The 141,038-nt window shown below is 39.9% G+C and overlaps 11 protein-coding genes across 20 annotated transcripts; 6 read left to right on the forward strand and 5 right to left on the reverse strand.

Annotated features, from left to right (window-relative positions):
- The first annotated feature begins 1,178 nt into the window (after positions 1-1,178).
- agpat9l (1-acylglycerol-3-phosphate O-acyltransferase 9, like) lies at positions 1,179-8,534 on the forward strand. Of its 2 annotated transcripts, none has more exons than XM_075467545.1 (14): positions 1,179-1,263; positions 1,704-1,903; positions 2,133-2,199; positions 3,507-3,655; positions 3,737-3,882; positions 4,950-5,024; positions 5,106-5,195; positions 5,291-5,384; positions 5,471-5,586; positions 5,964-6,019; positions 6,245-6,330; positions 6,433-6,561; positions 7,829-7,908; positions 8,075-8,534. In XM_075467545.1, exons 2-14 carry the CDS (start codon positions 1,760-1,762, stop codon positions 8,181-8,183), a joined length of 1,341 nt encoding a protein of 446 aa, XP_075323660.1. In that variant the 5' UTR covers positions 1,179-1,263; positions 1,704-1,759; the 3' UTR covers positions 8,184-8,534. The 2 variants fall into 2 exon arrangements, with proteins under 2 accessions (XP_075323660.1, XP_075323661.1); XM_075467546.1 differs by lacking the exon at positions 1,179-1,263 and adding an exon at positions 1,378-1,400.
- A 1,852-nt stretch (positions 8,535-10,386) lies between these two features.
- Positions 10,387-12,118, reverse strand: myl7 (myosin, light chain 7, regulatory). The gene is made up of 7 exons (XM_075467547.1): positions 12,016-12,118; positions 11,774-11,875; positions 11,397-11,472; positions 11,111-11,215; positions 10,941-11,019; positions 10,792-10,840; positions 10,387-10,700 (listed from the first exon to the last, which is right to left on the reverse strand). Exons 1-7 carry the CDS (start codon positions 12,016-12,018, stop codon positions 10,596-10,598), a joined length of 519 nt encoding a protein of 172 aa, XP_075323662.1. The 5' UTR covers positions 12,019-12,118; the 3' UTR covers positions 10,387-10,595.
- Positions 12,119-14,000: 1,882 nt separating this feature from the next.
- On the reverse strand, positions 14,001-20,019 carry gck (glucokinase (hexokinase 4)). Of its 3 annotated transcripts, none has more exons than XM_075468979.1 (10): positions 19,951-20,019; positions 17,621-17,783; positions 17,340-17,494; positions 17,057-17,176; positions 16,798-16,893; positions 16,600-16,699; positions 16,331-16,514; positions 15,561-15,716; positions 15,146-15,379; positions 14,001-14,725 (listed from the first exon to the last, which is right to left on the reverse strand). In XM_075468979.1, exons 2-10 carry the CDS (start codon positions 17,727-17,729, stop codon positions 14,590-14,592), a joined length of 1,290 nt encoding a protein of 429 aa, XP_075325094.1. In that variant the 5' UTR covers positions 17,730-17,783; positions 19,951-20,019; the 3' UTR covers positions 14,001-14,589. The 3 variants fall into 3 exon arrangements, with proteins under 3 accessions (XP_075325094.1, XP_075325093.1, XP_075325095.1); XM_075468978.1 differs by lacking the exon at positions 19,951-20,019 and adding an exon at positions 18,039-18,172; XM_075468980.1 differs by lacking the exon at positions 19,951-20,019 and adding an exon at positions 18,039-18,172 and having other exon boundaries at positions 14,636-14,725; positions 15,146-15,245.
- Positions 20,020-23,344: 3,325 nt separating this feature from the next.
- Positions 23,345-29,758, forward strand: ykt6 (YKT6 v-SNARE homolog (S. cerevisiae)). Its single transcript, XM_075467548.1, has 8 exons — positions 23,345-23,531; positions 23,975-24,103; positions 24,265-24,347; positions 24,707-24,807; positions 24,884-24,988; positions 25,222-25,287; positions 27,676-27,777; positions 27,907-29,758. Exons 2-8 carry the CDS (start codon positions 24,000-24,002, stop codon positions 27,940-27,942), a joined length of 597 nt encoding a protein of 198 aa, XP_075323663.1. The 5' UTR covers positions 23,345-23,531; positions 23,975-23,999; the 3' UTR covers positions 27,943-29,758.
- Positions 29,759-30,506: 748 nt separating this feature from the next.
- On the forward strand, positions 30,507-35,173 carry LOC142382855 (uncharacterized). The gene is made up of 5 exons (XM_075468981.1): positions 30,507-30,643; positions 31,091-31,142; positions 31,710-31,781; positions 32,507-32,591; positions 32,781-35,173. Exons 1-5 carry the CDS (start codon positions 30,584-30,586, stop codon positions 32,827-32,829), a joined length of 318 nt encoding a protein of 105 aa, XP_075325096.1. The 5' UTR covers positions 30,507-30,583; the 3' UTR covers positions 32,830-35,173.
- Positions 35,174-36,970: 1,797 nt separating this feature from the next.
- osmr (oncostatin M receptor) lies at positions 36,971-46,221 on the reverse strand. The gene is made up of 17 exons (XM_075468850.1): positions 46,134-46,221; positions 45,896-46,050; positions 45,617-45,770; positions 44,899-45,171; positions 44,679-44,808; positions 43,573-43,721; positions 43,205-43,338; positions 42,863-43,004; positions 42,414-42,499; positions 42,078-42,291; positions 41,606-41,791; positions 41,404-41,505; positions 40,366-40,533; positions 39,986-40,138; positions 39,757-39,838; positions 39,591-39,675; positions 36,971-38,502 (listed from the first exon to the last, which is right to left on the reverse strand). The coding sequence occupies exons 1-17, from the start codon at positions 46,219-46,221 to the stop codon at positions 38,113-38,115; spliced, it is 2,691 nt and encodes an 896-aa protein (XP_075324965.1). The 3' UTR covers positions 36,971-38,112.
- Positions 46,222-46,437: 216 nt separating this feature from the next.
- LOC142382081 (rho guanine nucleotide exchange factor 28-like) lies at positions 46,438-80,630 on the reverse strand. Of its 6 annotated transcripts, none has more exons than XM_075467553.1 (35): positions 80,414-80,630; positions 78,003-78,186; positions 76,490-76,691; positions 76,059-76,134; positions 74,416-74,459; positions 73,846-73,939; positions 65,394-65,515; positions 64,818-65,200; positions 63,344-63,518; positions 62,875-62,986; positions 61,695-61,737; positions 60,669-60,758; positions 59,952-60,075; positions 59,042-59,186; positions 58,704-58,759; positions 56,922-56,979; positions 55,522-55,660; positions 54,987-55,117; positions 54,755-54,895; positions 53,467-53,717; positions 53,265-53,390; positions 53,040-53,157; positions 52,513-52,767; positions 52,357-52,433; positions 52,090-52,268; positions 51,845-51,945; positions 51,544-51,741; positions 49,861-49,992; positions 49,611-49,744; positions 49,475-49,522; positions 49,075-49,179; positions 48,760-48,918; positions 48,102-48,353; positions 47,591-47,972; positions 46,438-47,470 (listed from the first exon to the last, which is right to left on the reverse strand). In XM_075467553.1, exons 1-35 carry the CDS (start codon positions 80,493-80,495, stop codon positions 47,283-47,285), a joined length of 5,106 nt encoding a protein of 1,701 aa, XP_075323668.1. In that variant the 5' UTR covers positions 80,496-80,630; the 3' UTR covers positions 46,438-47,282. The 6 variants fall into 6 exon arrangements, with proteins under 6 accessions (XP_075323668.1, XP_075323667.1, XP_075323666.1 ...); XM_075467552.1 differs by having other exon boundaries at positions 46,438-47,473; positions 80,414-80,629; XM_075467551.1 differs by having other exon boundaries at positions 47,582-47,972; positions 80,414-80,628.
- Positions 80,631-87,202: 6,572 nt separating this feature from the next.
- utp15 (UTP15 small subunit processome component) lies at positions 87,203-94,423 on the reverse strand. Its single transcript, XM_075467556.1, has 12 exons — positions 93,598-94,423; positions 92,897-93,009; positions 92,674-92,766; positions 92,285-92,469; positions 91,546-91,724; positions 91,224-91,349; positions 90,766-90,901; positions 90,479-90,563; positions 90,002-90,157; positions 89,669-89,770; positions 89,328-89,461; positions 87,203-88,857 (listed from the first exon to the last, which is right to left on the reverse strand). Exons 2-12 carry the CDS (start codon positions 92,984-92,986, stop codon positions 88,557-88,559), a joined length of 1,587 nt encoding a protein of 528 aa, XP_075323671.1. The 5' UTR covers positions 92,987-93,009; positions 93,598-94,423; the 3' UTR covers positions 87,203-88,556.
- A 69-nt stretch (positions 94,424-94,492) lies between these two features.
- Positions 94,493-97,113, forward strand: LOC142382084 (transcription factor BTF3-like). Of its 2 annotated transcripts, none has more exons than XM_075467558.1 (6): positions 94,493-94,597; positions 95,405-95,473; positions 95,552-95,665; positions 96,213-96,414; positions 96,501-96,560; positions 96,762-97,113. In XM_075467558.1, the coding sequence occupies exons 1-6, from the start codon at positions 94,508-94,510 to the stop codon at positions 96,806-96,808; spliced, it is 582 nt and encodes a 193-aa protein (XP_075323673.1). In that variant the 5' UTR covers positions 94,493-94,507; the 3' UTR covers positions 96,809-97,113. The 2 variants fall into 2 exon arrangements, with proteins under 2 accessions (XP_075323673.1, XP_075323675.1); XM_075467560.1 differs by having other exon boundaries at positions 94,552-94,597; positions 95,411-95,473.
- Positions 97,114-100,633: 3,520 nt separating this feature from the next.
- il12b2 (interleukin 12B 2) lies at positions 100,634-104,978 on the forward strand. The gene is made up of 8 exons (XM_075467557.1): positions 100,634-100,744; positions 101,030-101,111; positions 101,196-101,444; positions 101,712-101,811; positions 102,033-102,223; positions 102,494-102,642; positions 102,739-102,849; positions 104,659-104,978. Exons 2-8 carry the CDS (start codon positions 101,030-101,032, stop codon positions 104,800-104,802), a joined length of 1,026 nt encoding a protein of 341 aa, XP_075323672.1. The 5' UTR covers positions 100,634-100,744; the 3' UTR covers positions 104,803-104,978.
- A 1,692-nt stretch (positions 104,979-106,670) lies between these two features.
- LOC142382085 (protease-associated domain-containing protein 1-like) lies at positions 106,671-119,769 on the forward strand. The gene is made up of 5 exons (XM_075467561.1): positions 106,671-106,887; positions 107,136-107,236; positions 107,351-107,460; positions 113,526-113,693; positions 113,795-119,769. Exons 1-5 carry the CDS (start codon positions 106,812-106,814, stop codon positions 113,913-113,915), a joined length of 576 nt encoding a protein of 191 aa, XP_075323676.1. The 5' UTR covers positions 106,671-106,811; the 3' UTR covers positions 113,916-119,769.
- Positions 119,770-141,038: the final 21,269 nt, after the last annotated feature.

The following is a 141,038-nucleotide window of genomic DNA, read 5'->3' on the forward strand; positions in this document are numbered from 1 at the left end:
GAAACTCTACCTCGTTTTTAACTACAAGGCAATGTGCCACATTTATCACGGAAAAAGATGTGACACATGCCATCGCTTAAAGCACAGTGATCATGGATGGATTTTAGAGATTTATTGTTTCATCATAAAACTACCCAGCGTCCATTTGAAAAATTCATCCAGTCTGTGGCTCTTTGGATCAGGTTCAATCCCAGAATGAATCGCCCTCTTATCATTCCCAGAGACATTACCCTAACTGACCCCCTCAAGTCCCCAGTTACACGAGTGTTCAACAGACTGTGAAATGTCTAAACCTGGAGAATAATCAAGACCTTTTGTTAGTTTTAGGTGGGAGAGAAAGGCATTAACATGGGGAGACTGTTGCCACATTCCTCATCAAGGCTTGCCTGTATTGTAGTGAATAATCTGTCTGAGGCGCTTTATTCTATTTGGCTCCCTCTGCTTTGCAGTAGTTTAAGGTCAACATTGCAAGTAATTATTTGATCTAGAAATACAACTGAATAAAGTTTATGCCTGCTTGCATATTATATGTTTGCTTCAGGCAATCTACTTTATGTTTTTTCTAATAGAAAATAATCTTTTCAAAAAAGCTTGATTTGAGGGCATTTTGCTTTAAGCAGTCTAAAGTGAGTGGACACAAAGATCATTCATAATCAAATATGATTTTATCTTATATTTCTGAGGTAAAGAAAACATTTTTCTATTCATATTTATGTTTGCTTCTTGGGACAGCTGTTTCCAGCTTTGTTTTTGATCATTACATGCTGTTGAAAAGTTGCTCTTTATTGTTGTTTTCTTTCAGTTTTGCAGCCAACTCAAACTCCCATGCTTCCTGTCGATGCAGTGTGGCTTTCCACTCAAAAAAGCATGCTGAACTCATCCAAAAATAACACACGCATCCGAAAGGTGAAGCCGTAATGGAAATTTGATCCGTCCTAGTCTTTGACTGTATCTGCAGGTTCAACTAGTTTTGCGTACTTGCACTGTGCTTAATTGTGTGCCAAAAAGGCTACCACTGTCTCTAAGATTCTATAACCTAATCCGATGAACGTCGTGGAGATTTCCCCCTAGTTTAATTGTTTTATTCACGTCTTTACGGTCACATCTATCCCTGGTCCCACGTGTCTGCACTCTCCTGTCTGACCACACAAGGGCGCTGTTGACCCCAACTCCGTGAACTTTGTTCAAGTAGTAAATGGGCGTGTTTGCCCAGTGGGTGCTAAATCCTCCGTGAAAGACAGGACATGGACTGAAGTTTGACACGTAAGTTAACTGCTGTGGTATTATTGCTGGTTTATTTAAGAAAACTATCTGAACTAAATGCGGTCGTTTGTTTAATATTTAGTTTTACCACTGAAGACCCTTTGATGATTGGTGGAGTCGCCAATACGTTTATATTGGTAGGAGTAGCCTACATGTATATTGATTGGTGTCTTTGTTAAGTGGGTTAGTGTGTGAAGGGTTGTGTGACCTTTAGAGACTTTAATACTTTTTGAATCAGCTGTTGCGTTACGGCTTTATTTCTGCTGTTTTACTTACGTAATTCCTTTCCTTACCTTTGTGGCTCTCATGTGGCTCTGATGTTGATATGAGCTGATAAATATCAGTTTCCTACAAAGGATGCGTGAGTCTTGTTTATTTCTGCTTGTGTGACTATATTTAGAAAAATTCGCATAAAGGCATCTTTACTTTCCTACAAACAGGATCATACTACATCTGAGCCACAGGGCTTGTGCAAACCTCAGGGAATACGGTGAAGATGGATGACTTCTGGGCAGGAGTCCTTTGGACAGTGAAGATATGGCTGTACCTCATTGTCAGCCTCATCATGATCCCAGCCATGTTTGGAGTTTCTCTTGGCATATCCGAGACCTACATGACAATCCTGGTCAAAACTTTAGAGGTACTTTCACACAGATGTACACGCTTGAAGCAATGCATATATTCTGATTTTCAGACAGTGTTTTTTGGGTATACGGTGGACTTTTTCTTTTGAGAATCAAGGAGGTAGTGGTTATCTATGACTACTACCCAAAAGAAAAGGGGTAACTCACCCAAAAGAAACAAAAAAGGGAGGAATTGGGATCCTGTGTAAAACACGACCATAAATCTAACCTGTCTGTCCTCTACAGTGGGCCACTCTGAAGATGCAGAAGGCAAACGCAGATGAACAAGCACTCAAAGCCTCTTTTGCTAATGGTGGGTACAGAATACCCTAGTGATGAGTGTGCTCTTGTGAAGACAAGTTGTCATATCCTTTATTGTGAAACACCCAAGTGAGTGACAGATGTGTGTTTGCTGCAACACTGGATTTCATAAAATACTGTTTTACAAGTCTGGACAGGCCTGTTGCAATGGCATTCTTGTTTCTGAAGAATAGCTGATTTACCTGTAAAATGGCCAGTATTCGTCTGCAAATAGATAAGACCCTCACAAAGGAATAATCCTTGTTACATGACTGGTTTGTATTATTCTATTTTGGACCATAAGAATGCTTCATCTGCAATGAGATGTCTCTGTATGATGTTGGGATTCTGTTAACTTAAGAACATTTACGACAGGCAGCAAGGTGAAGTTGCTCTCTGCCTACACTATCTCACATGACGCAATTACTCAACTCCTTATCAGAAACTTAGCCGCACAATGTGGTATCCCCCAGCTACAACATGTTACTTTTGTCAGCAAAATGGTGTTTCTCCAAAGTCCAAAGTGTGTCTGTGATACATTTTTAAACCTGGACAGAGACAATAAGATGTGAAAACGCTTAATAAACAGAGATAAGGCAGATGTTCTAAAAGCTTGGACTGAAAATTGAACATAGTGTTTGATACTCCAGATTTTGGACTTTGCCTGCTCCGTTATCACATAATGTGGAGTGTAAACTGTTCTCAGACGTACTAGATCAAAAGTTAGATATCGTATAGTGTAACTTTCATCAATCAAGAGTCGAGTAACTGTTTATCATTATCAATATCATTATCATTATAGTCTTTCAGATAATAAGCAGAGGGCTTTGGGTGACGTTTTTTGCAGATTTAGTTCAAGTTTCTTGCAAAGTTCAAGTTGTAATGAGTATTGTCAATATCTCTGACATATCAAATCTGCAGTATCTCATCTGGGCTCTTATCAGCTGGTACCAGTATTAAATGCCAGCTTGTTAAGCCATATTCCACTCACACTGCGAGGTGATGCACAGTTGCTGCTGTTTTTATTTTCTATACCTTTTTTTCAATGAAAGTTCATGTACTAAATTGTTTCATGCTTTGTTTTGTTGTCAATGACTTTTTTTTTTTAATGAACTCTTGCACAATAGATGTGTTCCTTTATTAGCTTTGATTTACTTTCTGGTTGACATCAACCATTTACTCATCTAATCCTGTCAATATAATCTTTGGAGATATGAAAAGGCTGACTTAAGTTCCAGATTGCTTCTAAAATAATGATTCTTATCAGATGATATAGTTTGACGTTGTGACTGTCTCACTGTGTGGTTGTTTGTGTGTCAGGTCTCATTCAGAGGGAAGGTGGGTCTATGGAGAAAGAGTTAGGAGAACTCAGACGCAGTAGACCCAAACCACCAGTGGGTGGTGACTTTACACTTAGTGATTGTTTCTATTTCACCCGCCGAGGAATTGAGAGCATCGAAGAGGATGAGGTACATTTTTATTTTGCAAAATTTTTTCATCTCCGGTTTTGCATTTCAAACTTTAAAGTTTTCTTTCTATTTCAAACTCAGGTAACCCAGCGGTTCAGCTCTGAAGAGCTGGTGTCCTGGAACTTACTAACTCGTACCAACATTGATTTTGAGTACATTAGTCTCAAGCTGACGCTGGTGTATGGCCTCGGTATCTTTGTGAGATATTGCATCCTCGCCCCACTTAGGTAAATGCTGATACAAAAAGTAACACTACTTTCCAGGCAGAAAAAAATTGTCCAAGGTTGAGTTAAACCTCAATGGGTGGAATTCAAGTGCTCTGGTAAGAGTACTGAGTTTGAACTGAAATTGACACCTATTGAAAAAAGTAAACTGTAAGTCAAGGCAAGGCAAGTTTATTTGTACGGCACAATTCAACAACAAGGTGATTCAAAGTGCTTTACAGATACATTAAAACAGTAGAAATAAAAAGCATGATTTAAATTTTAAGCGAAAAAGAAAGAAATAAGAACAATGGATAAAATCAGTAGTTAAAATGTGATTAAGTTTTGAAACTCAAGCTTCAGATTTGCAGCTTTATTCAAATGCAGCTGAAAATAGGTGTGTCTTTAACCTGGACTTGAATACACTGAGTGTTTCAGCTGATCTGAGGCTTTCTGGGAGTTTTTTCCAGACATGTGGAGCATAGAAGCTGAACGCAGCTTCTCCATGTCTGGTTCTGACTCTGGGAACTGATAAAAGACTGGATCCAGATGACCTGAGGGGTCTGGAAGGTTCATACTGGGTCAGGAGGTCACTGATGTATTTTGGTCCTAGACCATTCAGAGCTTGATAGACCAGCATCAGAACTTTAAAGTCTATCCTCTGATGGACAGGCAGACAGTGTAAAGACCTCAAAGCTGGACTGATGTGGTCCACTTTTTTGGTCTTAGTGAGGACTGGAGCAGCAGAGTTCTGAATGAGCTGCAGTTGTCTAACTGACTTTTTAGGTAGACCTGTAAAGATGCTGTTACAGTAATCAAGCCTACTAAAGATGAATGCATGGACTAGTTGAGTAAGAGAGGAACAAGCATTTTTCATGTGAGGTTTCTTTTTCACTAGAGTGTGCATTTAAACATGTGAATACTTACGCCCAGTGACTTTAACTTAAATGGATAATTGTGCTACAAATTCTGCTTGTCTCCAGTCATTTGCTTTCAAAAAGCTCTTTTTTGGCTAAAAATGAAACAAATTCAGACTCTTTCCAACCCTCTGTTTAAAAAAATGGAAAACTAACTGATTATTCTCTCTTCAGGATAACACTGGCCTGCATTGGCCTGAGTTGGTTGGTAATAGGAACATCTGCAGTTGGACTACTTCCAAATTGGAGGTGATTACAAAATATAGTCCAAGGATAATTGGTTCCCCCTTAAATTGTGCCTCATGTGTGCATGCAAATATATGTTTTCAGGATAAAGTCGTGGCTCAGTGAGTGGGTCCATGTCATGTGCTACAGAATCTGTGCTCGAGGACTCTCTGCTACCATTCGCTATCACAACAGGTACCCTTCTCATTTGATGCTGTTCTAACAAAATTTCAGGAATAGCTTCACAGTATCTTCTTATTCTAATCTGATTGTTCATCCAACAACCACAGAGAAAATAAACCCAAAAAAGGAGGGATCTGCGTTGCAAATCACACAAGTCCCATTGACATCGTGATACTCTGCAATGACGGCTGCTATGCTATGGTATGCAGGGAAACCATTATTTTACAATAATATATTAAAACTGTTTAAGGCTGTGTTTTTGTGACTTTCTGACATATGTTTCTCAGGTGGGTCAGGTCCATGGAGGGCTGATGGGGGTCATTCAAAGAGCCATGGTGAGGTCTTGTCCTCATGTCTGGTTTGAAAGAGCAGAGATGAAAGATCGCCATCTAGTGACCAAAAGGTTGGTTCTCCCCTCCCCTTGAACACATCTTTTATATCCCTGTCTTTGAGTTGTGTTTTTTTCTCTTTGTAGCTGTTTTAGTGTTAAGATTAAGGTTATTAAGGTTGGTATTTTTCTAGTAGTAAAAACATCTAGAGCCAATACATTTTTTGTATCATCCAGACATCACTAGATATGTTGTGGGGGGTTGGTACTGAATGGTGACTCATGCAGTTTGGAGTCAGTATCTTATAAGACTGTATCTTATTGCGTCCCCTCATTTCAGATGCTTCTTGTACGTATTCTTCTTACGTATGGAAAAAAAATATCCAAAGACACATTATCTCTGTGTACATATAATCAGTAGAAGGTTTCTTTACCTTTTGTTTTGCTTCCAGGTTGATGGATCATGTGAATGACAAGAGAAAGCTTCCCATATTGATATTTCCAGAGGGTAAGTGGGACTGTGTTACTTAATTCCACTCCACTTTGATGTTTGTATCATCAAAGCACAGTCTTGTAGTGGTTGTTATTTAACCTCAGCTCTGATGGTTGTGTGGCCACTAAGCTGTCGTCATTTTTTTAAATTTTTTTTTTAAAGAGCATATATTGTATGTTAGTTTTGATTGAGCCTGGACAATTTATTCTCTTTCATCCCCTTGATGTCTGGTTTCTGTAGGAACATGTGTCAACAACACATCTGTTATGATGTTTAAAAAGGGAAGTTTTGAAATTGGAGCAACAATATATCCTGTTGCCATTAAGGTACTTTAGTCTTTTACAATAATTATCTGTTATTATATTGTTGTTTTTTTTTAGTCTTCTGACATCTCACTGCATGTCTTTGTATATTTGAACTTTTCTTAGTATGACCCAAAGTTTGGAGATGCTTTCTGGAACAGTTCCAAGTACAGCATGGTGAGTTACTTGCTGAGGATGATGACCAGCTGGGCCCTCGTCTGCAACGTCTGGTATCTACCAGCCATGCACCAACAGGTATGTGCCACCCATACATATACGGACACACAGGGATTTTTCACCTCACAAGAGATGATATTGAATTTTATAATTCTCCTAGAGATTGTTAATTACCATGAAAATGATTGCAATAAATGATTTGGTCACCCATTGTTCTTTTATTTTCTGCCACAATTGTAGTGGCTTACTTCATAATTTGATATTTCATGTAAAGATGTATGCTATTCTGATCCCCACCTTCATACACAAGTTCTGTGTAAGTGGTTAAGTGCAAGATTCCTTTGATTTGTTTGATACGAAGCATTTTACAATCGGAGCCTTTAAGAATCCACAAAATGCGAGCAACTTGTCTGTGAAGCCCCCCTGGTCACTGATTGAAATTTTCCCAAAAAACATTTGTCTTTTTCATTGACAAAGGTCCCAACCTTAAAGCTGAGTAATACTTTTGGCTAAAACAGCGGCTGTAAATGATCTTTAATGTGTTCTCTCATAAAATTCTGGTTAACTCACACATGATAAGGTGATCTTAAAATAAAGCCAGTATCCTTTGCATTTGTTTGACAGCTCAGATGATCCAATGGGAGTTTTTTTTGTAGATTGCCTGACATACATTTAAAAAAACAAACAAACAAAAACCTATATGAAACTTGAGAAAGGACTCGAAGAGTAAGATGTCAGGCTGTGGTCTGGTTGTGTTTACTAGAAGGCATCTGTCATTATTCTAAATCATATCATATGCCTGAAATAAAAAGGATGGACATAGGAATTTTTTATAGCGTGTTCAAGCATCTGTAACTCAGTCCTACTAACCTTAACAGTGATGCTGACTGCTGATCTAGATCTGCTTTCAGTCTACTTTGGGGTTGTAATGGATGGGATTATAGGCAAATATTCACAAAATGGGAAGGGATGATAAAGAATAGTCATTTATTGGAAATGAATAAATTAACCTAAGTTAGTTAGTCAGTTAGTTAGTCTTTTGGATTTTTTAAACACAATTTGCACATTACAGATATGTCAACAGTTGAGGATAGAGGCACATTATTGGGATTAAAAGATGAAAACTTTATCAGACAGTTTGTCAGCTATATCAAGCTGCGGGGGGAAATGTGGAAACGTGACATTTCAATTCGTCTGACTTTGCTGTTTCCATACAGGTGAATTAAGATAGTCATGCAGAGTTGACCAGCATAATCTCAAGTAACTGTGAAAACATGAGGAATCACAACGGGTGTAATAAAGACATCACAATCGACTGAGTTTGTTCTTTATTCCGAAATGTCAGGAGGGGGAGGATGCTGTCCAGTTTGCCAACAGAGTGAAGTCGTCCATCGCTCACCAGGGAGGGCTCGTGGATCTACAGTGGTAAGCTTTAACCTCACCACTTTTAAGTGAAGTTTTGAAGATGGGAGTATTTCTGTCAGTTCTAAATTTCCACAGAGCAACAAAGGAACTTGCAGTCATTTGTCTCAAGGTCATGTACATGTGTTGCATGAGTTTGAATGATCAGCACATCTGTCTGCCTCTGCAGGGATGGAGGCCTTAAGAGGGGGAAGGTGAAGGAAACATTCAAAGAGCAGCAGCAGAAGAAGTACAGCAGCATGGTGGTGGGGGATGACAGCAGCAGCAACAGTGACTGAGGTCCTCTGCCAGTATAATGAACAATCCCTCTGTCTCTTTTTGAAGAACATATACTGACAAAGTGCCGCTCTACTCCAGTGTTTTTACACTAACTGGACTTGACAGAAGATGAAGTACAGCCAGATGGACTTAGAAAAAAAACAAAACACTGAAATCTTGGTAGAGCTAAAAGGAAGTGCATCTCAGTGATTGACAGATTAAACAAATGCACCTTGTTAGAGCAGAGAACATAAAAAGCTATTTTTTTCTGCTGCTGAAAATATCTTTATGATGTGATTGAATATTATTGCTTAAAAACCTCTGTGTTTGAAATGTATGTTTAAACTGGTTAAAGAAACTATGACTTGTGAGTTTGTCTGCCATCTTTTTGAAAAAAATACACTTTAGCTTGCAAATAGCATACCTATATATGTGTACAAAAGTCTTTGCCATGCTATTGATTCGATAAAAAAACATTAATTTGTGTAAATACAGTATCGTAAAGAGACTGAAATTATTTAGATTTAAAGATTAAAAATCACCTGAACACATTTAGATCTTAAGGTGTAAAATAACTTGTTGTAATAATCGTCAAACCTATTTGTTCATTGAGCTGCTGAGTCGAATCGTAGACAAAAGAAACACTGAAGTTTGGTACTTAGATAATTGTTGATAAAGTGTGTAAAAATCAACAATACATGTAACAGTTTCACATTACAACGCACAGCCTAGACGTCTTAGAACTCTTTCTTCTGGATGCGGGACCTGAAGTGTCATCATCAATGCATCCGTTTTCCTGTGGGAATTCCTCTTTGGCCCCTTAAAACAAATTTAGGAAACATTTGTCCTTCCTCGGTAAGTGTGTGAATTTTGATTTCATGTTTAAAAGTGTGAATGTTCTCACCTTCATTCTCATGATCATTCGGAACTGTTTTTTCCTGCATGAAATCAAAAGGCGGTTTACTACTTATAAAGGTTTGTGTCTGCCAACCTCTATGGCAGCCAGTGAAAAGCCTCAGAGAAAAGATAACAGCACTTACCTTCAGCATGTTGTCTTTTTTCTGCATTTGCTTAAGCTCCTGATGCCTACAAATTGTTTTGAAATGAAGAAGTTCTCGTCATTGTTCAGAATTTGAGGGGTGACTTCTTGTCTCCATTTTTATTGAAAGACAAATGTTCTGCAGAAATATTTGTGAGCTGCTTTTACACTTGCCTTCCTCTGCACATGTCAGCCAAAGGTTTGAAATAAGCTCCTTTATTTCCAATAGAGAAAAGCCTATAAAGTTTAACTGTATGACACTAACTGCTGGTTGGTCATAGTTACATCGGCCTACAATACTGCTATGAAATGTAAAGAATACAAACACACATTGAAATGCTATCGTATAGAAATGCAATTTAACAGCTAAAACATATTAAAACTAGAGCAGCTCTCCCCTTATGTTTTTTTAATATTTTATATTTCAAGAATCTTTAAAAAGGTTGACTTGTATTTCATCGTGCAGCTGCAGGAAAATCTCACCGGAGCAGATAAGAGTCATAGTGATGGAAGAGAGGTTGGGCATTCCTCTTCAGTCCATCTGGTGCCCATCTTTTATTTGAATCTACTCCTACATCCACCCTGCCTGTCGCTCCAGATGCAATAGGCATCTTTGCCAGTAGAACCACTGAAGCCAGAAAATAAAATAAGATGATGGAGAAGAAGACCTCAGTCATAAAGTTGCAAATGTTGCTGTAGGATTAGCTTGCGGCGAATTTCACACACAAGCTCGTCGCCGAATGGCTGTTTGCTGTGAGGGCAGGAAAAATGTGGCAGTGGAGTTTATGAGGGTGTTTGTCATTGTGTCCATGGTAACAGAGCCCCCCCAAAAGAATGGAAAAGTAGTGAGGCCTCTCTGAATGTGATAGACCTCTCTTAATTTACTTTACTTTACCTTTTTACCAACTAAGGAAACTTTTATTTCTGAATCGGGGTGTATGTATCATGAAGATTACATATTTATACGTTAAAATGGTTTCACCTAGGATGTCATAACTCCTCCCAAAGTAGCAAAGATTGATGTGATTAAGTTTTTTAAACTGGTAATTTGCCTCTATCTTTATGTAATTTTCTTTTCTTTTATTGTTATTTAGTATTGCTTTAGTAATAGTAACATTTTTTGAGGAAAAAACTAGGTGAAGCCAATTTTTTAGGCTTACTCTGTAAAGACATTGACAAGCATCTGAGGAGTCCAACACTTTATTCTGAGTAACTTACAAAGAAATGCATCAACTTGTACAACCAACAGAAGTGCAGCCCTGACAACTGAATCATATCTTCAATTGTTTTTCCAACAACCATCTTTATGAATCCCAAACTGCTGATATGAAATGAACAGGTACTTGTGTGGTTGATCTCTTTAACTTGACTTCATAGATAACTGAGATTCTTATTACGATTCTTCCTTCTCATCTCCATGTGTGATGATGTAGCAAAGTGACTTGTAGTCGATATTCCCAGCTGGGTCGATGGGAGTGAGAGTGAAGGCCTGATCCACCTACAGGTTTAGAAAATTCCAATTTACTTGTTGAAATGCATCAGAGAGAATTGTTTAAGAAGCTGTCACTGTAAAACTAGCCAAAACAAACCTCATCTGCTGAGAATTTATCAGCCTGGTTCATAAGTAATCTTTTAAACCTGGATAAATGAGAAAAATAAATTGTAAAAAAAAAAAAGAGGATTAACAGCTCTTATAGAAAATGTGAATAATTTTAAAGCTTATTAAAATCAATCTTACTCATCCTTGTTAACAAAGCCTGTCCCATTGGGGTCAAAAAGTTTGAAGGCAGCAAGTATGGTGTCTTCAGGATCAGTACCTGAAAGAAAACAAAATATCATAAACCCTAATCTGAGAGTTTCTCGTGGAAAATTCAGAGATGTGCTCGAACATCTGCAAGAGGCTGTCACCGCTGAGTTTCTCCCCGAAAAGGGTCAGGAAAACTGTAAAGTTGATGGGACCCTTCCCTTCATTCAGCATCTCCTCCAACTCTTCATCTTTGATGTTAAGTTTTCCTGGTGCACAAACACACACGTGTACATGAACAAAGCAAATCAATGAGAAACAAACCCAGTGAGAAAAGCACGCTACATTAGTGTTCACTTAATTATCGTCTTCTGATCTATCAACATGTACCTGCTTCTGTTACAGAAAATGAGGCTAAGAAAACGAGTGAAATGAAATGAAATGAACTACCAAGCTGAGCATAGGTCTCCTTTAGGTCCTGTTTTTTAATAACACCATCTCTGTCCTGGTCAATGCAGCCAAATGCCTGTTGCATAAAACAGAAGAAATTATAACCCAAAAAAAAACATCACCAAGAGAGGATATTCACTGTCATTGTAGAAAATCAAAGAAATTAGTTAGTCAATTGATCTACCGAATTGTTTGTTGTAGCTCAAATCTTTTATACATTTATAATCTCTTTTTTACCTTCTCATCGACAAACTCTAATCATTCTTAGAGCGAGTCATGGATGTATATCACTTTAAATATTCCCCTTCTGTTGCATTGATTTGAACAGAAGTATCAAGGGGAGCTGTGTTAAGGTAGGAAAAGAGACAAAACTCTACCTCCTTGAATTCCTGAATCTGTGACTGTTCAAACATGGAGAAGACATTGGAGCAAGATTTCTGTGCTCCCCTCTGTCTCTTATTGGAGGCCTTCTTACTTGCCTGAGAAGATTAATACAAGCCGTTAACAACAACATCAAGAAATCTAAAGAACATCTGCTCTTAAAACAATTAAAAAACATATCTAAATATAAATATAAATGCTGAAAGGATATACAAGAAAAATACTCTGAGTGACTTACCATGTCTGTATGGATAACTGTATGTGGACTCTCAGCCAAGGTGTGATGCTGGGGTGGGTTTTATGCATTGCCCATCTTATCTGCTAACCTCCCATAATAGCCTGCGATGGACAGCACAATCCCTTACATGGCCATGTCTGCTCTCAGTATGTCACTAAGGGGACCTGATAAGACGTGAATCCAGCAGGATTCCTCTGAGCTGGAAAGAAGAGATATGAACAGAGAGCTTGGGGGAGACAGAGGAAAGTGACCTCCGACATTTGATGGCCACTAAAAGAAACAAACAAAAAAATTAAAGCCCTAATGCTTAATTTTCAGTATACATTCTATGAGCACTGATACTGAAACTTGATAAAACAACACTGTGTGATGCTATGAGCCCCTCATCTGATTTAATATGAATACAAATATTTTCTGTTCTTGCAGTAAACCCATCGTGAACTCAGGGACAAAGAGGTGTGTTTGACCTACACACTTTTTAACCTTACTATTGCACTTCTCCTCTATGTATTCTAACAATAACTCTTACATTGTGATGAAAAAAAACTCAGAAAAAAAAACAACAGTTTTTAGAAAAGTCTGTCTAAGTTTGGATAACTACATTTTGTTTCCTTTACAAAATAAGTCAGATTTTACTCATATGGATTAGGGTAGATGGCTCTTTTTAAAAACAGATGCAAGAACTTCCATGTCCAAATCTTTTAGTCACCCATGACTTTAATAATTCGCGATTAAAAGAATTAGGACATGTTCCAGTTTTTGGTTTTGTCTCCCATTGAACCAATATCACTATAATGATGACTTTCTCTGTTATAATACAACCACTCTGACTCTATGATGTTGAAATCAGGACTATGTGAGGGTCAGGTCAACAGCAGTAACCCTCCTTGTTCCTCTTGTTGCTGAGGTCTGAGGATAGATCTTTATGACTTTGCCTGTGTGTTTGGGCTTGTTGCTAGGTTACACAATTTGCTTCCAGAGTGGCATTAGTTGATGGGGCGGCTATAGCTCGGGAGGTTGAGTTGTTGTGTTCCAATCAGAAGATCACTACAAGACTACAAGTCTTGGGCAAAATACTGTACCCTACATTGTCCCAGATGTGTCCCTCACCTTTTAAGTTGCTTTGGAATAAATGTTAAATGAAAAGTGTCAAAAACTTTTGATAGAACTGTATATGGATCATCATATTTTCACAAAAGCTTGGAGAACAAATTGCTACATTTACAGGAAAGAGAAGACAACCTCAATTTCTTCTTGTCTTGTCTTCCCTGAAACCCCTGTACTTTGAGTGACTGAATCTAACCATTTTCTACAGGGTCGCGGGGGAGCTGGAACTTATCCCAGCTGTCATTGGGCCGAGAGGCAGGGTACACCCTGGACAGGTCCATCAAGGGCCATATAGAGACAAACAGGACAAACAACAAACAACCATCCACAGTCACACTCACCTCTGGGGACAATTTACAGTCACCAATTAACCTAATATGCATGTTTTTGGGCAGTGGGGGGAAGTCGGAGTACCCATGCACACACAGGGAGAACATGCAAACTCATCACAGAAAGGCCCCAGCCAGGAGTCCTCTTGCTGTGAAGTAACGGTGCTAACCAGCACACCACCATGCAGCCCTGAGTGACTACATGTGCAGTAAAAATACAGAAAAAACACCATCCCTCAAAAGTTTCCAGGCTGACACTGCAACTCTGTTGTCCCTGTTAGTTGTACCTGTTTTTCAGGTGAAAGTTTAAAGAAAGAGACTCGAGAGTTCTTATAGAGTTAGTAGTCTGTCACATACGCGTTACATACGAGTTGTTTTAGTGGGATTTGATGACATATTTATCGACATTTGAAGTGTTGTTGCCTGGCAATTTTAGGTAAGTTTGGCAATGAAACTCAGCCATAGCTAGCAATTGAAAACACAAGTCCAAAGTATAATATTATAATCTGTTTTATTTACAGTTCAGTTTATTCACATACAAAGCACATTTCATCGTACACATAAGAAAAAACTGCACAATACGACTTGACATAGTAAATAAGATGTAAACATAAAATTTAAATGTACAATACAAATAAAATACTTCATTGCTCACAAAGAAGATTTCACAACAAAGCAATGAATTTGATTTAGTAATAATTTACAGCATTTACATCATTCCTGTGACACACATTAACCAGTGTGATCTGGTTCTATATACTATATTCAATCATATGTTATGCCATTTAAATGGCTCAAATCCACACTACCAACTGGCAGCAACACATTATAAACATGTCGCTTAAATATTGTTTCATGCAACCTTGTGTTTTACATGTATCAGTAAACAAGTTCCTAAAGGTCAGAAACATTAAAATTGCTACAGGTTGGTCTAATACAGTCTGTTATACAAGTCATTTGATGCTTTCTTGTCCTCTTATCTTCCAGAGATGAGTATCGAGTTTGCTCTCAAACTTCCTGACGCCTGAGAAGGCATCGGCTGCACATCTTTGGATAGGATTTCATCACTGTCCTCCAATTGGAGCAGCTCAGGCTTTCTCCACCGCTGCTCAGTGCAAAGCTGTCTTTCCTTTCTCAACTAGCATGAAGCCATCTTACAGGCCACTGCTGAGATAAGAGCTGCTCCACGACCGCTCCCCTCATCTGACTGGATGAAGGTAATCTCGCAGTGAGGAGTGAGATCCCTGACGGCACTGTGGAACCTCTCATGGAAACTGACATGAAGAAACAACCAGTCAGCATTGGTCAAATCTGTCCCTCTTGTTCTCATGGTTTTAACATCCTATATTGGTATTTAGTTATCTGTTTATTTTCTTTACTTCCAAAATGATATTTTCAGGGTTTAAAATCAGACAAACATGAGGAACAAATAACAGGAGCAAGAAACTGAGATTTTTTTGTTTTGTTTTCCTATCATGCAGGATAAGTCTTTAAATCAGTGCTTTGTTTATCACGGGAACAATTTTTACTTTTAAATGGTCAGTTTGCCCCTGGAAATAAAACATTTGGTATAAGATAAGAGTTTTCCTTTTGAAACAGTAAACCCATTCACACAGTCACTATTATTATCTTTAAGTGCTACATGAATAGATCTTAAATGCTAAGACAAGCCTAAAACACAGAGCATTTCTCACCTGGGGTGCAGCTTGTATACAGATCCGTCCACTCCAACTGTGATCTTCATGACTTCCTCGCTGCGTCGCTCCCGCATCAGATTGATCACACCGGCGAGCCCTGCGCCACACATATGAGCAGAGCGAGTGGATACACTCTCACAGACCAAACGCACAATGTCACAGTCCATTTCAGAGGGAAGAACACCCAGGGAGGACAGGATATTGTAGATTTGTTTTCTGTCACCAGAGTCACTGAAATAAAGCCACAGGATAAAATTTTACAGAGCAGTTCAAGGAGCTTATCATATTGTGTGTTGAATACTGCATGAATAGCTAAAATCTTATCTTTATTATTGTCTGAATTTCATGGGCAATAAATTTCATCCCATGTTGCCGGATAACCAGATCTAATATAAAATACTCTAATGCTCACCTCTCCACCTGGGAAACAAAGCGGGTTTCAAAGCTGCCACGAGTCTTCAGCATCTCTGAGGCTTCACCGTTGAACAGCAGGTCCTCGTTCACCAGCTTCATCAAAACAAGCCTCACCAGCTCACCCATATATTTGCCGCTGATCAGCTTCTCATATCTACAAGAGGTAGAAACAAAAACGGAGGGGTGGATTTAATAAAAAGAGAAATGTTGATAGGAAGGGGGATGTTTGGATCATGGGAGAAACCAGGGGGATATGTGTGTTAAAAAGTAATTTAGCAAATAACTCGTCATCTACAAGAACCAGGAAAGAAAGAGAGCGGATGAGGAAGGCGACGTCAAGGCTAAAGTGGCCGGCTGAGGCTGGGCTCAGCAGTTCAGAGGTCTGAATGGACTGCCAGTACAAAAGGTAAACAGCCATTAGGCTTAGAGCCACTCTGGTAAGCAGCAGAGAGGGATCATTAATCTGACATCCCCACCTGCTGACTGACCACTGACGTATGAGGGCTCTGTCCATTAACTGACACCCTTAGGAAAACAGCTGGTATCCTGGCAACTTTACAGTTAATAGTCAGGTGAGTACTGCCAGGGATGGATGATTAATTCATAAAAACATCAAAACAGAGTGTGTGGATGTTTAAAATTACAATCTGAAGTTCACTCTCCATGCCAACCACAAAGGACTCGCTTTGAATGAAGCTGGAAGATTTCAAAACCGTATGAAAATGAACGTGTTTGTGTGAAAGTGGTGAATATTATCTTTTTACTCACAGCTGCTGTCCAGGGTTAATCGAGGACTCGTCCACCACTCTGTCGTACTCCAGTCTGTAGTCCTCCAGTTCCCCATTGTCTCCGAACGCCCCCCACTCTGTGTTCACACACATCCGACCTTCCTCTCCTTCTACCAGCTCCACAGTCCTCATCTCCTCCATGTAACATGCATTACAACCAGTACCTGATTTAAAGGAAGGTCCCTGTAAGTGTTATGGGTCACCAGTACATAAGAGCATGCACACTTGCAAGTGTTTATGGCTTCTTACCAACAATCATTCCAACTTCACAGCTACGATCCTCATAATAGCAGGAAATCATGGTTGCTACTGTGTCATTCACCATGGCTACCACATCCATCTCAAAGTCCTGCGAAACAAAGCAATATTAGAACTATATATTCACCAGCTGTCCACAAAGGATTTTGCACTTTGTATTAAGAGAAACAAAATCCCAAAAAAACTTACCCCTCGTCTCTTGATTGCATCTCTGAGCAACCCAACAATATTGTTCCCCTCTGCCCCAGAAGCCTTGAAGCCTTTGGTCCAGTTTAGCAGGATTCCCTGAAAACATTTAAAAGTAACACAACTCTTAGTTGTATAGGCGTAGAAAGAACTTTTATAAACCTGGCAGTTAAAGTAGAAAAAAAAACAATCTCTTGTTTCTATGGAGACAAGGGTGATGGTGGTAAATGTGGCCTATCTTAAATTACACTATTAATCCTACCTTGTCAAGATCCTCATGTCGTACTGGAAAGGAGAAGGTAAAACCCAAGGGAAGCTTCTTATGCTTGATGTGGTGCTTGTCCAAAAAGTCTGACATACACTCTGCTATGTAGTCAAATAGCTGTAGAAACAGAGAAATTTGAGTTAATCTATTTTTTTTCAGGGCAAAACACAAGTGTTTCTTCAGAAAGCTTTATCAGCTCTGCAGGTTGACAACTACAAATGAGTGGTGGTGAAGGAAATGATCTTCCTGAGATAGACAGGTGATAACATTTGTCACGAACCATTTGAGCAGTCCCCGTCATGGCATCCTCTGGAATGGAGTACATTTGGTTCTTCGTCTCCACTTTAAAGCCTCTTTCCTCATCTTCGCCCACTTTCACAAGCATCACACGGAAGTTTGTGCCCCCAAGGTCCAAAGCCAAGAAGTCCCCCACCTCTATTACAGCCAAACAGAGAACAAGCTGTATTACATCTCCACTGTACAGACACATTTTCAGCTGCCACATTGAAGTAATTTTATCAGGATTTTTCCTTTTTTTTTCTTTCAATAATGATTATCTACCTGATCCCTCTGGGGTGGAGCAAACATAAGTTGGAAGCATTTTGACACTGGCCTCTTCATGCGTCTCTAAACGCAGCCCTCTGTCCATTTCGCGCTGCATCCTCTTCATGACTTCTTTAAGCTCTTCCTTATTCAGCCTGAACTCTGACAGGATCTGCTCCACCTGCACACACAGAAGAGAGGAGCCGGTAAAAAGCAGCACACAAGCCAGACTGTTTCCTGGTTTAATACTATGTGGACAGGACAAATGTTGTCGTCAACTCTGTTAGAAAGAGTTTTTCTGTATATTCAAACGGTAGTGCAGTGAAAAACAGGAGCAGCATTAATAAAACAAAGACCAGAAGAATACAAAATCATTTTAAAGATAGAAATAACTTTAGAAAGTCTTTTTTAATAGCTGCAGATAAAACGATCTTACCATAAAGATTCTTTCAACCATTTCATTAAAGCTAAGAGGCATCTTCACCATCTGGTTGGGATGAGGGCTGATACACGGCATCTTGGCAGGTTAAACGAGAGCGAGCTTGTGTGTGTTTCTAAGAATATGGTGAGTCCAGACTCAGTCAAGTGTGAGTACCACGGAATGAGATCAGCTGTTTTATGTCCAGGTGAAGTGGGCTGGACCCACCAAATACCCTCCCCTCTCTAACTCAACCCATCTGGTGATGAAAGTTCAAACAGACACATACCCAGACTGTCGCATGATCGTAGAGATAATGCCTGTGTACAAATCTATGATAAAACCAAAAAAAAAAACACAATGCGTGACCTGATTTCATGTGAATGGTCTGATTACAGCGAAGCAAAATTAAACATTAACTATTTTATTTGCACAAAATTTGCAGATAAAACAGTTAATTTTATATAGTTAGAGAAATTTCAAATAAATCTTCAGTTTGGTTCAGGTTGTACATTACTCCTCTTTCAATTTAAGAAGATTGGTGGTTTGATCCCCAACATCTCCATAAAACATCTCCATAAAAAAGCCTTCGGCAAGACATTGAACCCCACATTGCCCCATATGCTTATATACAGTACAATAAGAAAAGCTTTTTAGAAACAAAAAAAGGGATTTATATAATATAGAAAAGGTTAATAAGGTTAGTAATACATAACAAATGCTGACTTCTTGATAATGCCAAATTATATGTAAACCTTTTTTGGCTTTAAATTGTTTTACAATTCTTGATAATTACATCTTAGGTTCTGAAAACTCTGCATTTCTGTGTTTAATTGGAAAGACATTTTCTTGTGGGTTTCTTAAGAATTTTGTGGTATTTAACAGGTAAAGTTCAACCTAAACTCATGACAAAAAATAGTCCATGATGCAGTTTTACAGTAATCTAAAAAATTTGACAACTACTACTTATTCCCTACTCTATCCCCTAACCAGATGTCACTATGCTGATATTCTACATCTGCATACATATTACTACATTATGACATTCCCTTTACACCTCTTACTGTTGGTTTGTCTACAAATGTTTACAAGGAGGAAGAATCAGATTTCTGTCTTTTCTATTGTGCTCTCATTTGCAAATGGTTAGGATTAGGAATTAAAAGAACGTGGTTAAGGTCTTAGATGTTATATAATACATGTCTAGGCTAAATAAATTTTCAGGTATGCCTTACACATTTCACTGTTTTTGGTTTACATTTCCTATCATGTCCAATGAACGCTGCCCAGTGAAGGAATTTTAATACCAACTCAAAATCTCTAACCATGGATTTTGACATTGCATTTGGGACTTATGGACAAATGTACCTAATATAAATTTTCTGATGAGACTGTGTGGAAAAAATACAGCAAATGCAAACAGTAAGTTATTTTTGCCTTAATTGTATAGATACACAAAACAGGGAGCTGTCAATCTGTTTTGATTTTAAGTTACAGTAAAATCCATTTATCTATTTAACAATCCCCATTGTGAGTTGTCAGTGCAAGGAACTAGTAATACATTTCACCAAGAAATCTTCAGTCAGGTTTTCAGGTTTTTGAGTGATCATTAACATGAGCCACAGCTGATGCAAGATACTGAAAGAGTAACTAAATACATTTAAATATGAACTTGGTTATCTTAACCTCAATTCTTTTTTTAGAAACACGACAGAGTTACACAAAAGTTTGTGAAATTTCCAAAATTAGTAAGAGAGCGGGATGACTGACCCCTAAAACCAACAGAAGCATGCTAAAGGTGAAGGACTCCTGTGCTTATCAGCTCGAGCAGTTTGCTCAATGAGTGGTCAGAGCTTTTATTAGTTCTGACCGAGGTCAACCTGAAAGAAAAGGCAACCCTCCTTATTACATAAACCAACAGAAAGACACTTACCTAATAAAACACCAATATATGTTATACATTCGTTCCCACAGTCAGAAATTACTAGGTGTTTTAAGGAAGATATTTGACTAATAAGCAACACATTTAAACCAAGTATACCACGTGAAATAATCGGTTACCGCCCACAATGTTTAAGTCTTTGTCGCCTTAAGGAAGCTAAATGACATATATAAATAAAACTATTTTGCAAAAGTCTTTAGTTGGACTGATGCCACTTAGCCCATTAAGACTCAAACAGACATGGCACCATGTTTGTTTTATTATTGTCTTGGCACAAAATGGTTTTGCTCAAACAACTGATAAACATAAGAGCAAATATGAGGATATACCTAGGCTAGGATATACCATAAATGTTTATGGATTAACCTTTGAAATGTTTTTTTATTGTCATAGTTCTAACTTCTTCAGTTGCTTAGAAATGAAAAGGTTTTCTGGGAGTATTTTTTTTAACAGCACTCTGGTTTTAATGGGCTAAACCAAATTGAAATTCATATTTTCTATACAAATGAGATATCGATCGGGTCAGTGGGGCCAAAAACATGAAAAAAAATTACAAAAAACAAAAAAAATTAAAATAGGAAAGAAAGAACAGTTAAAGTTCTGTGTAAATTTGAATTTATCATTGACTGATTCAAGTCACATGACAGTTGGCTAAACCTTATCTACAACAAAGCTCCACGTAACACAGAATTAAAACATGGGCGGGAGCCCATTTTGTGCTGAAACCACTAACCAAAAAGAGTTGAATGGATGCCAAGTGTTTGTCAATAGCTGATTATCCAGTTAATTTAACCTGCCTGGCTGTTTGCACAGAGACCTGCCTGATGGATCTCCAGCTGTCTCTAACAAAGTAAACTTCAAAAACCCAACAACTTTGTTATTCGATTACAGGAAAAGGAAATGTGGACGTGTAGGCTGATTGTATGTAAGCACATTGCACAGTGTTTCTGAATCGGTGCATGAGCTGATTCAGTAACATTATCACAGAAAAAAAATCTGTCAGCTTAGTCTTTGTAAGTGTAACCTGGGACATTTGCCCCTTCCTTAAATGTTCTTGATGCACAACCCAGAGTTAGAATGTTACACAGTTATTCAAAGATCAGTTTGTACCTCTCAGTTATTGTGTCAAATCAACCAAACTCGATAAACAATGGGCCCGAACTGCAGGTGGGACACTTTACCACCCTGAATCTTTTAAAAAGAACCATGTGTTCGCAGAATGTAGTTTGATGTACTGGTGAGACAAGAAAAACTGAAGATGACAACATTTATTGCTCCACAACTTGCATGTTATTCTGTTTTAATGATGCCTTCACAGTCGTGCTGGCTACCCATACCATGTGAACTAATGCATCCCCATACCAGTGCCATACTTTTAAACTATTCCACATATACCCAGATGGTTTTCAAACTTACATTTAAAAAGCGCTGTGCTTGTTTTGATCTGTTCAGCCAGATGTTTTTTATTTTTTCTATTTCTTTTTAGCATTAAACACATCTCCAGTCTTTTGTTCCCCCATACCATCTCTGGAAAAACATTACATAAAGGTTTAATGTGATTACATTTCATACTGTACATTTAATTACAGTTGTTTTATAAACAAGTTTGCACGTATTCACAATACATAAATAAACTGAGACTGCTTTGACCTGTGGACTCATAGATAGATTGAGGGATAGATTTTCTTGGAAGGTTGATGAATGTACAAATATTCTGTTTTTTTCCCCTCCACTATGATTCACTATTCAAGTGACATTTCTCATTGACAAAATGCAGCTTACACTGTTTTTACCTTATCCATCCTTTCACGACGAGGACTAAAACATATCTCTTCTGACGACCATTAGAACTCTTCAGTGAATGTTCACTCCCTTTTCCCCAGAGTTTGGAATTTCCCAAGTTTCTGCTCTGGTGTTGTTTTGCTTCGGTGTTAAGGGCAAAAAATATGTCATCCTCTTGTGGGAAATTGACCAATCGCTATTAGGCCATGTTCCCAGATGTACATAATGTTCGGCAACGACTTTTAAACACATATACTGCCAGTATTTTTAAGTCCTTGCTGGAAATGAAATCATTCGAAAAAACAAACAGGACGTTATCATTGGCTGTCGGATCTTTTTTCCTTTCATAGAAGTGTTTGACTCAAAAACCAAAGATTTCATCTTCAATCATGGACACATTTTATGACTAAATAAATTCTTAAAGATATTTGCAAAAAAAGAAAGAAAAGGAAAAATGAAGTATGCACTCACCTTCATTCTTTTAAGCAGCATACATTACATCATCTCTGTTTTCATTCTTGTACCGAAAGTGTTCCAGATAGTTTCCACAAAGTGTCATCCAAATTTTCTTTCGAGTGATGGGTACAAAAGGGTAGAAAATAGTTAGTTAGATAATGACAGTCACAAGAAAACCTCCGGTTAGTGTCTGAATTTGTCAAATTCTCACTGAAAAATGATGCTTTGAAATCTATAACAAACTGGAACTAGTTCCAGGAAAAACACACATTTCGTCCTCTGGTGTGGGTGCTCCAACAGATGCACAAGAAGGCTTAGCGGATTCAATTTTGTGTTACCTGGGAAATTAGTAACAGACACACTTCTTACATGGAAAACACTTACTTACACTAAGTTAAGTGGCCAGGAATAAATTGTTAAATGGAGCAAGATTACCAGAGAAAGCATCAATTGAGGGTACCATGTCTGTGGTGGACAAAATAACTGTCAGACGAACAAAAAAGAGTTTTAGGCCAATAATGATAATATCTAATCTAATATTGATCATAATGACAATAATACACATTTTCTTACCTTGATCCACATCTAACATTACAAGATTACATACAGAAATATAACGTTAAAGAAGTTGGCTGTCTCTATTATCATCACGTCATCTCCCTGTTAATTCTGTTTGGCTTTTGTGGATCTCAGCTTCACACGGGAAGGTGGTGAATAGCTACAATTACATAATATGAACGTTATCAGCACAGGACCTGAAAGTTATTTCAAGCATTTCATGTGTTAAGAGGGGTGAAATGGTTCCAGTTTCTCGAGAATATGACTATGAGGTTGTCATTCATCAAGAGTAGCTATTAGACAAGCTTAACACGTAAAAAGGAAACATAAATTACACCGAATTACACTATTAGTGGTTTATCATATTTACAACGGTACTGTAACTAATATAATTATTTCAATACTAATTATGCAGACGAGGGTTTTTCGAGGACCTCTCTATGCGCTACAAATACTTCATGAGGGTTAAATTATCTTTTTTTTTTTAATGAATATCTCCAAACACGATACAGTTTTTATCTTGCATTTGACCGAACAGCGGAACTGTAAAAACAGCGACGTGTTTGTTTCTACCGAGTCCATATCCCATTGGACCGGTCTGGGGATTATGACGTGTGACTGAAGTACATTTTCAACTGTTGAGCTAACGCTTATTACGTTGCAGTTTGGTGGTTTACTGTTTGGTCTACATAACTGCCACTTTTAGTTTATCTGGGATTAAGTGATCTGCTGGGTTGGTTTGAGGTGAATTAAGCGGTTCACTGTTCATCTGCCTGGTAAGTTTTTCACAGGCCTCGCGTATATTGGATAGCATTTGCGGCTAACTAGTTACTACTATATTTCAGAAATGTTTACGAATTTTAATTTAGTCGTATTTAGGTTATGATCCATGTGTACGCCTTCATGCTATATGTACAACTGATATTAACACAGTCTAAGTCTGACTGTCATAAACGGTTAGCTTGCTAGCTATTGACAAGACTGCTACTTCACTTCTAAGCTAAGTCAGCTGCACTTCAGCTGAGTTTCCTTAGTCCTTCTACTCTTAGCTAAGACACTAGCTAGCTGAGCTGAATAATTGGGGATAGGGTTGCCAACCATCCCTTGAAAAACGGAATCGTCCCGTTTGTTTCTAAATACGGGACGATTCCCAAATTGGGGATAATGCTCATGTGATTCTGCTTGTCGTATTTACACCATCTTATTTGCTACGTCTTAGAAACAAGATCGGACCCGGCGGAACTATGAAGCTCTACAGCCTCAGCATCCACTATAAAGGAGCGACCAAAGCTAATCTCCTCAAAACGGCCTTTGACCTGTCCTCCTTCAGTTTCTTTCAGCGCTCTAGGTGCGTCTGACTGATTATCAATAAGACATGTTTATCATAGTGGGTGTTATTGGGTTTTTCAGTGATTTTGATAGTAAGCCTTTACAGCACACACGATCTCTCCTTGAATTGAATGCGTTTACTGTTTACCGTAAGTGATATTATTGTTTTGGTTTGTTCAGTGTTCAGGAGTTCATGTCTTTCACCAGTGCCTTGATTGTTGAACGAACATCACAAGGAACCCGTGCCTCCGTCAAAGAACAAGGTAAAATTGAGTAGTTTGGTCTGCTTTTAAAGTTTAGAAACAATTCATCGTTCGTTATTTTAATTAGGACTCCTTGACCCGAGCAGAAGTTGCTTTGCAATATTTTTTTTCTGGTGAAATTTGATACATTTTTCTAGTAAAAATCATGCCAAAATAAATATTACTTTCTTTAACTCTAACAATCTTCTTCCTTATGTAACCTATTCTTTTTTTCAGTTTTAATATAGTTGGTTTTAATCTACAAAACACAGGAGAGCAGGCCGCTCTGTGTCTTCAACTGAGGAACAATCTTAGATTTATTTCCGTGTGCTTTTGTTTTCACTACATAATGGACGGTTTCTCTTTCTCTTTCCCACTAGAGTACCTGTGCCATGTGTATGTGCGAAATGACAACTTGAGTGCTGTGGTCATCGCAGATACAGAGTACCCGCAGAGGGTCGGTTTCACATTGCTCGACAAGGTGAGGATGAAAATGTAACACATTTTTTGCAATACTTTGCTGCCAATGTTGATGTTGACGTAGTTCTTTTTTTAAGGTATTGGAGGAGTTCTCCAGACAAGTGGACAGTATAGACTGGCCGTCCGGTAATCCTGACACTATAAACTACAAAGCCTTGGACATTCACCTTTCAAAATATCAGGTCAGTTTGTTATTTAATTGTTAAAGAAAAAAAAACTCTTTAAAAAATGTTTATTTATCATGTGGCAGCATTGATAGATAGTTTGACTATTCTTTGAAGTACGCATAACGATGAGTGCTTAAAAACATTGTCCATGAGTCCTTTTTTGGTCAGTCACAGAGCATAATTGCACAAAATGCTGTTATAGCTGCTTACTTGATATCTGGTTGTTTTATTCTTTATTTTTTCCTCAGAACCCCAGAGAGGCAGATGCTATGACCAAAGTGCAGGCAGAGCTGGATGAGACAAAGATCATTTTGGTAAGCCACCTCCCTAAGCAGGGACTCGGTACATTCAATGAAATGTATGCAAATGACTCCCTTCAGTAGGAGCATTAGAACTTTTTGCATTATACTACAACATTCACAAAGAATATGGAAAGCTCACACAGCTAGAAAACTAAATAGAGTTGATGTAAATATTATCACCACAGCATGTAGTGGCTGTTTGCTCATATGCATCAACTTGTTGCGACACCACAGACTTTTTTGTAAACTATTCAGAGAATACCTCTCTTTGTAGATGTGCATCCACCGTATGTATGCATGTGCTATCTATAAGCAGACTCTGAGCAAGTCCCATGATGGGAACAGTGATGAATCCATAGTGCTTGCAATGGTCCAAGTCCACAAGCCAGCATGATTAGGCCCCAAGGCGGGAGATGCTCAGTGCCAATGCCGGAAACAAATGGAGAAAAGCTTGTTTTCTCTGTTGAGATTGACGACTTTACTGCTCTCAAGATACAGTGAGATGGACACTAACTCTGCCGTGTTAGTCCTGAGCTGTATCTATTCGAATTGTTGGCTCAAGCTCTGGTAACGCCTGATGTTGGAGCTCTCAGAGCTGCAGCAGTGTAAATGTAGAGTGGAAGGGGCACGTTGTGTTAGTTAAGATGTGTTTTTGCTTGAAGCAATGGTCATTGTGTGAGAGAATTGTGGCATCAACACAATGTATTTATATGTCCTGTCCTGTCCTGTCCTATCTGTTGTGCCTGTGCACTTTATATGTCACCGTGAGAGTGTGTGAAACGTCCTCTCGATTCCTTTGTATGTTTCGGCATGTGAAGAAATTGACAATAAAGCAACTTTGACTTTGACTTTGACAATGCCAAAACATATTAAACTTGGTTATTGAAAAAGTAGATGTACAGGAATTCCATAATTTACAAAAAAAACTAACAGAATGGTGGCTGAGTTAAGCTGGATTTATGCTCTCATGTAAGAGGGGATCCAATTTAAGTGGCTTAAATCTGTAGCGGCATTTATGCTCATGCAATGTGTATATCTTGTTTTTCAGTTTAAACCCCATAGACCTAGTTGGCGGTGGTAGGCTTCTGCCACTGCTTCATATTACTGAGGGGAAAAAATGTATGTGGGGAGCTACTAAAGTTTAACAACTGCCACTTTTACTGAAACACAGAAAAGAGGGAAGATGTTCCCACAGATGATGTGTATGAGCATTGACACGAGTAAATGGATGCACTGACAGAGCTTTAAAATTGAGAAAAAAGCTGCAGGCAGGAAACTGGTTATTGTGTCCTCATCATGGGAAAGCCTGATATACTGTAACTGGAGCTTATTACATTTTTGATCCAAGAGTTTCAGAAAGCTTCTTTGATGCATGTTGTTACATTTCTGGGGGAAGGGGCGCCTTGAGCTGAAGTGAAAACCAGGTGTACCGTATTATTCATTCCGAATATGAAGCATAAAATTTTTCTTTCGTATCACTGTTTGAGGAAAAGGAACCTGTTTATTGCATAGACCTGATGGCTAAAAATGTACACAAAAGAAGAGGCTCAGACACTAGATATCAGGGGGAATTGAGTTAAGCTGTGGGACTCTGACAGTTTTGCATGAGGATTTGATGTTTGAAGTGGTCTGTGTGGATGAGAGTCGTTCTTATGCATCCCCTGGATTCTTGGATCAGTCGGTATGAGCACAGTTTTGGGGGTCAGGTGAGATCTTGCTCTATGTGATGCTCCTTTTGCTTTTCCTGACGTGTTGCAGTTTGACAACTTGTTTTCCCCTTTGGGAGAAGCAGTTGCAAGCAGTGACATGTTTAAGTTGGTGGTTTGTGTAACATCAACATGAGTGCCAGGATCTAAGATTCCCCTGCAAAGTGTAATGAGGTGATCTGTGTTTTTTGCATCCTCTGTTAGTAGTTTTAATGTGGCTATAAGTGGCAGGTATTTCAAGGTCCAGGATCATGACAAATAACACAAGGTGTTTTGAGCCATTTTCATCAAATAAGATCCTTTTTTATTTTTTTTCTTAATTTCGATGAATATATTTCTAAAAATGACGGTATTACTTTTCATCCCAGTACAGGTACATATGAGTTTTCAGCTCAAAAGAAATGTTTGATTGTGGTGAAACTCTTTGGATGCCATTGCAATCTCGTCAGAAATCAGATGCCTTCTCTTTTCAGTGTAGGTAAGGGGTGGAGGGAGGGGCTTTCTGAGAGTATCCCATCATCATGCAAGGAAAAAAAAGACCAAACATAAATCCTTCTTTAAGTATAGTAGGGGTACACAAACTCATACAAGCTTAACCAGTTAACTTTTATTGATTCAGTTGTTTGATTGACCAAATTAGACTCATAGTCTTCATGCTGCACTATTTCATGAAAAAGTATTTTGCTTTCTTTAGCACAACACTATGGAAAGTCTGTTGGAAAGAGGAGAGAAACTGGATGATCTTGTGGCAAAGTCGGAGCACCTAGGAAACCAGTCCAAAGCCTTCTACAAGACCGTAAGTCATGTTGATTCACCTTATTAACACCAGATTATTCATGTTGGCCAGTCAATGTTAAGAGTATGTGTGTGTGTGTGTGTGTGTGTGTGTGTGTGTGTGTGTGTGTGTGTGTTCTTTGTTCTGCAGGCACGGAAACAGAACTCGTGCTGTGAAGTCATGTGATGTCACTGCCTCGTCCTCACGGGCGCGCCTCTCTGCCTTTCTGCTTTCCTACAACCCCCATCATGCACCAGCCACTAGCTCACCATGAGGACGCTATCTGATCCGAGATGGGGCACCAGTATGAGAGCAGGAAAGGGTGGCCAGTCTTGGTGTGACCTCTCTAAATTGTGGCCGATGGGGGGTGAAGGAGTGATGGGGTTTGGTTAGGGGAAGAAGTAACATTTATAACAATTATCATTAACCTTTCAAGGGGTAAACATCGTGTGGTGATCTGTACCAGCTGAGGACATTATAACCAGTGTGACGTACTGTTCTGGTGATGTGTCGTCAAAAACGTCTTCAAACCATTTAATGTTGCTCAGATTGAATCAAATCTTCACAGCTTGATTTCTTGAATCTGTTGAAAGAGTATTAACCACAGTTGTGCTTTTGCTTCAAGGCAACTCTGACAATCTCACAGTCTTGTGTATTCAAATGTGTTCTCATTGTAGTTCAGCTCTTAAAAACTGTTTTTCTTGCAGATACTACCTTGCATGCCCACTAGGTGGCCCCGTTTATTTACATCACAGTTTTATTGAGCTGCAGTGTTGAATTCAATCTCCAAACTCTAATTTGAGCTAAACCAGCAAATAGCTGCTTGGATCTGGGATATGAAATCTCACAGACACTTACAATAACCTTAAAAATGTTTTGCTTTTCTGTTTAGTTGCATAACTTCTTTGCTGTTTTTCTTTCTGATGATGTTAAATCTTCAACATTCCCAGTTTTGGATGGTGTTATTAAGTGATGATGCCTAAAGGTGATGCGAAGTGAGAGATTAGTTGTAAAATGTATAAAGATGTTTCCATATAGACGCAGTCTTATTGCAGATTTGCTAACACAGAATCCCCCGTCTTGTTCAATCTAATTTACTGTGTACATCCACTATGCTGCACACATCTAACACACAAGCCCCTCAAACCGAGGATCGCCTGACATTTTTCCTTCATTCATGTGACTGAGGGGATTCTTGGAACCTCAGGTATCGTTGCACCCGCTGGCCTCCTGTTGTGCAGTCGTGTTTCCCCTTGAAAAGGGGACAGACAAGTGTCGAGTGATGTCACATCTCGCTCTTATTTAAAGTCACTCCAAGGCTGACTTTTTCTGCTTTTACTGTGAGCATTGTTTGCTTAAATTTAGGTCTGATTGGGTAGAAAATTCTTTCTTCAGGAACTGCTGAGTTTAAGATGAAGTGATGCCTTTGGTTGTGTATTTTAGATGTTTCTCTGATGTGTGTGTGTGCGTGCGTGTGTTTGTATGAATTGCTGATATACAACATCCAGCTGTGGGCTGCATTGATGTTGAGTGCCTGTGTGTATGTTAAGATAATTGTTTGTGTTGTCTGAATTTGCTTTTTCTGCTTTTACAGTGTAAACTTTGGTGCAATATCTGTAGGCGTGTCTCTCTTTTAAAGTGAAGAGAGGGGGGAAAAAAAATATTTCTCATAAAAGACAGTAAATTGACATTTGTATATGCTATTATTTGGACTAACTCCCACTTGAAGTTTGTATGTTTGATATATTTTTTTTAAACTGTGTGGAATTTAATCGCCTGTAAGATCTCATGAGTTATGCTGTCACAGGTCTGGTCTGAGTGACAAGTATACATTCAACAGTTTGATCCAGATGGAGTCCGCACATTCAAATTATCAATGTATTGAAAAAAAATTCTGTTGTTTTCTGTCTGTATTAACACTTTGTTTTTGCAACATGGACTTCTTCATACATTATTTGCCGAACATGTAATCTTGCTTAGATTAAAAAAAAGAAGAATGGTTTCTTGTGGGCTTTGTTTTCATTTCTTCATGCGTGTATGTGGAAAATGTTTGATCTGAAAAGAGGAGCAGGAAGTCAGCAGCCCTATCTTTAACGTCCGTTATCTTACTCTGCAAACTTTAGATTTGTGGGGCCTCTCTGTCTTTCTGCAAGAGGAATCTGCTGCTGCGCCCTTCTGTTGGAAGATGGTATCACAATCTGTGAAAGAATCAGCAGTTGTTCCTGAAATAGGCGTTAAATTGCTGAAAGCACAATCCCAAAATGTGTTGTAGCAAAGGAAAATAAATGAAAAGTCACAATGATCAATTTGTTGGGGAAAAACTCCCCATTGAAATTCTTGGATAGGATGATCAGAGCTAAAGTGTGACTGGAGTCTGACAAAAGGAGATTACAGTTGAACAGGGCTCTCAAGTTTTGAATGCAGGCAAGAGTGACATCTCTGTCATCTTTCTCACAATTTAATGATGGCAACATTTTGTCATTAAGAGAGACCTCTGAACAGCAACAACTTTAGAAAAGGAAGAAAAAGTGAATTATCTGCCCTAACTTCAAATGCAACTTGGAACGCAGAGCTGATGGACTCATGCTGATACATTATCAACAGCTATTCTCATTTTTGCCTATACATACGCACTTCGCTGGGTAGATTAAGCTGAATCTTTTTGACACACTTACCAACCTCCTCCACAAGCTGAAGTCGTTTGCTTGGGGTTGGTATAAAATACGAGTTTCAAAGAAGCCCCTGAATGTAGCATCAGAGGCGCGTGTTGGTGAGAAAACAAGAAAAACAGCGCGTGCTCATCAAGTTTGGGCAAACAGTCTGGGAAATGTGGACGGCGGTCAAAAACAAGAGCACCACCATCAGCGGTAGCGGTATCAGCTCGGAGGTGAGACGTTATAAGAGGAAATAAAGCGATTTTTGTTCTTGTTGTCAGCAATAATGTTCCAAAACAAACCCGAGTCTCTACGGATAAAGTCGGATACAGTACTGCGGTTAAGGCGGATAATAATGCGAGTATTTTTTTGGAAGAATGCACTAATCTAGACTGTGTTATCTTGCATATTATTATTATTACAATTCTCTTCGCTTCAGTTGCTTCTTTGATTTATTTATTTTTTTCCCACAGCTTTGAACTTCCAGCACGACTATAGTGTCCTGACTTGCTGGTGATTTACACCAAACCTTCCCCCTCTTCTTTTATTCTTCCTTATTCTGCACAGGCCATGTTGACAGTTTCGGTGTTGCTGTGTTGTGTCGCCGCTGAAACCTCTGCTCTCCCTTTTTTTGTTTGTTTGCTTTTGCTCAAAGAAGAATGTCTTTACTGCATTTTCAGATGGTTGACCCAGATCTCGGAGAGCAGCTTTTGCACACTCTTCAGAGAAACGGTAGGCTAATCTCCCATGTCTTCTTCTGGACTTCTTGTTATAAGCTAACGAGAGGTGGCTCTTATAGATACTGTATTATTTTGTCAGTTGGCATTTTGTGTGTGTGTTGTTTGTTATTGATACTTCAGCCTACATGTAAGTTCAAAACCACTGTTGTAATGTGCAGCAGATATGTTTACCACCACACACAAAGGGTCCAACCTCGCACCACCGAAATCTGATTCCACTACCAAACAAAAGAGGAAATGCACTTTAAGTGAATTCCAATTGTCACTCTGTGTCAGCTCTAAATCACCGACAAGCACTACTTCTTGTAGTTCTGAGCAGCATCTGACAGAATACCAAAGTTCTTCGGAAGCTGAGGGCTCATTTCCAAGATTGAGAGAGCAATGAGGTTTGGTCAGGGACATACTACATTAGACTCACATGGATGATTTTAAATTAGGTTTTAAATCCAATGTTGTGTCATGATTGGATTAGTTTTATTGGCAACAGTGTCAGAGGCATACACAGTCCTTTCTGTTGGGCATGTGTTTTTAAGTGTTTCTGTTTTTTATGCTTGTGAAGTTTCCACTGCAGCTGCAACTGGCCCTTCTGGCACCGAGGAGTCTCTGACGAGGAGCAGTGGAATCATCCCTGGTAAGCGACACTTTGTTTTTTGTTTATTTTTCCCAAAATCTCATATGTTTCTGCACCCTGTTTGTGGCTGAAAAAGAAACCTCGATTTTATTTATTTTCCTTCCAAAAATGGTCTTTACAGTATAAAGTGTAACAGTTCCATAACACACACACACACACACACACACACACTTGTTACATGCTCATTTGTCTGTGTGTGCATATATGTTGCACATGTACTGACACACAGCTGCACATCTGCCTTTTGGTTATTATTTAAACCTTGTATTGAAGATCTTTTGCACCACGGTGACCTCGTGTCACTTGTATTTCCATGCTGCTGTGTGCGCCGTTTAAATGACAGTGCTTTACCAGAGGAGCATACAAAGGTGTGTGCAAACAGTTGAACTGCACCTGAAAATGGTCAAAACTCCTTGACACAATAGTGCTCTTGTTTTATCCTTGGAGAGTGAAGTTGTTATTCTGATACATGTGTATTATATCACTGCATTGGACTTGGGTGGGGATATTGAGAAGTTTAAACATTTAGATGTATAGAAGCATACTGTATGAGACGGTTTTTGTTTTCTGTGCAGAAACCAGCTGAAGCAGCTCAAAAAAGACTGAACAGCAGCTAAATAATATTGACTGCAGATCATATAACATGCAGCAGATCATCCTCCAGTGCACTTGGTTTGTGCGGTTTTGTTTTAGCCGGTTCAAATAAACCTATTTTGTGCTTTTAGGTGCGATCGCAGCCACAGTGTTCATTGCCTTTTTGCTTGCTCTCTACGCTGTTCTCTGGAAGTGCATGATGTCACCACCAAAACGGTAAATAACCCACACAAGTTGGAGCTTGACCTCTCTGGAGCTTCAGTTTGATTGTTGCTGACATTGATCTTGCATGCTGCTATTTGTTCACCAGCATATTACATGTCTGAACTTTGCACCCCATCACAAAAAACACACATCACCTCAGATGATCTGCATTTCGTATGTCCCTTCTGTTTCTCTTTTCAGAAAGCACAGCAAGGTGAGGGTAAGAGTACAGCAGAAGACTCCCGTGTGAAGAGACTGAAAGGACCGTTCATCTTTTTAGCATCTTAACACTAGAAGGCCCAAAGTGCAGACTTTAGTCTGCAATGAAACCCCCCCCAAAATGTGTGAATAAGTCTAATATACCACTAACTGCCTCCCATTGTTGTATAAAGAAGCCTAATTTTTGAGCTGTGTCCCTGCCAGCACCACAGGACAATCTGTACACACAGGATATTCTGCAGCCCAGCAACTCTGATGTGCCCCTCTGTAAGAATCACTGGCCATAAAAGGCACATAACCAAAATATTTGCCATTTTTCCACTATAACATTTGTAACAAAAACTGTGGTGGCATTTGACAAGGGCACAAGACAAATTGTGTTACCTGAGAAATAGCCTCTTTCAAGTTGCCTACGTGGGTTTGATTATTGCTGATGTGCCCTTTTGCAAGACTCAATGGGCATCATACAATTTAGATTCAATGATAGAAGGGAGGGGAAGGGAGTGTCGTAAAGGGTGTGAATGTTGTGGGCGAGAAACAACCAGAAATGGGGAATGCCTGGCACGCAGACCCAGACTTCACAATGTCACAACCAAGGCAACCGAGAAGGATCAGTGCTCAGGAGGCTTTAGCAATTCTACAGAGCACGTCGGACTGTGGAGATGTGGACCTTGCATTTCAGAATGAAAACGTTGTCACCGATTTGTCAAGTGATGAGGATGCGACTGCGCTTGCACCAGTAAATCCTCCCCTCCAAAGACACACCAGGAGACGGGTGGTCAAGAGTGTGATTGAGCAGGACAGGTCAGACACAGAGGCCACGTCAGATGAGGATGAAGACAAAACGCATGTCAACCCCCCTTTGTAATAAAAAACTAAAAGCTGCAGATGTGGGCATAACATCTGGATCTACAGAGAAGGATGGCACTGTGTGGTTCCACCACAAAGTTGGAGACTTTTCTGCTCCAACAGAGTTTGCAACACGCATAATCATGAGTTGCCTTCAAAGCTTCCCTCCGTGTTTGTTGGATATCAGCATGTTGCTGACCATCAGAGACTGAGCAGTCCAGGAGGGCCGTAGAACAAATCCCAGCTGGCAGATGAGTTTCTTCAAGCTGATGGCGTTCCTCGCAATCCTTTTTCGAAGGACTGCCAAGGGCTACATTGGTGCCATGCGACTCATGTGGGCCAACAGATTCGACAACCCAGATATCAAAGCCATAATGCCCCGTAACCGCTTTCTTGAAGTAAAGCGGTACCTTCGCTTCGACAACAAGGACACCAGCAAGGAGCGCATACAAACGGACAAATTTGCAGCAATTTCAAACATCTGGCAGCGGTTTGTTAAGAATTGTGTGTCGTCCTACAGTCCAGGGCAACATGTTACCGTGGGTGAGCAGTTATTTCCTGCAAAGGTTCGCTGTCCCTTTCTGCAGTGCATTGCCTCCAAGCCTGACAAGTTTGGAATCAAGTTTTGGATTGCAGCAGATCTGGACTCAGAATACATGTGTAATGCCATTCCTTACTTGGGAAAAGATCCCACTCGTCCGACGGGAGAGAGGCTGTCAGAGAATGGACCAGGGAAGGACTGTAACTATGGACAATTTCTTCACCTCTCTGTCTTTGGCTGCAAAACGAATGATGTTGCAGGGGCTGTCTGCTTTGAGTGGTTGTTCCCGCCTGTCCTCAATTCGGTATCAACTCTGCAAAAATTCCGAATTTGATTTCAGTGGTAGTTATTTTTAGTAAAAAGCTGCCAGATGCAATCAGATTACATTCTTCTGTTTGAGAGAGAATTTGTCATTTGAAATCCATTTGGTTTATTCGGTTTTCTCAGGATGTTGTGACTACTGTATGACTTTTGACAATATAATAAACTGGGATTAATGTTTATTTACATTTTGTCGGTCACTGTCATCACTATAACCTCACAAAGCACTATTTGGACCTTATATCTGGTATGATACAAAGTAGTTTATGTAAAAGAAAGTTCAGCTTCATTCTAACAATGTGCAGCAAAAACACATCTGCTGTTATTCAAAGCCATAGCTGAGAAAAAAGTAGAGTACACTATGACATAATTAAATTGAATTGATTTCATGATTCACTGGATGCCAGGTGTTGGTATAAACCTGCCAAGTGCATGTTTTACCCACATAAAGCATCCACACTTCTGAAAATTATTCTACAGTATTTGCTGTATTGTTTAAGGTCATGGCTAACACGATTCTCCTATTTTACTACGATTTGTATTAAACTGAATCCAAAACAGTATTTGGATTCTATCACCAGCAGCGCTGTTACTACTCGTTACAAATAGTTTTATGTTTGATTCTGTAATTTCCTTTTAAAATAAAACTACGTATGTGACATTGTAGAGGCGGGTTTTGGTTTTTTTTTCCTCAGGAGTGATGTGGATGTTTCGTAATCTAAGACTGAGACAGGCCAGACTCGTGATCAGTGGACAGCTTTCCTCTGTCAACTTCTGGAATGAAGATAACATCATGTAATGTGGCAGTGCCACGTGTCGTCACTTGACACATAACTCAGTTTTCTTTTGAATGGCCTGCATAATCTTCACTGCTTCCAATTTTAGAGATCTCTGCTTGGACCCTAAAAGTTGTTGTTTTTCTTTTTAATCAAGCAGTTCCCCTTCTCAAAAAAAAAAAATCAAGTATTTGGTTTTTATGAGCAAAATCAGCTTATGATGCTATGGTTAGGGGTTTCTGCTTTGAAACTGCAGAGGATATCTGACGGTTTCTCTAGTTTTACAGAAAATATTTTCATCTTCACTGGAGCTTTTTAAGGAAGCCTTTGAGTCTGTGTTTTGACTGATCTTGGTGGTAAGCATCTGGAAAAGCTTCCACCAGAAGCATCCTTTTTGGTGTTGTGGTGGTTGGCACCGTCGCCTCACAGCAAAGGGGTTCCTGGTTCAAATCGGCTCGGCTAGGGCCTTTCTGTGTGGAGTTTGCATGTTTTCACGTATGTGCACGGGTTCCCTCCGGGTACTGCAGCTTCCTCCCACCGTGAAAAAAAACAAACGTGCATGAGGTTACTTGGTGACTCTAAATTTGACCCTAGGAGTGAGTAAGTGTGAGCGTAGATGGTTGTTTGTCTCCTTTGTCTCTATGTGGCCCTGTGATGGACTGGTGACCTTACCAGGGTGTACCCTGCCTCTCACCCAACAACCGTTGGGATAGGCTCCAGCACCCCCGCCACCAGGAGTTGGATTAAGTGGTTATAGAAAATGGATGGAGTTCTGGAAGAAGTGCCTCCTCTATAGAAGAGCAGATCAAGTTCCTTTCTCTCATCTACTCGTTGTTCAAACCTTCAAATAATCACATAATGATAGCTTGTATTCAAAAGGCATACAAATGTATGACCCAGAAACTGCATTAGATAATGATCTCATGTGACATTTGGTTTGATGCTGAATTACTGACATATCCTGTGTTACTTGTTACTGTTATGGCTACAAAATTGTTCCTATATCAGAATCAGTGGCATTTATTGACCTTTCGTCAAATTCCTTTAAAATTCAGTCACCACATTTGTGACTCTGAGCAGACATGGATGGAAACTGCAGTTTGAGTTGTAGATTTAGTTTCCATTTACTTAGTGGGAATATTCATACATATGATAATCAGTGATCGGCACGGAAGAAGTGAAGTTTTTGGAGTTTGATATATATTTTTTGTCAAGTTTTAAAACGTTTATCTGCATTGATTAATCTTTAAAAGCAAGCTTAAGAAAACCTACACGGCTGGATACACACTCAAGAAATAGACTCAGTCCTACAACCACTGTTCCATCGTGCTTTAACATGCTATTTGCATAGCTGACTGGCCCAGTCACATCCCAGCAGAGATCTCATAATTCCATGCATTTAGAACCAACTCTGCAACTTTGCAAAAACACCAAGTGTTCCTTCGTCTCAACTTAGTAATGAGCAGGGAATGTGTTTTGGTGGAAAGCTTGCAATGGTATCAGGAAGAAATTCAGCTGATTTAATCAGAGTAAAGATACACTACTTGGTTTCCTAAAGGCCATTTTAAAGTGCATTATCTGCATTTTAAAGCCATGGCAGAGACAGATGTCTGTAGATGTCTGTTTTTTAAGGCATGGATAAGGTGAATAGTACCTTCGCTTATACAGTTGCAGGACTATGGTGGAGGAGCTCTGATTTTATTACATAAGATGTGCTTCATACACAGTATGTGTCAAATTATTTTCTTTTTAAACCCCAACTATTACACAACTTTAATCACATATATCCTTTGTAGATAAAGTTCCAAACCTTTGACAGTTACTGGGTAAAAACTGAGACATTTTTGCAGTTTCATAAAAAGCAATGTTCATATCCACTGTGATCTTATCATAGGAAGTGAAAAACAGAACACAAGTACAAACTGTCCTCAGTACATTCAACAGTTTGCTCAACAACTGCCCGTTAGAACCAGATAATAAAAAAATGTATAGAAATCAGTAAGATTGGAGAGAATTATCATTCTTAAGTATAATATGTACAAAACCAAATCTCATTCAAACGATTAGATGTTTTTATTCTTAGATATATGAAACATTAAGATAATAGATTCCTTGGAGAAAACTTGGAGAAAAAGAATTATGTTGTAACTGAGTGACTTGTTGCAGCATGTGGAGGAAGCGCAAGCATAAGACTCATTTATATTTTCACATTTGAGTTGCACCTCTGTTTTACAGAAAAGAATACGCATTGCCATTCGTCACTAACAGAGAAATTGAAGGTAAACTTTTACTACTTGACATTTTGGACTTTCTTAAAAGTCAAATGTCTCAATACTTTTTGAGACTCTTTTGTAGACATCTCAGATATTTTTTCATTCAATTTCCTGATGTTTCACTCCAGTTTTCTCCAGAGACCTAAAAACGTGTCTTAAATGATGCACACATCTCCATCATGCATAAAAAAATGTCAAGTTGCCTTCGGGTTTATCTCAATCTTCGCAGTGAGATCCTCTTCTGCTGTTGCAAACACTTTTTTTTGTAACAGTACAAAAATGGTGAATTTTTCAACAAGTATCTGTCATTCAAAGAGTTTTTAAGATTACTGCTGAGTGTTTTCATCAGCAACATACAGTATAATGCTAAGCTATGAAACAATATGAAAGCAACAATTTACAAACCAAAACATGTCGATGAAGCAGATTTGGATTATTCGTAAATACAAAATATAGATATTAGCGTCTATTCTGTTAACATGTTTTTATACTGTTGCAATAGAAAAATTAAATGTATGATATAGACACTTATGGTCTGGCCTCAGATACAGTACTTAAGTGTCATCTGAGATATAACCATGGATGACAGCACATTCAGAGGGTTCGAAGCTAAAGCTTTTGCCACTGATTGTTGCTTCTTGTGGCTCAGAGTGATTCTCAACAACAGGTCTTAAGTAACTCTTGTTTGTGACGCATATCATTTGCTCAGGGGTCGGTCTGTCCCACAGCAGTATGGCAGACTGTGGATGGTAGTCCACCTGGAGTGGCACACAGGTAGGTGACTTGGATGAAATCGAAGACGGGAAACAAGGAGAACACAATGTTTTTGTGAGCTCAGCATCTCTCACTGAGGTTTTTTCACTGAGCAGCGGTCTGATATTTAAGATCTCGATGTCACAGCTGATGCATTCTTCCACCTTCTGAGACTGCAGTCTCTGAGCTGTCTGCAAATATGCAGAGGGTATAACGACAAGAAAAAATGTTTAAATAGAAGACGCACATCCAAATCTATAACTCTGATGTACACACAAATAACTTTTGAGTAGAGCAGATAAGCTGGAGGAACCTTTCTGTGCTTCACTTGAAGACTATTTTAATGTTAGCTAGAGATTTGATCAGATCTAGAGAAGTTTGATAAATTAGTGTTCTCAATATTTCAAAATGCAGTCTAGACTTATCCCTGAATTTCAAGTAAATAATTTAGAATGTTTCAATAAAAAAAAGCATTAAAAACATATCTTGAAATTTGAAAAAATGTTAATAAAATGTCCAAATCTGCTCAGCAAAAGGAAAAAAAAACTTGTATGATTGTGAAATGATGAAAACTTCAGCCTTGTCTCACTATAGTTAAGGAGTTGTTTACCCTGCAAGCATCTTTCCTTTTTTTTTTAAATCAAAAAACAAACTAATGCACCACATTCCCAAAGTTCTCTAGTTTGTGTATTTCATTTAATACGTGTGTCCTCCTTGGTCTTTAGCCATGGAGCTGCACTTTCTGTGTGCTTCGTATGTTCCAGGCTGAAACCATCACTCCAATCTGAAGCTTTTTAGATTTTTTGTGTCATGTTTTTTTACACCTTCTAAAGCCACCTATACTGGCTTTGCTTATCAAGTTTCTTTTTTTGATGATTTGTTGAAAGTATGAACCATCAGAGCTCATTGTGAGAAAGAAACTGAAAGCAGCCCCTTTTTAACCAGTTAGATCTACGTTTCTTGGTTAACTCAGAACTTTGTCCATCAAACATTAGGCATGACTCTTGTGCATTTTTCATTTAGCTTGGGAAATTGATATAAATTCACCAAAAGAGAATTACAAAAACTGAGCTCAACATGTATTTTACGTCTATATTTTTAATCAACGATAAGAAATAGGTTTCTTTTTTCTCCATAACCTTGGAATTTTTTATGAAACGACAAAAAAATGGGTGCAATTTAATTTGATCATGATGATATTTAGTACTCACAGTATTTGTATTTGCACATGATAACTGTTTCCTCTCATGATTTGACTGTTTCAGCGGTTTGTCATTACCTGATTCAGGAAGCTGTCCAACTCTGGTTTTTTAATCTTCATACCAGCTGGATAAACAAATATCTCCCTCAGCACACTCTTTAGCCTGGAAGAGACACACATGCTGTACATCTTTTGAAATCATGAATTAATGGCGTAGTGAACATTTAAAGATGACAAAAATTACATTTTGCGTTGGGGCCACAGGAGAAATGTGCAGCCCAGCAGTAACAAGATGGGAGTCAGGATCTTTGGCAAGTGAGCAGAATCTGCAGAAGGAAACAGAAGATGAGTAGGTTACATAATCAGGAAGTAAAATTCAAGCTTTGTTACTGAAGTTTGACTAGTTTTGGCCAAGATGCATTTCACTAATATGGTTGTGTCTTTGTGTTTGCGTGGGATGTTTTAAAGCTCACAGTCGATTTTGGTCCTGATGATGACACTGGCAGGTAGTCCAGGCCCCACTTTAGTGAGAGCACTCACAGAGCAGGTATACTCTTGGTTCTGGCGTAGACCCTTGATAGTCACAGACTTCCGCAGGGGATCTGCCACTGTAACATTGAACAGATCTGGATACATACAAGATTGTAAATGCATAATTTGATTTAGCCGAACAGCATAGGAACTCAAACGATGATAATGTGTGGCTGCTTCTAATGAGCGGATTGAATTAAACATACGACTGTCCAGAATAGTCCTCATTTCACAGTTTTAGCAGAATGTTTAGAGAATATAACTTCAAAAAAGCAAGCAGGATCTAGAATTATTGACACTGGAAGCTTCTCTCTGGACTTACTTTCAGTTTGACCTGGTAGAATATCAGATCCTACTTCCTGAACTGTAACCAGGTAGCCAGTGATGAACGCTGGGTGAGCTGGATCATCTTCATTGTAATGCCACTCCAGTGCCACAGAGGAAGATGTACTCTGAACCGGCTCCACCAAACTTGGGGATTGTACTGATGCTATGAAAATAGAGATGGTTTGATGAAGGAAGATGGATATCTGAGAGAATTACACTAACAGACATTGGACAACAGTTCAACTTCCCCAAATACTCATGAACTTTCTATGCCTTGTATGTTTTTTTGCAAGTTAACGCTAGCACTGTCAGATTTGGAGTCACTACAGAAAAAGTAGTCTTGTTTTCTCTGCTTTATCAGTTATTCCTCTGAGCATATCTAAGAATTATTATTGCTCACAAGTTCAGAGAATTTCCTATGATGAGGCTTTGACGGGGACCTGTTGTGTCAAAACTGGAGCTACTACTTAATTCTTAAAGTTTTATAGTTGAGTGTGTTAGTTCTGAGAAACAGTGCTAGGCAGAAGATTAGAAGGATCTCAGACACACAGTGACAATCATGTAGAATTTTACGCAAAAGAGAGGAAGTTAATGGTCTGAAAAGGATGTGTTGACTCACACAGATTCAGCATCATTACGTCAGTATGAGTACATAAGTAGCTATATCACTCTGAGACAGCTTAAACTCACAAGAGAACTGCAGCAAGCTCTTCTGGATGCTTTAAAAAGCTGTCCGTAAGTGTACTGACAAGAACTGGTGCTGCCATTAAAGCCAAAGTTGGTAACATTTGATTTAATTAGAATTTTTATTGCTGTTGGTACAGATAATTATGATGATAAAAATGTATATATTCTTATGTTCTTTCTCTCAATGATTAAAACTGTTGCATAGTATTTATACTGATATGATCATCTTCTTTGCCTTAACAACCACACAAAGACCTAAATATATGATTTTCAAATGTGGATCAATTAAAAAAAATATATATATATATTTTTTTTTACCCAACTCATTATCTGTAAATATACTCACTGAGCTCCTGTGAGTATCCTGTCTGAATCTCCAAGAGTTTGTGTCCATTTTCTGTGCATCCATAGATATTAAATGCATACCTGAAACCTGCTTTGAAATGCCCTAAAAAATAAAAGCGTATGAGAATAGATACCAAGGTAGAGAAAGCTTTCACACTGGCTTATACACACTGATTAAAAAGAATCATGAAACAAAAACTTACCAGCAGGCAAATATAAAGTGTTGTTTCCCTTTGGTACCTTTATCCACTGCAGAATACAGGGTACAAAACTTCCCATAATGCACCATTCCACAGTATAGCCACATGTGACAGTACTCTGATGATCCCAAGACAGACTGAAAAAACCACCTGTGGCGCTGCTCAGCTGCTTCTTTACTGGGCGGATTTCTGGAGATACACAAATTTTACTCACTAAGCATCTAATCACTTATAGTGTGTCAGACTGTGACCAGGAAGAACATTACTGTTAACTGAAGGTAAAAACTGAAGGTAAAGCAAAAACGGTATCAGAGAATAAATCAATCAACAGACATCAATGATAGAAATGCAGTACCCCTCATATTTTAGCTTTACAAAAATATTCAAGATGACTTAGTTGTCCACATTGTTTTTAGAGGAGTTTTCACGAGAGATAAACACATAAATCTATGAGAATTTTAGCTAAGTTGTTCACCTGTGTGGTCCTGTGGTGGGATGGTGATGTGAGCAGGGGTGGAGGAGCCAATTTGAAGAACAGCTTGGACAGTGAAGTCGCACTTTCCTGGACCGATGGAGATTTCTACTTGGCTCTGCCCACTCTCCTTCAGCTCTCTCCACATTTGGCCTCCCTGTGACCACTTCAGTGAGTAGCCTTTGATGTTTACTGTGTCTGCTCTGCCAACAACATTCTGACAATAAATTGGATTATTGAGAGTGAAAAATGTATACTTACCAAAAAAACCAAGGATTGTCCTTTATTATAAGATACTGTAAATATTTGTCATGAAATAACAAGTGAAGAAAGACTTACTGGGTTCCACAGCAGAGTAACGTGACGTTTGTGTGAGTCAGACAGCTGCCTTATTCTCCTCCATATATCCAAGGTCACCAGTGGATCTGAGGAACATTCTTTGTTCAAGTCATCACAAGAGCTTTTCATACAACAACCAATATACTTGGTGTTTGTACTAATAACATGCGTACAACACCGAGTTTATGTCTAGGACTTGTATTGTGAGCCTCACTTTTTCTTTCCAGCCTAAAATAGAGAATACTTAAAAAAGAGAGACAGAATTTGGGATAGAAATTAAATCTGGATAAAAATGTTCTGGATTCCTGGCTACTCAGGGATTTTTTTTCATCCTTTTATGTTTGCCTTTAATTTAGTCTGAGTGTGGTCTTGACTATAGACTTAAAACACTTAATCTGGACTTGACTCCACCTTATACTCTCCTGTTTATACTTAGATTTTGTACTTACATGTTGTATAAGAAATGGGCCGTGTCCATTCTCCCCAGAGTTTGCCATTAACAGAACAGCGCACTCTGGTAGAGTAATTTGTGTTTGGATGTAGATTATCCAGTCTGATTTTGCAGAGACCACTCGCACTGTTGCAGTTCAGCTGTTACACAGAGTAAAAAATAATAAAAATATCAACAAAAAAAAAAAGACTACAATAAGGAACTGTAATATCCAGTTCTGTATTTTGCTAATTTTCAATTCAATTAAATGTATTTACTTTGTTTTATCTATGTAGTACCAAATTAAAACAAATGTCATCTTAAGGTGCTTCACATTTTAATCAAACCAGATAAGAATTACCTGTGAAATGCTCACTGGAACTGTAGAAACCTGACAGAGGAGGTTCATTTGGGTCAAATTCCCACTTACACTCCAGGACAAGCTAACGTTCGTCACCCCGGGGCTCACTCTGTCCCACTCCAACACAGGAAACACTAACAAATTTATTAAAAACTCATCTTCAAACGGTTGTACAGTGAACATTCAAATAACACAAGGGCAACAACACCAATGGTTTCTCAACATTCTGCTGATAAATTTAGGGTGCACAGAAATTAGATGTGCCACATTGCGTAAGTCTTCAGGCCACGATCATACAGCTGAAACTGTATAGAACAACATATTCAGTGAATTCTACATTTGGTTCATATGTTTAAAGAACGTCTGACCTCTGTCAGAGATGTTGAAGCTGTAGCTCTCTGTTTCCTCCCCCAGCTTGTTCTTCACCAGCACACGGATGTTGTATTCTTGCAGCTGTGGCACAGCTGGGAAACTACAAGACGACTGGTCACAGTTGATAGTGGCCTGGTTTGAGTTCCTGTGTTTTCACAGTAACATAGACAGGAAGAGTGAAATACAAGAAGCATCCAACTGTCTGTGATGTACGACTTGTGGCATGATATAGTAGGTAAATAGGATATTTGTTTTGTTTTGTTCAATTATGTAGTGTTTCAAAAACCTGAGTTACAGAGTGCCTTACATTAAAACACACGCAAAATCAAACATTTGAAAGCAAGAAGTGAAACATTTTAGAACAACACAAACCATAATCATAAACTAGATAACTCAGACACAAACATTTAGACAAGAGATGCGATTTAAAACACCAGCTGGAGTGCACTGTACTGAATCCCAGAGGAAGTTCCACTGTCTCAGACCCAGGTGAGCAAAGTGTCCCTTCAAGTTCTCAGTGAAGGGTGAGGAGCAATTTGTACGCCTTAGAAGAGAGCTGAGGGGACTCAAAAAGTTTGCAAATGTATATGAGTGTATCCTGGAGAGCAGCTGTTGCAGAGTTGCAGAATTTTCTATCGACTACAAATGGGTTACATATTCTTGGTTTTGATAGTCTTAAGCACAGGAACACAAACACATGAATTCTAATTGCTGGAAAGATGATAGAAGGATTATTTGTGCAAAGTTTCTCAGGTGAAATAGCAGGACTGAATAATTTGACTTAACATGTCAATCATGTTTCAATAGATAGATGTTAAAAAACTACACTTAGATTTTCATCAGATAATTTTGTAATATTATCATAACACACAACTGAACTTTTGTATCATGTGCCCAAAAGGGAGCATATATATAAACAGAATGAGGCATATCAGAGGCGTGAGGGAAGAAGCACCATCATAAGATGGAGATAGTAGAAAATACACCAGTTTAATGCTGCACTGGGGATCCCTACCTAAGAAAACACACCACCATCTATGCCTGATATTCTTCTGTGAAGGCTTGCTGAATTTCTCCCAACACGTATGTTGCGCGTGTTTACCGTATGTGGAGAGTCTGTGTTCGCTTGTTGCGATCATAACGGTGTTGTTCCCTGCCTGAATCCCAGTTGCAGGTGATAGTTGTCATGTCTGAAGTTGCACAGCTGACGTTTCTGGGCTTCTGAGGAGGAACTACAGCATACGCACACAGATGTTCACATGTTTGAGTTCTTCCTCAAAACACAAAAAATTAACATGAAAGTTAACATAAATCAGACTCACAGCTGATATAGTTCCAGGCATAACTGGGCTCGCCTGGTGTCTGATTACAGGTGAGTAACAAATGTTTAATTAGATTATTTGGGATTGTCAGGTTGTGCACAGCTATAGCCTTGACTCTGGCACCAATATTAATATAAGGGAATTGAATGTTCCTGAAAGCAATGCTGGTGATATTGACTCCTGCTGGAGGAACACAGCAGAACATGGCACTCGAGCCTTCCCTCAGCACCCCCTGGAAGGGAAAAATCTTTGTCTTATCCTTTGCCTTGACTCCTATAAGACACAGATTAGATTTTTAGATAAGGATCTGACCAGCTTCACTTTGAAGGAGGCATACTGGAAGACATATATTTCAGTGCAAGCTCCAGAAATATGTGGCGCTGAGAATAATATGGAGGAGTGTTGCTAAAAAAAAGGCTTAAAAAAATACAATAGAAATGTTTCTTATCTCAAATTTCAATGACGTGGGTACGTGTAGGTTGTGCATTGCAACAGGTGTTTGCAGTTACGGCAACAGACCGGAGAAACACTGATATGAAGATTAGTGAAGGGGAAGAGAGACAGGATGGAGGACTAAAAAAATAACTAAAAACTAGCACTTAAAATAGCATTACCTTTTCAGTGAAACAGTGTGAGTAAGGAACATACAAGCTCTCTATGTGTTTGGTTTGGTTTTAATCAAACAAACTGACAATAAAGGTTCAGAGAATCACCTCACCATAGTTGGTTATCCAGTTGCTCCAAGGACTCGGGGCAGATTGATTACAGGAAAAACGTACCCTGACAGAGTGATCAACACACTCTAGAGGTAGATCAGAGATCCATGTCCATGTGTATTCAGTGGAATTGTCAGCATGTACACTCACATTTATCTATGTTAAACAAAATGTGATACATCATGAATTCATTCTAAGAAAAGAAGCATTGGCAATCCTACACAATTACTTAAATGTAACAAGTTTTACCAAATGAAGGCAACAAACCCTCCAATACTCACATTGTAAATAACAGTGTGCTCTTCAGTGCGGCTGACCTGGATCTCATAAATGTCACTCGATGAGGCTGTATGGTCCCCCAGCCAGCTTACCACAAGGCTTTGCCTGTCACTATTAGCCTTCAAATGACTGATGTTTGGCTTTAGTGGTGGAGAACCTGGCACGCAGTTAAAACATAACTGATTTAAAGCTACAGGATGGAACTTTAAAAAAAAAAAAAACTTGAGAAATCCAGCTTACCCGTACCAATGCAGCAGTCACTGGGATCCTGGAAAAATATGAGAAACAACCCAAGCAAGCCAGTGCAGAATACTCTGACACTTATCATCCTCTCGGCTAAGAAGTGATCAGACCAGAGTGGACCTCAGGCTACTGACCGTGCAAACAAACTGGAAGCCGAGTGTCTCAACCGTAAATGGCAGTTTGCCTACAATTCATCAGAAAGTATTGCGTAATAGAAGACAGGAACTCGTGAGAAGTTTTCGAACATCAAACGGATGTCACTATACTGTTTTTCACACAAGGCAAATACACTGTGAACAGATGTTTGCCACAGTAGTTTTATATACAATATCAACATGGCACTTTACAGATATGATTAAAGAGATTACAAGACATCATGTATTAAAACAAAATTATTATTAATATTGGCAGTGCATGAAGCAATCTATCTGCAATAAATTATCAGAAAAAGCAATGAACTCACTCTTTACAGGAATTACAGTTATATCATAGCAAGATTTTTTGGCACTTGAAATGAGAAAAATAATTGGTAGAATTATAAGATCCTCCTCTAATATTGTGTGCATTGGTTGCCTTTTCATAAAACTATACACGTATTCAATATTCGTAACAATGTCAGAATATTTCTGTTTGGCAAATGCTTACAAACACGTATAAATATCTGCATGGGGGGAATAAAGAAAAATAATCACCTTCTATACATTGTTTGGGGCCTGATTGGCTTCTAATAAACTCAAACTTTATTTTAAGTGCTCATTGAAAGATTACATCATCATATTTCTGTCCCGATTTCTTGATTCTTTAGATCACAAAGTGTCTGTAACACAAAGGTACCTGTGTCTTCAAACAAGTGCAACAAATATTATAAACTAAGCAGTAAAAAAAAACATTTTCATGGGGGAAAATAAGCATTAAAGCTGATTTGTAGAGAACTTTTTTGCAAAAAGGCACAATGGTTTGATGGCACTGGAAAAAGATCATTTAAGTTCACTCTAAAGGCACATACTGAATGGTCTGTTTACATTTGGATATTCTTTTTATATGAACTCAAACCCATTACATTTAGATAAATACAACAGTACAAAGACAAATAAGCAAAAGATAAATTATTGTTTGTCCAGTTACAGATTAGGCAGCTTGCTTTACTCAGAGGTAAACAACATTTTCCTCTCCTCCATCTTCTCCATTTCGTCCTTCGAGAGAGAGGTAAGCTTGTGGTGGAAGGAGAGGGGTAAGAGAGGCTGAGGAAGAGAAGTCTTCCTTATAAAGTCTGTGATCTGTGCCCTCTGACCTCCAGGAAGCGGCAGACTGCGTGTCCTGTGTTGAGCTGAAGTCTGCTGGAAGGAGAACAGAAACTCTCAAGACAATAATCATGTTTTGGCAGGCTGGACAAAAACAAGAAGAAATTTGGGTAATGCTTTATTTTCTGTATATACAGGACATACATGTCTTACTGTTGTTGGTTCTTTCCTGCTGTGTGGTGACCCTGCTGCTGAATGGGTGGTGGGAGTCAGTCGGGGGTCGGGAACAGGTGTGGTTGTTACTGTAGTTTGGATACGTGAGACCATCCAGGGGCTGCTTGTTGTGCGTCTGGCTCAACAATGTGTTAAGGCTGTTGTAGAGGGTGGCACTAAGGCTGGGGTTAGCAGTGTAGCTGGAGCTGTTCAGTGGCCCATCGTGGTTCTTTTTCTGCATGGAGAGTGCATGTTGGTGCTGGTTGTTGTTGTGAATTGGCTGGTGGCGGTGATTCTGCTGCAGGGAGGCAAGCAAAGCCGCCTCATTTCCGTACACTGAACAGTTACCATCCAAGCTGCCTGAGCGGCTGTGAGTGGACACCTGGGGCGAGGAAACCGCACAAAAAAAAAGCAGGGCTGTCAAGGTTTATTTCCCTGTATTTATCCCTGTCCTCTGTCATCATGAATGTCATCATGAATTTCCACCCTCCTGTCACTCCTCCCCGCTAACCTTGTATCCATCCAGTGGTATTGTGACTGGAAGGCTGCTCTGGCGGCTATGTCTCCAGCTCTGGAGCAGCCTCTGTTGGGCCTCAATCTTCTCCTTCTCCCTCTCCACACTCCTTTGGCCCTCCCTCAGTCGCTCCAGATTTTGCCGATACTCCAGAAGCTGGGTCTCCAGCTCCTCACGCTCGTATCGAAGCCGCTCAGCCGCCAAGAGACACTGCTGCTCTCGCTGCTCCAGCACACTTTCCTGTTCACTCTGCAAACATGCAAGGCTTATGTGGTTATCTATGTTTATAAAAGACTAAGCTGTAGATATGTGCTTTAATCTTTCAACAGACTGGCCTCTGGGCTTTATTTACTGTATTTTTTTCACTGTTGACACGATATTCTCACTCATATGTGGTCCTGTATGTTTCTATTAGTTCACATGAGATGGTGATTGTCTAGATCTAGAGCATCACTTAGTGATCTTTTTTTTTTCTTTTTATCTCTGATTTTACAGCTTAATTAAATGCAATAGAATTAGAAACCACAAAGTGTTAAAACATATGGCCAAGGATTCATAAACACTGAGCAAACTGCTATGGGATGGAAACAAGAGAGACAGAGACAAGTGACCACATGAGGCCCATATGTTTAAAGATTGAAATCACAAGGCTCACCTGTTGTTTCTCTCTGGCCACACACTCTTTGTCCCAGCGTTGCTGCTCTTGTTTCAACTTTGCATGGAGTTTCTGCACATCATCCACATCCTCTTTCTTCCTCTCTAAACTCCTCTTTTCCTCTTTCACTTTGTCAGTGCTCCTTTGCTTCTCCTGCTCCTGGAAAACAACACAACATTTCTTAAATGTTTTTCTTTTTACCTGTTATTCCGAAAAAAAGATTCAGTGAAGTGAATTTTTTTCTGCCGGAAAACCATCATGAACTTGCACAACAGAAAAATGCTTGTTTTAACACGAATATCATGTGGCTGATACCAGGCTGCTTTGGAGGGAGGTGAGGATTCGAAGCTGAGGTCTTTCTCTCTCCTGGAGAAGGAGCTTATGGACTTCATAGCAGCTGTCCTGGAAGGTCACTGCTGCCTACAAACATGAGGAGACACCAAGTATTTTGTAACATAATCACCGTCACATTGAAGGTTTGAATCAGATTAATATATTTTTTTTAAATCCGAGTACAATTTCTAGCATAAATATCCTTTGGTCCTCACTAACACTGTTCAGGTTTAGGTTTATGTTGTTGTGAGTGGACCAAAGCTTAACAAAGTTGTGTGTATTCAAATTCATATATGCATTTATTCCAGTGTTCAATATTAATTCTGCCCTTTCGATCCAGAAATGAACTCATTCAGCAAGCTGAGACGTGCACTCCTCTCACCTGAAGACTGTAGAGAAGTTGAGTGAGGCTCTGGATACTTTCTGCCACCTAAAGAACATTGAGTTACTATGATGGAACAATATTGCATATTTATCAATCAACACATTTTGCTCACGAAGAACTAAAGTGGTTAAACCTTTAACAGCGTCCCTTTGGCGTCTCCCTTTTTGAGCTCGACAGCTGAGCTCCACGAAACATTGTCCAACCCCGCCAACTCGCTGTCTGACCCAAGAGAGGTGGAGCTCATGCTGAGTGTGCTCAGATAATCCGCTGTATGAACAAGGAGAGGGTGGGGAAAAATGTGAAATTTAGTCACATCAGAGAGGATACAGCAGTAAGTGGGTAGCAGTGTTGAACACACCACAAGCTGTAAATCTGTGACTCACGCTCAGAAGGAGACCCCTGAATGCTGCTGCCGTGGCTGTTGTAGCTGCAGCACTCGGGCCCTCGGAGAGGAGAGCTCTGACTTTGCAAAGAAAAGCCATCACGAGCTTGAAGAATGGCAATCAGGTTGTCCGCTATGGAGGCAAATATTTGTCAAAACTTTTCTGCAACAAGATACACCTGCGGCAAGTCACATCACTTTTTACATTTTTCTTTTTTCAACTGTTCCTGATGATGGAACTACAATAAAAACAAATGTTTTAGACTGCATCTACTAGTTACAATGTAGCACCGGTGTGATTTTGCAAGTCTATAAAAAACACAAATATAAGCTGATCAAACGTCCTGCATACTTTGAAAACATCAAAGATGGGACATGTTAGAAAATCATTGCCAACACTCAACAAAACAGTGGTGAAAACATGTTGTTTAGTCTAGGGGTCTGGCAATATTCTAATATTGAAATAATCATGATATCAAAAGACTGAAATAAAGATATTGCGTTGAAGATACACATATGATTATGTTGTGCTTTGATCACAGCTGAATAAATCAAGAGTATTGCATGCCGACTGATGTTTGTACAACTTTTGAAGTTTCTTACCTCATATTTTGAGTGTAATTTAATTGCCAAGAAAACAACCCTTGAAAGATTTAACGATATTGTTACCATGAATTCTTTTTGGCCATAATAATCATGAAGTGAAAATAAGATGTCATCACAGCCTTTGTGCAGACAAAACAAATAAAAACAAGTTTTGGCGGATTGTGGACATATTGCAGGAGCTTAGAAAGACGAATAGAATCTGTATCTAGAATCTAGAATTGAACCCCTTTCAGCCTTGCATATTTATAATGCTTTACCCTTAGATAAATAGTTTATGTTTATGCATTTTGGCAGACGCTTTTATCCAAAGAGACTTACAAATGAGGATATAACAATGCAGCTAACAACAAAGCTAACAATAAGCTAGTCAGGCTCTGTCAGAGGTGACAGGGGTGACAGTGTAGAAATAGAGTGCAGGCATTGAGGAAATTTCAGAAAGGGAAAGTGCAGTAGAAGCGGTAGGGAAGTGCAGGGTAAGTGCTAGGGTAGCAGATGCTCTCTGAAGAGCTGGGTCTTCAAGAATTTCTTGAAGATATTCAGGGACACCCCTGTTCTGGTAGCACTCGGTAGGTCATTCCACCATCGTGGAACGACACATGAAAAGAGTCTGGATTGTCTTGGGCGTGGTGTATGCACTGCTAGATGACAAGCCATTGATGAACGGAGTGATCGAGTCATAACATGACATAAGCCTTTGCGAAAGCATTCAAGTAGATGGGAGCCGTTCCATTAAGCACTTTGTAGGCCAACATCATCATCTTTTAGGCTGATTGAAGACCAGACACGCCACCGCGCTCAGGACCGTCTGCAGAGGCTGGGAGAGCAGTTTTTTGGAGAGCGTTGCAGTAGTCAAGGCGAGAGATGGCCATAGAATGCCCCAGGAGCTGGGCGGCGTGTTGGGTTAGGTACGGCCTGATCTTTCTTATGTTTCACAATGTGAAGCAGCACGATCGAGGCAACGTGATCTTTAAAGGTTTATTTTGACTGTCCATGATAATAAATTGAACGTACGTTAGTCTCTGAATGTAATCATTTGTTATTATTTTGTCTGTGTGTATCATCTCTGCAGGTGTCTAACCTTCTCTGAGAGCAGCTGTGAGCAATGACAAGGCCTGACGTGGCGTCTCAGTGTCCATGTACTGTGCTGGTTGTACCAGGAGATGGCGATGTGGTGCATGTTCTGGTGAATTGAGAGTCAGTTCTGTGAGCTCAGCATAAAGCTGTAACTTCTCCTCCAAACTGTGGCAGATTCGCTGGTCCTGACCAAACAATGTTTCTGCAAAAAAAAAAAAAAAAAAACACCATATGATAAAAAGATTCTTCATGTTTCGCGCAGTAGAAAATAAAGCATGTAGTTATACGATATTTTAGTTTCTTACCCTGGAACTTGTTGATTTTCTGAACTTTCACTTCTGCTGCTTGCCTGGCTTCCTCTGTCTCAGCGCTTCGCTGCTCCTCCTCCTCTTCTTCCTCAGGGCAACTGCCATGTAGACCAGTTGGTTAGATAATGAGTAAAACGAACACTAACACACACTAATCAGGCATGCATGCACTCACACACACACTGATTCTAAGCTGGACAAATACTGTAGGACTGATGTGAACCACATGTGCGTACACACACCTCTCCACAGCCAGTCGGATGTGCCTCATCCACGCATTCCTCTCTTCTCTGGAGGTGGTGTGAACTTCATACATCTCTGGGCCCACTGAGGACGCAGAGATAAGAAACATTCCTCTCTCCTCATTGGCTACCTCTCTAACGATGAGCTTTTGCAGAGGGATTACTGGAGGCTTTTGGTCCTTAAAAAGCAAATCCAAAAGGATGGGTTAAACAACGACCTAATTTTGATTAGGTCCCTGATTTTAAAGAGTTATGAGTGGTGCTTACCACAGAAGCAAAAACAAAGCGCTGGTCTTTCTCTTGTAGGAAAACCAGAACATCAGTGAGCAAAAGAGCCAAAGTGTCTGAAAACAAGAGAGCAGGCACATGAAGATTGGCGGTTTCAAACCTAAAAAGAGTCTTAAAAATTGATCTCACTCCCACCTTTCAGACGTCCAGTGGCAGTCTTCCAAAAGACCAGGCCTTTGTACTGTAGATCCCTGTGTTTGCTGTGCAGATCCTGTTTGCGAAACACCTTGTCGTTTTTTAGTTTGGCAAAACTCTTAGTTTCCAGCCGGGCAAGCACTTCCTGCAACTCCTGACGTCTCTCATACTTATTAACGGTCAGGTCCACTGCTACAATGACGTCACGAATCTGGGACAAAGCACTTGACAAGTCAGAGTGTTCCTGACTTCCTTCTGTGGGCACAAAAACACACAAGCACATTAACACACAGTGTAGCTTTTCAGTTATGGTGCTCTCAGAATAAAAAATGAACATAGCTTTAATTAGAGCTAAATTACACAAAAACCTCTTTAGATTATCTCACACAGGATCATGTTAAATTTTTTCATGTTAAATGTTTTTAGACAAGAAGATAAACACCCCTTGCTTTGCCAGTTGTGTTGCTGCTAGCTTAAATGTTGCATATATTTGTAGTTTTGCTAAAGACACAAAAGAGCTGACTGACGCTGAGTGTACTTTAATATCCTCTCCAGCAGTACTGGATACTTGGTGATGCGCTGAGTGACCAGCAGGATAAATTCTGGCACCCCTCTTCGTCTGACCAGAGAGTTACTGCTCTGTTGCTGTGGGATGAGAAAAAAATATCAAAAATGAGAACATCAGCTGCTCGCTCGAGACATTTTGCTGCCATGTTCGGATAAACACAGGAGTCCTGGGAACAGGAGCTTACTCTGACAAAGTTTTGGAGTTTCTTGTTTTGTTGCTGTAGCTCTTTGAAGACATTAACAGCCTCCATGTGGTGACTGCAGAACTCTCCGTACACCTGCTTCATCTTCTCAGCATTTTCATCTGAGAACTGAGGGAGACCATTAGACGCTGAGTACAGATATGTTTCTCTGAGTATTTATGCACATGAATGCATCAACACTAACCTGCTGGAGCAGTATGTCTCCAATCTGATCAATGAGGTAATTTCGGGAATTCTCTATCTGGGTTGTGGCCTGTCGACGATCCTGCAATGCTCGGAAAAGGTTCCTGTGGAAGTGCAGGAGCGGATCCAAGCATGGGAAGATCCGGGCCACACAGTCCCAGTCCAGCTGCAGCTCCTCCAGCATACCTCTCCTGAACACCTCGGACATGACACTCAAGGTTTGGATGTGGTGCAGCTCAGTCTGCATCAGCTCTACAGGGAGGAGGAGAGGCGCACCACAGTGGATTATGGGCAGTCGAGTATGTGGTGGAAATGTGTGTTCACAGGAACAGATGAGCTGTTTAGTTGTGTAAAGGTTTCCCACAGAGTGGAAATAAACCTCATTGGACAACTGGTCTTTTCTTGCCAACTATCAGCACTAAAGAGGATTTAACATCTTAAAACACAAAGCGTAATATATGCAGTACATGCTCCACAGAAGCACATTTCTTTGGATACACACCAAAAAGAGACATCTGTGGAAAAAATGAACAGTAATTGAAAAAAAAGCCATGAGCCTGAAATTAGTACACGGTTTGTTCTAGATAGGATTAGCACAATTCAGTGAGTGGTCGATAGGTTTTCCAGCAAAAGGCGGGATCCCCTTGGGACTGGTTGCAGGCATAATCATAAAATAACCAAACTCCAATTTTTTGAGCCATGGATGATCATTTTAGATAATCTTTAGAAGTGTTTCCATCGAACTATCTATTCGTAACTGTAAAAAAAACTAAGAGTGTCAAATTCCTCCATTACTGTGCAGTTTTTGACCTTTTGCTTCCCATTCCTCTGCAGTGGTTTATCTCGCCACTTAAAAATTTTGGTCTTAAGCCAAAAGAACATGGAGAGCACAATAACTTGGTGAATGTGATTTGCTTCATTATTTAGGAAAAGTGCAGCAGTTCAAGGCACAAAAAATCCCAACTGTAAAAGGTACTCCATGTATAATAAACAGAGAAGTACAATAAATTGTTAACTAATGAATCTGTATGACATACAGTCAGAACACAGAACATGAATACAGAACACTCATGGAAGCATATCAGCCAAAGAGCCTAAAAACAATTAAATCATAAAAAACTAATTCATATGCCGCTCAATACTTTAGAATGCCCAAAGCATTGCCTTTTGCCAAACACAAATCTGTCCGCTTGGCAAATTAAAAAGCTTAAGTATAGAAAGTCCAGATGTATTCTTTAGCTCCACCACAGATTGTATGTAAGAAGTGGAATTAGACAGAAAGATCTCACCATAAATAACATCCTGTCGCTTAACGGTGCGCCTGTCATGTTTTCTGCAAAACTCTGGACTGACTACAAGACTCCATGACTCGGCTTCGAGTCCCAGCAGGTCGGCCGACAGGTCACTCAGTAGAGGAGCATCAACAGTATCTGTAGGAACAACAAGGATGAGCAATGTCTCATTTCCTTATCACTGCTTTAATGATGCGTACAGAAAATTGTGTACGTGTTTGTTCCTCACCCTGCGTGCTGATTGGCAGGTCGGTGGATGGGGGCGTTGTTGTGACAGGTGTTCCCTCTTCACACAGTGAGCTGTTAGCACAAGCTGTCATGGCGCTCTCACTGTCCACCCCTGCTGTGTCACTCAGCCCTCTGTTAAGAAACCACAACATGAAGCTTGTTGACAATATGTGAGTGCTTTTCTGTTAACTACAGTTTTATTCATATCAGCATTTTGAAACAGAGTCTTTTTCGGATTGTGAAACTGCATTGGGCTGTTATCTTGTGCTGGTATTTAAGATCTGATCACCTGTGTTGAATGTTCTTCTCAGAATTTAGAGATAGAAAAGTCAAAACCTGATTATTTCATATCTGACATGATCTAGAAACTCAAGCCAAACTGACTTATGTTAGTCACTCATATTATCATCACATGATTTACATACATTTGAATTATCTATAAAATTAGATACAATTTCAGGTTATTACTCAGTATCTAAAGGACTATAACTGACAAACACAAAATACCGCTAACATATGCCACACTGCTGCCCTACCTGCTGTCTATAGAGATGGACAAGCTTTTGGAAAAAGCAGCAACTGTTTCTCTTTTCTCTTTGGTCATTGTTGCGACTGAAGAGGAGGAAGAGGAAGGTGAAGAGAAAATGGAGGCTGAAGAGTTCTCTTTTGATGAGTCTAAAGGAAAGATCAACAGGAAGAGGAATCAGTCTCACCCTTGGAGGCTTTTTCCCAAAATGAATATTTTCAAGAGTTTGTTTAATGTTTTTAAAAATCTGTGCAGCCACTCAGCACGGTCACATGCACAGTTGAGTTAAGCTCCGGTTACAGCTCGACCTGGCCATGTAACTGGACCACTGTCTTTATCCCAGCATACATGCATGGGAGTGGGATGAAGTTACTGACTGAAGCATGTCTGACGTCTATAAAACATTCAAAACATTCTGTTGCTTCTAACTTACTCTGTGGGAGATCATTGGACATGTAAGCGCAGCTGAACTCACTGCAAAGCTGCTGTCTTTAAGTTACTTAAATGGTGATTTGATGACACTGTGGTTAAAAAATATCATGATTTTCAGAGTAGAGCAAGCGTCTGGAAATTACTTAAGCAAGTGTGAGTTGACGCCTAGTGTTAATGGGCTGATTTTCAGTCACAATATCCGATGTGTTAAGCTGTCTAACAAAAGTAACGGAAAACGATGCAAAAAGATAGAACTACGGAGCATGTGCGTGGGGGGCTTGGCCCATTTGAATCGAGCTGAGGGTATACATACGGGAGTCGTTTGACCCCCAAACGCATCAAACTAACATGTTTACGTGCACTTTAAAAAGTCCAGTTTCGGTCAGACTAAACACAATAATTCATTTTTTCTAGTGACATGTGAATATATTTATTGGGTGTAACTGTGACTTGATCTGGAAGTCTGGGTTTGCAATCATACTTTGTGTCTAACTGGGCATGCAGCCTTAAGTTGTGACAATATGTTGTGAAAGCAGCCGACGCTTTACAGTAAGATTCTTTTCTCACTGAAGTCAGACACACCCAGTCTGTAGCTACCTTCAAATTCCTCCTTTACTTTATGTAAAACATTTCATGCAATTTGTCTTTCTAGCACCCATCCCTTTTTGTAATGGCGTTAAGAAAAGTGCTACAAGTAACTGTAATATCACCATCATTATCACTGTCATCATGAAGACAAAATGATCCCGTCAGTGCAATATAAATACTAAACCCTGCAGTCATACACAAACTCACACATGAACACAACCCAGACCAGATCCCCCACTGAGGTGGGTTGAAATTTAACAAGAAAGAGCGGGGGATGAAAAGCAGTGGCTTACTTAATCCACCACATGACAAGGGAGGACAGGTAAATGAATAAAAAAAACCAAGGGAGGACATTGTCGATGGTGTTGATGGCTTGGCGGTTTAACTCACTCTGTGGGAGAGACATGCTCTTGCTTTTCATCAGTTTTTCATTCTTCTCCTGCTGTTTCTAGTGGACACACATAATAACAATGACATCAACATGGGTAAATCTTCGTGTCTGTGTGCATAACAAGGTGTTTCACTTGTAGCGACGACAGATTCAGTTAGTATTAGAGTCCAATTTATGTCTAAAGAAAAATTAAAATAAAAATCAATATAAAACCTGCTCTCAGATATTGTGGTTACACATCCCTTGTTTGTGGGGTTCATTACAATATGGGAGTTCCTTTCTGATCTAACAGAGCAAATTCCTCTAATCCTGCTTTTAATCCTTCTTCTTTTTTTTCTTTTTTTACATTCTGCCTTTATTAAACAGCAATGCACTGTAGTTTATTTCAGTTCAGAAAGTGTTGTGAACGTATATTTATATATTTTTTTTATGATGATGATTAAAAAAATCCTTCTAAAACCTGAGGGTCTTCGGGATATTTAAAAGCTATTCACTAAAACCTTCTACTTTTCAGCCCCTGAACAAACAAGAAACATGAAATAACCATTTGAGAGGTTTAACCTAATTGAATTTTAAATCCCTAACTTTAGCCTCATGTTTGTCATTCTTCAAAAATATCATAGGAGTTTGTGCGTCTTGAAAATGTCGACGTGGCATATGAGCATGTTGCTAGATAAAAACACACACGAGTCCCGTCAAGTCATAACTGATTTATGGTGAAAAAATATTAAATGTTTTTTTTACAGCAGAATTCTGAATTTTATAAAACTTGGTTGAGAGGGTGAGCAATGCAAAGGAAAAATACCTTAAATTCTACATTCAACAAGACATTGGTAGACAATTCACTTTCAAAGTTTGTTATCATTTGGTTATTTCATGTATTTTTACATAACCATTAAAAAAACATCATCAGATGCAAGCTTCAGGTCATTCCACAACATTCAGCTGGACAAAGGCTTTGATTTAGTCATTCCAAAGCACAAACTTTATCCTTTTGTAACTATTTTTTGGTCTAACAAAATGACCCACATTTAATTGGAAATCAGTTCAAAGACAAATGTCCCAAAATTTCATTTTGTATTTGAGTTGGTATTCATAATTTAAAGTTAAAAAAAATATTGTTATTGGAGAATAGTAACTTATTCCTCGTAGCGCAGGCATGCGCATCATTGTTGCTCAGTGTTGCATCAGCCAGTGTGTTAGAGGCCTTTAGTTACTTAGAAGTTACGCTTGGTTCCTTTGTGACCTTTTAGAAGATTACGCTCCGTGGGCATGCAGTGGTCTAAGTTGAATTTCCTCCATTTGTGCGCTGCATCTGTTTGACTGTGGATTGGTAGAGTTCAACCTTTGTACAGTTAGTTTGTTCACTTTTTCCAGTCCAATGAGCCTCAACAATACTGTTTTGAGGTCCTCAGAAATCTTTGTTTCTCCCATGGTACACTTCAACAACTATACATTGTGAGGCTCAGACTTTGACATATCCCTGTTATTATAACAAAACAGGGTACCCACCAACTTACTGCTACCCAGTTGAATGAAAACATCTGACTCCTATTTCAAGTGTTAAACCTCACATGTTTGATATACTTTGGTAAAAATTCAATAAGGATTTATGAGCACAATTTTGCAGAAACATAGCAAATTCTAAAGTGCCATAACTTTTTACACATCAAAGACAGCATGTTTCTTTAAACGTTTGTGTGGCCATATTTCTTTAAAGTGCTTTGAAATGATTGAAGCTTGTTGATTTCGAAATCAAACGAGATATTGTTGAAGGTTACCTTTCCACAGGCTGCAACTGACTCTCTGCAGTTCTTATGGACATTCAGGAAGCAGTCTGCAAATTATGAAAGGCAAACAGATGATATCCAAGTTAATTTCATAAATTAACTGATCATTAACAGAATTACCACATCTCTAGATTCAGTGTCCGGATGGTCGTCAAACTGCCCTGCTCCTCTTGAGCAGGGCTGACATCACGCTCGGAATAAAACTGACTTAATGTCTTCTACTAAACAACACATCATCCCAGTACATGCAAAAAGATTTAAACAGACCCTAAACACTTCAGGCACCAAAGGACATAAAACGACAACAGTTCTGACAGTGTAATACTCACTGGAGCACTGCAACAGCTCTTTCCCAGAAACAGACTTATCACAGGCCACACAGAGAGCTGGACCAGATGGAGTCACAGGAACAAATTGGTGTCCATTAGCAGATCCTGACTTCTCCTTCCCTTCTTTCCCCTCCTTCCCCTTCACCTGAAATGCAAGTCATAAATATTGTCGATTTACTCATTTAGCTGACATGTACTGCAATAAGAGTCACATTATCATGTAAACCACTGAAAAGAGCAGCATATAGCAGCCCTCCGCTTGCTGCAAAACACCTGTTAAAGTGAGGTTAGTAGAGATAAAGTGGCCTCTGAGTCTGCTTTTCTGTTTACTTTGTTAAGGTCCATGGGGACGGCTGCTGTTAGAGTGCTTTATCCTTAGGGGGCATTAGGAGGATTTTTTCTCTCTGTATGTGTGTGATAGAGCCATGTTTGTTTTTTGATCAAACATTGCAAGGAAGTCTAAGAGTGTGTGTTTGTTTTTTTGCAGTTCAAGTGCATTGTGTGTCAGAGCATGCAGGGAAACATGTCTTCAAGCACATACAAACATGAGCTTGTAAGATTATGAGAATACTGTAAAACGTGTTTTGGTTTCTCAGCCTTTGTTGAGAGGAGTTGACATGTTATGTAAGAGAATATTTTCACTGTGTCCTGTTGCTAAGACCTGAAGAGAGGGAATTTTCCCCCTTGCCAAAAGAAGGCAGCATGCTCAGACAAAGGCCCCCCCAGCACAGGAATTCTGACCTGGTCTATTTGAGAGCTGGTAAACCTTTTACTGCACAACACAGGGAGGCCTTTCAGCTCGGACTTTTTTTTGAAAGGTCAGCTACAGGGTTTTTATGTCACGTTTTTAGACACATTTCGGGGGAAATCTTCGGCATCAAGAATTGTATTTATTGCAGTGCTGACTCACCTTGGTCTTGCTGCGGGTGCTGGACATCCTGCTCTTGAGGAAGCTGAAAGTCCGGCTCACTTTGTACTTCTCTGACTCGACCTTAGATGGGATTATGTATTTATCCCATTCCTCATCCTCGATCCTGTATCATGTTTCAGAAAGAAGTTGTCAAAGCTCCTCCTTTAACATTGTCCTGTGTTTGACTGCAGCATTCAATCCAACATGCACGCTGTACGAAATTAGTTTTTTTTTGTGTGTGTTTTTATTAGACTGGAAAGAATCTAATCAGGAACAGTGGTGTCATGCCGGAATGAAAGAATATCCAGACAGTGTTCCAGGACCCCTGGTCTACAGATTATTACTCTTAATAACATGCTTGGCATGCTTAGGAGTCACTTTGGACTCTTGTGGTTGCTATTTATAGTATGACCTTGACAAACTGCAATTTATAATGTGTCGACTATTTACAGCAACTTATTCTACTTACAATGGGCTCTCTAGATTAAAGGCAATAATGACAGAAAGGAAAGAAAACATGCAGTATCTCGTTACAACTATGTTATGATCTTATGTAAAAAGTGTTAATATATTCTAGCGCTGCTGATTCCTACATCAACAAATGCAGCTGCAAAGAATGTGTGGTTAAAGGATGAGCTGAAAACTGGTTTTACGATGAGGTTAGAATGAGTTAAGCCACACATGCATGTCTCTAAGGCCATTTTGATGGAGACATACTCTTTGAGGAACTCTGTGAGGGTGAGATGTTGGAGTGATGCGCTGCTCTCCTCCTCTGCAGATTGGGCCCGCTTACGGAAACCCAAAACCCTGCGTGGATATAAAACACCTCAGACAGGTCGCCGTGTCTCTGTTCATCGGGTATTCAGACTTTAAAATAATGTTGTAGCCTTTACGATTACAGTCTAAAACTACTTATGGGGATATGTGTATATGGGAAAGCAATAAGACTTGAGGATGAATTATCATCTGTTTTAGCTGATACTTCAGGAAATGCAGGAAAAACCAGATCCACATCTTGTTAATATTGGATCTATGTCTATTGTGAACAAAAATGGTTGATGAGCCTAATCGGGTGAGTGTTGTGAATATTATATCAGTGTAATAAAAAAATAATCTAGATTGCCTTGTGTGACCGACAATGTTTCCTCTGTTAGCAATGCATGGTTATTAGCAAAAAAAAAAAACATTTGCAAATGATGAATTTATGAGGCAGCGAGATGAAATCGACTGTAAAAAGAATATGGATGGAGGTAAGATTAAGGGAAATCAAAATCAGCAAAATGCGTTACATGGTAGGACAGTAAAGCCAATGTTAATTAAGAACAACTGTTAAAATCTGTACCCAGGATAAATACAACAATATCACTGATGTGGTCTAAAAAGTAGCAACATGTCTCTGAAGTCTGACATCCAAGAAAGCAATGAGTTTTGCTGTTTACTCAGGGTTATTTTGAGGTTGCAATCAGAGAATACTCTGGCCCCAGACCCTCAAAAGGAAGTATGTCATATCCTGCACACTAAGACCACGACCACAGGTTCAAAACTAAAGAGAGACACACACACACACGCATACACTTATCCCCCCACACATATGTATACACAAGCATGCTACATCTGAGCCAATCTCTAACCGCTGGTCAACACCGATGCCTAAAAAGGAGGAAGATCTGAGCAGGACCTGACACAGTCGTGGGGGGGCGGGGGGGGGTTGTGTGAGCTCATAAAATGACACAATGATTTTACCTTTTTTCTCTGGAAGTCTCAGTCAAGTTGAATGCTCTCTGTTCTGTAATGAAGAATAACGAGTAAGCCAGAAATACAAGTCAATAAATTTGAAGATGTGGCTTTAGAGTCTTCGTAGATCAGTCGACAGGATTAGAAACCAACACCCCCTGTTAAAATTGAGTTAAGAGGCAAACACAGTGATCCCAGAAAAAAGTCTGGATCCAACAAACACCAACAGAGACAGAACAAACACAGCAGCGTGTCCTGCTTTGAAAAACCAGATGACAGAAGATGGGAAAATAAAAACCAAGAGGAAAACAAAATGTGACCAAATGGAGGCATAACAGAACCCTCAGACCAGAAAGAACTCTGATCTACGGGAGTTGAGCGTTTTTCCAAAGCCTCAGTCCTCCATTTGTCAGCCCTCATATGGTATATTATAACTTCAATTTGGGGAAACTATTATTTTATTATTAAGTGAAAGAAAAAATCAAACTGTGGGAAACTCTGCTTTTGATCACTGGACAACTGAAATGATGTTATTTACTGAGACCACGGCCTGACACTCAACCCCAAGAATTACATTGGACCACAGATAAAGAGCTGCACAATTTATGCAAAAATTTGAAAATCTGTTTCTGCCAAATTTATTTCACAACAAAATGTGCCGGAAAATGATTTTGTTTTTCACTGCGTGTTTTACAGTCTTGTACAAATATGTTTGCTACAGTGGATCATAAATAGTTTTAAGATACTAAATTTGACTCTTAATTGTGCAGCTCTTGGTTATCACAGATCTGTCCCAAGTTTACAAAAAAAATACAGCCTAAAATGATTATTCCAGCCAGTTGCAGTTTGACTCTGCTCTTGTACTTACTAACTTGGTTGAGACGAGAGAGGGATTTAGAAAGTGATAAAGCCTGAAGTAGAGAACGACCACTGCTGCTGAAAGCGCCATCTACACAAAATAAAATATGACCTTAATGCTGTGCATTTGCATTTAGTCACAGTCACCCTCACGAGTGGTGCTGTATCAGAGCAGAGCTGACACTAAACACACGTGTACTTTGTAGAGCTAGGGTTGATTTATGATGCTTGTCTGGTCTCGCCCCCGTTAGACATGTGGGCCATTTGTCCATTCAGCTGGCTCCTGAGAACAGAGAGGTCGTAGGGCAGTGGGGGGTTAAAGTTCACTCACCTTCTTCCAGGTCGGAGATTGCTGCATCTCGGTTTAGCAGCGGCCGTGAAGGCTTCGCTTTAGGAGAGGAGTAGGAATAGGAGCGCAAACGCACCTCAGCCTCCTCGGAATTCTGGGGGAGAAAATTCACCGGAGGAACGTATCAGAACGAGGACATCACAAGTTCAGTGCGTGTTCAGGAATACTGGCCAACAGCAGAATTGTGCAGGGCAAACAGACCCATCTTTGACCTTTTGTTCACATTATTGAGCTGTTGACAGTGTGCGCTTATCTACTAATGACTGTCTGCAAGGGACGTTGTGTCTGTTGTAATACTTGTAATTTAGCACTTTTTTCTGAAGTAGAAATGCTTTTTTTTTTATAAATAGTGAGAATATCAAAATCACTATCTTGAGAACCATATAGTCATAACAAGTCATAACAATTTTTTCATGTTGGTCATTCAGTATTGTAGGGTTGGGGGGTGCACCTTGTTAGTTTTGTGCGTGCTGTCGGAGTGTGAACGGTTAAAGTCAGGTGACGTGTCAAAAGAGTCCCTCTCCTCTCCTGAGCTGGATCGCAAAATGGACCTCTGTCTTAAAGATGAGCAAGGGTAGGAGTGTCCCAGTATGTCCTCCTCTCCGCTGTCACACTCAAGACTGGGACTGTTTACACACACACAGATGGAAAAACATACACATGCCCAGGTTATGACCCAGCAGAATGCCAAGATACTATACTTTATAAGACATATTTCCATAAAAAAAAAACCTGGTAGACTTGAGAAATCCCTGATGCATCACACACTCACTTTATTCAGTCTCCTATAATAAACCGATTCAACCAACATTTGAACTATAGCCACATGAGTTTCGATCTGATGTCAAAGGTTCATGATGCCACCACCTGGTCAGAAGTTCAAAAAGGAAAAATCTAAACTCAAGCAGACTGGAGGATAACATCCTGGTTAATAGTGCAGTGCATGATTCAGCAGAGCTCAAGAAAGAAGGTTCCCATGATCTAAGAGTCCCCACAGACAGTCTTCATGGACTAATCTAAACATCATTCAGGCTTTTGAAAGATTTTTCTCGATTTTCTGACCCCAACCCACAAACTAAGCACATGTTTCCTGTCTTATTCCACACTTTCACCTATTCAACTCCTTTTTCTACTGTCCTGCTTATATTCTAGGCAAACGATACCGGATAGCATATTTCTGAAGCAGTGCAATGGTTTAATATTCTGCTTGGCCAAATTTTGCAAACCTGTTTTATAAACATTTGGTAAATGTGGAAGTATTCAAATGTTCTAAACATTACATTAACAGAACAGAACACAAGGAAAACATATCAAGAGTCGGAACTAAGAATAGATCAAGTATATTTTCAGTTTGAATTTGACAACAACAAAAAAATTGAGCTCGTCATTTTCTGGAAGGCTCAACTCAGCCAAATAATCCCAAACCATAATTTGCTTGCATTGCAACAGCATGACTCTGTACTAAACAGTCAAGCTACTAAACTGGCTGGCTTGCCAGTCCAGAGCTGTCGCCCTCTGAAAACATTTGAAAACTGTTGAGCAGCTGCATTCTTAATGAGAAAGGATTTTGCTTTCAAAGCTGCCAAAATAGTTTTCCCAGGTTTCCAACACTAGCAAAGTATTGTGAGGAGATTAGGGGATGTATCCTAACCCTGCCCAAAGTTCTTCAAACACAAAAAAAAGCACAATAGAGTTAATCAAATTCAGCATCTGATATGTTGTCTTTAAAATATTTTTTATCATTTTACTCATGCTTTCAGTTCCATTCTATACTGATGGGTGGTATTCTCTCAATGAGTAACACCAGTTTGTTTGAATACAACTTGTTTTTCTCAATTCAATTAAAAAAAAAACTTTGGGGCAGACACATTGAATTCCTTCAATAGCTTTCACTTTGATTTTTAATTCAAGAACCAGCGTCCTACCTCAGGCCTCGGCTCGCATCTGTCAAGCTCCATCCTCTATGATTCAAGGAAGGAGAGACTGAAGGGCATGTCTGTGCCTGACGCCTCTGCGCTCCCTCGAACAAACGGAGGGCGGTAGCCAGGGGAGAGGAAGGAAAAGACGTGGAGGAAGCAAAGGGAGTGGGGGGAGAGATGCAGGGGGATGGCTCCCTGTTATTGTCCATGCCAGGGCCATGGCTTCCCCTCAGCCCATGATGTGGTGACGATGGGTAACGTTTCTGGGAGCAGTTCCCCGAATCAAGGGGAGTCGCTGAGAAGGAATCCCAGCAGGGGATGTCATTGTGGGACACAGGGCTGACCTCCTCCTCCCCGGGAGAGCGGTACTTAATGTCAGCGTCATCTACCTGGACGAGAAAAGTGAGAAAGCTATGAAAATAATCTTCTCTACTAACTTATTTGTAGCTCCCCTTATGGAACATTTTCTATCATGTTAACCAGGTCTCTTATTCACATGGTATAAATCATATAACTGCTATACACTGTTTTTTTTTATATACTTACAATGTCTAGAAAACAATATTCTTTAGCCTGACTCACCTGGTCGACCAGCATGGCGTTGGCGAACACTTGGTCTTTGCCGTGTATCATCGCTGAAAGTCTGGCAGCTGCAGCCAGAGTCGGGGACGAGGCCTGGCTCTCCCTGATGGACTGGCTTTTCTCTACACAGAGGCAGTGAGCCACAGAAAGTGGGTATTTCAATTTTACATTTGGTTTCCACAGCAACACCAAATAACTTCTCACAAACACGGGAAGTGACATAGACATCCTGGGCAGTTGCATTTCATTGTTCAGTACCAAGACTCTCACACTGTATGATTGTGTGTGTGTGTGTGTGTGTGTGTGTGTGTGTGTGTGTGTGTGTGTGTGTGTGTGTGTGTGTGTGTGTGTGTGTGTGTGTGTGTATGAATAGCTCTTTGCACACACATGCGAATGGGTGTGCATGGAGTTGTGAGTGGACAGCTGTGGGCATGTTTCTTCCCCACCCTGCTTTTCAATGCAGTGGGTGAGTGGAAATAACTCTTGGTGAGCACACAGCAGCATTGAGAGGAACCCCTTTCAACACAGTAGAGTCAGTGTGAGCAGCAGCCTGGTTTTGCTGATCAACACGGGAAAACACTCCTGCTCTCAAAACACACACACACACACAGATCTCCCTTGGGGATTTTGCTCTTTACAAAGCACACCTTCTCCATAATGCTATTTTCTAACCTGAAGTTGAGAAAAAAACCTTTGCACATAAACAAAGAAGTTAAATGTTACCAGCCCCAGCATGCACCACAATAAGCCTTTGAGGAGACATTTACAGTAAAGCATTGTTTAAGTTTATCTGATGATAACTAAACTCCTGTAAACATCAAGTTAAAAATAGAAATTTGTACATTACCATTTTTCAATAACATTTCAATAGCTGGTGTTGAATGTAAAGTAACTTATGGAAAGCTGCAGATGATAGGTGAGACTTCGTGGTCATTTGCCGTTTTCAGACTTAAGAAAGATTTATTTTTTGAACTAAAAGGCATGGGGGTATTTGCACAGACTGCTTTCAAACTTCTGTGAACCTCCAGTGGTGTTCACTGGGTCTGACAGTGCAAACTCAAAATTTGTTCAATCTCGTTACCCCACTGACTATGAAGTCTGCTCACCATGTCTGCAACTTGCATAGTTATTTCTGAAAGACTTAGTGAATACTAACTAATTAAACAGGGACCAGCATTTTAATACTGGTTTTAGGACCATAGCACTTTGTATCTGTTCTACTTTTAGTTGACCCTCTTGAACAAGTGTCTGTCTCGACATCATTGAATTTTGAGCTGTTTGATTGTTCAATGTTGGGAGCACATATTGTACATCTGAAGCAGTCCTGTACATTTTATGCTTTAAATTCTGAGAAACTGATATCGACTCCCAAAGTTAACCTTTCGTCTTTTAAGCATCTGAAATTATTAGGCAGAAGTCAAATCTTTAGCTTTTACTGGGAAGTATTGATTTTCCAGTAACGCTTATCCACGTTGTTTCTAGATAATTGTTTGTGTGTTTTGAAAATAATGATGCAACTATCCCGTCAAATTAGGCTTAGAGAAAGTAAACAAGCTCAATTCAAGCGCAATTGAATGCAATCCTATTCAGTTCAGTTAATTTGAATCAATTTTAGGCCAATTTTAGGTCAATTTAGTCCAATCAAGTCCAACTAATTCCAAGACAGGATAATAATATTTTCAAAAATGCCAATTTATAGAGCATTCTTAAGAAAAGGAAACTAATGGCTCGCATCCAATCATCTTTTCAATTGAATCCCCAACCATGAGCTTACAGTGCAGTGCTGAGACAGGTTCAGGTAAAATGCGTTACTTTATTTGAAGACGGCTCATTGCATAAGTGTAGCAAAAGCTTCCTAACAAGTGTTAATCTCTCCAAAACAAAGATGGACAGAATGTCAACAGCAAAATCTGAAAGTCAAGCCACAATATTGTAATCAGGTATCAGTGGTGAGGATAAAGTCTACAAGCTCTGCTGCCAGAGAACGAGCAGATAACAGAAACGCTGCACCGCAAAACAAAACAAAGAGTTGGGGTCAATTTTCGTTTGTTGTTTTTTTTTATCATTGGTATGATCTTTTTTCTCTCTTTTTTTCCAAGTTTTGTTGCATTTTGCACGTAAGGGCCTCCGTAGCATTTCCCATTTGTTAAAAACAACTTGTGCTTCCAGTGATGTCAGTGGAGCGAAAACATGTCTGCGTCGCTGCTGCTTCCACCTAAACTCCTGCAGAAACAACTAAAACAAAAGTTTTCTTTCAAAACAAACTCTTAGTTTATCTGTCCTTTAGAGGCTGCAAGCACAACAGAGTAGAAGAAGATATGTCCAGCATTTTTAACCGAGAGTAAATCAGACCAACAATTGGCTGTGCTTCCTGTGGGCGGCAAGTCCCATAAATCTGAGAGGCATCAGAGTCAAGCAGACACTGATGAGGACACCAGATGATTCCCGTCACATCCACATAAAATATAAATGAAGTTGAATCAACAGAGCATATACAGAGATTTCTCCGCATCGTTCCTCATGCTCGCAAGTTTGGAAGTATCTCTCAAACTGAAAAGAAAAGGGTACAACTTCCTCTTCTGTTGTAGCCAAGGCAAGTTTATTTGTAGAGCACAATTCGTACACAAGGCATTTCAAAGTGCTTGTAAAAAGTGTCCAGACCCTTCTGGTCCCACATGAAAGCAATATAGTCTGTATCAACCCGAGTCCTCATACATGGACAAAGACACTTTAGACCTTCCACTTTGTATCGTAGGGTTAGTTTTTTATTCCAACATTAAATCCACAGAGGGGTTTAGAGCCTGGATGTGGGTCAGCCTGCTGTTTGAAAGTTGACACTGTTTCATATAAACCCAAGTCACAGACTTGACAGACAGGCCTAATAGTTCAGGTTCTGGTCCAGGTCCAAAGCCACAGCTGGCTGCCATGGACTCAATTATTCACACACCTCTGACCCATAAACACTGCTTCAGTGAACATTACTGTCAGACAGTATGATCTGTGTTTAACATTAGTTAACTGGGGGAATAACAGAAGCAGGGAGTTCATATTCCTAACGAGTTAGACTTGAGAAGCTGTCTTTACTGCTGAGACAGCGAGGTGTCTACAGGTTACCTCTTAAAAAAAGAGCTTTAAGGGACACAGAGTGGTGAGTGGAGCTATTTATATGGGATTTTTGCTGACAGAAGGTATATATTTGGAGTGGCGGGACATTCAGAGCATATCCCTTCGTGAGACCAAACCCTATACAGTAGCAGTGGCTGGAGTGACAGTAGAGTGAAAAAGAGAGAACAGGAGCTCTGCAAACTCAGACAAAGACAGCAGTCAGGGCCAGGTTTCCAGACCATGGCAGTTAAACATGCAGAAGGTGACCCTTCAACCCATGCACGCCCCTGGGAGAAAGAGATCGAGGAAGACAGGATGGAGAGAGGGTAGGGCATGGCAGTCACAAGGGCTCTTTCTCAAGGCTCACTCCATTCAGACGCTGTAGGGGAAAAACCAAGGACTCAAGATAAACACAATTATTAATTGTATAAACACCTGGGTTGGTTTATTATGCGTATAAAAGAAGTATTTGTTCGAGCTGAGTCATTTCTTATGATGTAAGTTGCTATTTAACCACGGCTCTAAACAACTGCCACTTTGGAGATGGCTGAAAGATATTAGGATCGGATCAAAATAACAAACCAGGTCAAAAAGAATCACAACAGATGTGTTTTTACCTTCTAAAGGGAGAGAGGTAATTATTCAACTCCAGGGTTCAGACTGCTTAAATCATAAAAGCGACTGTCCACCAAAATCCACAAAAGCAGTCTGAGTTATGACACCTGCGGTCAAACATTCCCGTCCAAGCATCACATACCCATTGTGTTTACATTTTGGTGCATCAACCAGCCAAAGCCATCCAGGAAAAAGTAGAGCCAGACTGAGCAGTGATCCGTTCTTGAAGTGTAGAAATAAACTTGCAGCTGTGCACACCTGAAATCACATTTCACTTTGCACGTGCATTGTCGCACAGCCAACTACTGATGGTGTCTGCATCCAGTTGAAGAATATTTAGTCAGTTAGAGAAGTTTACGCGGTGCCACTGTTTCTGCTTTGAGGTGGAGGAGCCCAAACAGGCAGAGTGTACAATATTTGCTGATGTCAGTCACAATTATGAAGCAATAACATGGTTAATCTTGCAGAGGTCTACGTGAAATATGAGGAAAAGTCCACTGGAGTAAAGCCATGACACAGCCGTGGCAGTAACAAGATCTTCTTCTGTGTCTTTCTCTCCTTCCAACAAACACACAGTCACTTGCACACAAGCAATAAGCTTTTTAACCACCAGAGTTTAATTTTGTACTATCTTCAGCAGCCACTTCAGCTCTCCCATGACCGTCAATGAGACAGTAAACATGCATGCCAGGTTAAAGCACTGGTGCTCACTTGAATTTGGTTCAGATGATTATAATAAATCACTAAATCTCAGCTTCAACAAAACTTTTAGTGACACTTCCAGACAACTGTATGATCTTATAAGCTGACGAAGAGGCATTAAACTTCCCTTCAGCAATGCACCCCAACAGCAACAACTGCTAAGGGAGCCTCAGTCATGCACATAACAGCGTTGCCGGAAGATGTTGAAAGCCCTGAAACACTCAATCAGCCTCGAGTGGACATCTGACATTCCCCAATACATTGTCACATATCAGGTTACATCACTGCCAAAGATGTAGCTATCTAACTCTGACTGACCCGGTGCTGCAGCCGAGGCCTGTGAGTAAGACTGTGTAATGGGAATAGTCTAATTTTAACTTTATTGTTCCACAGTGAATGGTGAAACTTATCTACCAAGAGGGCATTTGCCATCTCAAACATGGAGTAGCTGCATAATCTGCAGCTCCTCCAGCTTCTCTCCAAAGTAATCCACGTACACGTCTGTCAAACTCTGCAGCAGACATAAACATGCCAGAAACATTTCAAGGTCAGTTTTGACCGTGAGGTGAAAAGCGAGTGTGCCAACAATAATGGCAACTCGCACAACTGTCAACGTGAATGAACACATTTCACATTAATTACCGCTCTGTTACCTTTTTTTCCTGTTTTCCTACGCATCCTCATCCTGGGAAATGAAGGCCAGGAGTAGTTGAAAGGAGAGTCTGAGTCAGAATCCATGACTTTTGATGCTGAAGAAAACCTTTATCCAAACAGCTCAAAGTGTGTAATGAAAAAATGAGCAGTGCCTCATATTACATCCATTCCCACATGGCAGAACAGACTCCAGACTAGCTGTAGCACTCCCTCTCCTTTTTCCAGAGCCCTTCTGTAGACTCTGACACTTCAGGAGAGAGCCAGCATGTTCCCCTCTGACTCCCCCAGCCACCCCTCCCCCTAAAATCCCTCGCCTTCCTCCTCGACTGTCGGGCAGCTCCGGGACTGAACCCTGTCTTCTTGCCTCTGCAAGTCCTTTTTTCTTCACTTTTCTCCTCTCGATCTCCCACTTTAACCTGACTTTCTGACAGCTCTTTTCAAATCCAGCTTTTGGGCTTTTAAGTCTTTCTCCGTCTCCCTCAGTCACTCATCTACCACACTCAGCACTGAGTGAGCGGGAGAGATATCAACACATGCTGACAGGAGCAGGGGGAGGAGGGTATTGACGGCCGGAAAGAGTGACTGAAGGAAGGAGAGAAGCAGAGAAAAGTCTAACTCAAATATAGGAGTGACTTCAGAGCCTGCAGCGAAGACAAACATTAAGGCAGACAGCTTAGCAGAGGTGAGTGTCAGACATTGGAGAAATCATTAACCCAGTGAGTTCATGATTGTCTCCGAGATATGCCAGGCTACAGAACTGCACTCTCCACCACTTGAAAGTACAAGCAACTGGGCTGAAACATGCTTAACGCCACGTCTGAAGGGAGTTCTTCTCAATCAGTCAAGTCTCTCATTCTCTATATTTTAGCATGTCAAAGCCAAGCTAAGGGGGAAGAGAGGGGTATCGGTGGGACGGGAGGGGTATGGGCGTGGGGGGCAGACTGCCAGGTCAGCAGTCTCACCATGGAGACAGCAGTGAGAGCTGCTGCTGTTTTCTTCCTTCACGCTGTTTCTTTCCTCTTCTTGCCAACCTGCAAGAGTACAATGTACCATTTGCTACAGCAGAGGATGCAAGAAAAATGTGGCAAATTGGGTGCTAAAGAGGGGTTTAAGAGACAAATCAGACAATGGCACTGTGGAAGGGGGGGCAAACGTGGTTTTATGATGGCACATAAATTTAGGAATGTGATAAAAAAAAAACATGACTGAAAAAGAGGATAAGAAGGGTTTTGTGGAGAAAATATATGCTAAGGAAAGTGAAAGAGCTACTCTGTGACTATAGAAAAAGTTTCAGTATGTGTGCTTGGAGGGGGGTGGTGGTGGTGGTGGTGGTGGGGGGGGGTGTTGGCACTGTAATTGTGAACATTAATGCTGCCTTTGTGGGGTCTGTGTGGGGTTTAATCCTTTTTTTCCATTCTCCAATTAGATCCCTCAGTCGGGGTCGGGGTCTCTTGTTGGTGCTCCTGGCATTGCTCTTATTGTCTCTTGTCACCTTGCCAAACTATCCATATCATAAATCCCTTTCTCTTGCTCTGACTCTTTTTCCCCATTACACACACACACACACACGCACAGACCGTTTTAACACTGCACTCCTCTCCCTGGGGATCACAACAAGCTGCTGGAAAACTGCATTCAGCAAAGCCCTGGCAACCCCCATTCAGCCACAAGCACCCCATTTCTTTACTCCTTACCCCCTTTAGAGCACTCTTCCCTTCTGCATTCTTCCTCTCCAACACACAATTGAACACATACACACTGACAACACACTCACGCACAACAACCTCCTTCCTTTCTTCGGCTGTGGAGAGCAGAGCTCTTCAGAATGAAGTATCCTTTGCAACTTGTTCACTAAACTCACATTAAAATGCTTGCCTGGGAGGATGGGATGGGGATGGGGGACATGAGTGTGTAGGCATGTGTGTATGTGTAGGTACTTGGGTGTAAGTGTGTGTTTTGGGTGGGGTATTTAAATATCGAGGGCATTAAAAGGGCAGAGATGGGGGAAAGAAAAAGGGGGGAGGGGAATAAAAAACAAATAAAGAGGCTGTCCCTTTGGTCTTGAAAGTGAGAAATAATCGCGTTGTATTAAAAAGCCTTCTTGGTCAAAAGCATACAACTGTAAATTATTGTAGTATTGTAAATAAAGTTACAGTAATTTGAATTGGAGGGTAGAAGGATGACATCAAGAAGACAGGGGGAACATGACAAGTAGGTTCAAAATTCCACATCTCTTGCTGAGACTCAAGGCTACACAAGTTCTATCTGTCTATTTCATGACGCATGAGCTCAAGTTAAACATCCATATTGCATGTGTTAACAAATAGATGGACTCACAATATAAGCTTCACTGCTTTGCTAAAAAATGTATAACTCTGCCGGTCACTGGTGATGCCTGACAGCTCTGGAATGTCTAATGAAGAATTTAAAATCTCAAAGGGTCAAATGTGAATCGTTAACCATGTATAAAACCTGAGTCATTTCCAGTGTCTGCTTTCTTTTCATTCAAACATTCCATGGAATTAGATATAAGTGACCAATATTATTTCATATGAGCCGCTAAAGACATTTGAAATGGGTTGAAAGAGGTCATGGGTAGGCAATAATCAAAGACCTAACAGAAGATATGCAAATTCAGCCAACAAACAGACACCCACTCTCAAATACACATTCATATGGAGCATAAATGGCTACACCATTTAGCACGGAAAACTACACCAACCACAGGATGTTAAGATTAGAGATGTCCAGTGCCAAGTATTATAAAGCCTGAAGCCTCAACTTGTAACCACAGCATTCTTAAACCGAGGCATCAGTCTTCTCTGCTGCAGTGAAAGCCAATTATTAACCCACAGGATGTTCCCACTCTCAGATCCTTCACATTACCATAGGAGCTGAACAGGATGAAAACACTTATAGTTAGAAGTAACCCTAGCTCATCCCTATTTCTCTATCATTGCTGACAGAAACAAGATGACTCAGAATTGTTCTGTGTGTGTCACGTCGTATCAAAGATTTCTCTTTGGTGGCACATTAACCGTAAACACAGTGTAACAATACTCCAAAAATTCTAGACAAGACGGGGAGGCGAGTCAGGGGCCTGAAATGTTATCCCACAGTCAGTTGGGATGGTATTTTCGGCCATACTTGAGGATAACTGGTATGTTCCAGTTTTTTTCTCAGGAAAGGAAACGTTTCCTTATTTAATGATTAGAAGCGACTTGGATAACCTCCAATGAATAAAACACCAGCTAAAACAACAATGATCAGTTTTAGTCTGCACAAAGCATGATCTATCACTGAGGTACCACAAGCTCTAAAATTACAACCATGTCTAAAAGCAGGCCTGTGTGAAAGGGAATCTCAAAATCTTTACCAGAATCAGACTGTGGTGGGTTGTCCTCTTCGTCCTCCTCGTTCAAGCAAAACACCAGCTGCTCCTCGTAGTCCTCAGTCAAGAAATTGAGAACCTTTTGCGAAACAGCATACATGTTTCCACAGTGAGACTTTTTGCTTCATGCATGCCCGAGAAGACGAGTAGAACTGAGCACAAAAACAGAAGTGTTTGGCAAGTGCCTAGGTGTGTGAGACACATCAATTAGTTAACCATCTGTATCACATAAAACAGCTCCTATTGGATGACCAGAGTCATGTGCCACACCTGTCAAAACATTAAACACCCATTTGACCACTCACAAAGTCACGTATTCACTGCTGTGAGCGAGGTGCCAACTCCAACACCTTAACAATAAGGGTGAAACAATGTGGTGCATTGAGGCACGGTCAGTGCCTTGTTCTGGCCATAACCATAGTTGGACAAGAGTTGGTGCAGATGTTCATAAAGACTAAACTGGGTTATAAACTGCCCCTTGCAAGAATTTAAAGCGCGGACAAATTATATTCTGTTCACATTTTCATCCACTGCTATTCTACATCAAATACTCACATTCTTTTCAGCAGGGTTTGCTCCATTTACGTCAGGATACAGTGCTGAAAGAGACACAGCCATACAGCAGCCATTACACTTCAAATAAAGACTCCAGTGAGCGCAGATGTTAGTCGTTTTTTAATGATAGCATGTAAAGTCTTACTTTTGTTTTCTTTTCATAACCTCAAGGGATTTTTACTGTGTTGCCTTGATCTCCTTTTTTTTTATTTTACAACCATCCCAGTGCATCCCAGATCAAAGGACAGACTATGATTGCTAACCAAAAACATAGCAGCGAAAGACTGTTTGGTTGGCATGATTTATGGCTTGGGGTCATGAAAATGCAATGGAATGAAATGTAAACTGAGGAAAAGGTTGGCATGGTTGGGAACAAAAAAATGTGAGACAACACAAGCCGTGAGAGGTACATGAGAAAAAGCATAGTGAACATGTAATTTATAGCCTCCTTAGACCTGACAGTTCATTTTTGTCCTATGTGGGGCACATGAGGCTGAGACCCTCTAAGTTAAGAACCATTTATGAAATCTCTTTAAGTCCTACAGAACTGAAGACATCTTGCTCATCTTTGCATTTTACTGATGTCACAGTTTCGGGGGGGGGGGACTTGTCAAAGTAGCAGGCATTGCATTTTCCACATTTTTAACATCAATTCTTTGCAGATATTCTTTTTTGACAACAATCAGTTTGTTTCCTCAAAATAACTGTCTTTAATTTAGTAGAATTCCAACAATGTATAGTAAGGTTAACCTTTCGAAAAACTATTTAAACTGAAAGTATTTGTAGTGAACAGCAGGACTTGCTACTTTCAGTTTTTGACCAATTTCCCTCCTTCACACAGCAGAAGGATGGATGAGAAAGAAAGGCTTATATTCAGAAATGATGCAGAGGAACACAGACATAAAGCTGACAGGGGTTGAGGTGGAGGAGGTCCAGACAGTATAAGTAGAAGGTGAAAGTTCAAAGCAGGGTAGATCAACTTTTGAGGAACCTGAGTAGGGGGAAACTGATAAAACCCATTGTCCATTGTTTTGTAATCTACTGACCCTATTGGTCCATTATACAGTATATTTACTAATAGTGCAATGAACTATACCTCCTCTGTTTCTCTAAATTCAGTTTAAATTCCACCGTACATGATGACGCTGGCCAAAACGCAGGCTTTCTGGTTACTTTCACCAATTGTACATGACCAGGTTTTGCTTAAACCCCACAAAACAGAAGGAAAAAAATCCAACATGATACTGTGATTTTTACACAGTTTTTTTTATCTTTTTCTTGTAAGTTTTAAATGTTTATTCAAGAGGCCATCACTACTTCAAACAGTGATGAAAAGCTTTAAATCCTAAAATCTATTTGTTAGGTCAAAGAAAACTATATTTTCTGTCAAAACTAAGATCATCAATTAATCAACAAACTGACAATTTCTTCATACAGCTTTCTTGTTGCCATTTTTTTAAATGGCTTGCAGTACCTCTAAAACTCAGTGGAGGGCAGTCTGTTTCTATAAACAGCAACATGAAACCACCTAGTCCTACCACAAAAAAAATGGCACATCATCGTAACATAAAAAAAAAGAGGACTTGTTGTTTACGTTCAACAAGGCTTCCCATAAAACAGAATTATAGGGAAATATGTGATACCGCTGTCTGCAGGATCATCCACGAGTTCTTCCTTTCCTAAGATTGTCTTCACCCGATCTCTCCTGAGTGCTTTAATCTGCAAAAATAAAAGCAGCGTCTTCATAAAAAGATTCCTTAAACAAACTTTAATAAACCAGATGTGCACTGGGTTTGACATTGGTAGGTGTTTTCTTTAATGTGCTTACTTAAGTACACAATTTCTTACTGGCTTTATCTAAACAATGATGTATATGAACTTAAAAAACACGTTATTTAACCTAGAGGGAAATTATATTTATATTTTATAGTTTGTAAAAGTACATAGTACAAAAAAAGTACATACATACTTATGTGTACATATGTGTATACTATATGTATATATACTTTTTTTGGTCCATTTGCTCAGTGACCTTTGTAAACATATTCCTACATCACTGATAACTCTTTCTTACCTCACTAATGAAGTCCTCATCCCTGAGTCTGTTTCTGAGAAGCAGGATGTCAGCATGCCGGCTCTCCTCTGAGCTCCATCGCAGGTTTTGTCGGACGGTCAGAGTCAGGTTCCCCGTGTCATGACAAAACCGCAGCAATCGAGAGCGATCTGCCCACACCTGGGACAGACCTGCTGGAGGTGTGGCGAGAGGGTTGGGTGGGCTGCAGAATGAAAGGATGGTTAGTTTAAAAAAGTACAAAAAAGTTGCATGTGCTTGTTTTTCCACAAACATTTCCACCTGTGGTGGCCATATTGATCCAGTAAAGGCGAGGGCAAACCACCAAATAATACACCTTTCCTGGCTTCCACCTCTTTGATCAGCACTTCGATTTCACATTCTGTGAAGTTCCTCTTCTTCTTTGAAGTAAATTTGTCATTTTTTATTGGACAATATTTGACATAAGTGGGTGTGTTGTGTTCTATTTATGCATAGTAATTTGGTGTAATTGACTCATTCATTTAGATTTTTAAAGGAAAAGGAAGATGGATCCGCATTGTGCACAGTTTTAAGCATGTGGATATTTCTGTGTATGTGCTTTTAAAGTTTTGTGAGTATGCCCTGTTCCAGTATGAATGCTGTGCAGCATTTTATACATGACGCCCCAGGATTTTCTAAATAATATGCTTTGGACAGACTAAATGATTTAACAGGTTTTTTTACAGCAATATTGGACAGGTTTCCTTGCAGATTCAAGACAGCCTTTGAGGAGAAGAAATTCATATCAGCTGTGATGCATGGTGGTGGGGATGTTTTGGTCTGAGGGTTTGCTTTGCTGTCCTAGGGACTTGGCATATTGATTCAATACGAAATGGGTATAAAATCAGCGCAATTAAAGTGAGGCTGTCTTTCAGAAAGTTGAAGTTGAACAGAAAGTGGATGTTTCAGAAGGCTAAGGATCCTCAACGCATCAATAAATCCCCCAAGGAATGACTCAGAAAGAGGAAATGGAAGGTTATGGTATAGCCAGCCCAAACGTAGAGTTAAATCCCACTGAAATGTTGTGGTAGGATTTGAAACAGGCAAACTATTATTTCTGCTATAAGACAGCAATACAATCTTATATTTTTTCCATGCACTCATACACTTAAATTTAATGCACTTGGTCTTTCTATAGAAAATATCAAATCTAAATATAGTTTTGCCAACAAAAGGTGGGAAAATGGCATACAGCATACATTTGCAAGCAGTGTCTTTTCAATGTTCTTTTCAAGAACAAGAATTCAACCATATGCACTGGCAGAACTTCATTTTTATGTGCCTGCGTTTACAGTATTTGAGAAATTTAAAGAATGAAAACGATCTGGGGTTATGGTTGAATTAAAACTTGACTGTTTCAATGTTTTGATGAAAGCTTTTCTCTTAGTACTCTGTGTGAGAAAGTTTTACATGGAATGTATAATGTTTCAGCAAAACAGTAATTCATTTGTCAGTCTTTCTCTTCAAAGTGCCTCGAAGGAGCTTAAAGTCTTACTGTGAGAGCAGCTCCAGGAGCTCAGTGTTGCCTGCTGTCTTTGCCAGCTGCAGTGGTGTTACTCCCTCTTCGTTCGGCAGATTGACAGCCATCAAACCCCCCGGCTGGCAAAGCAACAGCTCTGCAAGACAGTATAGACCCCATCGCACAGCCAGGTGGAGGGGAGACTCTCTGGGACTGTGCTCTGGAGATGAGGCAAAAAGACAACACAATAAAAAAGATCCATCTTCTGATATCAAAAGGCAGGAAGATTTATGACGGCTGCTGCAAGAAGAGGTAATAAGATCAACAGAAATAAAGAATTAAGCCAGAAGAAAAAAAAAAGGAAGGAATGCACTGTGTTGCAAACCTTATCATGACAAGAACATCTAATCATTGTAATTAAACAAACTTATTTATTATCCTCAGTCTGATCCACTGACCCACATTAAGGCCATGAAAATAGATACTAGCAGAGTGACTATTAACATTGGACATGAACTGTTAAAAATTTTAAAAACATAATTTTTTTCTAACGCTTATTTCACACTAATCCGAAAACACATTTTATTTTACACTTTTGGGCACTATTCTTTAAAAGACCAAATATGGACAAATTCAAAAAGTCTATGATCAGGTAAAATCTTCCATCCATCAATGGTAAGACGGTGGGGGTGGGGGGTTGAGAAGCAAGTTACATCCTGAACAGGTCGCCAGTCTATCACAGGCCCACACAGAAACAAAGCAGACAAACAACCGTGCACGCTCTCACTCACTCCAAACAGAAAGGTCCTAATAGATATTCTAAACAAGAGCCTTCTTTATGAGAGGCAAGAGTGTTACTGTTCAGAAAATTAACTCCCAGAAGAATTCCCAAGATAACTGAAAACGCAACATTGCAAAACACACAAACATAAACTATTTGATGAAGCTAATAAAATGTTCGTGTTGACTCACATTTGTGCTGTCTCTCAGAAAAGGTGATTATCTACTCTAATGTCTGAAACTAGTCAGCAAGATTTTCATCAATTCATTCAGCAACTCAGACTTTGATTACAATACGTCACACTTACTAATGCAACTTCAGATGTGAGACACATTGCTAAAAAAATAACAATGGGGAGTGTCTAACAGCTTTCACGACTGAGGTTTGCTGCAGAGGGTTATTTAACTACACTTATTTTGTAATGTTCGGTATAGTTTATTAAGAAAAGGACACCATTTTACATAACACAATCATTTGGGATTGATATGGAATTTTTCCAGCATAAATCAATATGAGTATAAGTCGCTTTGGATAGAAATGTCTGCCAAATGCATAAACATAAACATAAGTCAGACTGTGTGCCCATTGCTTTAAATTAAGTCTTTCTGTGTGTGCTATGAAACCAAATAACGGCTAGTAGTAATAAGCAAGTTTTGCACACATACAGTAGGGTTGACAAGGATTAAACACCATAAAACATTTAGGATTTCTTGTGCAAGATAGCACATTTGCGGCAACACATCAGAGTTTTATTCTTAAACTTTATCCTTAATTATCCGACAGTAGTGAGATTCAATACTTTTTTCCTTTAAACATTCTCAATGTAGAAAGTAAATGTTGACTAGTTCAGGAAGAGTCGGAGATTGATAACTGAGGTGTATGAAGCATCAGCAGTGGAGTGATGTCATAAGCATGGTTATCCAATTAACTGCAGACATTGAGAGGGAGACGCTGCAATGAAACAGACTGCCATAACAATATTACTGCAAAATCTAGTTTGTTATTTATGTAAGTGGCCTTACATAAACACTCGGATCATACAAACAGATGGTGGCATCTTGGAAACACGGTGGTCGGCACAAACAGAGACCTCACGCATGCACACACACAAACACACAGGCACACTTACCGTTAGATTTATTAAGCCCTGCCCGGGGTTACTTCCAGATGGAAAGGCTCTATTAATCACATTACATGCGGCCTAATTGGCTTTGATGAATTTGACAGAAGAACACATATGACCATGTTCACTTCCGACTTCAGCCATTTGAGCGCAGAAAATGGGAATGATGGCAGAAGTTGGTGAGAAGGAAAGCAGGGTTGAAGAGTTCACCCTGCCTGCATAGTACAGGCTTCAGGTTTCCTGCATGTGAGGCTATGACAGAGCCTGCCAAAAGCAACTGCTCAGAAACTGCCTTTTTGTTTGTTGTCCATGAGTGGACAAGCGCTAAATCCCTCTTCACTTGTGTGTCAATTTTTCAGCTTTTTTTCAGCTTTTCCCACTTTTAAATATTCCTTCTCAACTACTAATGTGTACCTGTTCCTGTCCCAGCAAATAATTTGTACTCTTTAAAACATTTAAATATCTGTGCACTTTTTGTAATGTAATAAAAACCAGTCTGAGCAGGAATGCCCACTCAGCAAACTAAGACCATCCTGTTCTCACCGCCTCCACTGTGGTTCCCTAGTACATTCCAATTCGGGGGGATATCCAGATTGGCCATGGCCAGAGCCACTCTACGATCCATAGCCCAGCGAGAGCTCTCCTGGCCCAGACTAAAGAGACTGCTCAGCTCCTTGTGATCAGTGGAGCTCAGACAATGTCCATGGATTACCAGGTGTTCTGCCAGGTCCTGAAAATAAACAAGTCATAGATAGGATACTAGATAGCACTAAATGGAAAAGCCATAGATAAGGCCAAACTAATACTTTTTCCTTTTTTTTTTTCTATCTGCAAAATACATGTGTTGAGAATTTCTATCAATGAATCAGTTTGAATTTATAATTTACCCGTTTCATTCCTTTAGAAAACTACATTTTCCTGAGAAAACTAAAATATTACATATTGTGAGGATGGATGTTTTGCTTAGAATACACACAAACATAATCTGTTTAACAACCTGTTATTTCTATGGTAAATATAAACTATCTCAGGTGAAATGTACAGCTTCAAATATTCTGTGTTTGTGTTGCTTACCTGAGCATCATCAGTTACATACTCTAATGAAGCCCCGCCCACCCATATGAGAGGCATGGTTTTAGAGCACAGATAGGCCTGGACAGAGACCACCTCAGCCAGGTTATGTCCTAAAAAGACCAAACAAAATCCAGACTTTGTATATATTTCTGTCTGATGAAAAAGAGCTGAGGTTCATACGGCCTAAGCAGCTGTTGTACCACTACAAGCAGATATGGCAATATTAGACCTTTTGGGAGCGGGGGTCCCGAAAGACAAAAGAGCACTTTCTGCAGAGTATAACAAGAGGCGCTGCAGCAATGCACTTGAGAAAAAAAACAATCAGATTTTATATTACGCATCTAAAATCTCTTAGATTTCAGTCCAGGATCTTGTGGTGTGCTTAAAAAAAATCCCAGATTAACCTTTTAGTATAGACGGAAATGTCTTCTAACTTTTTTGACGAGGATTAACAATTTATTGTATTAGTCAATGAAAAATACAGACTCCAAAGAACTGACAGTTGTCTGTGTCAAACCCTTAGAGTCACTCAGTGATGTTGACGTAATGTTCAGGGAGATGTTTCCCTTCTAAGAGGAGGCTGATAAGATTGGCTGCCATTCTAGACCTCAAATCATTCATGCATGCATGCATATGCTTATATGTGTGCAAAAACTCAAATGGGGTGGTTTCTTATACAGTGTAACAATATACCACGGACAAGAGTGGAATCTGAGACTAACAAAGTCAAATACTCCAAAGGACATGAAAACATATACTCAATCAAGATCATACATGCACTTCTACATACCAGGTACGATAAAGCAGAGCATGACATCACTCTGAGCTCTGGTTATATGGACCAGCGTGGATCCTTCCAAAACAACATAGACCTCAGCATCTTCTGGCACTGAGTCTAAACCCTCCAGTAATGCAAATACCTTTGCCTCGCCCTGAGATGAAGAGAGGTGAGAGAGGTTGAGAGGAAGATAAACAGGCAAGATGCTGGAGAGCAAAACACTGATTTGTTCCTAAGTATATAGGCTCAAGTTAAAGTGAGACTTTATTCTGATGCAGAAATTCTACATTTCTCTAAAGTACACCAAATCCCCTGACAGCATTCCTTAAGGGTACAATAAAACATACCCCTCCTCAATAAAAACAGGAATGCCTCAGTGTGTCTTCTGCAAAGACCTGCCCTGATCCCAACAAGCTAGAATGCTTTCAGCTTCTCCTCTGAGGCAACACATTGGTAAAGGATCTGAGTTCTAATGCCAGTGAGCAAGCAATAAAATGAAAAAAAAAATATATATATATATGACAGCGGACTTTAATTAATCTGTAAAGTGGTCTAAAACGAAGACTGTTCTGTCTGAAAAATGGGATTTTCATATCTCAGTTTGGCACAGACATCTCAAACACATCTCTTAAGATTGCAGAACTTGCAGAAAATAAAATAAACACGTGCTCTTTTGAGCAATGCTAGTCAGAATACTACATGGTACACACAAAAACAACACAAATTTACCACCTAATTACATTATGTGTTGATAAGCCAACAAAGCATCAAGGTATGTGATAAAAGGATAAGTTGATTTTAAATATATACAAACCCCATTATAGTTAGAATATATTTGAAATAAAATCCATTTTCATATATTCTAAAGTATTCTTTTTATATATCTATTGGTTATTGACAACTTTAGGAAACGTGTGACAGTTGTAAAGTTGTAAAATAATGATACACTATCATGCTGAGCAACTTCTACTCAGAGATGTGCTTCCACACACCTGAGAAATAAAAGTCAAACCTTCACTCTTTTACTACCAGTTTGGATACCAGATGGACTCAGCCTGCCAGCATTTATATGGCATGCCCTGAAAACAGGCTTTAGTATTGGTAACCTCTAATCCTTGTTTATACCTTGACTGACATGACTTGATAGCTGAGAGGTCAGTGGATTTTAATAAATGCTTTTGTGGGTGTCTGTGTTTGTAGATTCTTGCATTTCGCTGCGTTCGTTTTCTATGTTTTGTATATTTGTATAACACGCTGTGAGTTTGTAGTGGGTTTAAGGCTGCTGATTCAGCAAGGTCTCTCTTGAGAAAGATATACAGGTAAAATGGGATACACGGGTAAAATAAAGGTTAAATGACATTCATAATGATATCATATTAAGACACAGATGGTATGAGATTTCAATGCGGGATACAAAAGTTTTCTGTGGAGAATGAAAACAACTAACTTGTTACAAGAGCAGTAGGTTCACGTGTAATATTTTCTATTTTCTTGTAAAAGAAGCAATAAATGAAATGAATTCAAAGTGTTTTTCCTACTCAATCAGTCGTGCCTCTTTGCATCCCCTCTGACCTTGCAGCAGCAGCAGTGTGAGACTCTGTCAGAGGAGCATTGAACTTTATCCAAACTGGCTTCATTGGCAGCGCCTGTGAAGGTGTGTATATAATACTTGCCTGGAGAAGCTTCCAGGGGATTACTTCTCTTACTGTTGCAACCCACCATGCTCTTTTATTTGAAGAGATTTGAAGAGATTTTTCAATTTTGTTTTGTTTCTTTACAATTAAAACCCTACTTTTGTCTTTTTTTTTCTTTTTTTTTTTAACTCTGTCACAGTCTCGATGTGAGCCAACAAGTTGGGTCATAACACAGCTTTAGATGGTAGCCTGCAACACAAACACATGGTATCCATTCACTCTGATGCACAGCTAAGCATAAGTGACATCCTTTCACTTTCTGAAATACAGCCAATCTCAATATGTGGCCAAATCAGCAAATGTCAGAACTCAGGCAGAGAGAGCCAGCCGACTCACTGCATCTAATGAAGCCATCTAATGAGGTTGACACACATAACATAATATTCATCTTATGCAAGCCCACTTTAAAAAAACGCACACTAATACTTAAGTTCACATTATTTATTTAGAGCTTTTAGTTTTTTGCATAAATAACTGCATCGTGCAGAAATATAACAGAATCTTAAGGCAAATACAACTTGTATTTTCTGTCCATCAACAAGAACAAATAAACAAACAAAAAAAAACTTTCTTTGCCACAAGCCCATTAATAAAGCTGCCACCCTCCATCATATCAATTTGTCCACCTAAAGTGGCCTCAATAGATGACAGTATTGAGGCCACAAGACACAACGTGTGGGTTATTCTTGGAAACGTATCAAACAAGTGACTGGGACAGGATTAGAGGAAGGAGACAGGCTGAAGGAAAAAGGTACAGCAAATACATTGAATATAAAGTTTAATACAGATCGGTGTTGGATGGCTCAGAGCAGGTCTTTGTATTCTTTGGAGATCTATTTATTAATCTCGCAGCACCTTAACATCTGACCTAATTCTTTCATGCAATAAACTACGAAGCTTTTCCTGTGTACTGCTCTGTCTCAGATAGCGAGACTGTGAATAATTCCGTCTCAACTTCTCTCTGGCTCACTTGATCCAGCATTGAAGTTCTCCTATGCTTTTTTTAATCCCTGACATTTATTCTTCAATAGAGAGAAAACCATTTTTGCCACAAATCTATCATGTCTTCTCATTAAAACTCACTTTTGTGTGATTGGCCATGTGGGGACTACAAATTTTGTCACGCTCACTAGATGAAAGGCGAGACATGACAAAGAGTAAGGTTCACTTTGGGCTTAGAAAGAATGGATTCAAACTGATTTTGAAACTCAGAACAGTTGATGTTGCATGCGCTGATATGGTGTGACAGCGTGGCCATGTGGTACTTTTTACTTTGACCACCAGCTAGAAAAAGATGCCCATAAAATATTTTGTGAATGTTTTCACATACAACTTGTTTCCAAAAAACTAAATGCTAACACACAAACCCCATATTTTAATTGAGAAAGAGTAAGATGACAACAAGAGGGAATTTTTTTCCAATCAAAGTTTCTGAAAACATTCGTAAGACGAAACACAATAACTAGCTGCAGATAGACATTACCTTCTAAACTTGAGCACAGCGGCACAGTAACTGCAAACACTGCTGTCTGCAATGCCACGAGGCTCATAAGATCACTGGCATGGCTTTGAACTGGGGTCGTTTCAAAACTGGCCAACAATCTATCCCCTGCCTTTAGAAATTAGCTGTTGCTCAAAGAGCAGGCCGGTGCGGCTAATACAAGCACATCTGAGGTGTTTCATTACACAGAATGGGCAGAGTGGAGTGTCCGCAATATTTTTTTTGATATCTTTCAAGTAACCTTGAGTGAAAGGAAAAGAAATAAACATTCAAAACATGATAAATTTGAAAGCGTTCATTTGAACAGAAAAACACTGAGGAATGCAGCCGCCCTTTGATCTTTAAAGCAGCATTAGTACTCAGTATTTGCTAACGTTGTCAAGGTGCCCAAACTGAAACCAGTAAAAAAAAAAATGATTTGACCACAGTCCTGCCCTGTTTGACTGCAGCTAAATCACACAGACCCATTCAAAAGCATAAAACTAAAAAACACCACAAATCAAATGGACACAGCAAACACAAGCTTTTTCCAACTTTGGGTGAGTAACACAAATATAAAACATCACTGATAATGAATCACAGGGTTACTTAGTTGCTCGTACTATAAACAAATGCCAAGTTGGTATTGTCAGTGCTGAGCTGATGGATAACTTTTTTTTTTTTTTTTTTTTTTTTACTCTGAACATTTTAAGCGGTGAAGTTGCCCAACAGCGAAACATGGAAACATTGCATTCAAAGACCTGTAGAGCTGACAACATCAGTGTACAGGTCCTATGTAATGCCAGTGATCTTGGTGAAACAGCAGGCACACACTGACACAATGTTTGTTTCATTTTCATTCAACATGAGGGTTTGGCCACTGACATACTTTCTTTCTCTTTTTTTTTTTTTTTTGATGAGTGCACTGATTTTTGATTGCCTTCCAAACTCAATTTGCGGATATATTCCACAGGGATAACCAACTATTGAGATTAATTGGAGAAGCTGATCTCCAACCACAAATGACGGCAGATACTTACATACAGAGGCACTCTCCTCCTGCTCAGCTCCATCTGCACAGCAACTACAGGGAAAGACAGATATCGACAGAAAGAATTATAGAAACAAAAAGTAGAGGGGAAAAAAACACTCTCATCGTAATCATGTGACTCCTCATTATTTCGTTGGTTATTTGGGTATTTCATCTGATCCTGAAGAGATTATCAAACCTTTCATGTGCCAAGCAGTCAGGGGGTCATCGGATGAGACGGGATAATCTTTTAATCACAAAAATGTGAGTAATGATTTTAATGATGATGCTCTCTGCCTCGCTGGGTGAACAGGGTTGTAGAAGACCAGACCAAATGTTCCCAAATCTGATATGCAGACAGTATAATAATGCGTGCGCGCCCGATCGCCCGCGCGCAGGAGTAGGAAATCGATTGAATTTAAATGCTGCAGGGTTCAGATCTGCTCTATATCAGAAGCCACTTCCTAAACTGGACACAACAGCCAGGTCTTCACATACTACAGCAACCACTGTGAACGAGACCATTTCCTGTGCAGTCCCACTGACTTGTAGTCATAATAACGTGCTCTGGAAAATAATAGAAAATATCTCTTGACCAAAATCAATTAGCAAGAGAGGAGGATTTTGCAGGTGAGCTAGTTTATGACACAGCAAAAGTGCTCAGCTGGGATACCAGTGGCTGTGTTGTGGATAAATAGGAAATACTAGTCCAGCTCTAAATTGATATATAGTTGTTGTTTTTTTTCATTTTCTTTAAGTTTCAAATTTTATACTTAAATGCAGACCTGTTTAGCAAAAGATACGGGGCTCCTATCATACTGTCATAAAGTGTTAAAAAATATTTATGCACTTACCTTAACACGAGCTCAAACTCCGGCAGATAAAACCTAACGGTGCGTTTGAATGTTTCCCCCCAAAACAGCCTTATGTAATATGAATATATATAATAATATAAAATACTTCGGACTCATCCCCCTTCTGCTCAATTGTAATTAAAGTATTGAGGCGACAAGTTGTCAGGGCCTTCAGTCGGTGCAGTCTCAGCCTCCACTGACACTGTATCACCTTCTTCTGTGTTGATGCTTTCTGTCTTCCGTCTGGTCAAGTGAAAATTCCTCCCTACATCAGAAAGTTACCGGTTTCTTCAAGGATACAGCGACCTCCCATGGAAAACGAGAAAAGTGACGAAACCCACTTGAATAGTGGAAATTTACCACATAAAAATCACTTCATCCGTCATATTAAAAAAAAAAAAGAAGCCATTTCAAAACAAATATGTCCAGTCAGATTTAATATGACAAAGACTGATTTAATTATGCTTACAAAACAGTCCCAGGTATTATGAAAAACACAAAGCAGGCATTCACAGAGAAAATGTTCAAACACTCAAGGGCACACGCTCACATTTACAATACTAATTACAAAACGTCCGATAAAAGCAATTCTTTACATCCACACATTCAAAAATTCCTCATACAGTAAATACATGTCCTCTCTTCTGTTCGCTGTCATCGGCGGTCTTACATCAGTGTAGGTTGGAGCGAGATTGGATCAGCCAGAGAAACGTCTTGCTGCCATTGGTTGAAATGTTCAGCAAGGGGAGGGACGCTCTACTTTGATTGGTTGATACGACTTTAGACTTTTCGACGCGCCACAATAGATGGTCCTCACACTTTGCTATACTGTACTGCTTTCGATATTCCTTTATTGACGGAGGAAAATATTCTTTAGTTTCACTACATTTATCTCACGGCTTTAGAGATCTGCCACTTCTCCAAATTGGGATTCTAACATAGAAAACGTAAGTTGGTTGGGCAAAGCAACCCTCTCTCAATCAAATTTCAGGGGGTTTAAACGATCACAATTCGGAGGTTGTTCATACCATTTGTTTGGCTAAAAAAAGATAAATTAAAGGCAACTCATCATTTATAGTTTGAAAAGAGCATTTCTCCAGCTGATTGAATCTGGCACAAACCATACAGAACGTGCTCAGTTTGCCACATCTGCTTGGGATTCTGCTTCATGAGATCATCACATTTGGGGATTCTTCTAAAAGTGTATGGATGCCACATTGTTGCGCGCCAGATTATCAATTTAAAATAGGACGTTTCTATGATGCAACTGTACCGAAAAATATTTCTATGTTTTAAATTCTGCATTCAAACTTGTGCTCGGCGTTGAGGTACCACTGCATGTCCAGAAAAAGCGCTCGTTCCTCCTTTATTAGAAAAAGAACAAGAAACACTAATAGAAAAAATAAAAAATAAAAATGCTGCAGCAATCTGCATCTAGAGGAACGCTCAGTTGTGTCTCCAGCGTTCAGATGTCGCACCACCTGCCTTCTAAAAACAATGTTTCAATTTCATTTCAGCACAAAGCAAAGTTAGATACTAACAATGATTCAGTCAAGGGACATTTGTGTCATTCCTGCAAGCTTTCCTGGATCAAAAAAAGAGCAGCTGCCAAAAACAACTCTTCAACAGTCCTAGTATCCAATAGCAAAGCCTGTTAGATGACTCGTCTTTAAATGCAGGACCCCAAGCAGATCTGGTGCCTGCACATGTTGTCAGTAAAATCTGTGTTGGGCATTTCAAAAACAAATTTCAAAGCATTTTTCCCCCCTAAAAGACTCAGGTGACCTGAAGCTGTGGTCTTGATGTACTTGTTTCGCCCTGAGCCAGGCCATTAGACCTGTTGATACCAGAGCATGGCACTTCCTTCCTAGGTAGGGAGAAAGCAAACATTGTGTCCAACATGCCCAGGACATTCAGGAGCTCCTTCTGGTACTCGAGCTCATCCTCCATCAGCGCCTGAAGACGCAGCAGCTGCCGGTCCACGATTGGCGACTGGCCGATTACCGACTGATAGGTTTCCAGGATAATCTCGGCCGCCGTTACGAGGACAGGAGTAAACCTGGCGTCGACCAAGTTACTGCAGAAGAAACAGAAGAAAAAAAAAAAAATCGTGAATATTTGCAACCACTGATGAGCACACAAAACGTTTAATAAGACATTACAGCGATGGGTCAAAACATTATGACCAGAAAGGTTCCAACCTGCTGAGACGTTTCTTACTCTACGCCTTTAACCAGCAAGTGCTGGCAGCAACGGATACATTTTCCAGCACATCTCCCAACACTGGTCGCTGGTTCATATCCTGTCCCTCCTCAGACCAATCTACATGATACATCATGAGATATATAGGCATATATATGTGTGTTTTCTGTCAAAGCTGCTCAGCTCTTTATGCCTGACAACCAACCTTTCATCTGCAGTTAAATATACCCCACACCTTAATATGCGCCACCGTTTTTGCTTCATCTCCAAGAAGTCTTTGCTCAGTGATGCGTTTGCACCACCACTGAAGTCTACCAGCGTTATGAAGTCTTGTGCACTTCTTACCCAATGAGGAAGTTGAGTAACCGAGAGAGCTCCTGCTCATTCCTCCCCGCCAGCGCGTTCTTCAGCGTTCCTCTCCGGTCAAGCTCCTTTATGACAGCCACCGTGACCTCTGGCTTTTTTTGTCTTGACCATGTCTGTAAACAAAATAAAACAAACTTGTAAGTTTCTAAATGTATTTATTTATTTATTTTTATTTTTTTAAGTGTTTGTGTCACTCCGCAGTGTGCGCCGCAGCGATAAGAAAGTAGCGTACCGTCTATTGCAAATGCGAAGGAAATGCATTCAAACGAAGCCAGCTGATAAACTTCATTGCTCATGCCTTAAATGTGTGAAAGGTTTACCTGCAGGGCGACGTCAAAAGCTTTAGATGCATTAAATTTCCTGAGCTGCTTGTCATATTTAGCCAAATGCTGTTTCACTGGTTTACTGACAAGATAATCACCCTGAAAAAAAAAACAAAGGAAAGGAAGTAAAGGAAAAAATGGTGAGAAAGACAAACAATCCCACACACACACACACACAAAAAAAAACAGACTATCATGAAAACAGTTTGCAGAAATTTAAGGCTCAGGCTGCAGTTTGTCTTTTGTAACATTCTCTAAATGCATCTCTTGGGGGACTATAATAGCAACGGACCACATCCCGTCTGCGTTTGCTGCAACGTACAGACTTACCCGTTTCGGGACATAATTCTTTCCCTTCACAAAAACCCGATAAGATGGTCGCCGCCTCTGCTGGCTAGGTATTTCCTTTGAGTCTTCTGGGCTTTTCCTGTGTTTGATGCTCAGAATGCTGTTGGTCATACCCACGACAATGGACTCATCATCAGGCTTGAGGGGGGGGGGTAAAACATATATATTCTTAGTTTTACTGTAAGACAAGGTGCATGTTTCAAGAGAAGAGGCTGTCCTGTTTCTGTTTCATATACTTCTGATACAAATCCCTGACAGCATTAAATATTTCAGGCGGCTGCAGCAGAATGGATCTATTACGTTGCACTCTCATCGTTTATGTTTTGCATCCGAGTTCCCTCTCAGTGCGCATCACCGTGAGCCACTTCCCATTTTCAGGGAATATAATCAACACGGCGTAGTTGTTTCATACTCAGTCTATGTTTGAAATGGGAAAATGCAACAAAGGTCATTTCTTACAGCCAAAGCCAGACTGAGGACAGCAGCAGCATAGTCAAAGTTGTGGACCACTTTGTAGTCGGTTGTGTTGTACACCTTTACGTGCCTGAAAGACAAAGAAAAGCTCTGCGTTAGATCGGATTCATTCATTCATTCCTCCTTTATTTGTAGAGGGTGTTATCAACGAGAACCGTTCCATTCTGTCAAGGACGCCTTGTGTACATGGGACATTTCATTCAACAATGGACACAACAGACACAATAGCCCCAGATTTTCACAACTTGAGAGTGTCTCCTCGATTTCCTTACCTGTCCAGAGAGGCCGACAGCAGTCTCTGCCCATTGCTGCTGAGAGCCAAACAGGTGACAGTTTTATGATGGTTCCTTAAAGACACCAGGGGCTGGCCTCCTTTTAGCAGATCCCACACTTTGACATAGCGCCCCCCTTAAAAAAAGAACATTTGGATTCAAGATTTTTTTTTTATTCTAAAAATTTATTAAAAATTTTATGTTTGTTCAAAATAATATATTGTACTGTACTCCCATTCTGACTGACACCATCGTGAAAATCAATACAGGCAAACTTACACACGGTGTCCCTGCCCAAAAGTATACCCCACTTTATAATCCATTTTACTCTGGACAAGGTCAGAACTAAACAACATGCTCCATTTAACAAGACTTGAAACTAGATACTGAGACTAGGTACAAAGTCAATGTATTTTCTACACGTGTTCTCTGAACATGATGATCATGCTGCTGCCAACCTGCAGAGACAAGGAGTCCCTCTGAGGGGTAGAGGAGGACACTCTCCACGGGCTGGCCGTGATCCATCGTCATCACGCTCTTATCCACTCTGGCATCAAACACTTTCAGCGTGTGGTCATATGACCCTAGAAGAAAAACACAAAAGGTTGGTCACACAAAAATACTTTCTTTTGTCAGTTTCCAGCTATGCATATGAATTATTCAACTTAGAAGTTACCTTGAATCCACCAAATATTAAAGCTAAGGAGACAAAAGGTTAACTTCCCGTAATCCCTTTTGACATTTCCCCATACTGAGCTTTACAATGAGCTTCTGTCTCACCAGTAACGAAGAGATCTCTGTTGAGTTTGCTAGTAACACCACAGCGGATGTAATCTGTGTGTTCTCGGTACGAGGTGAGCTCAGCTGCATTTGGGATGTCCCAAAGTCGGCAGGTGTAGTCATCCGAACCTGTGAGGATCTGGTAGCGGTCTGATGTGAAGTCTGTGACGTGCACAGCCCTGAGCAAGACAATTTTTTTTTTTTTATCTCTTAAAATTCACTCGAGCTCAAACTTCATCACCAAACATTTATAAGGCAGCTTTACAAGTTGTCAGAATTCTTGAGATCATCATAAAATTCAGTCGATGGATCACTCAAGAGATCATCATTCAACTATTCCTCGATCAGCAGAACAACTCCAAAAGACACTGTCAGTCTATACTTGAATGACTTTGGTTTTACAATGACAACAAGGCAGTATAAGAATGCCAACATATATGGATCAGTAGTGAGAAAAACAAAAAACACAAAGTGATAAGTATCAAGACCAATCCAACCTTTTTCATTACATGGACTAGGAAAGCAAACAAAAGTAAAGTTCTCATTCTATTAGCGACACTGTTTTGCAGCCCTGTCCAGAAGCTGTGACACTCCCCTTTCCCATTCCCTTTGTTACAGAATCCCCATAACTTTATCAACATAACCCCTGCAGGGACCGAAAGAATCTACTCCCGGCCCCAGATTTCAGTCTGGAACACAACAACTAGAACAATGCCAGATATAAAGGTGTGACCCTTACTTTGTGTGGCCCTTGAACATCCTGAGTGCCACCTTGCCGCTGACATCAAACAGCCGGACTACAGAGTCCTCACATCCTGCAACGAGCAGCTGACCGTCTGACCTGAACCTGCCACAGTATGCAGTGTCCTTGAATCTAGTAAATGTTTTGACAGGCTCCTGGGAGAACGGCCCGTAGACGTGGACCTGTAGGGGAAAAAAATGTTGGAAAGAGGAGAAAGGAGTGAACAAATGCTCCGTTTTTAATACCCGATTACTCATTAGATACTGAATTGATTAAAACCAGAACCATGGATCAAGTCAACCATCTACAGACTGCTTCACGATCAGTTAATGATTTCTGCAGTGTGCAGACAAGCACCTGAATTCATGGAAGCAAAGACAACTCACTCTAGTGAATGCCGTCACAGCAAAGTTATGTGGAGTCGCGGGGGAGAAGTCGATGTTTGAGACTGCTCCAAATTCTTTTATCTGGACCGGAGCCTGTGGAAAGGGAAACAGAGAAGAAGCTGCTCAGTCTGAAAAAGTCATTTTTGCATTTCTTGCTATTCGAAAATAATGAATTGAACGGGATTTTTCATATTCAACGGAGCACACAGCAGAAGTGACTAACCTTGTAGTTTTTCCAGTACAGTGTGTCTTGGGTGACTTTCTCTCCAAGTTTTGGATAAACTGGAATTTTTGTGGGTTTAAATGAAGCCATCTCAGTAATGACTGCAGGACGGCCTGTAGAAGTCAGGACGCAGCAGGCAGGAATACAAACGTACAGAAGTTACTACTGGGATCGTTAGCCCGGATGCTTTTATAAACAAACTCTGATGGGCAGATAAAACATCATTCAAACTCAGTGGTCTTCACTCTGCATGACAAATATCTGCACGGATGATGTGAAACCATGCAAAAAGACTATTTGACACTGTCAGACTGACTGGAAATCGGTTATTGCTGTTAAACTACGCAAGGCACAATAAAAGTAACGAGCCAACTTTATAGGCTAAAACAAGTCTTTATCGATTACAGCTAGATCAACTTAAAAAAGTACAATTCAATAGCTGAAGCAGCAGCGACAAAACCAACCAAGCTAAGTCAATTCACTCGAGTTTTGGATTGTTCCTAAATAAGTCAAGAAAGCCCGTATTCCATATATTCCATGTTTTCATACCAGTAACCAATGTATTTGATGTTACTGGTATGAAAACAAAAAAAATTGCTTAAACTAAAGTCGCCCAACGTGCTCAGGACAACACAGTTAGCCAGCACACTGCGCTCTAGCCGGTTAGCATCGAGGCTAAACTGCTCTCTGATAATTCTCACCTTCACATAGAAAGATCCTGGACTGTAGACTTATTGTTCTTTTATGTACAATGTGCTATTTTTTCTTCTATGATACAGATATAAGTTGTTCGAGTAAACGAAAACTTTCTCATTTTATCGGGTGATCACGTTGCCTCTCGGCACGCAGGAGGACGCCATGCCTGTAAACGTAACTACTTCTTCGTTCTCTAGACGCAGCGGTGTCGTGTTGCTGCCCCCCACAGTCTGGATGGCTCCATTTCAGGACACTCGGGAACAGCCAAGTTTAACGTGAAAAGTCCGTCAGTCTCTTAACTTTCTCCGGACAATCTAGTCTAAGTAAAATTGACGGGCGAGATACAGTTTTTCCTCTCCATCAGCTCCCCATGAGGAGCTTGCCTGGCTCCACAGAACACGACGAACACGACTCGCCAGATCATATTCCTCCTACCACACATAGAACTTGAACAGTCGATTGGTGTTTTACATAGATAACTTCCTCTGAATCTTGTTTCTTTTACGTCAAAATAATACAATCTTTGTTTGTTCGGTGTTTTTTTTTATCTGAGATTATAAATCTCCCCACTTATCTGCACGTGTAACGACGTTATCACTCGCTTGCGTTCATTTGACAGCAAACATATGGCAGATTCCATCTACACTGTCTCCATCAGCCACATTTGTGGATGATATGTAGTTTCCCTTAGTTTTGCAAAACAATTAATCGTAACAAAAAGGGTACTGGAATCAGTATGATTCCCGAGAGAGTACCATAACCCAGAAAAATATTCTGATATTTCAGTGCCAACCCTAACTTGAATTTGGCTATCAGCAAATGAATGTTGGGGAACTCCTCCTCGAACATGGATGTATTATAAACATCCATGGTGCATCTACACCAAATGTCTTGATCCACCATCCGGACATCCGGATGTTATACATATATTTACGTCACTTCCGGCGTCCCCTCCTTTCTGCCTCTATCCACTGCTGTGTGACCCGCGTGTTTACACACTCCCAGGTCTGTTCACGACTGTCTAGTGTTTTAAGATGTCTCCGAGTAATGTACTGTTAACGTAGCAAATAACAAAGAACCCCTTGTCACTTTATTGAGTTGAATGTGAAAGAAACAACAGGCTACTTGGATGCAAATACCAGTTTTTATGAGGCCTAAGCTAAGTATTTAGCTTCGTTTGCTAACTAGTCGGCAGTCCAGTGGAAATAATCTTCAAGTACCAGGCTTAAGAAAATAGTTTTGGAAGCGGGAAAATCTGAAATCAAGCGAGGTATTGTGTCCTCCTTGGTGCTGAATAAGTAAAATAAACTTATAATGCAGTTCGATAACGTGATACTCTAAGCTATGGGGAACAAAGGCTATGACTAGCTTCCCAGATCCGTGAGAATCATACACCGAGTACAGAGTTTAAATGCTGTGCAGCTATTTTTGTCCTTTTTACAGCTGTACGTTGTTACGTCAAGACGAAACTGAAGGGAGCTCTAAGTTTAATTTTCTTATTTTATCTTGATTGTAATACGTCATGTTTACCACAAACTGTTGGAATCGCCCATAAAGTGCTTACAATATTATTAGGTGTCATTTTTGTGGCACGAAAGTATGACTAACACAGTTTTGCACATTTCAGCGAGTTTCCTCTTGTGGTAAAAAAAAACCCCCTTAAATATGATTCACACCATCAATCATAGCAGCATGGTTGTGACATGTATGGGATGGCTATTAATGGTTTCCTGGATTTTTTCTTTTTTTCCTTTGGGCAGTCATTTCAAATTGTTGCTAATGAATTCGTGACTGTACTGTCTCTTACGTCAGATGAAGGAGTCGATGATGAACCAGGAGAAGCTTGCCAAACTGCAGGCGCAGGTCCGCATAGGTGGTAAGGTGAGTTAAATGCATGACGTGAAATGAGTGTTATTAAGTTGTGGTTCATATGTTCAATCTTAAGTTTGTGCTTTGTAGGGGTCAGCTCGTAGGAAGAAGAAGGTGGTGCACAGAACAGCTACAACAGATGATAAAAAGCTGCAGTTTTCCCTGAAGAAACTGGGAGTCAACAATATATCTGGTATTGAGGAGGTACTGCACATTGTATCTTTATACAGCAGATATTAGACTGACAAGTGTCCTCCATTATCGTGAATGATGTTGCTTTAATTTATTCTTTTGGTTTAAAACTGAGTACTAGATAGAGCTAATAGGCCAATTTTAACCAAAGAAAACGTAGTCATGCTTTTAAGATTAAGCTTTTTTTCTTTTTTTTTTATTGCTGGTTCATGAATCAGTTTGTATAGTTAAGGTAGTATGGAAAAGTATTCAATGCTGTTGTTTTGTTTTTTTATCATGATGAATAAAATAACAATGTTGCCATATTTGTCTGATATCTCATTTTAGATTAAATAGACACGGTTGGTATTTGTAAATGTAGTATCATATTATTGTTTTGGAAGTCAGTGTTTGAAGAAACTACATGAGAGGAAACTAGAAGAGGAATAAGATTTTAGTTAAAGGAAATGTTTGAATCAATCCACGGTTGAAAAAGGTGTTTAACAAGAGGAGAGCTGTTCTGTATCGTCATTTAACACTTATAAACGATTCATTCAATCCCTTTTGTGTTTCGCTGCAGGTGAATATGTTCACAACCGAGGGGACTGTGATCCACTTTAATAACCCTAAAGTTCAGGCCTCTTTGGCTGCTAACACCTTCACGATCACAGGCCACGCTGAGAACAAACAGCTAACAGAGATGCTCCCTGGAATCCTAAACCAGCTAGGAGCTGACAGTCTTACCAGCCTCAGGAGACTAGCAGAGACCCTGCCCAAACCAGGTACCTGCAACACTATTCCTGGTCTGTTTGTTTGTATCAGCAGTTCTGTGTGCTAACCATCACTAACTTTCCTTTTCTTCTCACAGCTGGAGAAAGCAAAGCCCCCATTGTTGCTGCTGAAGAGGAGGATGATGATGAGGTTCCGGGTAAGTATATATATTGGTTTCCATGGTGCATACAGTATCTGCTGTCATAAGGTCTAATAAGCCACAGTGTTATCGTGTAACAATGTAAGACGTGCCTGATATTTAGGGATTTTTGTGTTTCATAAGTAAATTTGGCTTGTTAACACAATGACTGCTTGTTTTCCGACTCACCGTTTTTTATCCCTCTGTTTCCATTTTCAGATCTTGTTGAAAACTTTGATGAGGCTTCGAAGAACGAGGCAAATTAAGAAACGCCAGCAAAAATCTTAGAGCTTTTCTTGGCCCTCCGTGCTCTGGAAAAGTAGTATTTTCTTCATCTGTTATTTCTGTGTGGATACAAAAATTGCCTTTCATTGTAAATGTGACGGCTGAGCTGAAACAAGTAAAATGAACTTTTTAAAGAATCTCTCCATTTGTCATAACTTGTTCTGCAGTACAAGTAAAACTGTTTAATTTTGCGGAATGTGCATATCCCTCTCCTTCATTGTGATGCCTACACATCAAAAATATATTGCTGGAATTGATAATGTATTAAAGATATCATTTAAATTTCTTTTATTAATGCTTCGTGATGTTTTTACAGCTTGTTGTTTTAAATACTCAAACTCATGGTTCTAGTTGTCTAGTTGATAGGGGCCATTGGAAATGAGAACAAACCAGAGAAAATACATCTCTTAACAGTGGAGCAACTTGGAGAACAAGTTGTCTGTAACTGTAGGCCTACTCGGGACCTGTATCACAACAGGACTTGGGTCTGTATTAACATAACACTGATCAGACTTTGTAACTAATAGGCAGTTTAATCTTGTATGTGAAGTTATTAGGCCTTCATTCAATAGAGCTGTGAGCTTCAAAGTGGGCTTGTGTTCCTCTCAGTGCACAGTACAGTGCATGCAGTATTCAGCTTTCCTTGTCCTAGTACAGGGGTGGCCAACCCGCGGCTCTTTGTTTTCATGTGGCTCTTACTTCATATCAAAATTTTTGTTTGTGTTTTTTTTATTTGCGTGTTCGCTTCGTTTGAGTTCAATACGGCAGCGGTCTCCAACCTTTTTTGCTCCATGGACCGGTTTAATGTCAGACAATATTTTCACGGTGTGGCGGATAAATACTACAAAATAAAACGATACGACCAACACAGACACTGTGGTATTTAGTAAATATAATAATAAACTTGAATCCACTGTGTACTTGTATGTAACTTTATTAGCAGCGTCCTCCTGACGTAACATCCTCTCTACCTCCTAACGCTCTCTGGTCGCTATGGTAACACTTAAACATGCCTTTAAAATGCAGCTTTCTTTTTCTTAGAGGTCACCACCACTTCTTCCGTCTCCTCACTGGAAAGAAGCTTTCCAAACACGTCTGTTTTTGACTCATTTTTGCTCGGTTCATGGGTTTAACGTCAGCGTCGATGCGTCACGTGACCGAGACGAGAGCGAGTCAAGAACTGACGGATGGAACAGAGAGAATTCGATCATTTTTCAAAAATAATGCGGCTCTTTCTGGTTACACAGTAAAAAATGCGGCTCTTAGTCTCTGACCGGTTGGCCACCCCTGTCCTAGTACCTCATGGCATCCAGGTTGGCATCTGTCTCTGAGTGTGTGACCCATGTGCATGTGTGTGTCAACAGGTGCCAACCTGGATGGGTTAAACGCAACAAATTTCGTGTGTATGCATATATGCATGACCAATAAATTCAGATCTTAATCTTAATCTTAATTGTAATGTTGCCACCTAAATCTCAGAATAGAGAATTTAAAAAAACGCAGCTCTCATTAAATATCGCATATTAAGTCAAAGTGTGTTAAAGGAGGCAGCTATGCTCATTGTTCCAAAGCTGGAGCATTTAGGCTTGTATCTTTCCAGAAAATGATTTCTCTCTAAAAATGATATTTTAAATAGTCAGCCACAGTTATATCATATTGAAGTTTCTACTGAAGTAAAACACTACAGTTGTACTTGAAACGTCAGCAACTTGTTGAGCTTAATTTTTCAGACCTTTGTGATGTACCTGCGTGCTAGTGCTTTGCATCGGTACCTACAGTAAGTGAACTCATGTCTGTTACACACAATGCATGAATCAATGAGCTGTACTTACTGTCAGCTGGTGCCATTGCTTTTCATGTCTAAAGTCCAGTCTTTTATAAACAGATGGCTTTGTTCACCTGTGTGGGGAAGCATGTGGGTTGATCTGTAATCAGGTCTGATATGACTATAGGTTGTAGTATAGAGGTGACGGCTGTGTTACTTCAGTTATATATATATATATATATATTTTAAAAAAATTCTAGATTTTTAGATATAGTTTCAAGTAACGCTTTGAATTATCTGGAACTTCACAGCTTTGTTCTGAATTACATGCAAAAATGTGTTGAGTGACCTAAAGCCATCTTTGACCTTCATAATGCTGTGGGTAATAGCATGTGTAGTTTATACATCGAAAGTACAGTGTATAAAAATATGCTACAAGATGAAGTTAATGTTTGAAAAGGCAAGTGTAGCACAGGAGTTGGTTCCTTCCCAAACAAGTGGGATAAGCTACTGACAGCCTAGTGCTCCTCACTGTGTTTCTCACTTGTAACTCTGTTTGGATTAGAGCATCTGCTAAACAAATGTAAGGTAATTGTTGATATTGGGATGCGAATAGTTGATATAGGGTGAATTTTAACTTAAAATGATCGCAACAGCAGATACATGAACAACACCATTTAGTCGCTTGAGTAACCGAAACCTGAATTTGACTATTTCTGTTCAAGTGACACAACATGCTTCGCAGAATTTTTGGTAAGCAGAATGTTTATGTCATGCATGTCATACTTTTGAGGCTGAATTCACCTAATCTTTCAAGGGAAAAACTAAATGAAAACACTGAATACTAATGCAGTGTTTCTGCGAATGTTGGCTCATTGTGGAAGTACTTCATATCACAGCCTAACACATGATCTACATGATCTATGATTGAGAAAAAACACATAAGCATGTCTCTCTAGTTTCTAGTTATGGTTCTGACATTTGGCCACAAAGTAGGACTGCCCCTTCTGTGGTTAATGCAGGGAAAGTCCTGCTTCCTGTCCATTTTTCTTTTCCTGTGTGAAGTTTGCGTGTGTGTGCATGTCCTTGAACTTTGGTAACATTAGATGTCCACTCAATACTGTAATGGGTAAAGGCAATGAAAAGAGACTCTTTTTTTTTGGTCTTCTTAGATGTGAGGCCAGTAGAGGTCAGAATTAGTCTTATTCAAGATAAGGAAAAAACTAAAATAATAAGTGTATATATATATATATATATATATATAATGTGAAGTTGCTTTTTATGTGATGATTTTCATCTCTGATTTATCTCACAAATAAATGTGCATTAAACTAAATGATTGTTCTGTCCGTAAATGTGAAGAAGTAGTAAATGTTTGATCTCTGAAAGCTCAATTTTATATGATAAAATTTGTGTTTTGAATGACCAGCAATTGATAAAAAAAACTCAAATTTGTCATTTATTTATGTTGATATAGACCAAAAGTAGAAATATTCACATCTGGGAAGCAGTAATCAGTGTTCTTATGAAAAAGGACTTTGCTTACTATCACAATAACTTCTTATATTTGTAGTCTAAAATCTAGAATTGGAAATCTAGAATTTGTCATAAAAATAGATCATTCATATTACCTATTATCTTATAGATTTAAGATTAAATGTGTTTGTGTTTGTATTTGTGTGTCCTGTTTGCATGATGCTGATGCTGATCTTATCAGATGCAGTACGTCTGTTGAGTATTTCACCTTAAAGGCCGATGGCAACCCCCCACCTCAACATACACCCACACTTCTTATCTCTATCTACCTTATTTGAAACTCACAGTGTGTCTGTTTACAAAATTTGACATGCAAAACAGAATAGAGGAAATTCAGAGACTGCCTCTCTTTCAGAGGACTCTTGTCAGCTTTCTATATTTGTCAGTTTCTCTCTCACCTCCCAAGGTGCTAAAACTGGACGATGATGATGATGATGATGATGATGATGATGATGATGATGATGATGATGATGATGATGATGATGATGATGATGATGATGTATGCTGTACCAACAATATAAAAAGTGAGCTCAATGGCACACATCGTCAGTATTGCTCCAACTAAACTTCTGCTCTTGTCTTTGTAGCATCACTTTGGTGTAACTTCATCCTGAAGGTAAGAAGAAGTGGGTGCTTATTATACGTGTCTTTTTTTAAAATGTACACATAATCATGTCAGGGATTGTGGTATTTGATTGTATATGATCATGTAAATGTCTTCACTTTGCTGTTTTTCTTATTCTGCTATATTAACACATTTGTCCGTCTAAAAGGATTCACAGAACAGCTGGAATGTCTCAGACCTGCAGACGTTTTGTTTCCCTACTAAAGATGAATCAATTGCAAATCTGTTTTAAAGTAAGTAATCATCTGAATCTCTTCCTGTAACTAAATCCCTCAGATGACCATGTTGGTGTGGATATCTGCGCTACTGGTGATGAGCCTCACAGGAGCACATGGACTCAACCACTTTCCAGAAAATTGTAGGTCTTCGCTTGACATACTGATAAACGGGTTTTTCTGCATGTCTGTGTGAGCTGTGTTGCTCTAACTGTATCTATCTGCAGTTGTGGTGGCAGACAGATATGATACAAAACCAGTCACACTGGCATGCAATGCAGAGACGGATGGACCTGTCATCTGGAAGTTCAATGGTGAAGAAGTGGATGATGAGGACAGCATTCAGATGGTCGGTTCAAATCTGATGATATCAGATGTGGATACACCCATGTTGGGAGAATACAGCTGCTGGAGAGGGGGGAAGAATCTATCATCAACCTATCTGCTGCTGAACGCTGGGGAGGAGGAAGACTTAGGTGAGATTTTACTCTTCATTCTGCTATTAATACCGTAAATGGCTGTAGATAAATAGATACGTTTGTTGTGCTGATATTAGGCAACATCGTACTGGCACAGAGTCGGGGGAAAGTATTCAAAATGGCACTGACAGTTAATAAAGACAGAAAAATACTATGACGTGCTGCCAGCTTGAATGTCTACAATATTCCTTTCTTCTTCTTCTTTTTTTGGGCCAAATATTTTTACTTTCACTTCTAATCAACTCCCATTTTTTATCATTACAGATTATTTCCTCACTTGTCGTGCAAAGTCTTATGATTGTAGCTTCAGCTGCAGCTGGACTGACAAGAGCTACACAGTGCGCCTTGGAATTGGCCAAGACTGGTAAAGAAAAACATTCTCAAACAATCTGCATAAAGGGACCAAAATTATTGGATATATTGTTGAGTAAAAGTATAGATCAACAAGCTGCAATAAATATATACACACATATATATATATATATATTTTTTTTTTATTGTATTGAAGTTTTTTTTTTTTTTAGTTTATTTCACTTTCATTTCATATTTCACTCAGTTTCTTTTTTTGTTTGTTTGTTTCTGTAGCAGCGAAGGTAAGAGGTCATGTAATTGGGAAAAGGGCAGTGACCAGCTCCACAAAGGGGGAATCCAGTTTCTGCTGACACACTCCCTTTTGCCGTATGCTGAGGAAAGCACTAAGATTGAACTCACTGCTGAGGCCATCAAAGATCTCTCCATCCTCAGGAAATCCAAGGCGTTTTATCTCAGAGACATCAGTAAGTTGAGCAAAACTGAGAAACATTAAAAGCAATAGAAGATTATCAAGTGAACAGCCTCTTGAAAAAAATTCCAGCCTGAAAGTACTAAACTAAAACTATGTATTGTTCAGTAAAGCAAATGTCTAGTCCAAAACTCTAAATGTAACATTCCAGTAAAAGTAGTTGTAATAATTGCTCACTAATGCCTCAGTGATTTAGTCTATTTCTAATTCCTCACTGACACTCCTTATATGACATCAAGCTTAATGGCTGTTTTTGCCTTTACAGTTCAACCTGATAGTCCCACGATTGTCAGGTGTGAGGAGGTGGAGCAGGACTTGAACGTGACCATTGAGCCACCGTCCAGCTGGTCAACTCCTCACAGCTTCTTCAGTCTGGAGCATCAGATTGAATATAAGTACAGAGATGATGGCAAGGTATACACAAGCTTGCTTACAACATCTGGCGTTGTATTCGACTGTCTGTGTTTCTGTGTTTGTATTTTTCTGACTGTTTCATCTGTCTGACTTTAGACTGGACGTTCTTTATCTACTCTCATCCCGAGGGGGATCAGTCAGCTGAGGGTTCGCTCCAGAGACCCGCTGGTGCCCTCGCCCTGGAGTCAGTGGACTGCGTGGAAAAATGTAACCCACTGACATTATACAACTGTCAGCTTTTGCTTTCCATGTTCTTACATGTCTGCAATGTTCTTCTGTGTTCTATGTTACCGTCCCTATGTGTTACATTCTGATTACAAATAGATTTTTTTATATTTATCTAAAGACCATTAGTGAAAGACACTTTAATTATTTAACTGTGACACTGAAATACTAAAAACTACTCAAGTTATTTATTTATTTATTTATTTTCTATTGTCAATCTTACACACAAAAAAAGTAAAGCAAAAAATTGCTACAGATCCCCCCCAAAATGGTGGTCAGCAGACAGAAGCACTACTGTTCTCCAGTGTGCGGTCTGGTAAGCAACAGAGGTCTTTGTGAGGGTTAACTGAGGTCCCCAAGCAAATGTATGCACTGCAACAGCTTCTGTCACCTCCCAGTTCCAATTTATAAGACATTGTATCTGCAAGCGAACAAAAAAAAAAAGTTTTTCTCAATAGATGGAAATCTACTATTTCAAATTAACCAGAATAAGCACCCACTTCTTCTTAAACTGGTATCTAAGTTGGTGGAGTCCAATGCAGACTGATCTTTAGTGTGACTTTCACACCTTATCTTTCTGGTCACTGTTAATCATGTCTGTGTATGTGTGTGTTAGTGTTTTTCTGTACTTTGTGCTTAAGTGCAAAAAAACAATGGCTATTAAAAGAGCTTGATGCTTCCTTCCTTGTATATGTTACTTCTTCATTTATGTGTTGCCTTTGTACTGTCAACCCACATGTGAGTACTTTATGGGTCTTAGTTCAATATGTCTGGTGTTAGTTAACTGCATCATGGTCATAGATTTTAGGCTGCTTGTTTAAAACTAATAATGTTTCTATGAACAAATAACTTAAAAAGAAACAAAATTAGATGCCAGTATTTTAGTTTCTAATCTTTATTGTGTCCATTGAACACACAAGTAGCAAATAGGTGTCTTAATTTATGTATATGAAGGCCAAAGATTATTCACAGGAGACTATTCACCAGTTAAAGTTGACAATGGAAGAACAATTACTAGTTTAGATAAATACTTTTTTATCAATTTCGTTACGTTCCCCAAGGTCACGCTTGAGGCTACTTTAAGCAAAATCTACATTAATCTGAAATATGTCTAAGTAATATTCCAAAACAGAGAAACAAATAAAAATCTGTATTTTTGTCATTTAAGAAAAAAAAGGCAAACAACGAGTCAATGACATCATCCTCGGTGACATGCTTGTGGGAATGCAGACCTTGTCAGGTTGATTGTGTAACAAATGATACACAAGTGATACACAGTGGAAATTTATCATAGCTGGACCTACATACAGATATCTTCCATATTATCTGGGGGTGTTTTTCATGTAGTTTAGGCATTTGTCACATCAGCAGGTGAAATTTTCCAGCTGTCATTCCCTGAATGATGTCATAATGCAAAAAAACTAACAAAACTAAGCAATATCTTATTTATAGATGCTAACTAGAAAAAAAGCAAGGTTTGTGAGTATCAACAAGGAGCGTAGGTGGTGGGGGCAGTTCCCATTTCATCTTACGCAATACCTGAAGCAGAGCTTGCTTGGCTTAAAGCCTCTACAGCAAATGAAACAGTGAAATCCCATAGCATGAATACAACTTGATACTGAAAAATATCAAGTAATTGGTCCTACACTTTGTGTCATGAGTCATTATTGATGTTTAAAACCAGGGCTTGAAAAGAAAAATGCTTCTGAGTAATAATTTCTCAGAAATAACTGAACTGAATTTTTAGTTTTGATATTATCAAGTAACTAATCTGTTATCAACTCATTTCAGGTGAAAAACAAGAAAAAGAACCTATGCGGCCGTAAAAAGAAACCAAAAATACACAGATCTGAGTTGTCATCCAAGTCCACAAATGCAAGAAGAAAAGGGGAAAAGAAAAGACCTAAAGATGCAACAAGAAGTATAACACATTGAAGATATTCTACAAAACTGTAACTGTAAATGTGCTTCTGTTCTAAATGTGAAAATATTTTTGTTTTTTACTGTACATATATGTATGTAAGATGTTCTAATTGCTTGATTGATTTGTCAGGTCATGTCTTTCAAAGAGCTCTAGATTAAAGAATAGTCCCATTCTATAGTAATAACATGTTTTTTACTTGTCGCAGCATGACATTTTACAACAAATAAAAACATTTATAATGACGTGTTTCCATTTATATTGTTTAAAAGTTGTGGCATTGTCTTAAAGATAGAAGGGCGTCTGCTTCCTGAACGAAAAAAATGTCAGCTGGTTCCAAAAGAGAGCGTTCCTGATAGCTGAAGGCTCTGCCTCCCATTCTAGTTTTAGAAAATCTAGGAATCCCAGATAAACCTGCAGTCCGAGAGTGAAGAATTTAGTGAAGAATTTAGAATTCATAATAGTCATCAGGATACTGTAGAGATCAAAAAACATCTAAAAAAAAAGAGATCTATACAAAAAACACTTTGCCACCAACATGTCTCAAAAAACTGGCACAGATGTCTTGCTTACCACTGTACTGCATCAAAGATATGATGGAGCTTGGTCATTAAGAGCTTTATATGTGAGGAGAAAAATTTTAAATTCTATTCTGAATTTAACAGGGAGCCAATGAAGAGAGGCTAACACTGGAGAAATATGATCTCTCCTGTTAGTTCTCTCTAGTTGCAGCATTTTTAATCAGTTGGAGGCTTTTCAGATAAGTTTTGGGGCGGCCCAATAATAAAGGATTACAGCAGTCCCATCTTGAATTAACAAATGCATGCAGTAGTTTTTCTGCATCACTCTGAGACAGGATGTTCCTAATTTTGTCAATATTACGAAGGTGTAAGAAAGCAGTCATGAAAACCTGTCCTAAATGCATGTCAAAGGATAGATCCTGGTCAAATATAAGAAGAAGAACACGGATTAAAACAGATCATTTCACGTACCATACAATCATATATTGATGATTTTTACAGATAGGTTCAGACCTACAATGGTGCACAAAAGAATTTACTTAACAGGTGTTGCATATATCATTCCAGAGTTTTATATTAGTGTAGGGGAAGGGATTAGTGGGGGATTATGAGCATACACAGGAGAAAACGGTTGCAATATTATAAGCACTACAATAGATTGAAGATACATGACCATTAAGATCCATCATTTTTTCAATAACCGTCATATTACACTGTTAGAATATTATGTAGAAAGCAGAGAGAAGACAGATGATCCAAAGCCAATATAAAAGTAAAATTAGAAACTCAATTAACTCAGAGGATATATATTTTTTAAAGAGATAACAAACCAAGCGTCATTCTGAGCCACACACGACGCTGAAGTTGGCATCCGATTCAGCATAAAGGGCCATTTAAATTCATTTTTTGCATTTTGATCGGCCAAAAAAGGGTCCTGTATGGAAACTACATTACTTATACTGCTCAAATCTGGATGGAATTATTCTAAAGAGGCTGTAGATCCATTAAACCTTGTTTGTGATTTGTGAAAACTTTTTCTGATTTGTGAAAATGCAGAACAGGGCCATTTTACTGTATTTTTGTTATTCTGCTCACCCTAAACAGGGTCCTGTATGGAAACTACATTACGTAGACTGCTCAAATCTGGATGGAATTATTCTAAAGTGGCTGTAGATTCATTAAAACCTTGTTTGTGATTTGTGAAACCTTTTTCTGATTTGGGAAAATGCAGAACAGGGCCATTTTACTGTATTTTTGTTATTCTGCTCAAATTAGGTAGAAAGAGGTGAAGAGGAGCCACACTCCATACCAGTCGGTGTCGGTATTGCACCATTTTGTCGTTTGCCAACCTCCAATAAGACTTAACGAGAAGAAGAAAGAGAATCCGTGTAAATCAACTGCCAGAGATACGGCCACAAATGGACACGATACTGCTCCCGAGTGTTAAATCACACTGAAGTCTCATCCAGGAATCGTCGAGGTTCTCTACAAATGTATTTAACATGTCAAATGTTGCTCTAGCGACAGCTTTAGTCTTGTTTCTCTGGAGTGTTTTCACGCAGTTTGGACGCCTGTCCGGTGAGTTAGATTTCGATGGAAAGTTGTAATGCTTGTAGATAGCTAATTTAGCTGTTAGTCGGTGTTAATTGTCTCAGCTCAGAGGATGTGACTTTGCTTTCTCGACAGGTAGCCGTTACGATTTGGCTCTTGTTAGCTGAAGGAATTCACTTATCACATTGACCACCCTGATGTTGTGCTTCATTAACGCTAGCTTTGTTGTGCTGATGGGGTTTTCTGATATTATTGTTATTATTTGGACTGTTCAGGTCTTGGGGTGAATGAACTGCTGTATTTCCGGGTTATCAGCCCAGAGGAGATAAGTTACATTTTCAGTGCAGCACCTGCTAAAGACTTTGGAGGACATTTTGTGAGTACTCTTTCACCTTTTGAACAGTCTCCACACCACACTGTCTCAAGCCTCTGCTATGCCTGCACATCCACTCTCTAATCACATTATTGTCTTCTCCTTTTTTTCCTTTAGAAATCATCTTATGATGAGATTTTTCTTGTGCCTGCAGTCCCTGCAGATGGCTGCTCAGACTTTAGCAACAGACACATCATTAATGGACAAGTAACCCTGGTGGAAAGAGGGTATGCTATGCACACATACCTCAGCACATTTTAGCTGTGTAGGCCAAAAGCTCTAGGCTCATCTCATCTGTACAATTTCAACCTCCTCGTCTCCTCTCTCCCCCGTGCCCGGCCTGTGACGAAATAGCTCAGACAAATATTTTGGAGGATGCTTGCCAGGGGAGTTTTTAGCAAGCGTACACCGCTGTATCCTTTGGGGAAGTTTTTTTGGCCACCTACAACATCTTGAGGAGGCGTGACGGATTAATCCTAAACTGTAAATTGATTTAAAACCGATTTAATCCTCATCTGATAGAAAAGAACAAGCTGGCATGCTGCAGCAAAGTAATGGTTATATTGTACAGCTGTGTCACATGTGATATTTGCCTGAAGCAAGAATGTTTCATTTTTTTAAATCCTGTCAGCTTGCCTCCTCTCTCCCAGACACCACAACTTGCCTCTTTGGTGGGGGGGGGGGGGGTGGAGATGTGAGTGCAGCAGTTGAGAATCTACAGTTGCTAAAGTCTAAAGTTGCTAAATGTGATGAGGAATATGTGAACATAAACCAGTGACGGTGGACGGGAAACTAAGTTTACGTGTAGCAGAAAAGAGGCAGTTATACAAGTTGAAGCTATTGCCTCATTTTCAGCCTTTCCATTTCTCCATTACTTGATTAAGGGCACCTTGGAAATGTTATTCTCACTATTATATACACTATATTGCCAAAAGTATTGGCTCATGTGCCTTTACACCTATATGAACTTAATTGACATCCCATTCTTAATCCATAGGGTTTAATATGACATCAGCCCACCCTTTGCAGCTATAACAGCTTCAACTCTTCTGGGCAAGCTTTTCACAAGGTTTAGAGGAGGAGTGTGTTTATGGGAATTTTTGACCATTCCTCCAGTAGCACATTTGTGAGGTCAGACTAAAATCTCTTGGTATGCTGAAGGATTCAGAGTTCCTTTCACTGGAACTAAGGGGCCAAGCCCAGCTCCTGAGAAACAAGCCCACACTATAAAGGCTCGTGTATACTTCGCAGCAGTGTGTCGCAGTGAGCTTGTCGCAGACACGACGCAGTTATTTTTTGATTTATGTCTTGAAGCGCTGTCTGCGCTATGTTAATCCCACGCCACAACGCAAGAGGGACAATCACGAACAAGCTAGGATTGTGGGTGTTACGGTTACGGAGGTCATTCAACAACAATGGCGACTGGACGAATGCGCACTTTGATTGAGATGCAGCTGATCGATCTAGAAATAGAAGAAATATTGCTACTACTGGAGCTGGCAGAGAGGGAAAGAATCGTCACGGTTAGCACGGTTAGCGTCAGCCGGTTAGCAAACCGGAAATACGCATAGTGTAGAGCGGATGTAGAGTTGACCAATCAGAGGCCTCCTTTCTCTCCCCCCTGCGGCGATGTCTGCGACACTGTCTGCGGTGAGTTACAATTTTGAGGAGGTGCACCAGAGTGTCTGCGTAGGGGGGGGGGGGCATGTCTGCGTACATACGCAGACGACCTGGTTTCCGACCATAAACCGCCCTTTATCCCCCCTCCACCAAACTTTACACTTGGCACATTGCAGTCAGACAAGTACTGTTCTCCTGGCAACCGCCAAACCCAGACTCGTCCATCAGATTGCCAGATGGAGAAGTGTGATTGGTCACTCCAGAGAACGCGTCTCTACTGCTCTAGAGTCCAGTGGCGGCGTGCTTTACACCACTGCATCCGACGCTTTGCATTGCACATGGTGATGTATGGCTTGTATGCAGCTGCTCGGCCATGGAAACCCATTCCATGAAGCTCTCTATGCACTGTTCTTGAGCTAATCTGAAGGCCACATGAAGGTTGGAGGTCTGTAGCGCTTGACGCTGCAGAAAGTTGGCGACCTCTGCGCACTATGCGCCTCAGCATACTCTGACCCCGCTGTCATTTTACGTGGCCTACCGCTATATGGCTGAGTTGCTGTCGTTCCCAATCGCTTCCACTTTGTTATCATACCACTGACAGTTGACTGTGGAATATTTAGCAGCGAGGAAATTTCACGACTGGACTTGTTGCACAGGTGGCATCCCAGTGTTTCCCGCAGCGCATTATAGTCAAGGCGGCCGCCTTAGCGAACTCGCACTGCCGCCTTGCCAACGTTCCCAAAAAAAACGTTTTTTGTTTAAACCGAAGTAATAATGCTTTGCCAGGCTCAGACATTAAAGCTGCCGTCGGCAGGTTTTCAAAATTCCGAGTCTAAAGTCGGAAAATTCGAACTGACACAACTTTCAGGTCCCTCCCCCAACCTCTAACAAGCTCCGAATCGCCCCCCAAACCCCTCCCCCTCTGTGGACGAGGATGTGCACGTGAGTTCACACCAGTGTGAGCGCACACAAGTTGGGGCAGACTCACGCTCAGCAGCGTGTGCACAAGCTGTGATTGACAGGTAGCGATTCCTCCACCCTAACTTGATTGGTTAAAAACAGCCGGGAGCGCTCGGTTTTTGCAAGCATGATTACAGGCTTCAGAGGGAGCTACAGATTTCGTTATTTTTCCTAAACAGCCTATTTAATAAATATTCTACTTCCAGAATCCCATGACAGTTCAAGCTAATGACTAAAAAAAGGTTGCCGACTGCAGCTTTTAAAGACAGCATTGATAACATTGAATTGCGACACCTACTGGTTGTTAATGTAAATAGTTAATAATGTAAATAAAAAAGTGTTACAGCTCTTAAACAGCTTCGTTATTGCTCTAACAGCCCCCGTCCCATTCCAAGTTACCCCCCCCCCCGGGCCAACGACTCACCACCTTGACTAAGCAATTTCCTGCGGGAAACACTGCATCCTATCACGGTACCAGGCTAGAATTCCCTGAGCTCCCGAGAGCGACCCATTCTTTCCCAAATGTTTGTAGAAGCAGTCTGTATACCTAGGTGCTTGAATTTATACACCTGTGGCCACAAAAGTGATTGGAACACTGAATTTAATTATTTGGATGGGTGAATACTTTTGGCAGTATAGTGTATCTCTCTGGAGGAAAAGCTCCAGATTTTTAAAGGCTATACCTTCCAGCATTGTGCGCTGCAAAGACAGCAATGCCAACAGGTGGGCTGTGACCTAAAGAGTACTGACAAATCATATGTCATTGAAAATGATTGGAACTAGTTAACATTTAAGATTTCTCATTAGTCTTTCAGTAAAGTCTCACTCTTAGTGGTTTCCCACCAGGATAGTCCGGGGCCCTCGGTTCAGTTTGCCAAAAATGTTCACACCTTCATTTGTTTTGGTTCATTTTTACACTGCACTTTTGAAAGCAAACCAAACCGCCTGGACAATGTCACACAGTTACAATAGCTGCTTGCACCATAGTTGAGTGGTGGGCTGTCACTCCTGCCCAAATTAAGTGGACTATCCGAGGAAACGAACTCTGGTGCGCTTCAAACAGACCAAACAGCTCTGGTGTGAAAGCACCCTTAAGCTGGATTTACAGTTGACGCGTCTGTCACGGCGGTGGCGGACCGTGACGTCAAAACGACGTTTCAGGCCCCACGCTTCCCTTGAAAAGACGGCGCATCGCGTTGTCGTGCACCAGTCGATTTTTGTAACTTGGCGGCGCCAACAACAACAAACCGGATGGACCGTTGTGAGACCGGGCTCAGTGAGGAGGTGCGTTTGTACAGCAGCTGTACGAAACTGCAGTGAAACAGCACAGGGAGCACGTAAACTCCTAAAACTCGTGGACAGAGATGGGCAGAACTTTGGGGAAAGAGGGAGAGTTCTGTAAGAAAGTGTGGAAGAAGCTACGGAACAGATATGTGAAGGAAAGAAGAGGGCAGAGACTCTGTTGATGCCGGGGGCTTCAAACCTTCACCTCTATTAACTGAATTAAAAAATTTAAATGATCCGAATACTGCAGCAGTATTGTGAGTGTCAGTTTCGATTCAGTTCAAACTTCAAAGGGTAGGTGTTGTATAGTTGTTGTCACGCGCTTATCTTAAAACACTGTGTACAGCTGTTGTTCATACCTTGGTCAAGATGGATGAAGATGTTCAAGATGGAGGCAAGCAGGTAAGTAGCAGGCAGGCAGAGGGAGAGAGGCAATGGCAGGCAAGCAGATAGGCAAGGAGAAGGGCATGCAGACAAGCAGGTGGCACACAGTGAAGCAATCCAAATTGTTTGTTATCCAAAGTAAAGCTAAATAATCCAAGTATAAAGGCTCAACATAAATTATTAATTACAGCAGAGGTCTTCAACAGGGGGTCCGCGACCCCCAGGGGGTCCGCGGAGGTACTGCAGGGGGGTCGCGAAATCTTTGGTTGATTAGACGATTTTTAACAAAAACAGTTTTTTCTCACAAATTGTGTGCAAACGTGTGCCATCCACAGATGGTTTGAGGATTCATTGTCCCATCTACATGCATGTTTAAAGTTAAAATCTGTGGATTATTTGAATAGCTTAGTGTTGTATGCAAGATGTTTGTTTATAAATGGCAGTGGCACGGCCACCCTGTACCTTGCACATGTTTAAAATAAAAACATGAATATATTAACCTGTGTATTATTTGAATAGCTTAGTATTGAATGTACAATAACAGAGTAGCTATGTTTATGCACGGCACTAGGCCCCGTTAAATATAAAACACAATTGTATGCCATATAAATAGTAGGGGGGTCCCTGCTCCAACTCTCCATCAGTTTGGGGGTCCCTGGCCTGAAAAAGGTTGAAGACCCCTGAATTACAGTATTCTTGCTCTTGACAGAGGCATTGTTTTCTTCTCCACTTTCGTGGTTGTAGAGTAGCGGTAACCTTCACGTAGCAGCGACACCTCTGTGACGGAGAAGATTGCAACTACTGGCGCATCGACTTGCGCCACTATACATTGCGGGCACAAAATCGTGACGTCATCAACACCGCTCGCGCTAGCAGACGCGGCAACCATGCTAGAGCCTTAAAGTGATACTCCGGAGTAGATTCAACCTGGGGTCATTTGAACCGTGATATCCAGCCAAGTAGCCCACCCGCAGTTTTTTCGATATTGGCTGATCATCAGCTGAGTTACTGAGTTATCCCGAATAGCTTCGTACAAGGGTTAATGGATCCTGGTCCGTATCTCCAAAATTACCACACTAAAATCACATGCCATGACACCAAACTTCTACAGTAGTACAAATATGGTCTGTACTCACAAAGCGATGCATTTGGAAGTTTGAAAATAGTCCAGGAGTTTATTATTATCAACACAAGCCTGATAGCTTCTCTGCAGCTAAAGCTGCGTCGACGTCACTTCAGGGAGCTGGGAGCTTCAAAGTAAGATGAGGGTTGATCTACTACTGTAGACAACAAAGTATATGCTATATTCTACATGTTTTTTTATGAATTTTTTATGTTGAAGAGTTGTGAAATTATTTTATCAATGGAGAAATTGAGCAGCCTTGCTTTGTTGTCTACAGTAGTAGATCAACCCTCATCTTACTTTGAAGCTCCCAGCTCCCTGAAGTGACGTCGACGCAGCTTTAGCTGCAGAGAAGCTATCAGGCTTGTGTTGATAATAATAAACTCCTGGACTATTTTCAAACTTCCAAATGCATCGCTTTGTGAGTACAGACCATATTTGTACTACTGTAGAAGTTTGGTGTCATGGCATGTGATTTTAGTGTGGTAATTTTGGAGATACGGACCAGGATCCATTAACCCTTGTACGAAGCTATTCGGGATAACTCTGTAACTCAGCTGATGATCAGCCAATATCGAAAAAACTGCGGGTGGGCTACTTGGCTGGATATCACGGTTCAAATGACCCCAGGTTGAATCTACTCCGGAGTATCACTTTAAGTCATCAGAGTGACTCCACAACAAAATCCCTGTTGAGTTTTGTTCTTGGGAATAGGGATTATGGTTTTAAAAGATCATTTGAGGTATAGAATAACACATTTTGTTGTTTTTAGTAAAGCTTACCAGAATTTTTTTTCTTTAAACTACTTTATGGGAAAAATATGTTTATGTAACATCATTCATGTGTCATCACATCTTTTATCCGTTGGACCACACTGAAAACTTTCTGAGGGTTCTTTCTCTTTTTTTATTTGCACTCAAGAGGTTGCTCCTTTGTCCAAAAAGCCCTACGTGTTCAGGAAGCCGGGGGGAAAGCTGTTCTGATTGCTGATAATGCAGAGGACAATGACAGTCAGTACCTGGACATGGTCACTGATGGAAGCACTGACAAACCAAGCATACCTTCTCTATTCTTGCTTGGACGCGATGGGTAAGACATAAACACAAAATGTTCATTCAGACCCATGTTTTTTCTTTTTTTTATTTAAAGATTAATGCAAAACATTTCAGTACACTTATGTTTTATTCTAGGATGATGATCAGACGATCTCTTCGGAGACAAGCACTGCAGTGGGCTGTTATTTCAATTCCCGTCAATGTTTCTGCTCTGGCTTCATTTCCACTGAAACAGCCCCCATGGACACTTTGGTAGAACTGACTCACAACTTTGTGAACTTCCTCACCCAGTCAGCAATGTTTTGTTAGTGCATATTCTGTCAGTGGTCAATAACCACCAAGACTCACTGGAAATTTTTTTTGTTTCGGTTAAGTTCAAATATAGCAGTGGTGAATACATGAATTCACTCAATCTGTTGAAACAGCACAAACAGACTGAGGCTTGTCATTTTCCCCCTTTATCATGTACTCTTGGACACTGTTGAGTTGGTCTCTGTGGGAAAGATGAGGCCATGACTGCATAACATTTGTTTGTCTGCTTGAACATGAACAAAATATATATTTGAGAAATACATTTCTTTGGGTATGAATGAAAGTTAGACTACAAAAGGTGATAGCAGGTATTTGCAGCACTCGGCACAATCCAACAGATCAGCACTTAAACTCTGATCTGTATTTTTGCTCTTTATAAACTCAAAGTTTCTTAGAGCTCTGCTGTAAGAGTCAATGTAAAATCCTGTAAATGTTTGTGTTTTCGTTACATTGTGAGTCACATATCAACAGACAGTGCTAGCCCCCTTTATACTCTGCCATGTGGCATTTTCAGGTTTATACAAAGAAAAGAGACACTGGATCTATAGAGGGCGTTTTTTGTGCAGCCACTTTATTTTTGCCATATCCCTCAAGCTTGGAAAACTGGGGCTACTCAATGCATTACAGTTGGATTTTTTAACCAGATGATGTTACTCAATCTTACATAACGCTCCCATTTGATAACTGCAAAGAATAGAAAATGTCGTGGGATATTAGTGTGGCCATATAAGTCAGACTTACTAAAGTATAGGTTAGAAAGAATCAGAAATAAGTTTTTGGGCAACTTAGATAGATGATTCACACTGGGGTTCATATCCCACACAGCTTCTTTTCAACTTGATTTTAAAGTTTAGCTGTTGAACATGCTGATATATTATTTGTTCTGTAGTGAGAAAGAGAAAATCAAGTTGCTCTTATGGAGAATGTCTTTTTTAAAATCACTCAGATTTGAATATTGAAAAATACCAACGGACTATTTAAATAGAATTTAGAGCTTTTCAAATGGCAAAAATGATGATTATTATGTCCTAAATCAAATTGCTGGACAAATGCCCAGTGTAGCTGATGTATTAACTGTGTGTAACTATCTGTTTAATTCTACATAAATTAAACTCAAAAGGGTGAGAGTAAAAAAAAAAAAATAGTGGAGAATGCCATTATTTATAAATGTCTACTCTATGTATAATTTCATAAAGCGCCATTGACAGGAAAACTAAATCTACATGCAGTTATTCACATTCTGATTTAGGATACAATCATTACATTCAGTTAATGTCCAAATAAAGCATAGCCTACATATGAGTATGTTACATTTAATTAACTTGAGTGCTGTCAGAGACATTCTGCATTTTTTTGTTATTGTTTTTGAAGAATTAGGTTTACCAGTTTTAGATATGTATCTCAAAAGTTCAATCTAAATAACATTAAATTTAACATTTAGATTTAATGTAATATTTATATGTTACACAAATTTTGATTTGACATTTAGATCTATGCTTTGAACATTTGAACTTTACATGTTTATAAGTCCGTTTACAGTGTTAATTTAGGTTCATTTTCTTCTTAAAAGTGAGGAAATTGAGATAAGTATTGAATGTTTTAAAGCCATAACTTACATTTTTACACTTGGCACAAAAATTATAAAGGGGTGAAAAAGCTTGTATTTTATTCTTGTCCGATGCCCATTGACTGAGCCAAATGGCCTAATTTGGATTTGAATCTGAACACACATCACTACTTTTGAGAGCATGGATATAAACTTTCATAGATGTATGACTTTCAGCTTTTCGGCTGTCATTAAATTAACATCTGGTCGGACATAAACATTAGTATCAACATCACCTTTAAAGACTCAGAGGCTGTGGGCGAGATGAGGTTAAAAAAAAAGGTGTTAAGAATAACGTCCTGAGAGAGCCCCCTTTATCTGAGTGCCTTACTGGGATATGCCTTCGGACAGGAGCCAATTCTGAAGAAAAAGGGGGTCAGAGTATTAACGAGCAGTTCAGAAGCATCACTGAATGTGCACGGTGATTTGGCATGCGTGTTTCTCGGCAGTGTTGTTCTTGCCCCACTCACCTCCTCCTGCATCTTGGGCACACACGACCCCACACTGTCTTCACCACGGCTTCCCTCAGAGCCGGACTCCCCCAGATGTACACAGACGGGGTGCACACGGCATTGAAACGAGCCATAATGGCGAAAAGATTGGTGGCCTCGTTTCGAAATGTCAGCCCCCCTACTGCAAAAAACCTGATGATTATGTTCACAAAAGAGGGACACCACAACACCAGGAAGCTTATAACAACAAAAATGATTATTTTCAATGACTCTTTCTTGCTTTCTCTCTCCGCGCTGGGGGGGTCTCTTTCAAGTTGATACCTCGCAATAACATACAGTTTGATAGTCATGATGACTTTGGTGAGCACGATTAGTTGAAAGAAGATTATGCCGAATACGTACAGCTCCGTAGCTTTGGAAACTGGCAACAAATTCCTGGCGAGCAAGTTAGCATAACTGTAAACCCAACAGTAGATGTTAATGCATATCACCACGCGTCTTGTTATAAAGCGGCTGTAGATAAATGGATGGCACACAGCAAAATAACGATCAAACTGTGCGAACAAAAACGTTAATATATTAACCCCTAAAAGTGATCGTAATACACTGTATGTTCCGTTTCTGGAGGGATAGTTCTCGTAGACATCAAACAGACCCAGATAATACACAGAAAACCCAACCAGGGTGTCACAAATACTTGTATTTAGCATGAAAAGAAATCTGTTCTGAATGCGGAGCGCTTTAGTGGCCGATATGCCGATGACCACTGTTCCAGCGACAAGAACTGTGGTTGTAGCAAATAAAATCTGAAATATAAAGACGAAATAATCCTCAGGACTGTCGAAGTCCACCGAGAGAGGCACTCCTCCTCCCATAGAGTCTGTCATGTTGGAGAGGAGCATTGTTACTAACTTTAAGGGACAGATCACGATTTATATTTACCAAGAAGTCTCCTGATAGGATCTAATGAGCTAATGTAGTTTTCCTCTCAGTGTCAGCCCGACGAAGATGCTGCAGGATTTAGTTAAAGCAAATGTTATTGACTGTAAATATACTAAAATGTTTTACCCCATGAAAAACATTGAGATTTTATCCTGGGCTGCTATAGGTCATCATCCAAATGCAGTATAAAAAAAATCAAGTCAAATTAAATATGTTAAAGAAGGGTTATATTAAACAATATAACATCATGTTGGAAAATGTGTCCAAGCTTACTGCATTGAAGAGCAAAAACTTTCTCAAACTAAAACTAAATATAGGCCAACTGATTTAGATTACATAAATCACTGCAGACAGTAAATTATCAAAGGATTTTATTTTTCGTTTGACTAAATCCACCCGAAATCAGAACAAGTTGTGAAAAATGCAAATATTTATCCCAATTTTTTTAGTGAAAACGAGTGAAGTTTGTTGTTTTGTGAACAGTTTCATACTTATCCTCTCATTCTTTAAAGAGAGTAGGCTGAGTCTGCGAGCAGGCCTGTCCAGTACCCTTTTCGTCCAGAATCATTCCTTTGCAGTGTATGGTTTTGTATTGTCTTATTGAAAAATATATGGACTTTTTAGAGCATGGATATAACTTTTCATATGTCGTTCAGCTTTTTGGCTCACATTAAGTCAACAGTTGGTCAGAGATGTTGTCTTGAAGATGATGTTTTAAAGATTTTGTCTTGAAGGCAACATATGTTGCTCTGAAATGTCAGAGAACGTTTCTGCATCAATGCTGCCATCACAGAAGTGTATTACATTTGCAGAGAACACCGATACTACCTCGTACCATCATTGACCCTGGCTTTTAGACTTGTTTCTACTGGTCTTTATTAATTTAATGAGAGACTGTTTTGTAATTATTTGTGGGTAATCTGCAGATAGGCCGGGGAGGCTTGGGGCTTGGCCCAGGCAAACCAGTGTGGAATAGAGCAGGTCCCAAGGAGAAGAGAAAACTAGTTGTTGAGCAGGTTCGTAGACAGGAGGAAATGTTAAGGGGTGCAAAGGCAGTGGCTCAGACTAAGCAGGGACGGTGGTTGAATCGGGAAGGTGTAGAGAAGAAAAAGCTTAGGTGGAAAGAGCTGTGGAGTACGGACGAAGGGAGTATTAGATTTTTGATAGGGGCAACATATGATGTGTTACCAACTTCCAAGAACCTAAAACTCTGGGTAAATGGAGACCCGTTATGTTTGTTATGTTCAGGTACTGCAACTCTAAGGCATATTTTGTCAGGTTGTAAGGTTAGTCTGTCACAAGGCCGGTATACATGGCGATATGACCAAGTATTAAGAAGCTTAGCTGCAGGTATTGAAGATAAACGAAGGCAGGTAAACTTAGGAGGGTCTAAGGTGAAGAGAGTTGCAATTCAGTTTGTTCAAGAGGGGGAGAAAGATAAAAAAAGACGATAAGGAGGCACGGCAGCTTGGGGGATGCTTGTGATTGGGAGATGCAGGTAGATTTAGGAAATAAGCTTGTTGTTCCCCAGGAGATAGCCTCTACAAATTTAAGGCCTGATATAGTCTTGTGGTCTAGGAGTAGAATGAGAGTCTATTTCATAGAGCTGACGGTTCCTTGGGAGTAATTAGTAGCAGAGGCAAATTAAAGGAAAAAGCTTAGGAATGTGGAGTTGGGGGCAGAGCAGCGAGGATGGAAAGTTAGAATCTGTCCAGTGGAAGTACGATGTAGAGGATTTGTTGCAAAGTCTGTTGTCTCATTGTTGAGGGAGCTGGGTGTAAGTGGACAGAGTGTGAGGAAAATGGTGAAGGAAGTGTCAGATGAGGCAGTAAAGTCCAGTCAGTGGATTTGGATTAGAAGAAGCAATAGCAGCTGGGGGCCCAGCAGGGGCAGTACTTAGGGTAAACAGACTCTTGGAAGAAGCAAATAAGAAGTTCAAAATGTTTAAGTGGAGGGTGTGGCCCATGTGAGCCTTTTGAAACCAGGCGGCCATTTTGGGTTGGTCTTGAGTGAGTTGTATGGCTTTGTTTTTGTTGGCATTTTAGTGATTGTAGGACTGTTTAGGTGAGTTTGTCGGCTGAATCTACTAGTGTGTCTTGTCCTGCCTCCACCTCTGGCACCCTCTATATTTTCATTACCCCCTACCCGAACCAGGGTTTGAATCCCATTCCTACTTATCTTTACCTCTTCTATTTCTACCCCCTACCCAAACCAGGGTTTGCATCCCCACCCCGCTGTGACTGGTGTGCAGTTGGTGAGAGGCTGAGGTAGCTTGTGGCTGTGGAAAAAAAAAAGAGAAAAGATGGTTGTTGTGGTGTGAGGAGCAGTGTTGGCTGGTATCAGGGGGGTGACTCTGGGACGCCAGTGGTCATTGTCTAGACTCCTTGAGGTGTCGTGGGCCCAACTAGACAAAACACTGATAAAGGAGGTTCCCACCCGATGACCCCAATGACATGTTGGTCAGCACTGCTCACTGATCTATATAGGGAGTATAGGGAATTATTCACTGAGTCTGGTCCATTTGTTTTTTCTTTAGCACAAGTTTCTTGTGTTCACCTTAAAAATATAGGTAATCATACATCTGTGTGACAAAAATGTGGATTTCCTCAGGGTACAATTCAGGGGCCTCTTTTATTTATCATTTACATGCTCACACTGGCTGAGATTATGCAAAGCAACAAAACCACACTGAAGGAGAGTCACAGTACTGTGGAAGCAAATCTGTACCATATTTCAAATTAAAATGCATTAACAGAAATGCTTTTTCATTTCAGAATATAGCTGCATTTTTTACTCAAAAATAAAATGAAAAAGAAATGAACCAAACTGCATTTTTTTATTTTCTTCTTCGAGACTGCTCATTTTGTAAGTTAATTCAAATGATAAAGAAAAGGATATTGTTTTTTTGTTTTCATTCCTGACCCCCCCAAAATTTTTTCCATAATTCAATTTGGATTCGCAATCCCAAGTGGTGCAGGAGTGACGTCAGTGGCCGCTCTACGTCTGGGTTGGTTGGGCTTACCTGCACACAACATGGCGCTCCCTGACACCATTGCACAATCCTTGTTAGAATTCGCTTCCCATGTGGAGTTAAATACAATTTCTGAATCGGATTCCCGTGACAGATTTGAGCAGATTATAGAGAAAATACAGAGTTTCTATTGTAGACTCCAAGTGAATGGCCATCTGACCCCTCAGAACAAGCTGGTGGACGATGACCCCGATTTAAGGAAGACTGCCTTTTGTGGACTAACTATCACACCTGTGACAGATGGATGCAAGTACACAAGTTGGCAAGAATTACTTCAAGCAGTAGCTGAGGAGCTTCATGGAGCGGCAGGCCTGACTAATCCTCCTGCCAACATCTTTTAAGAAGCAGAGCTTCTAGTGCTGAGCAGGGTCCAGATGGATTGCTTTCCTGAAGACAGGTAAACGAGTGCCTCCAAGCAGTCAAATACTCTGCCTCACTCCTGAGTTTGACAAGTCCACCGAGCTCATCCGAGTTGGAGGCTGGTTAAGATGCATGGTTGATAGAGCTTGTCGAGCTCTGCCGGAAATACTGGATCCTTAGAGGCAGAGAAACAGTATGCAGGCACTAGTGAACATGCCTAGAATGCCGTACGTAAAAGTCTAAGCCTGCATGCCAGAAAACTGAATTCAGAGATACCTACAATCAACCCGATCCTGATCTGCCACAGCTCCTGGTCATGCAACCACCTTTTGATGGGGTGGCTAGATGGCTCCCGATCCTACCCCCAATTGTTTATCTGGAATCTGAGGTGAAACATTCCCAGGTGCTGGCTGAGAGATTTTATGTCTGAATTTGTCAAACATTACCTGCTGAGACTGCAGACCAGAGGGAAGTGGCAGAATCCTTCTCCAGATGTCAAAGTCAGCATAGTAGTGATGATGAATGACTTCCAGCTACCACGGCCACTGTGGCACATGGGCAAAGTGACATAGGTTTTTCCAGGCACTGATGGACAGGTGAGAACTGCTTATCAATTCCATCCGATTCTGGTGAGGTATTGCTTGTTAAAGAAATCACCAAATTGTAATTGGATTAGTAGTCATGTTCATGGACAATTATAGAGCGCCTTGTAATCACTGCAGTGTAAATACGTGCGGCCACTAGGTAGCACCATTGTAGCATTTTCTAACTGGAAATGCTGTATTCGTATTTGGGTGTAGATATTACACTTCTTTAAGGTCTGTTTGACCTATATTAACCTAAACAATGTGAATCACTTTGTAACTTTATGATGTTAATGTGAATATTCTTTCTTATTTCTTCTCATTTCAGACCACACACACAAATGTGAAATTATTTATCTACATTCCTATTGTAACCTGATGTAAATATGGATATTTGTACCAATTTGTGCTCTGCTGTGCTGTTAACCCCTTCAATACTGAAGTAAACATCCAGACTGCATACATCTTGGTTCCTTGTGTGCTGACCCACACATCAGGGAGACACTCTATATAAACTTAATATTTCCAATACAGTCCATCCCTTTATTGCCTAAGCCACACAAAGTGACAACATTCATGTGTCAGTGGTACCATAACAACTTTTGTTCATCGGAACATACTGAAAACTTTCTCAGGATTCTTTTACTTTTTTTTAATGTGTTTATATGCTCTGTTCTGATTGCTGATAATGCAGAAGACAATGATAGTCACCGAGATTTGGTCATTAATGGAGGCACTGAAAAAACATGCATACTTTCTCTATTCTTGCTTGGAGAAAATGGGAAACACATGGATAGCCACAAAATGTTCATTAAGACTCATAGTTTTTAATTTTTTTTCCTTTTTTTTTAAACATCAATGCAAAACATTTCAGTACACTTATGTCTTATTCTAGGATGATGATCAGACGATCTCTTCAGAGATGAGCACTGCAATGGGCTGTTCTTTTAATTCCCATCAGTGTTTCTGCTCTGACTTCATTTCCACTGAAACAGCCCCCATGGACACTTTGGTAGAACTGACTCACAACTTTATGAACTTCCTCACCCAGTCACCAATGTTTTGTTAGTGCATATTCTGTCAGTGGTCAATAACCACCAAGACTCACTGGATTTTTTTTTTATTTCGGTTAAGTTCAAATATAGCAGTGGTGAATAAATAATTTTAACAAATTCTAAATAATGAGATGGCATTCACACCCAAATATAAAACAAACCTTATCAAGCCATAAAGGCAGTCTTATCCCCAGGGCTCAGTTAGAGTGGAAATCTTTGACTGGGGTTTTCTTTCCTGTGTTTTTTTCAGAGTACACGTGAACAGATGATGTATTTTAAGAAAAATCTGTTGAAACAGCACAAACAGACTAAGGCTTGTCATTTTCCCCCTTTATCATGTACTCTTGTACACTGTTGAGTTTGTCTCTGTGGGAAAGATGAGGCCATGACAGCATAACATTTGTTTGTCTGCTTGAACTTGAACAAAATACACAGATGAGAAATACATTTCTTTGGGTATGAATGAAAGTTAGACTTTTTGCATGAATGAGTATAATTTTTTGCCCTTCGTAAGTTGTACATTTAGGCATCTTAAATAACTACATATTTTTGGAATGTCTTTTTAAATTTACGGTTGTAACCAAGATTTTCAATACTCACAGTGCAGATAGATATTTGAAGAACGATTTGGATTCACTGACTGAACAAATGGTTGAGTTGAAAAACTAAGACGATACAAGACAAAATGTGCAAATTGCTTTTAACAAATCTTTAAAACAAAAAAGTGATAGCAGGTATTAGCAGCACTCGGCACAATCCAACAGATCAGCACTTAAACTCTGATCTGTATTTTTGCTCTTTATAAACTCAAAGTTTCTTAGAGCTCTGCTGTAAGAGTCAATGTAAAATCCTGTAAATGTTTGTGTTTTCGTTACATTGTGAGTCACATATCAACAGACAGTGCTAGCCCCCTTTATTCTCTGCCATGTTGCATTTTCAGGTTTATACAAAGAAAAGAGACACTGGATCTACAGAGGGACTTTTTTGTGCAGCCACTTTATTTTTGCCATATCCATCAAGCTTGGAAAGCTGGGGCCACTCAATGCATTACAGTTGGATTTTTTAACCAGATTCAAGGTAAACACAAGAAACTTGTGCTAAAGAAAAAAAGAAAAAAGAAAAGGACCAGACTCAGTGAGTAATTCCCTATACTCCCTATAAAAGACCAGTGAGCAGTGCTGACCAACATATCATTGGGGTCATCAGGTGGGGACCTCCTTTCATCAGTGTTTCGTCTAGTTGGGCCCACGACACCTCCAGGAGGCTAGACAATGACCACTGGCATCCCAGAGTCACCCCCCTAATGCCAGCCAACACTGCTCCTCACACCACAACAACCATCTTTTACAGCCACAAGCTACCTCAGCCTCTCACCAACTGCACACCAGTCACAGTCGGGTGGGGATGCAAACCCTGGTTCGGGTAGGGGGTAATGAAAGTATAGAGGGTGCCAGAGGTGGAGGCAGGACAAGACACACTAGCAGACACACTAGCAGATTCAACAGACAAACTTACCTAAACAGTCCTATAATCAGCAAAAATGCCAGCAAAAACTAAGCCAACTCAACCAAAATGGCCGCCTGATTTCAAAAGGATCAGATGGGCCAAACCCTTGCTTCTTCCAAGAGTCTGTTTACCCTAAGTGCTGCCCCTGCTGGGCCCCCAGCTGCTATTGCTTCTTCTTATCCAAATCCACTGACTGGATTTTACTGCTTTATCTGACAGCTCTTTCACTTTTTTCCTCACATTCTGTCCACTTACACCCAGCTCCCTCAACAATGAGACAACAGACTTTGCAACAAATCCTCTACATCGTACTTCCACTGGACAGATTCTAACTTTCCATCCTCGCTGCTCTGCCCCCAACTCCACATACCTAAGCTTTTTACTTTCATATGCTTCTACTACTAATTCCTCCCAAGGAACAGTCAGCTCTATGAAATAGACTCTCATTCTACTCCTAGACCACAAAACTATATCAGGCCTTAAATTTGTAGAGGCTATCTCCTGGGGAACAACAAGCTTATTTCCTAAATCTACCTGCATCTCCCAATGCTCCCCAAGATGATGTTACTCAATCTTACATAATGCTCCCCTTTGATAACTGCAAAGAATAGAAAATGTCATGGGATATTAGTGTTAACTTATTAGTCATACTAAATTATAGGTTAGAAAGAATCAGAGAATTGTTTAATTGATCAGTTTTTGGGCACTTAGATGATTCGCACTGGGGTTCATATCCCACACAGCTTCTTTTCAACTTGAGTTTTACATCAACAGTGAATTAGAGAAGAAAGTTTAGCTGTTGAACATGCTGATATATTATTTGTTCTGTAGTGAGAAAGAGAAAATCAAGTTGCTCTTATAGAGAGTGTATTTTCTTAATCACTCAGATTTTAATATTGAAAAATACCAACGGACAGTTAAAAAAGTATTTGGGGCTTTTCTTATGGATAATTTCATGAAGCGCAATTAACAGGAAAACTAAATCTACATGAAGTTATTCACATTCTGATTTAGGATACAATCATTACATTCATTTAATGTCCAAATAAAGCATAGCCTATGTATGAGTATGGTACATTTAATTAACTTGAGTGATGTCAGAGTAGATCTGCATTTTTTGTTACTGTTCTTAAAGAGAAATATGATATCATAAAAAGTGCACATATAATCCTGACATAACTCGGCCATTAACTTGCTTTCATTAGCTTTGATTTCACCAGTAGTGTTGTGTTTGTCCCACCAATTTGATCATTTTATAGGACAGGGGAAAAATACCTTCATCTTTAAATGCCAAAAAGTGATTCTTCCTATTCCAAGTTAGGTGCATATTACTACATTTAATCCGAGCTCGTTACAGAAGATAGTATCGACAAAAACCTTAGAAGCTAATTAAAACAAAACAAACATCAAAACAGTTTCTCGTGTTCAAAAAATTTGCCTGAGGTTCAGCACCACACGTGCACAGGGGGGGAAAAGCTTGTATTTTATTCTTGTCTCATCATTGACTCAGTGAACTAAGTGGCCTAATTTGGATTTGAATCTGAACACACATCAATACTTTTGAGAGCATGGATATAAACTTTCATCGATGTATGACTTTCAGCTTTTCGGCTGTCATTAAATTAACATCTGGTCGGAGATAAACATTAGTATCAACATCACTTTTAAAGACTCAGAGGCTGTGGGCGAGATGAGGTAAAAAAAAAAAAAAAAAAAAAAAAAGGTGTTAAGAATAACGTCCTGAGAGAGCCCCCTTTATCTGAGTGCCTTACTGGGATATGCCTTCGGACAGGAGCCAATTCTGAAGAAAAAGGGGGTCAGAGTATTAACGAGCAGTTCAGAAGCATCACTGAATGTGCACGGTGATTTGGCATGCGTGTTTCTCGGCAGTGTTGTTCTTGCCCCACTCACCTCCTCCTGCATCTTGGGCACACACGACCCCACACTGTCTTCACCACGGCTTCCCTCAGAGCCGGACTCCCCCAGATGTACACAGACGGGGTGCACACGGCATTGAAACGAGCCAAAATGGCGAAAAGATTGGTGGCCTCGTTTCTAAATGTCAGCCCCCCTCCTGAAAAAAACTTGATGATTATGTTCACAAAAGAGGGACACCACAACACCAGGAAGCTTATAACAACAAAAATGATTATTTTCAATGACTCTTTCTTGCTTTCTCTCTCCGCGCTGGGGGGGTCTCTTTCAAGTTGATACCTCGCAATAACATACAGTTTGATAGTCATGATGACTTTGGTGAGCACGATTAGTTGAAAGAAGATTATGCTGAATACGAACAGCTCCATAGCTTTGGAAACTGGCAACAAATTCCTGGCGAGCAAGTGAGCAAAACTGTAAACCCAACAGTAGATGTTAATGCATATCACCACACGTCTTGTTATAAAGCGGCTGTAGATAAATGGATGGCACACAGCAAAATAACGATCAAACTGTGCGAACAAAAACGTTAATATATTAACCCCTAAAAGTGATGGTAACGCATTGCATGTTCCGTTTCTGGAGGGATAGTTCTCGTAGACATCAAACAGACCCAGATAATACACAGAAAACCCAACCAGGGTGTCACAAATACTTGTATTTAGCATGAAAATAAATCTGTTCTGAATGCGGAGCGCTTTAGTGGCCGATATGCCGATGACCACTGTTCCAGCGAGAAGAACTGTGGTTGTAGCAAATAAAATCTGAAATATAAAGACGAAATAATCCTCAGGACTGTCGAAGTCCACCGAGAGAGGCACTCCTCCTCCCGTAGAGTCTGTCATGTTGGAGAGGAGCATTGTTACTAACTTTAAAGGACAGATCACGATTTATATTTACCAAGAAGTCTCCTGATAGGATCTAATGAGCTAATGTAGTTTTCCTCTCAGTGTCAGCCCGACGAAGATGCTGCAGGATTTAGTTAAAGCAAATGTTATTGACTGTAAATATACTAAAATGTTTTACCCCATGAAAAACATTGAGATTTTATCCTGGGCTGCTATAGGTCATCATCCAAATGCAGTATAAAAAAAATCAAGTCAAATTAAATATGTTAAAGAAGGGTTATATTAAACAATATAACATCATGTTGGAAAATGTGTCCAAGCTTACCGCATTGAAGAGCAAAAACTTTCTCAAACTAAAACTAAATATAGGCCAACTGATTTAGATTGATAATTTACCGTCTGCAGTGATTTATGTAAAGGATTTTATTTTTCGTTTGACTAAATCCACCCGAAATCAGAACAAGTTGTGAAAAATGCAAATATTTATCCCAATTTTTTCAGTGAAAACGAGTGAAGTTTGTTGTTTTGTGAACAGTTTCATACTTATCCTCTCATTCTTTAAAGAGAGTAGGCTGAGTCTGCGAGCAGGCCTGTCCAGTACCCTTTTCGTCCAGAATCATTCCTTTGCAGTGTATGGTTTTGTATTGTCTTATTGAAAAATATATGGACATTTTAGAGCATGGATATAACTTTTCATATGTCGTTCAGCTTTTTGGCTCACATTAAGTCAACAGTTGGTCAGAGATGTTGTCTTGAAGATGATGTTTTAAAGATTTTGTCTTGAAGGCAACATATGTTGCTCTGAAATGTCAGAGAACGTTTCTGCATCAATGCTGCCATCACAGATGTGTATTACATTTGCAGAGAACACCGATACTACCTCGTACCATCATTGACCCTGGCTTTTAGACTTGTTTCTACTGGTCTTTATTAATTTAATGAGAGACTGTTCTTGTTGAAGAGACTGTTTTGTATTTATTTGTGGGTAATCTGCAAATAGGCCGGGGAGGCTTGGGGCTTGGCCCAGGCAAACCAGTGTGGAATAGAGCAGGTCCCAAGGAGAAGAGAAAACTAGTTGTTGAGCAGGTTCGTAGACAGGAGGAAATGTTAAGGGGTGCAAAGGCAGTGGCTCAGGCTAAGCAGGGATGGTGGTTGAATCGGGAAGGTGTAGAGAAGAAAAAGCTTAGGTGGAAAGAGCTGTGGAGTACGGACGAAGGGAGTATTAGATTTTTGATAGGGGCAACATATGATGTGTTACCAACTTCCAAGAACCTAAAACTCTGGGTAAATGGAGACCCGTTATGTTTGTTATGTTCAGGTACTGCAACTCTAAGGCATATTTTGTCAGGTTGTAAGGTTAGTCTGTCACAAGGCCGGTATACATGGCGATATGACCAAGTATTAAGAAGCTTAGCTGCAGGTATTGAAGATAAACGAAGGCAGGTAAATTTAGGAGGGTCCAAGGTGAAGAGAGTTGCAATTCAGTTTGTTCAAGAGGGGGAGAACGTTAAAAAAACGATAAGGAGGCACGGCAGCTTGGGGGATGCTTGTGATTGGGAGATGCAGGTAGATTTAGGAAATAATCTTGTTGTTCCCCAGGAGATAGCCTCTACAAATTTAAGGCCTGATATAGTCTTGTGGTCTAGGAGTAGAATGAGAGTCTATTTCATAGAGCTGACGGTTCCTTGGGAGTAATTAGTAGCAGAGGCAAATTAAAGGAAAAAGCTTAGGAATGTGTAGTTGGGGGCAGAGCAGCGAGGATGGAAAGTTAGAATCTGTCCAGTGGAAGTAGGATGTAGAGGATTTGTTGCAAAGTCTGTTGTCTCATTGTTGAGGGAGCTGGGTGTAAGTGGACAGAGTGTGAGGAAAATGGTGAAGGAAGTGTCAGATGAGGCAGTAAAGTCCAGTCAGTGGATTTGGATTAGAAGAAGCAATAGCAGCTGGGGGCCCAGCAGGGGCAGTACTTAGGGTAAACAGACTCTTGGAAGAAGCAAATAAGAAGTTCAAAATGTTTAAGTGGAGGGTGTGGCCCATGTGAGCCTTTTGAAACCAGGCGGCCATTTTGGGTTGGCCTTGAGTGAGTTGTATGGCTTTGTTTTTGTTGGCATTTTAGTGATTGTAGGACTGTTTAGGTGAGTTTGTCGGCTGAATCTACTAGTGTGTCTTGTCCTGCCTCCACCTCTGGCACCCTCTATATTTTCATTACCCCCTACCCGAACCAGGGTTTGAATCCCATTCCTACTTATCTTTACCTCTTCTATTTCTACCCCCTACCCAAACCAGGGTTTGCATCCCCACCCCGCTGTGACTGGTGTGCAGTTGGTGAGAGGCTGAGGTAGCTTGTGGCTGTGGAAAAAAAAAAGAGAAAAGATGGTTGTTGTGGTGTGAGGAGCAGTGTTGGCTGGTATCAGGGGGGTGACTCTGGGACGCCAGTGGTCATTGTCTAGACTCCTTGAGGTGTCGTGGGCCCAACTAGACAAAACACTGATAAAGGAGGTTCCCACCCGATGACCCCAATGACATGTTGGTCAGCACTGCTCACTGATCTATATAGGGAGTATAGGGAATTATTCACTGAGTCTGGTCCATTTGTTTTTTCTTTAGCACAAGTTTCTTGTGTTTACCTTAAAAATATAGGTAATCATACATCTGTGTGACAAAAATGTGGATTTCCTCAGGGTACAATTCAGGGGCCTCTTTTATTTATCATTTACATGCTCACACTGGCTGAGATTATGCAAAGCAACAAAACCACACTGAAGGAGAGTCACAGTACTGTGGAAGCAAATCTGAACCATATTTGAAATTAAAATGCATTAACAGAAATGCTTTTTCATTTCAGAATATAGCTGCATTTTTTACTCAAAAATAAAATGAAAAAGAAATGAACCAAACTGCATTTTTTTATTTTCTTCTTCGAGACTGCTCATTTTGTAAGTTAATTCAAATGATAAAGAAAAGGATATTGCTTTTTTGTTTTCATTCCTGACCCCCCCAAAAAATTTTTCCTTAATTCAATTTGGATTCGTAATCCCAAGTGGTGCAGGAGTGACGTCAGTGGCCGCTCTACGTCTGGGTTGGTTGGGCTTACCTGCACACAACATGGCGCTCCCTGACACCATTGCACAATCCTTGTTAGAATTCGCTTCCCATGTGGAGTTAAATACAATTTCTGAATCGGATTCCCGTGACAGATTTGAGCAGATTATAGAGAAAATACAGAGTTTCTATTGTAGACTCCAAGTGAATGGCCATCTGACCCCTCAGAACAAGCTGGTGGACGATGACCCCGATTTAAGGAAGACTGCCTTTTGTGGACTAACTATCACACCTGTGACAGATGGATGCAAGTACACAAGTTGGCAAGAATTACTTCAAGCAGTAGCTGAGGAGCTTCATGGAGCGGCAGGCCTGACTAATCCTCCTGCCAACATCTTTCAAGAAGCAGAGCTTCTAGTGCTGAGCAGGGTCCAGATGGATTGCTTTCCTGAAGACAGGTAAACGAGTGCCTCCAAGCAGTCAAATACTCTGCCTCACTCCTGAGTTTGACAAGTCCACCGAGCTCATCCGAGTTGGAGGCTGGTTAAGATGCATGGTTGAGAGAGCTTGTAGAGCTCTGCCGGAAATACTGGATCCTTAGAGGTAGAGAAACAGTGTGCAGGCACTAGTGAACATGCCTAGAATGCCGTACGTAAAAGTCTAAGCCTGCATGCCAGAAAACTGAATTCAGAGATACCTACAAGCAACCCGATCCTGATCTGCCACAGCTCCTGGCCATGCAACCACCTTTTGATGGGGTGGCTAGATGGCTCCCGACCCTACCCCCAATTGTTTATCTGGAATCTGAGGTGAAACATTCCCAGGTGCTGGCTGAGAGATTTTATGTCTGAATTTGTCAAACATTACCTGCTGAGACTGCAGACCAGAGGGAAGTGGCAGAATCCTTCTCCAGATGTCAAAGTCAGCATAGTGGTGATGATGAATGACTTCCAGCTACCACGGCCACTGTGGCACATGGGCAAAGTGACATAGGTTTTTCCAGGCACTGATGGACAGGTGAGGACTGCTTATCAATTCCATCCGATTCTGGGGATGTATTGCTTGTTAAAGATATCACCAAATTGTAATTTGATTAGTAGTCATGTTCATGGACAATTATAGAGCGCCTTGCAATCACTTCAGTGTAAATACGTGCGGCCACTAGGTAGCACCATTGTAGCATTTTCTAACTGGAAATGCTGTATTCGTATTTGGGTGTAGATATTACACTTCTTTAAGGTCTGTTTGACCTATATTAACCTAAACAATGTGAATCACTTTGTAACTTTATGATGTTAATGTGAATATTCTTTCTTATTTCTTCTCATTTCAGACCACACACACAAATGTGAAATTATTTATCTACATTCCTATTGTAACCTGATGTAAATATGGATATTTGTACCAATTTGTGCTCTGCTGTGCTGTTAACCCCTTCAATACTGAAGTAAACATCCAGACTGCATACATCTTGGTTCCTTGTGTGCTGACCCACACATCAGGGAGACACTCTCTATAAACCTATCATTTCCAATACAGTCCATCCCTTTATTGCCTAAGCCACACAAAGTGACAACATTCATGCGTCAGTGGTACCATAACAACTTTTGTTCATCGGAACATACTGAAAATTTTCTCAGGATTCTTTTTCTTTTTTTTATATGTTTATATGCTCTGTTCTAATTGCTGATAATGCAGAAGACAATGACAGTCACCGAGATTTGGTCATTAATGGAGGCACTGAAAAAACATGCATACTTTCTCTATTCTTGCTTGGAGAAAATGGGAAACACATGGATAGCCACAAAATGTTCATTAAGACTCATAGTTTTTAATTTTTTTTCCTTTTTTTTTAAACATCTATGCAAAACATTTCAGTACACTTATGTCTTATTCTAGGATGATGATCAGACGATCTCTTCAGAGATGAGCACTGCAATGGGCTGTTCTTTTAATTCCCATCAATGTTTCTGCTCTGACTTCATTTCCACTGAAACAGCCCCCATGGACACTTTGGTAGAACTGACTCACAACTTTATGAACTTCCTCACCCAGTCACCAATGTTTTGTTAGTGCATATTCTGTCAGTGGTCAATAACCACCAAGACTCACTGGATTTTTTTTTTATTTCAGTTAAGTTCAAATATAGCAGTGGTGAATAAATAATTTTAACAAATTCTAAATAATGAGATGGCATTCACACCCAAATATAAAACAAACCTTATCAAGCCATAAAGGCAGTCTTATCCCCAGGGCTCAATTAGAGTGGAAATCTTTGACTGGGGTTTTCTTTCCTGTGTTTTTTTCAGAGTACACGTGAACAGATGATGTATTTTAAGAAAAATCTGTTGAAACAGCACAAACAGACTAAGGCTTGTCATTTTCCCCCTTTATCATGTACTCTTGTACACTGTTGAGTTGGTCTCTGTGGGAAAGATGAGGCCATGACAGCATAACATTTGTTTGTCTGCTTGAACTTGAACAAAATACACAGATGAGAAATACATTTCTTTGGGTATGAATGAAAGTTAGACTTTTTGCATGAATGAGTATAATTTTTTGCCCTTGGTAAGTTGTACATTTAGGCATCTTAAATAACTACATATTTTTGGAATGTCTTTTTTAATTTACGGTTGTAACCAAGATTTTCAATACTCACAGTGCAGATAGATATTTGAAGAACGATTTGGATTCACTGACTGAACAAATGGTTGAGTTGAAAAACAATGACGATACAAGACAAAATGTGCAAATTGCTTTTAACAAATCTTTAAAACAAAAAAGTGATAGCAGGTATTAGCAGCACTCGGCACAATCCAACAGATCAGCACTTAAACTCTGATCTGTATTTTTGCTCTTTATAAACTCAAAGTTTCTTAGAGCTCTGCTGTAAGAGTCAAATTAGAATCCTGTAAATGTTTGTGTTTTCGTTACATTGTGAGTCACATATCAACAGACAGTGCTAGCCCCCTTTATACTCTGCCATGTTGCATTTTCAGGTTTATACAAAGAAAAGAGACACTGGATCTATAGAGGGCGTTTTTTGTGCAGCCACTTTATTTTTGCCATATCCATCAAGCTTGGAAAGCTGGGGCCACTCAATGCATTACAGTTGGATTTTTTAACCAGATTCAAGGTAAACACAAGAAACTTGTGCTAAAGGAAAAAAGAAAAAAGAAAAGGACCAGACTCAGTGAGTAATTCCCTATATTCCCTATAAAAGACCAGTGAGCAGTGCTGACCAACATATCATTGGGGTCATCAGGTGGGGACCTAGTTGGGCCCACGACACCTCCAGGAGGCTAGACAATGACCACTGGCGTCCCAGAGTCACCCCCCTAATGCCAGCCAACACTGCTCCTCACACCACAACAACCATCTTTTACAGCCACAAGCTACCTCAGCCTCTCACCAACTGCACACCAGTCACAGCGGGGTGGGGATGCAAACCCTAGTTCGGGTAGGGGGTAATGAAAGTATAGAGGGTGCCAGAGGTGGAGGCAGGACAAGACACACTAGCAGACACACTAGCAGATTCAACAGACAAACTTACCTAAACAGTCCTATAATCAGCAAAAATGCCAGCAAAAACTAAGCCAACTCAACCAAAATGGCCGCCTGATTTCAAAAGGATCAGATGGGCCAAACCCTTGCTTCTTCCAAGAGTCTGTTTACCCTAAGTGCTGCCCCTGATGGGCCCCCAGCTGCTATTGCTTCTTCTTATCCAAATCCACTGACTGGATTTTACTGCTTTATCTGACAGCTCTTTCACTTTTTTCCTCACATTCTGTCCACTTACACCCAGCTCCCTCAACAATGAGACAACAGACTTTGCAACAAATCCTCTACATCGTACTTCCACTGGACAGATTCTAACTTTCCATCCTCGCTGCTCTGCCCCCAACTCCACATACCTAAGCTTTTTACTTTCATATGCTTCTACTACTAATTCCTCCCAAGGAACAGTCAGCTCTATGAAATAGACTCTCATTCTACTCCTAGACCACAAAACTATATCAGGCCTTAAATTTGTAGAGGCTATCTCCTGGGGAACAACAAGCTTATTTCCTAAATCTACCTGCATCTCCCAATGCTCCCCAAGATGATGTTACTCAATCTTACATAATGCTCCCCTTTGATAACTGCAAAGAATAGAAAATGTCATGGGATATTAGTGTTAACTTATTAGTCATACTAAAGTATAGGTTAGAAAGAATCAGAAAATTGTTTAATTGATCAGTTTTTGGGCACTTAGATGATTCGCACTGGGGTTCATATCCCACACAGCTTCTTTTCAACTTGATTTTTACATCAACAGTGAATTAGAGAAGAAAGTTTAGCTGTTGAACATGCTGATATATTATTTGTTCTGTAGTGAGAAAGAGAAAATCAAGTTGCTCTTATGGAGAGTGTATTTTCCTAATCACTCAGATTTTAATATTGAAAAATACCAACGGACAGTTAAAAAAGTATTTGGGGCTTTTCTTATGGATAATTTCATGAGGCGCAATTAACAGGAAAACTAAATCTACATGAAGTTATTCACATTCTGATTTAGGATACAATCATTACATTCATTTAATGTCCAAATAAAGCATAGCCTATGTATGAGTATGGTACATTTAATTAACTTGAGTGATGTCAGAGTAGATCTGCATTTTTTGTTACTGTTCTTAAAGAGAAATATGATATCATAAAAAGTGCACATATAATCCTGACATAACTCGGCCATTAACTTGCTTTCATTAGCTTTGATTTCACCAGTAGTGTTGTGTTTGTCCCACCAATTTGATCATTTTATAGGACAGGGAAAAAAGACCTTCATCTTTAAATGCCAAAAAGTGATTCTTCCTATTGCAAGTTAGGTGCATATTACTACATTTAATCCGAGCTCGTTACAGAAGATAGTATCGACAAAAACCTTAGAAGCTAATTAAAACAAAACAAACATCAAAACAGTTTATCGTGTTCAAAAAATGTGCCTGTGGTTCAGCACCACACGTGCACAGGGGGGACAAAGCTTGTATTTTATCCTTGTCCGATCATTGACTCAGTGAACTAAGTGGCCTAATTTGGATTTGAATCTGAACACACATCACTACTTTTGAGAGCATGGATATAAACTTTCATCGATTTCAGCTTTTCGGCTGTCATTAAATTAACATCTGGTCGGAGATAAACATTAGTATCAACATCACTTTTAAAGACTCAGAGGCTGTGGGCGAGATGAGGTAAAAAAAAAAAAAAAAAAAAAAAAGGTGTTAAGAATAACGTCCTGAGAGAGCCCCCTTTATCTGAGTGCCTTACTGGGATATGCCTTCGGACAGGAGCCAATTCTGAAGAAAAAGGGGGTCAGAGTATTAACGAGCAGTTCAGAAGCATCACTGAATGTGCACGGTGATTTGGCATGCGTGTTTCTCGGCAGTGTTGTTCTTGCCCCACTCACCTCCTCCTGCATCTTGGGCACACACGACCCCACACTGTCTTCACCACGGCTTCCCTCAGAGCCGGACTCCCCCAGATGTACACAGACGGGGTGCACACGGCATTGAAACGAGCCAAAATGGCGAAAAGATTGGTGGCCTCGTTTCTAAATGTCAGCCCCCCTACTGCAAAAAACCTGATGATTATGTTCACAAAAGAGGGACACCACAACACCAGGAAGCTTATAACAACAAAAATGATTATTTTCAATGACTCTTTCTTGCTTTCTCTCTCCGCGCTGGGGGGGTCTCTTTCAAGTTGATACCTCGCAATAACATACAGTTTGATAGTCATGATGACTTTGGTGAGCACGATTAGTTGAAAGAAGATTATGCCGAATACGTACAGCTCCATAGCTTTGGAAACTGGCAACAAATTCCTGGCGAGCAAGTGAGCAAAACTGTAAACCCAACAGTAGATGTTAATGCATATCACCACGCGTCTTGTTATAAAGCGGCTGTAGATAAATGGATGGCACACAGCAAAATAACGATCAAACTGTGCGAACAAAAACGTTAATATATTAACCCCTAAAAGTGATGGTAACGCATTGCATGTTCCGTTTCTGGAGGGATAGTTCTCGTAGACATCAAACAGACCCAGATAATACACAGAAAACCCAACCAGGGTGTCACAAATGCTTGTATTTAGCATGAAAATAAATCTGTTCTGAATGCGGAGCGCTTTAGTGGCCGATATGCCGATGACCACTGTTCCAGCGAGAAGAACTGTGGTTGTAGCAAATAAAATCTGAAATATGAAGACGAAATAATCCTCAGGACTGTCGAAGTCCACCGAGAGAGGCACTCCTCCTCCCGTAGAGTCTGTCATGTTGGAGAGGAGCATTGTTACTAACTTTAAAGGACAGATCACGATTTATATTTACCAAGAAGTCTCCTGATAGGATCTTATGAGCTAATGTAGTTTTCCTCTCAGTGTCAGCCCGACGAAGATGCTGCAGGATTTAGTTAAAGCAAATGTTATTGACTGTAAATGTACTAAAATGTTTTACCCCATGAAAAACATTGAGATTTTATCCTGGGCTGCTATAGGTCATCATCCAAATGCAGTATAAAAAAAATCAAGTCAAATTAAATATGTTAAAGAAGGGTTATATTAAACAATATAACATCATGTTGGAAAATGTGTCTTTTTGCTCAGTGCATTGAAGAGCAATTTTTATATTATATAATATTTTTTGTTTGACTCAATCCACCCGAAATCAGAAAAAGTTTAGACAACATGGAAAATGCAAATAATTGTCCCATTTTTGTGGGAAAAACGACGAAGTTCGTTGTCTTATGAACAGTTTCATATTATCCCCTCATTCTTTAAAGAGAGCAGGCTGAGTCTGTAGACAGGCCTGTCCAGTACCCCTTTCGCCCAGAATCATCCCTTTGCAGTGCGCAGAGGATGGTTTTGTATTGTCTTGTTGAAAAAATATATGGACGTCCCTGAAAAAGATGTTGTCTTGAAGGCAACATATGTTGCTCTGAAATGTCAGAGACCTTTTCTGCAGTCTTGGATATTTGTTGATCTGCAAACTTGGAGAAATCCAATAAACTGCACTCTGACTCCAGAAATGTTCTTATTGACACCCAATGGACACACCAAACAGGCCTGAACCTCAACCCATGTTCCTTCCTTAATTATTTGGGTTTTTTCAACTTTCATTGCACTGTAACTCTTCGTGTTCCTTTTTCCTTTTATATTTTCACTGTAGTTTTTTTTTAGTGCATCCTATCTTCGTAAAGCCCTTTGAATGGATTTTTTTTTTAAATAATGCTTTATAGATTAATGATTCTTTCCTTGCCTTAACGTCTTTGGTCTGAAGGATGGGTGACGTATTAAAAAAACAAAGACATGTGTTGTGACAAATAGATGATAATTCTGTACAAGGTTAAAATTTTTTATTTTTATTTTTTTTTAAAGAAATTCTAAATGTGTTTGACGAAGGTTTCCCAAAGTAATAAAATCCATGTAAACACTGACATTTCTGGTTCTGGTCATCGTTATAATCAATACGCGGAAATGATCAGTTACTCAAATATTTTGGTGTCAGACATTTCAGGGAAGTAATATTTACACCAGCGCAACTTTCCATTACTAACGGCGTTTTCACGTCATTTACATTTCGTTTCACCAAGTTAAACACACTTTCCAGTACCGCAGAATAGGCTGTGGAAATCTTTACTATTGCGTTATTGCGATATTCACAACAAACATGCTGGCAACAAAGGCAAACATGATCCGTCCAAAAGCAACTTAATAATGACCTCATTTTGTAGGTGTGGAAATGTAACATTTTCAAACCTCAAACTTAAGTATTTTTTTGCCATCGTACTTACCCCTCGAGCCTGAGACAACAAGTTTAAACTGAAGTGCCTTGAAAGAGCAAAACCACAGACAGCGTGGCTCTGGCTCCATTTAAAAAGCTCAAACTTCATCTGTCAAAAGATGTCTAATTAAAAACAAGAACCCCACGTGTCATTCTGTCGTTTTTGTATTCACTCCTTCTGACCAGCAAGGTGGGCCTTCGGAAAATAGTTTCATAACCTAAAAGGCCTCGAACATAAGCCTCTTGTGATAACTCGATGATCAAACTGACTGGTTCAAGTCACTCCTTCAGACGAAAATCCAGTCCTTCAAAAGAGGAAAACGAGGACAAATAGAGATCTATGTATTTATCTTTATTCAAAAAGTTGCAATAAGCCTACGAGAAACACAATTTGCGGTTTTCAAACGCTAAATCTGCATCAAAAAACAACAATCATTGCTTCTTCCTTTCACATATCTTTGGCCAAATTAACACCATCAGAAATTGAATTGTTTTGCGCGACGTTTGATTTCAAAATATCCATTTCAGTATGAAAATAAAAAATATTTGTCTTACTGATTCGCACTCCCAGAATTCAAATAGAAAATATGTGACAATGCAAAACATGGTCCACATCTGGATCAATGAAATATGGCCCTTACACGTCACTGTTTATTATGCTGAGGTGTGACCATGCTCTGACTTTGCAGTATCCAAAACATAAACATAGTAAAAACAAATTAGACAAATACAATAATGTAAATAGATAATCGATGTGGAAATAAAGAGCAGATCCTCTTCTCCGCGGACCATTTAGCGTTGTTTTGGATATGAGAGATATGTCATGACTGTCAAAATTATATTCTGTGCACATTTGGAACTGCAGCTTTCGTCTGTTTGCTGACTATTTTAAAAGATAAAACATCATGCACTCGCCACTTGTCCAGCGAACCATTTGGGTCTTTTGAAGCAGTAGATTTTGCTCCACAGTTTTCCACATTGCTGCTCTAAGTGAAGGGCCTGCGCACAGATAGAGAGACGGAGTACACAGAGCGTTGGTTCGAGAAAATATCTTCACTGGGTTTACCGCATCGTAACCGCCTCCGGCTCCAAACAAAGTTAGACCTGTGTTTTAAAGTCGTAGGATGCACGTGAGAAGGGCCTAATGATGCCACTCCGCCTTCAAATGTCAGAGCCACGTCAGCTGCTATCCATGGTGCTGAATTTTTTGGCAGCAGAAGGGAAAACTGTCCAGTATTCACGAGTCATTGCCAAAAAAAAGAGACCAAAACTCACAGTTTGGTCAGGTTTAGGGTATCAAAACTACTTGGCAAGGTTTAGACCCATAATAACAACAATAACAGGCCTAATAATGCTTCCACTGCAGGGGATATCTTATATCACTTAAATGTCATTTGAACAAAAAAAGCTTTGAAGATAGCTCGGACTAAACATCAAGACACTTAACACATGCAGCATCTGGTTGAAAATGAGTTGACAAGAAAATAAAATCGCACGTGCAAATTATATTGTTTCAAACAAAACGCGTTAAACGTTTTACAACGAGTGTGAAAGAATATTTCAGAATGAACGGACTTAGCTCCCAACTTCTCCCAAAATAAGGCGTAGAGGCAGTTGGAGAATGATTATTCATCCACATGTAGAGGACTGGCTGGAACTGTCGTTACACTCTCTCTGAGGAAAGGACAGTGATGTCTGTACTTTCTAAGAGCCTTTGGGTTCTTAGACAGCCTCAAGAAAACTGTCTGTGGTGGTTAGCCTAGTTTTTTCTTCAATGCAGTGATGTGCCGGGGAGGGCACGGCAAGAAAAGGGACACGGCTAAAGTAGTCATACTAGTGAGGAATGGCTGCCCAATTCCAATTCTTCCACATAGGTTTTGCCCCAGCTATTGAAAAAATTGCTGACGTCGCGTTCAACGTCGTGATAAAGAACTCACGTTAATTACAAACTATCAAAAAGACGAGGCCTGTCAGCTGGCCTTTAAAATTCGGCCTCGATGATGGCAGTCTCATTGAAGCTGGGCAATGTTAAATCCGCTTCTGCAAGAAAGAAGGCAGGGACCAGTTAAGAAGAAGGATGAAGAGAGAGTTACAGTAATTTATTTCAAATCTAAAAAGAACCACTATCAATGAGTTAAACACACACATTTAACGTCATAGGAGCTATACATTTCAGTGTCTCAATAACAAAATGATAATAAAGGTGTATTTTTATTGTTTTATTTTCTTAATCATTATTTTGGTCTTAGCTTAAGTCAAACAGGTGTAGCTACAGGAAGGGATGGAATCTAAAATCTAAAAACTAAGAGTGTAAACGTTCTGAAACGATAGAGAAAAACGTGTTATAAACACGATAATCATTTTAGTATTAGAAGTAGAATCGATTGCAGAAAATATGACCCAACAAGTGCCACCAAAAACTTTCATTTCTTTGTGCTAAGCTAAGACAATGTTTAAGATCTTGAGACTTTCCGTCTGACAGTAAATCTGCAGCATTGCATAACGATTGAAAAGCATTTACAGAACAAAAATGATGGCCTCTGAGGCACACTTAGTGGTGGTGTGTGTAACTAAAAAACAAAGCGGGTGTACCTCACGCGTGCACTTTTTCATACAAGTGATTGACTGATTCATCACAAAACATGGGGTTTGAAGTGGCTCGTGCAAGTGCAGACAATTTCACGAGGAGTAAGATCCTGAAAATGGGGAGCATGTTTGCGTTATGTTATGCGGAAGGTCGGTTTAGACATTAGGAAAACGACTACAGAGTAATAACCAACATAGCCTCGTGGCAGTGGCAATTTAGTCCAATATCTTTATGATGGTCTTGATGGGTTCGATGCTGGCGGACTGGTCATCCAATCAAGTTTAGATCCAATTCTATAAAAGAGCATGGCGTGGGTCAGACAGGTTTACAAGAATAGTGTTAAAATGTTTCAAATTCAGACATAAATTCAAAAGAAAAAAAAACTTTATAGTACAGATTAAGTGTTCAGTCTGCCGCCTACCTTTCTCTGCGCCTGAGGCAAACCCACCGCCACACTCTCCTCCACACGGCTCCCCGCAGCGCCGGGCTGCCCCAGATGTACACAGCCGGGGTGACCAGTGCGTTCAGACGGGCCATGATAGCGAACAGATTAGTTGCCTCATTCCTAAACTTCAGACCTTTTCTAGTTAGCTGTCTGACAATGATATTGACAAAGGAAGGAGACCACAGAGCCAAGAAACAAATAACCACAAACACAATGATGCGCAGCGACTCCTTCTTGTTGTCTCTCTCGACACTGGGCGCCTCTCTAACCAGGTGGCTCCTGGCTATGATATACAATTTGATGGTCATAATCACTTTAATGAGAACTATAATCTGTAAGGTCATTACACCAAACGCATTTATTTGAGCCGCCTTAGAGATAGGTACCATGTTCTGCACAGTGAGAATAGAGTATGTGTATATCCAACAAAAGGCGCAAATTGCGATGACCACAGATCTTGTTATGAAGCGATTGTAAAAGAATGGGTGGCAAACGGCAAAGTAGCGGTCAAACTGGGCAAAGAGGAAAGTTAAGACATTAACACCAAGAAATGATGGTAAAATGTAGAACGTCCCATTCCTGGACGGGTAGCCCTCTTGGACGTCGAAGAGGCCGAGGTAGTAGACCGAGAGGCCGGTCAGGGTGTCACTGATGCTGGTGTTCAGCATGAATATAAAACGGTTCTGGCCTCGCAGGGATCGGGTGGATGATATGCCGATGACTACCGAGAAGGCGACCAGCACGGCACTTGTTGCGAATAAGATGTGAAAGATGAAGATGACGAAGTCCTCAGGGGTGTCGAAATCCACCGACAGAGGAACGGTAGCATTCAGGAGCATCCTGATGCACCAGGAC

This window comes from Odontesthes bonariensis, chromosome 6 (genome assembly GCF_027942865.1).
Source record: "Odontesthes bonariensis isolate fOdoBon6 chromosome 6, fOdoBon6.hap1, whole genome shotgun sequence".
NCBI lineage: Eukaryota > Metazoa > Chordata > Actinopteri > Atheriniformes > Atherinopsidae > Odontesthes > Odontesthes bonariensis.

Coding starts and splice junctions, on each gene's coding strand:
- LOC142382081 (XM_075467549.1), bottom strand. CDS start 80,495: ATGGATCGTAGAGTGGCTCTGGCCATGGCCAATCTGGATATCCCCCCG. Junction 59,187..59,951: donor GCACCCGCAGCAAGACCAAG/GTGAGTCAGCAC, acceptor CTTGCATTTCAG/GTGAAGGGGAAGGAGGGGAA. Junction 55,118..55,521: donor TCCATCTCTATAGACAGCAG/GTAGGGCAGCAG, acceptor GTTTCTTAACAG/AGGGCTGAGTGACACAGCAG.
- LOC142382855 (XM_075468981.1), top strand. CDS start 30,584: ATGTGGACGGCGGTCAAAAACAAGAGCACCACCATCAGCGGTAGCGGT. Junction 30,644..31,090: donor GTAGCGGTATCAGCTCGGAG/GTGAGACGTTAT, acceptor CTGCATTTTCAG/ATGGTTGACCCAGATCTCGG. Junction 31,143..31,709: donor GCACACTCTTCAGAGAAACG/GTAGGCTAATCT, acceptor ATGCTTGTGAAG/TTTCCACTGCAGCTGCAACT.
- gck (XM_075468978.1), bottom strand. CDS start 18,119: ATGCCGTGTATCAGCCCTCATCCCAACCAGATGGTGAAGATGCCTCTT. Junction 16,894..17,056: donor GACATGAGGATCTTGACAAG/GTAGGATTAATA, acceptor AAATGTTTTCAG/GGAATCCTGCTAAACTGGAC. Junction 14,726..15,145: donor GTATACAAGCTGCACCCCAG/GTGAGAAATGCT, acceptor TCTTCATGTCAG/TTTCCATGAGAGGTTCCACA.
- utp15 (XM_075467556.1), bottom strand. CDS start 92,986: ATGGCTTCATTTAAACCCACAAAAATTCCAGTTTATCCAAAACTTGGA. Junction 91,350..91,545: donor CAGAGATCTCTTCGTTACTG/GTGAGACAGAAG, acceptor TTTTTCTTCTAG/GGTCATATGACCACACGCTG. Junction 88,858..89,327: donor TTACTCAACTTCCTCATTGG/GTAAGAAGTGCA, acceptor TTTCTTCTGCAG/TAACTTGGTCGACGCCAGGT.
- agpat9l (XM_075467545.1), top strand. CDS start 1,760: ATGGATGACTTCTGGGCAGGAGTCCTTTGGACAGTGAAGATATGGCTG. Junction 3,883..4,949: donor TGCATCCTCGCCCCACTTAG/GTAAATGCTGAT, acceptor TTCTCTCTTCAG/GATAACACTGGCCTGCATTG. Junction 6,562..7,828: donor TACCAGCCATGCACCAACAG/GTATGTGCCACC, acceptor CCGAAATGTCAG/GAGGGGGAGGATGCTGTCCA.
- il12b2 (XM_075467557.1), top strand. CDS start 101,030: ATGACCATGTTGGTGTGGATATCTGCGCTACTGGTGATGAGCCTCACA. Junction 101,112..101,195: donor CAACCACTTTCCAGAAAATT/GTAGGTCTTCGC, acceptor ATCTATCTGCAG/TTGTGGTGGCAGACAGATAT. Junction 101,812..102,032: donor CTTGGAATTGGCCAAGACTG/GTAAAGAAAAAC, acceptor TTGTTTCTGTAG/CAGCGAAGGTAAGAGGTCAT.
- ykt6 (XM_075467548.1), top strand. CDS start 24,000: ATGAAGCTCTACAGCCTCAGCATCCACTATAAAGGAGCGACCAAAGCT. Junction 25,288..27,675: donor ATGAGACAAAGATCATTTTG/GTAAGCCACCTC, acceptor TGCTTTCTTTAG/CACAACACTATGGAAAGTCT. Junction 27,778..27,906: donor CCAAAGCCTTCTACAAGACC/GTAAGTCATGTT, acceptor TTTGTTCTGCAG/GCACGGAAACAGAACTCGTG.
- LOC142382085 (XM_075467561.1), top strand. CDS start 106,812: ATGTCAAATGTTGCTCTAGCGACAGCTTTAGTCTTGTTTCTCTGGAGT. Junction 106,888..107,135: donor GCAGTTTGGACGCCTGTCCG/GTGAGTTAGATT, acceptor TGGACTGTTCAG/GTCTTGGGGTGAATGAACTG. Junction 107,237..107,350: donor AAGACTTTGGAGGACATTTT/GTGAGTACTCTT, acceptor TTTTTCCTTTAG/AAATCATCTTATGATGAGAT.
- myl7 (XM_075467547.1), bottom strand. Junction 11,473..11,773: donor AGATTCAGGAATTCAAGGAG/GTAGAGTTTTGT, acceptor TTTATGCAACAG/GCATTTGGCTGCATTGACCA. Junction 10,841..10,940: donor GGCTTTGTTAACAAGGATGA/GTAAGATTGATT, acceptor TCATTTATCCAG/GTTTAAAAGATTACTTATGA.
- LOC142382084 (XM_075467558.1), top strand. CDS start 94,508: ATGTTATACATATATTTACGTCACTTCCGGCGTCCCCTCCTTTCTGCC. Junction 96,415..96,500: donor AGAGACCCTGCCCAAACCAG/GTACCTGCAACA, acceptor TTCTTCTCACAG/CTGGAGAAAGCAAAGCCCCC. Junction 96,561..96,761: donor GGATGATGATGAGGTTCCGG/GTAAGTATATAT, acceptor TTCCATTTTCAG/ATCTTGTTGAAAACTTTGAT.
- osmr (XM_075468850.1), bottom strand. CDS start 46,221: ATGATAAGTGTCAGAGTATTCTGCACTGGCTTGCTTGGGTTGTTTCTC. Junction 44,809..44,898: donor TGCCTGGAACTATATCAGCT/GTGAGTCTGATT, acceptor CGTATGCTGTAG/TTCCTCCTCAGAAGCCCAGA. Junction 43,339..43,572: donor CTTCAACATCTCTGACAGAG/GTCAGACGTTCT, acceptor TAAATTTGTTAG/TGTTTCCTGTGTTGGAGTGG.